Consider the following 114,762-nt stretch of genomic DNA (forward strand, 5'->3'; position numbering starts at 1 on the left):
AATCAACCAACAAATAAAATGGAAATATTTCCTTTTATTTGTTGGTTGATTAATATTTCCATTTTATTTGTTGATTGATTAATATTTCCATTTTATTTGCTGGTTGATTAATATTTCCATTTTATTTTTATAAATATTAATCAACCAGCAAATAAAATGGAAATATTAATCAACCAACCATAAAAATAAAATGGAAATATTAATCAACCAGCAAATAAAATGAAAATATTTCCTTTTTATTTGTTGGTTGATTAATATTTCCATTTTATTTGTTGATTGATTAATATTTCCATTTTATTTGCTGGTTGATTAATATTTATAAAAATAAAATGGAAATATTAATCAACCAGCAAATGAAATGGAAATATTAATCAACCAACCATAAAAATAAAATGGAAATATTAATCAACCAGCAAATAAAATGGAAATATTAATCAATCAACAAATAAAATGGAAATATTAATCAACCAACAAATAAAAAGGAAATATTAATCATCCAGCAAATAGAAAGGAAAGATTAATCAATCAGCAAATAATAAGGAAAGATTAATCAATCAGCAATGAAATTTTTTCCATGGAGGCGGATGCACAATGCTCCGTGCATCCGTTTTCTTTTTAAAAAGACGGAATGAACATTTAGTTGTTCAGTATAGAACATATAGTTATTTTATAAAGAACATCTAGTTATTTTATAAAGAACATCACATATAGTTGTATTGTAATGAACATATATAGTTGTTTTGTAAACAACATATATATAGCTATTTTGTAAAAAAAAAACATCAAACTCTATGCTCTTTATATATATCTAAAGAACATCCAAATATTAAGGCGGATTTGAGCAAGCCTAGAAATGCATTTTTAGTTAAAAATCAGAACCTGACCCGAAAAAAGACCGAAAAGCCCGTCATATTTTCCGGGTTTGGGCACAAGCTATTATGTTAATTAAGGCCCGGCCCGACCCGAATTAACAATTAACTTTAAAGAACATGAAGAGATTTTTTTTTTTTTTTTTGAAAAGATAAATTAAAGAACATTATTTAACATACTATAACATGCTCTTTTCAGTTTAACTAAATGTTCTTTATATTTCTGTACAATTTCTATAACATGTTCTTTTCAATTTAACTAAATGTTCTTTACATTTCCATACAATGTTCTTTCCGCCTTTTTATTAAGGGATGCACCATGCGGTAATTACGCATTGAATTAGCAAATTACTTGAATTAAGTGAAAAATAAATTTGTCTATACAATCAATCAATTAATACTCCTTCTAGTCCTAAATAATTGACATGTTTACTTTCACTATTCATATAATCGTACTAACTTTGACTATAGTTTTATACTTCGTATATGGTACGAGTAATGTGTTTGAAAAGGTATATACATATAATAAATATGGTGACACAAAGGGAGTATACTGGTATACTATATGGCGTTAGTAATGTGTGTATTTATATATACATAAATCCATGTGAAAGATTATCCATTTAAATGGTGAAGTTTGTTTTTTTTAAAAAAAAATTAACTGTAACTTGATGTATAGAAAGGAAAATAGCTTAAATAATTTTGACATCTAGAATCCATTATACAATCGATGGTAATAAACATATAATAGCTCTAATAACATTTACCTCATCAAAATATCTGTCCTAATAAAAAGAAGACCATGACTTAGCTTGCACTACAAAAATGAAACGAAGAGAGTAATAAAAATTAAACTGAATAGAATTTAGGCCGCCTTTTCAAGTCCTTCGATGAGGAGGAGAATTAGGGATGTAAGTTTTTGGATTCGAGCGTGATGTAGGGGAAGCGGATTTAGCTACCTTAACCTCTATTGGAGGATAGTCACAAGCTTTCATTTCCAACCACTTGATCATCTGATGAATGTTATGATGATCATCAAACTTTTGATTTATCAATCTGCTATTTGCTCCTTTTATTAAACCACCATGACTAATAAGCAACAAAATCATGATAAATAGGGGCTTGATTATCGTAGGGAGGCTCATTAGTCTCTTGGACATATTTTGGAATTTTGAAGTTGGGTTACTATGATTATTAATAAATTATTTTTATGTATGGTGACTTGGTGAGAGTAATATATATAGTGACACAAAGGGGGCATCTTGGTATACTATATGGTGTTAGTAATGTGTGTAGTTATATGTACATGATAACATGAATCCATGTGAAAGATTGACTTTTTTTTTTTTTTTTTTTGAAAGAATGAAAGATTGACCATTTAGATAGTGAAGTTTGTTTTTTATATTTTTTTTTATATTTTTTTTAATTTATTTATGTTTAAAATATAACTATGTTAATACACCAAATAAAAGTAAACTAAGGGTTTGTTCTCATTGACTGAACTCAGCTGAATTGAACTGAACTACTGAACTGAATTGAGCTGAACTGAACTAAACTGAACTGAATATTTTATAAGAGAAGGAAATTAGAAGTTGAACTGAACTGAAAATAAACATATGAGAACAGGCCCTAATTTATAAATTTTTTGTACTAGTATTTATGTATATGTGGACATATACAATGCAAAATTATTATACATTAGAAACTAATTTTTACTTATATTTTCTCGTAATTGTTGATTAAATTGCCTAGATGAAAAATTGAAGGGTGACGGTGTAAATAAATTATAAAAAAACAATATTTTCATTTGTATATTGACTTTTTCAAATAAATATGACGTAAAATTATAAATTTAGTTGAAATTATAATAATATGATTATTATGATAACAACATAGACTTTATAGGGACACTATGACCTTGCAAAAGTAAACGCCGCGTGAGCATGCATATGGAATTGAAAACGCTATTGCCATGCAAAGAGTACGAACTTAACGAAATTTATGGAGGAATCTACATTGAAACATCAGGTATAAAATGAAACATTGTGCATTATACGATTAAACGAGTACAAATATCTTTTCTTTTTTTTTGGTGGTAATAATAATGTTATAGATGGATGAATAAATTAAAATCATGTTGCTTTAACTAAGTTACACTACACCAAGTAACATTGTATTCAGACCAAAAAGATCATACCTAAAAACTTTAGATGACTTAATTATATATGTTTAATTGAATCTTTAGAGCTGTAATGTGTCTCAATATATCTAGTTGATAGAGTCATTATCATATAAATATAACTCTATCTACTAGATTTATTGAGGAATATTGCAATTGAAATTTTAAAAGTAAAAATAGTTAAGTCAACTCTATATAGTTTTTAGATATATGTGTTCTTTTGTAGAATATATTTTAGCCTAACTTAAATGTCAGATTAGAATTATGTTAATAAGGCTTAAGGCATATCATAAGAAAGTCAATAACAAAAAGGTTCTCCAATGGGTTAACATTCGCCGTGCTAATGTTATTTTTCATCATCGGTTTAGGAAAAAAGGTTCTCCAGTGGATTGCCCTAGTCCGGTTGCAGGTTGCAAGGTGGTTCGTGTAGGTGCAAAGCGTGTTCGTGAGCCTAGTGTGGACTTCAAGTACTCCAACTTGGCTCGAATAAAGTTTGCTCGCAAGTGTCTCTTTAGTGCTTATGTGTAGTTTAGTTATTTGTCTTTGTTTTGTTTGCATTTCGTTATTAGTACTCTTTGTCAAAAAAAAAAAAAAATGTCAGATTAGAAGAGCAAGTGATTTTCGCCAAGATTTTTTCTTACAAAGAACTTTGTTTTAGTATACTACCTCCGTTTCGTATTAGTTGCAACTTTGGAATATTTTATATCTCAGTAATCTCACAAATAATACCCCAAAGTTGCAACTAATAAGAAACGGAGGTAGTAATTAAATATATATAAAATGATTAAATTGTTTACTTAGATTGATAGATATAGTTGTAACTTGTATGTGTATGTAAATGTGTTGAGTAGAATATCTTCCTTTTCATATAGTAGACTAATTTTCAGTCAAATTGTTTAGCTTTTTTAGAACACGACTAATAGTTAGGTCAATATCAACAACTTCACATAATAAAAGTTTAGCCAATAACATGAATCAAACAAACTATAGGGAATAAAGCATATAGATGCATGGTAAATGAATGAATGAATGTGTACAAGATTTAAAAACTTATTTTTAAGGATCAATGATGTAGTTCACTATTTTTTTTTCCCAGCTTCTCTTCCTTCAATAGTAGCTCATAAGCTCAATGATATTGATGTAAAAGTAGCGAGACTCAATTCAATTTTTTCCGGGGCTAGGTATATATGTAAGTTCTACCACTTGAGGATGATGATTTTGAAGGACGACTTTTCAGTTTTGCCTCCAATATCACAAGAGTACGAGTAGTTTCCTTTTGTTTTCCTTAACATTACTGTAAACATTGTGATTTAACAACCTATCGCTCACAGAGTCCATAAGAGAGTTAAAGCTTAGAAACAAAGGGCCTATTCACATTTACTGAACTGAGCCGAGCTGAGCTGAAATGAACTGAACTGATTGGAGCTGAACTGAACTGAACTGAACTAAGCTGAAATGAATTTTTAATGAGAGAGGGAAATTAAGAGTTGAACTGATTGGAGCTGAATTGAACTGAACTGAACTGATTGGAGTTGAACTGAACTGAACTGAAATTAAGTAAATGTGAACAGGCCCTTTAGATAGATCAATAATGATTTAACGATCTTGTTATAAGAGAATGTCATTTTCGAAGACAAGTCTAAGGCTATGTATTATTTTGAAGCTAGTTTGCATTAGGAGTATTAATTACAAGCCTGAATTGCTCTATATATATATATTGTTTAAGAGAATGTAACACATATGCAGTAAGTAGAAGACATGAGATTTAATACATACATTTGATCCATATGTATTTATATATGCATGTTTTCATCTTTCAACTGACTTATACGTAGGATAAAGAGTTTGATCGTTGAATGTATATTTTCAAAATCTTATATTTTGAATAAATATGGTAAATAAAGATGAATTGAAAACTCGAATATTACAAGATCATGAAAATTTTTCTATGAAAATGTCAATATAGCAAGTCCAATTAAGTGAAGTATATGTAAACAAAGCCATTTCAGAGATTTGATTTTTAAAAATTACAGAACTTTGAATTTTTATCTTGATTTTACTTTCATTATATCAGTGTTTTAAATGATTTTCATATTGTGCTTCCTCGATCACATCGTTAACTATAAAATGATTTTTTTTTTAAATGGTAATTATTGCAATATTAGGGGGAAGCATAGGAAATACTTTTTACTTATAATAATTTGGTCATTTATGATTTCCAAAAATAATTTTGGTTGTTGGTTGTTGGTTGTTGATTGTACCTTGCTCAAAACTACTTCTACATGAAAAATTTCGTTCCTAATATCAATTAAAAGTTTAAAACAGTTCGTACTGCATCAAAAAACAAAAAAACACTTTGCATTTTATTTATAGCTTCCACAATGACTACCACAATTGACATGATACTTATTTCTTGTACATAATTAAAACCGAGATATATCCCATGCATTAGCACATTTGTGTCTATCGACTTTTACGGGGCGTTTGGATTGTGGGAATGGGAGTTTGGGGATTAAAAGGTGGGAATGGGATTGGGAATTAATTGATGGGAATACATGAAAATATGTCAATATACCTTGTTTGGATAGTGAGTGGGAATATATAGAGAATAAATACCAATTTAACAAAAATACCCTTACTAAAATTATTATTTCATTCTTTCATTAATGGCAAAAATATCATTTTCCCCTATTCTCATTCCCATCCATTTATTACCTACTCTCCCTAGGTAATAAAATGGTGGGAATTCACCCATAAATAATCTCATTCCCAAACCCATTTTATTCCCATTCCCACCAAACGAACAAGGCTTTTTTTTTAAAATTGGGATTAAGGGCCTGTTCACATTTACTTAATTTCAGTTCAGTTCAGCTCCAATCAGTTCAGTTCAGTTCAGCTCTAATCAGTTCAGTTCAGTTTAGCTCTTAATTTCTCTCTCTCATAAAATATTCATTTCAGCTCAATTCAGTTCAGTTCAGCTCCAATTCAGTTCAATTCAGCTCAGTTCAGTAAATGTCAACAACCCCTAAAACTCCCAATCCCACCCTCAATTCCCACTTACCAAACACAAAACACCCAATTAGTTTAACAAAATACAATAATCATATCTACTACCTCCGTTATATATTATTTGCAACGATTAGACATTTTTCCTCTTCACTTTATGTCAAATCGTTGCAAATAATATGTAACGGAGGTAGTATTTTTTGTCAAATATTATAAACAAATCTCTAAAAGTCAACTGATCAAATTTTATCCAATCTTATCCTGCCATATACACTCTTACAAGTACATGATCCAGCAGTCTGCCACATGTCACAATCTCAGCTACTATGTCCTAAAATTTCCCCCATTAATTAATAAAAACACCCATAATTAATTAAATTAATAAATTCCTCATCTTTAAAAAATTATAACCAACATAAGACACATTCTTAGTTTCAATCAAACAAAAATTACTCCAAAAATATAAAAAACCGCAAATTCCATTTCCTCTGTTTTCTCACTGCATCATTTCCAGAATTCCAGAAAGAAAGGAGAGAGAAATCGAAGAAGAAGGGTTAGGAAAAACCTTGAATTGCAATACAAAAATGGCGGATTCATCAAAAATCCCCCAAATTGATGAAACCCTAACTTTAATTCCAACCCTTCCAAACGATCTCTCTGCTTTAATCCTTTCTTTCATACCATACCCTTTTCATGGAAGATTGAAATCAATCTGCAAATCATGGCGTAATTTCTACTCATCAAAAACCCCATTTTCTCTTCGCCATAATCATCTTCCTCTTTCTTCACTTTCTCACCTCCTCTGTCTTTTTCCAGAAGACCCTTCTCTCTCTTCCCCTTATCTCTTTGACCCGACCCATTTAGCTTGGGCCCAACTTCCTCCCATGCCCATTAACCCGCATGTGTACTCTCTCTCTAACTTTGCTTCTCTTGCTATTGGGCCGAATTTGTATGTGTTGGGCGGGTCACTGTTTGATACCCGGTCTTTCCCGATTGATCGGCCCATTGCTTCTGCGTCGGTTTTCCGGTTCGATATGGCGGTTGGGATGTGGGTCCCACTCGCACCCATGATCACCCCACGTGGGTCCCTTGCGGCTGCGGCGGTGGCGGATGGGAGGATTGTGGTGGCGGGAGGTGGGTCGAGGCATGCGATGTTTGGGGCAGCCGGGTCACGGGTCGGGTTTGCTGAGGTGTATGATGTTGAGAGGGATGAGTGGGCCCCACTTGCTGATCTTCCCGGGTCACGGGCCGGGTGTGTTGGGTTTAGTGTGGGTGGTGGGAGGGAGTTTTGGGTGATGGGTGGGTACGGCGAGGCGAGGACGATTAATGGTGTTTTGCCGGTGGATGAGTATTATAAGGATGTGGTGGTGTTGGAAATGGAGAATGGTGGTGGTGGACCGGAGCCGGGGGCGGGGCAGTGGAGGGAGGTTGGGGATATGTGGGGGGATGAGGAGAGAGTTAGGCTTGGAAAGGTTGTGGTGATTGATGATGAGGAGGAGGAAGGAGGTAAGAAATTGCCTAGGGTGTTTATGCTTGATGGGAATGACATTCTCAGGTGAAATTTTATCATCTTTAATTCAAAGTTTCAATTTTATTTAGTTGGTACTGTAGTAGTTTGTAAATGTGATTATTTGTTTGCATTCTTAATTAAGTTTACAACGATTACTGATATGATTGTTATATGATTATATCTTATATGCTACTTGTATCATGTGTGTGTTAAGTTGTTAACTATGTTTAGTGTAATTAGAGTGTAAGAGTGTGTTAATGCTTTTTTGGAGGATTATATTAAGGACTCCGTAATTGTTTTATTCTATTGTTTGTTGGAATCTTTGTGAATGTTTGGAGGACTATGAGTTTAGGATAGTGTTGCGCGTGCCTTTGGCCAGCTTTAGATACTGGGTTGGTTGCAAGGAAAGATACTGCCAAGAAGTTGATTTCGTTCGAATGTTTTGTCAAGATTTAGGGTAAGGCATAATCTTCTCATCAATTGTCAAGCAATATAAATACAATGCAATGCTAGGAAGTCTACCTGCGTTAGATTTCTAGCTTTAGCCTAAATTGACTCCGCTGCATTAGGTAAACCTTCCTAATACAACTCTAATTTTCACCCCGTAAGTGGAGTTATCTAGACATACCAAATGTCCAAATGTAAGATATGTTTCCTAATATGTTTAATATATTATTGTGGGCTTGATTGGTTATGTAGGTTAAATTAGCCATCGTTTTGGATTCTTGTAGATAAGATAGTATATTACTCATGTTGAGTATTTGTTACATTGTTGATTCCTTGCTGCTATGAGCGTCTTGAATCAAATTGAATGGGTATGCTTGGTCTTTATGTCGATGCTGTGCCTGATGTGAAGTGTGTTAAATCTGCTAATGCTTTGTTTGGAGCATTATATTAAGTAATTGTTTTATTCTCTTGTTTGTTAGAGTCTTTAGAATGTCTGAAGGACTATTAGTATAGAACAGTGTTGCGCCTGCCTTTGGCCATTTTTAGATGTTAAGTTGGTTGCTTGAAAGATCTCAACTAGAAGTTGATTTTGTTAGAATGTTTTTATCAAGTTTTAGGGTAAGGCAATATAATTACGAATTTACGATGCAATGTTAGAAAATCTACCTGCCTTAGCCAGTTAGCCTTCTAGCTTAAACCTAAATCGACTCCACAGCATTAGGTTAACTTATCTAACACAACTCTAATTTATACTCCGCATGCAAAGCTATCTAGGTATTCCAAATGTAAGATGTAATTCCTAATATGTTTGCATTATTAATACGTTATTGTGGGCATGGTTGGTTATGTAGAGTGAATTAGCCATCCTTTTGTGTTCTTGTAGGTAAGAATAGTAGATTATTCATTTTGAGTAGTTTTATCTGTCATATTGTTGATTCCTTGCTGCTATGAGCATCTTAAATCAAATTGAATTGGTTTGCTTGGTCTTTTTTGTCGATGCTGTGCCTAATGTGAAGTGTTCTACATGAATTTTTAGTTCAATTTGTTGGGGATGGAGTGTGTTGCTACGAATGTTCAAGTTAAATCAATTAGATGATACCTGTCTTGTTGTTTTATGTGTATTGTGTGCTTAGAACTCTAGAAGTTTGTTTTGGAGTGTCGCCTTGTCAGATTAGGGAGGACTTAGAGGAGTGATATTGCTGATTTTTCGCAACGGTGGTTATGTGATTGCATTGTAATTTAGGATTGTGAATGGATTAGTTGTTTGTGTGTAGAGTAATAGTACTAAACCGTTTGGATTAGGATTAGGATAGGGGAATGACAATGGATGTGTTATTGTGTCAAAACTTAAATATTTCTGTAAATAAAACTTGGGAATGAAATATTTTGGGAGAGATTAGTTGAGCACTTGAGCTTGTTATTACATTTGCATGGTTTCTTACACTGATGTGAGTGATGTCATGTTTTGACTGTGCAGTAAGACTGTGCAACTGCAACTGCATTTATTGAGGATTACTAAGCAAATGCTTTTTTTTCTGTTGTTGACTGGAGTCATACTCATAGTATATTTGAAGAGTTAAAATTATCTAGTTGTGGTGCATGACTATGCGTGGGTTTGGCCACCGATGAAGGTTGTTTAGAAGGAAAGAGTTTGTGAAAATTTGATTTATCAGAATGTTTGCATTGTTATTGTGGGTACATTTGGTTATTTAGATTAAATTAGCCATCTTTTAACCAAATTACCTGTTCTGAGTAGCTCTATCCTCTATATCTTGTGTATATTATGAGTATCTTAAATTAAGTTAAGTGAGGCGTATACTTGTTCTTTTTAATTATGCCATGACTTATTTTAAAGTTTCCCACATGAAATCTTAACAGATTCTTATCAATAATGAAAATCAGCTGCCAATAAGCTCAAATTTTGATTTACAAAAAGTGTTGTGATAATCAGCAGAAAGCTGTCAAGAAGTCTGATCTGTATTCTTGGATTAGAGATGAGTCTGGTTTGACCTAGAATAGGTTTTGCTGATTATTTGTATCTGTTTTTTTTTTTTTTTTTTTTTTTTTTTTTTTTTTTTTTTGTTGGGTGGAGTACAGAATTCTGTTTTGTGGCTCTGTTTCTTTGTTCAGATGTATCCCTTTAAACTTTTGAAGTGCTTCTACTGTTGCTAGGGCCTATTACATATATGATGATGCTTGCTAGTGTTGCAATGTGCATTTTATGCACTATTGAAGTTGGCGACGCATTAAATGATATTGCTCAAGGCTTTTCTTGTGATATTTAAATGATGCAAAATCATGATTTTTATGCCATTTATGTTTTCAAATCTAAGTGTAAAGCTTCTAGTTTAGGCTATTTATGTGATTTATCTTTATGTAGAATCTTCCCGTGTCTATTGCTTTCATGATCGTCTTTGAATTTATTTCCATTTATGATATTGAAGTCAAACATCATTCCTCGTAGCATGCATTTTCCAGTATGTTCTTAGGTAGATTTCTGGTGTAGATTATTCATCTGCCTAATAAAAATCCCCAGAAACATCCTTTGTGATAAACAGACAATAGTGTCCTGGTATATTTTATACTTCGTATGACCTTATGGCCTGGTGTTCCTTGGTTGCTTTAGATGACAGAATAGGTACTACTCCAATTTGTGCAGTGTTTTTTCTTAAATGAATTTCTAATGCATTGAATAAAATGTGGGTGTTTGTTTTTCATTTTGAGGTGTGTTTGGAGATTTGGTAGAGGTTTGGGCACCAAGCCCGCGTATAAGACCTCGCTGTACCTGCGAGTAACTTAGCAAACCTCACATCTTCCTCCCGCTTCAAAGAAGTACATGAACTTTAGTAAAGCATCTTATGTTTGCGAACACCTTTTCAGCAAGTTATGAAGCCTTAGAAGCTACTCGTAGAACCTTAGAAGCTACTCGTAGAGCCTTAGGAAATTAGAAAGCAAAAGCCTAGAGAAGGATTTTTTTTTTTTCCTTTACAGTTAGTGCCTCTTGTGTCCTGTCCCTCTAAGTTGTGTTATGAACCTTTTCTGATGTAGAGTAATACTTCAAACTGAATAGGGCAAATAATGCTGGACATGGAATGCTACAAATAACTGGCAATCATGGCACAGAACAGAAACTATTTGTCTTTCCTTTTCAAACAAAATTGATTTTGTTGATTCATTTTTGTCAAGTATGATTGAGCATTTTCACGATTTACAGGAAGATGTTATTACAGAGTATATGTTTGTGTGACATAAATGCTTATTTATATTTTCTTGTGTGATTCCATTTTGTACTTGAAAATGTTACAGATATAACATGGCATCAAATCGGTGGTTAAAAGAATCAACTGTTCCAAGAAAAACTCAGGATGGATCACCGTTTGGCTTCATAGCTCTTCGAGGAGAGCTTCATGTGATCTCCCTTCTCCAGGGAGTTGAATTGTCAGCAATCCGAAGATCAAGGCATCGCAGAAGGGGCACTATCCTGTTCATGCAAATTTATGACCCCAGAAAAATGTCATGGAGATCTCTCATTACCAGGACACCTTTCCAATTTCCGCTAGATTTCAAAACTGTAGTTATGTGCACAGTTCGTGTGTAGTCTACATTTACATTATAAATTGAATATGGGCGACACTATAGTCAACAAGCAAATCCATTGCTATGTATATAACTTTGTACCATTAGTGTGTTCATTAGTTCATACATGTCATTGTACAGTTTTCATGAGATTGGAATGTAATATTCTTAAATTAATATATTGTGTGACTTAGCCTTTTAGAATTTAAAAGGCAGATTAAAATGCAAAACTTTTTCATGTCCGATTGGTACGTACTGCTTGAAATTACTCGAGTCTTTCACCATCGTCTACCTTGATTACTCATCTCTATAAAAACAACTTGTTCTCGGAGATGGTCTTCACGCAAGTTAGGCTCCGATTTATTGCCCTTTTGTGTTAGGATTAATAAATGTGACAACTAAATTAAAAGGTGTAATAATGTGATAACTAGATTTGAAAAATGGATTTAGTAAAATTGTAAGTTACTATGTAATATTATTGCCTTTATGTTTTGGATTATCAAAATTAGGTGAAATTAATTTTGTTCTCTATCCTTTTAAATAGAAAAAAAAATCTATCTCTATTGAAAATAAACAGTGAAAGAACAACACATAAAATCTCTTATTAACAACATAAAGGAATTGAAGAAACTACAATATTTGATGATGGAGCATGTACCGTAGAGGGCACATTGCCATAAACAACATAAGGGATGCCCAATACATCTCTTACTACCGTAAATAGCGGAGCTTGTATCCTCGAAAATGGACTACGAGGCGCATAACTGAACATAGGAGCCTTAGGAAGATACATTGTATTATGATGACGCATACGAACAGCCTCTTGAATATGATGAGGAATTGCGTTTCTTGTTTGAGATGGAGATATGCCGTAGAGTATCCCTTCAAATTTTGTGTAGTCTTGAAAATTTTCGAAGCGAGAGTTAGAACAATCCCATTCAAAGAACTTGCTTAGAAGTTGAGCCGTTGCTAAGCTATCCGAGCCTGCATGATGACGCTTTCCGAGTAGCTTAAACCCTACCATTTGAGTCACTTTCCCCAACCCTAACACATCTTCATTCAAAGGACCCAAGTAGTTCTCATAGTGCTTAACCATCGCTTTAAGATCATAAAACTTTCCAAAAACTCTCTTAACTAGTTCAAGAAACTGCTCTTTCGTGTTTGGTATCGATAATTCGAGCACACTACTAATCAAGAACGCTAAATCGTACATACCATGAAATGTAACCCACTTGATTTTTCCACGGAACTTTTTCACAATGTTACCAAAACCAAGTTATTTGTGAAATAAACTAGTGGTTTCACCTTGAACGTACGTACGAGGATCACATAGATTGAACTGCCAACAACCACCTATCTTCCCTTGATCATCACAAAGACTTAATCCGACTTGAAACAACTTACAATTTCCGGTGTTGTATTTCATATCTTCGTATATCATCAACTCGGTTGCACCTCGTGGTGTAACACGTAAAAATGGAGTGAAGCCCGTATCAATACAAACATTGTTGTATGATGCTAATAAATCAGTTAGACTTTTCATTTCTTCATCGTAGTTATTCAATCGTACTTGAATGATTGATAATGTTGAATCCATCACTTTAATTCTTCTTTCTTTACTCTTGTCTTGCTCTATTTGTTTTTGTGTTTTTGTATTCTCTTTAATTTGCTTAAATGTAATGAATAATGATGCCAATTTATGCTGCAATATGCCGGGGCTAAGTGTACACTTACGTGCAGCCTAAGTCAAAAAAAAAAATTACTAAATCATGATTTTTATTTTTGGAAATTAAATCAAATTAAGATATTGTTTCCCTATATTTATGGGATTATATATGATTCTAACGTGTATTTGTGATGGGCTAAGTAAGTTTTCCAATTTTCTTTGTTTCCTAAAATAATAACTAGGCCCCTTCTCATTATTTTACAGTACCTTAGCTTTTTCCTTTTTAATACTTCTACAATATTTTTACAATAAATCTTGTTCACAAACTTTTAAAAAAATCGGGTGTACAATAATTATTGTACATCCATTTTAAATATCTCTTAAAGTGATCAAAAGTTACCCCTAAAATGAATAAAAGTTATCCTAATATGTATAAAAGTAACCCAATACAAATAAAAATAATCTACGTTTTATTGGTAAAGAATCACATTTTAAATGACTAAAGTTCAATTATTAGTGATTGAAAGTAATTTTATCACCCTTATAAAACTTTTCTTGATCGATTTATAAAAAAAACATATGATGTTCAAAAGTTACCCAAAACAAGGCAAAAAGTTACCCTAAATTGACTTAAAGTTACCCCTATACTGCTCGATGTACACTAATATTAGTGTAAACCGGATGTATACAAAAGTTAAACTTTTAAAAAAATCGGGTGTACAATAATTATTGTACATCGATTATAAAGATAGATTAAAGTGATCAAAAGTTACCCCTAAAATGAATAAAAGTTACCCTAATATGCATAAAAGTAATCCAATACAAATAAAAATTATTAGTAAAAAATCACATTTTAAATGACTAAAAATCAATTATTAGTGATTGAATGTAATTAAATTACCATTATAAAACTTTTCTTGTTGTCTGTTTATATAAAAATTGTATTATGTTTAAAGTTACCCAAAAAAAGACAAAAAGTTACCCTAAAATTAGGTAAAAGTTACCCTTATACTACTCGATGTACAGTAATATTAGTGTAAACCGGGTGTATACAAAAGTTTTTGCAACTTTTGTATACATCCGGTTTACACTAATATTAGTGTACATCGAGCAGTATAGGGGTAACTTTAAGTCAATTTAGGGTAACTTTTTGCCTTGTTTTGGGTAACTTTGAACATCATATGATTTTTTTTATAAATCGATCAAGAAAAGTTTTATAAGGGTGATAAAATTACTTTCAATCACTAATAATTGAACTTTAGTCATTTAAAATGTGATTCTTTACCAATAAAACGTAGATTATTTTTATTTGTATTGGGTTACTTTTATACATATTAGGATAACTTTTATTCATTTTAGGGGTAACTTTTGATCACTTTAAGAGATATTTAAAATGGATGTACAATAATTATTGTACACCCGATTTTTTTAAAAGTTTGTGAAATATCAAGCTTCCACAATTAGTTATATTTACGATATGATTTTTACAACAAATAAGAAGAAATTTTTACATTGTTAAAGTTGATAATTTAATAGTTCAATCCATCCATTTACCTTTCTAATAAGTTTCTCCAATAGCGTGTACTATACTACTCTATATTTCATAAATGTACCTATGTTCATAGAACTTAACATTTTCCATGTTTATCCATTTTTTTTCACTTTATTCCGGTTTATTTGCAAACTTTTTTTTTAATATGTTGCTCCTCATTTTCTACAATTTTTACACATTTTTTTTAATTGACTTTAATATTCTATATTTTGTTAAAAAAGAAAAACTGCTTCTAATAATCCAACTTTGACTAGTTTGTTGTTAATAATCCTATTATTATACAATAATCTCACCTTAAATTTTTTTTTTAATTTTTTTACAGAATAGTACGTAGGTTGATATGTGAATTAAATAATAAATAAAAATTTTGTGTGTTAAAACAACAATTAACCTAGGGCCTAATTTTACGACAATGGACCGATAGGGAATGGCCTATAATTTATTACAGCCCACAAATAAATTAAGATATTTTAATACACAGAAGTTTAATTGGCTAGGTTATTGTTTAAGATAAGACTAGTCGGCCGTTGTCCAGGTTGCCACTCTTTTTAGTTGTGCAGCTGTTAAATTTTTTTAAAAGACATTTAATAGGTTATATGTGTGTGTAATACTTTTGTAGTTTAACAATAATCCGTGTGCAAGATTATAGCATAAGTGATAATTAGTGTAGATAGTTAAATAATGATTTTTCTTCTAAGACGTTGAGTGTTCGAACCTGAGTTGAGGCAACATATAGTATTCTTGGTGGTTGCGTAATTCACTACGTACGACCCACAAATAAGAAAAGAAGTCTAACTTGTTATATAAGAGGTTGCTAGCTAGAAATGGAGATATACGCATGATTTATGCTTGATATATCAAATTTGTTGACAATGACTTGAACCCAGATATGTGTGAGTAATTAATTACAAGGAATTAGAGAAAGAGAAGATGTCTATGATACTCTATTGTTATTACCATAATAGTGTCAAGGAGTATATTTATTTTGAAATATTCAGCAATATTGGAGCTGAACTGTACTGAACCTCTTAATAATCAAAAGGTCGGATTAATATTATAAGACCACACAAAGGTTGACTTATTTAAATCAAATTTTTCTAGTGAAAAAGAACTAACTATATGATGAATTTGAAAATGTTGTTGAGTATGGTGAATTGAGTGATAATTACCAACAATCCGTCGTTTTTAAAAAACATTATAAGGAGTAGTTTGTATATTCAGCATTTTTAGTACTTAGCATTGTTTTTTTTTTTTTTTAAAGTAAGATGAAATACCACTCGGCACCTCTTATAGATTAAGTTAGTCCAGCTTTGAGGTCAACGCTCGAGAGTAGAGGGGGAGGGAGCTCTCGTTGGTGGTTAACCTCGTAATACTCCAAAACGTATAAATTTGAGAGAAGAGAGAGGGAAAGAGAAAGGGAAAGAAGAAGCAGAGAAAGAAGAAGAATGGCATTCCAACAAATGGGCAAAACTTTTAGGCCAATTCTTCAATCTTTCCGATTTTTCAGCTTTTTTATTCATTTTTTTTACCATTCAATTTTACTCCTTCTTTCCCCTAAAATTTCTTCACACTTAACTCTTTTTTCTTCTGATTCATCACAATTTCTTCCTGTTTCCCCAATTCAATTTTATTATTTTCCGTCGATTGATTTCTTAGGGTTTGGCTTTCAATTTTTATTTGATATATTTCTAATTTTTTCATCAATGTAAAATGGGAAATCGGTTCTTTGTGATTTTTAAATTATGTGTTTGAAATGGGAATAATTAGGGATTTGTGAGAGACATTTTAGAATTAATCAGCGGAATTCAGAAAAATAGTTATTAAAAATGGTAATTTATTTTAATTTTTTAAATTCTGTATTGTTAATTTTGTTTATGGAGCTGAATTGTTGGATGATATTGGCTATTAACTAGCTTAGAATTGTGATTAATTGATCTATTAATTAATTAATTGATAAGAATTAATCATATAGAATATGATTGTTGATTGTTGCCATTGATGTTTGGTTGCAGGGTTCTAAGGTGAATATTATTGTGGGGTCTCATGTTTGGGTGGAAGACCCAGATATTTGTTGGGTTGATGGAGAAGTGATAAAAATCAATGGTGAAGAACTTCAAATCAAAACTTCAAATGGGAAGCAGGTAAAAATTAATTATATTTTAATTTTTTGGTAAAGTTGGGATCATTGTTTGTAATACTCATATGTTTCCAAGGAAATGCTAATATAATCTATAGTTTTTATGAAGTTGATTGACAGTTTAGGGAGGAAATTGTCAGGAGTTATTACCATATCTTAAATTTTAGCTTGTAAATCAGGTCTTACAATGTGCATTGCATGCTCTGTTATGTATCAACCTTGTTGATTTACTCTGTAAAACTATATCTGGGCTTATATAAGGTATTGAAACTTCTACGGGAACTACAGTTTCTGAAGAGCTTCCCAACCCCTTAATGTAGTAAGCATAGCTTGAACCAACGTAAGTGATGATTTGGACAATTAGACTAGATATCGTGCTATGACCCTAACCAATTGAACAACACTGATACTACAATCATGAAATTTAGTAATATTGATTTCATAGAAACTAGAAAGACACCGTCTTCCCTAGGCATACAACAATATTGACAGTTGTTTTCTAAATTAGATTATGAAGCTCATGATTGTAAAGTCAAGGAACGTCATACTGTAGAATTAGTTGCTACTTAGTTAAAGGCCGAAAGGTGTAAATAATGTGAGGTAAGCAGGGTAAAATAGTAAAAGGGGCTTGCCAAAAATGGAATAGAGTAAAAGTGAGTTGAACTTTAAACCACTTCAAAATAGAAAGCGAGTCAAACTTTCAAGAACAGAGGATTTAGGTGTTGTAATATATATTAGAATGTATATAATTGTTGCTGTAATATGCCTAACAGGTTACGGCATATCAATCGAAAATTTATCCAAAGGATATGGAAGCTCCAGATGGTGGAGTTGATGACATGACAAAGCTGTCTTATTTGCATGAGCCTGGAGTGCTGCAGAATTTAGGAACTCGATATGCTCTAAATGAAATCTATGTAAGGATTTTTTTTAATCAATGTCTAACATATGCTTTTGTCCATCCTTGAGATAAGATCATTAATTGCAGCAGCTATGGGCCGGCTCTGTTATAATATCATATGATACTCTTTGACATCATGGCAGACTTACACTGGAAATATTCTCATCGCGGTAAATCCATTCCAAAGACTGCCCCATATATATGACACCCAAATGATGAACCACTACAAAGGGGCAGCACTTGGAGAGCTCAGTCCTCATGTATTTGCACTTGGTGATGTTGCATTTAGGTGATTATATAATCTTATTGTTCTTTTAGGCTATATCTTATTACTTTTATTTTATTTTTGTATTCAATTTTTTGTATATTTAATTTTTGCTTAAAATCTTATTGAATTTTACTTACACTTTGTTTCTACAGGGCAATGATGAATGAGGGTAAAAGTAATTCCATTCTGGTTAGCGGCGAAAGTGGGGCAGGCAAGACTGAGACTACTAAAATGCTTATGCGATACCTTGCCTATTTGGGTGGTCGTGCTGCTACAGAGGGGCGGACTGTTGAGCAACAAGTTTTGGAGGTAAGAGTTAACTGTAGATAATTGATCTGTCTTCATGGCATTGATGTGTAATCAAACCTCACATTCAAATTCATTGGAAAAGAGTTTTATGAGGTTAACAAAAGATGACCTGAAATTTAGCTTCATATATACACTGGGTTTCATCATGATATATTCATGAATTTTACTGGTGATTTTCAAGTGCATAGTATATAACTATGGTACAGTGCTTAAAAATAGTTAGGATGTATATGTCTAATATGATTAACCTATGGCATTTGTTATGAATGTAGTCGAATCCAGTTCTTGAAGCTTTTGGCAATGCAAAAACAGTTCGCAATAACAATTCAAGGTTTGTTTGTTTTTTTTTTTTTTTTTTTCCTTATTGCAATCACTTCTTTCTATCTGCATAAACTGTTCATCTCATCGTGTAGTAATTGTCTGTTGAGCTAAAAGCAATTTAAAGATTTGAAATGATCATTTGTCAGAAGCACTATGGGTCTCCTTTTGTAGTGTTTTTGCCAGTTTTCTTTTGATTTTTTATTTTATTTTTTTGGGTCTCAACTCTCAAGTCATTCCATGTTTGTATATTAAGTGCACAAATTCCAGGTTTTTCAATGTTAATATCATGTGTGATATTAATTATTTCCTAATATGCTTCTGCAGTCGTTTTGGTAAATTCGTTGAGATTCAATTTGACAAGCGTGGAAGAATATCAGGAGCAGCCATCAGGACATATCTCCTTGAAAGATCTCGTGTTTGCCAAATATCAGATCCTGAGCGTAACTATCACTGCTTTTATCTTCTATGTGCAGCACCGAAAGAGGTCTGTATTGAAAAGTCTGGTGCAGCTCGAGCTTTGTACTTTGTGAAGTTTCAGATGATAACATTCTAGTAAATGAATTATTTGAATATATATAACAGGAAGTGGAGAGGTACAAGCTGGGAGATCCTAAATCATTTCACTATCTGAATCAGTCAAATTGCTATGAGTTAGTTGGTATAAATGATGCTCAAGACTATCTTGCTACAAGGAGAGCAATGGGCATAGTTGGGATAAGTAAGGAAGAGCAGGTATATTATGTTTTTATGCCTTTGATGCTTCATTAAATATGCCATATACATGAAAATAATATCTCTTTCTCCCATTCATTTTTCTTTATGAAGGATGCAATTTTTAGAGTGGTTGCTGCTATTCTTCATCTTGGTAATATAGAGTTTTCCAAGGGTCAAGAAGTTGACTCATCGGTTCCTAAGGACGATAAGTCGAAGTTCCATCTTCAAACAACAGCTGAACTTCTCATGTATGATCAAGTTATTGCTTAATTCATGATGTATGCACTCATTTCACTTTTGGCTGCTGTGATAGTTGATGTCTCTGTTAATTTAGGTGTGACCCTGTTGCTTTGGAAGATGCTCTTTGTAAACGTGTAATGATTACCCCTGAAGAAGTTATAAAGAGAAGCCTTGACCCAGGGGCCGCAACAGTGAGCAGAGATGGATTAGCAAAAACAATATATTCTCGTTTGTTTGATTGGTAATGACTTGATGTGATTATGTTCTCTATATTTATTGCCTATAGCTGGTGATTGATAGTTTTTATTTAATGCTGAACTGCTAACGCATTTTTTTTTTGGCTAACTCGCTCTTTTATTACACAAAGGTTGGTGGATAAAATCAATAAATCAATTGGTCAAGATCCTAACTCCAAGTGTTTGATCGGTGTCCTAGATATTTATGGCTTTGAAAGCTTCAAGACTAATAGGTAAAAAAGGGGAAATATTAAAGGGATAAACTAGTTTCTTTCACCAATTCACTCCTCTATGTTATGGCTATGCAGTTTTGAGCAGTTTTGCATTAATTACACAAATGAAAAGCTGCAACAACATTTCAATCAGGTAACAAGATTACATATTACAATTGATGGTATTGTTTAGAGTAGTATTTTCAGCGCTCTGAAATTCTACTACGCATAACATATATTCTCATTGTTTTCAGCATGTTTTCAAGATGGAGCAAGAAGAGTACACAAAGGAAGAAATTGATTGGAGCTATATTGAATTTGTGGATAACCAGGATGTCTTGGATCTTCTTGAAAAGGTGATTTTCACGTGTTACTAGTTGTGGGCCTTATAGCTCTTGAGGGTTGTACCCTTGTAAGAAAACTGTTGGCGCTCTTGCCTCTTTCTCCAATTAGCAGATTCCGCTATATGTTTTTCTCCAGCTGTGTTTGGACCCTTGAAATGATATTCTTCCTGAAAATTATTATTTATTTTTTATGCAGAAACCTGGAGGAATTGTTGCTCTGCTTGATGAGGCTTGGTAAGATATACTCTCTCCCTTCTGGTCACTTTTATTTTTTGTCTTGGCCAGATATGGGTTGTCAATGATGTTAACAAAAGGAAGCTAGTATGTTATTGGTTTTTGAATTTTGCTTTCTTCTTCTTTGTGCTGAACTATTCCAGCATGTTCCCAAAGTCAACTCATGAAACCTTCTCGCAAAAGTTATATCAGACTTTTAAGACTAATAAGCGCTTCATCAAGCCAAAATTATCTCGTACTGATTTCACTATTGCTCATTATGCTGGAGAGGTGACTTGGATTTCCACAATCTTTTTCTCTAGCTGGCTAAATTTCTGGCTTACAATTTTTTTTCTTAGTTTGATAATTTTTCTTCTGTACTTTTCCCCTCCTTTTAAGGTTCAATATCAATCTGATCAATTTCTGGACAAGAACAAGGACTATGTCGTCCCAGAACATCAGGACTTGTTGAGTGCTTCCACATGCTCTTTTGTGGCAGGCCTCTTCCCTGTAATTGCTGAGGAGACAACCAAATCCTCTAAGTTCTCATCTATTGCTTCTCGTTTTAAGGTATCTGATTGTTATTTTTCTTTGTTAATGAACTTATGATTTCTGTACATACTGAAACTTCTTACACATTTTGATCCAGCTTCAACTACAACAACTGATGGAAACACTGAATTCTACAGAACCACACTACATCAGATGTGTAAAGCCAAATAATCTTCTTAAGCCTGCTATATTTGAGAATATGAATGTCATGCAGCAACTGCGCTGTGGTGTGAGTACAATATCAGTCCATCTACCATTTAATCAATTCTTTGATTTTTTTTTTTTTTTTTTAAACATCTTTCTGTACTGATTCTTCTGTTTAGGGTGTTCTAGAAGCAATAAGGATCAGCTGTGCTGGATATCCTACACGTCGTACATTTTTTGAATTCATTGATCGATTTAAACTTCTTGCTCCTGAAGTTGTGAAAGAAAAGTATGTGTCTGGTGTACTTGTAGTTTCTCATAATTCCTGTTGATATGATGCAATTTAATTGAAGTTTTGCGCACTTTGCTTTTTCCAGTGATGCTGAAAAGGTTGTATGCTCAAAGATTCTGGAAAAGATGGGTTTAACTAACTACCAGGTACTGAATGATTATCCTGTACCCATCTTCAATATTAGCTACTTGTTACTTTGCTCTCACAATCAGTGTACACAATTCTGTAAAGTCATTATGATTGTGCTCACCAGACTAAGTTCTCTAGTGATTTTATGGAAAATATCACTTAAGTCCTGGTTTTTTGTATGTCTAGTAAGATGAAACATTTGCTAAGTCCTGCTTGATGATAAAACCCGCAAAACTAGTCATTGCCTACAAGCCAATGTGCATGTTTAACCAGATATATCAAAGGCGTGCCCTTTCCTGTTAATTAGATTGCCTGTATGGTTGTATTTTTATAATACACAGTTATTTGAACGACATAACAGACAACACTGGATCCAAAAGCAGCTATCACATTGTATTTCAGGCCTTACATGACTTTACATTACCATATGTGTTTGGTGTCCAATGCTATTTTAAATATCGTATATATTATTTTCCTGAAGGTTGTGGGGGAATGGAAGCTTTGTATTCTTGTATTAAGTTTTTTTGCCATACTAAAAGGAACAAGCGAAAAACTAAAGTTGCGGATCATGAAAGAGTTTTGTAGTTTGTGATAAAGTTGACCAACTTCCCCCACCCTTGTGTCCTCTTACTCTTAAGTCACTGTTTGCATACTTGTAAGGTTTAGAATTAGATATACTCTGTGCATTTATGGATGGATGACAATACCAACTATTGTTTTCTTTACTCCTGTAGTGATTTCATTTGAGAGTTGCTTGAATTTTTCTATATACTGCAGGATGCTGTCTTATTTTCTTTTAGGGGTTTTTAATTCAGTCTTTTTACATATCTAACTATTTGATGGTTTGCAGATTGGGAAAACAAAAGTTTTTCTGAGAGCTGGTCAAATGGCTGAGCTGGATGCGCGCAGAACAGAGAAACTTAGCAATGCTGCAAGGACTATTCAAAGGAAAATCAGAACTCATATATCCCGTCAACATTTTCTTGCTTTGCGCAAGGCTGCCGTTGATATACAAACATCATGGAGGAGTAGGCCTCTTTAAAATCTGACAACATGATAGCTTCCAATTAGTCTAATTTTCGCCATAGCGAGACATTGTGTATGTATCTCATCTTTCTCTTCTCCCTGTTGTTTTCATCCTTGCAGGCAGACTTGCTTGCAATCTTTTTGAAAATATGAGAAGAGAGGCAGCTTCCATAAAACTTCAGAAGAACTTGCGTAGACACTTGTCCAGAAAATCTTATACACAAATGCAATCCTCGGTACTCACCTTACAAACAGGGTCAAGGATTTTGGCTGCTCGCAATGAATTCAGATTTAGAAAGCAAGCAAAAGCAGCAAAGATCATGCAGGTTGTTACATTTCCATGTTTTAGTTGCTCGAAGTGTGTTGACAATTGTTTAAGTAATGGCTGTTTTTGACCAAATATTCACAGGCTTTTTGGCGATGCCATTTAGCATGCTCCTATTATAAGAAGCTAAAATGGGCAGCAGTTCTTACACAATGCAGATATAGAGGGAGGCTAGCTCGAAAAGAATTGAGAAAGCTGAAAATGGTATGTGTATTGTTTGTTCTTTGATATTTACAGATATTATGATAACATCTTTATGTTTGTGCTTTCTTCTTTTATGTCTCTTTCAAATACCACATAAAATTCGAGATTTGAATTTCCGTAGGTAATGGCAAAGTATTTTGGAGGCTTATATACTATGACTACATGTATATTAGGCTCCAATTAAGATCTGATTTATACAAACATCTTAAACAAGACATGGCTAGTTTAAACTAGGTGATTTGAGTTTGGGATGATTTGATATTATTATTAAATTTGACACTATTCATTAAAATCAGGATTAAATCTAGAATTTCTATTACGTTTTCCCCCTCTGCCCCTCTTTGCTTCTTGATGTTCTCAAACTCACCAGGGTCAAATCAATGCAATTTATGACGACTTTGATATGTTCAGCCTGCTTTGTTAAGTAGCAATATGTAAGCACTTTAACTAGTTAGTAGAGAATATTGTATTCTTTACTGAGTAAAGCTGCGAGATGGTCAGATGGAGTTTCTTGGTTCTGTTTAATCCCCATCTATTTTATACTTACGTCAGGTATCAATATTCTGTTGATGTATTTGTCACCTTTATTTTTCCTTTTTGTAAGGCTTCCAAAGAAACCGGGGCACTCAAAGAAGCAAAGGATAAACTTGAAAAGAAGGTAGAAGATCTCACATGGCGTCTACAGTTTGAAAAACGATTACGGGTAATATACATTATAGACTTTCTGGTACCAGTAATATGCTTTGAACTTGGCGTTCTAGGAACTGATTTGATAGCTTGACCATAGATAAATTTTTAGTCAGTTCGTCAATCCATATACATACCTCTAATCTTCCAAAGAATCATTGATTTGGCATGTTGGATTCTCCAAGTGTAATTTTATTGATAATGTGGCTCTGTACAGACGGACCTTGAGGAGTCTAAGGAGCAAGAAATTGCAAAGTTACAGCAATCTTTGCAAGACATGCAGAGAAGAAATGATGAGACAAACGAATTGCTTGTCAAGGAGCGTGAGGCTTCTCAGAAAGCCGTCATAGAGGCAGCATCTGTTGTCAAAGAAACTCCAGTTACCGTAGAAGATACTGAAAAAATTGAAACTTTAAGTGCAGAAATAAACTATCTAAAGGTATATTTTGTCACCAGCTTGGCCTATTAATTTATCTTGTCAGTATTTCTTGGCATAGCTTATCAGCTTCATATATACATGCTGTCTACCTTTCAAATGACATACCCATATTTTCTAGGATCATGGGATTTATTAACAGATTTTCAGGGGACATTTGCAGATGGTTTGCCACTTAAGCTGTTGCTTGCAATATTTTCTTTCTTTTCTTAGATTTTTAGAGGATTCTCCTCAATTTATGCAGGTCTCATTAGAGTCAGAAGGACAAAGATCTGACGAGTGGGAAAGGAGGTATAAAGAAGCCCATGAATCAAGTGAAGAGAAAAGTATGAAATTAGAAGAAACAGAAAGAAGAGTTCATCAACTTCAAGATTCTCTTAATAGGTAATGTTATGTTTTGCTTTGTAAATCTAGGCATTTTGAGATATTTAGGTTTTCTTCATTTAAATAGGAAAACCCCATTCTGAATGATCATTGATATGAACTAATTTGATTAGTTTAGCTGTATACTATAAGCTAGACTTCGAAGTTTATGATAGTAATATTCACTCGATTAACCAATTTAAATAGCAAAACCCCATTCCGAATGATCACCCCCTCCCTGTTTAATTTCTTGGAAGGCCTTCAATCTATGGATGTTTTAGTCTGTTTATCAGTATTGATTCAGCCAGTGGTTTTGCCATGAGTCCATGACAAGATATTTATAACAATTGAAGGAAATTTCTGGTCAAGGTAAATATGTTGTGGAAGTTTTTGTGTGATGGAGGGAGAATTGCTTTGGCTTCATTAGCTTAAGCTATTAATTTTATCTTGGGTGATGGATATCTTTTGTTGATGTGTTCTAGGTTGATAGGCTATTCAGTGCTTTTTTTTTTTTGAATAAAATAATAGAGCTTTTGCACTTTTTGTAGGTGATTAGGATGGTATATTGAAAGAATGTTATTGTGTGTGAAGTGATAATCGGGATTGTAAACATATGCCATGGAACTTGACTCCTTTTAGATTTTTAAATGACTGCATATAAGAAGTCATCAACAGCTTATGTGGAACCAAAAGTTGCTGATTTGAAGCAACGGCTTCATGCCTTCATGATAGCAGAAAAGTTGTATTAGATTAAGTACTTTGGCAGCTCGCTTAAGTAGCATAAAGCTCATGAGTATGGGCCTAAGGTTTGCTTTTATGCTTATGGAACTGGAAATGATAAGATTTTTGTCATGTATTTGTTAAAAAGGAATTATTGGTTCTGGAAATCAAGTAAAACTCCACAAAGCCACAAAGGTGAAGGAGATTATTGAATGGTCACTTGTGCACTGTCTGTTAGGTTTGTTTGTGGCTATTTGTATGTCTTGGTGGAATACTGTTGGATTTAGGTGTTTTACTCAAGGACATGTCTGGTTAGAAAGGATGAACAGAAGCTATATGTCAAAATGTGGAAATAATCTGCTATAGAGGTGGAAGCATGTCAGTACATGATCTGTTAGGGAAAAGTGTATTTCTTGGAAGGATTTTGTACAATTGTTGGCAACTTTGAGCTTTTTTATTCCCCATGATTTTTTGACAAAATCTATAAACAGCATTTGAGTTCCTGAATGTCGAGTGAATTGATTGCCCCCATATTATATAGATGAAAACCAATTATGATGTCTTTCTGTACACCTTTATTTCCTTCCTGATGTACATCCTAGTTCCTTCTCGTAAGCTCCTATTCTTTCATGTCTTCCCCTTTTTCTTGGGCATGTATGTTATTGTCATGGAAGCTATCTTTGCACAGCTTGATTTTGAAGTTTTTTTTTTATTTTATTTTTTTTATTTAATTGGATTTAAAAACTGTTTTCTTATGTCACACTGGGGCCTAAGTGAGATCTTAGTGTCATAGTTTTTGGTCGAAATGAAGTTGAGATAAATTTGGACCAGATTATGATTTTCTAATCGAGTTGCCCTGACAACCTTTTCATACTGTCAAAGAAATTCCTAAGTCCTAATTAATGATTTGGGAATTGTGAGAAGGAAAACATTCCTTTTATATAGTACGAACTATCGTTGCTTAGGTTAAGATGATGATTGCAGGTGACTGAAAGAACTCCATACTTGTCTTTTGTCTAACGATAGATGTGACTTAGCATGTCTCAGGATGATGTTCTCCATGTCCAGCCAATTCTCGGAGCTGAAAATGCTTTTGCATGCCTCATCAAACTTGTGCTGTTCTTCAGAGCATACAGTGAGAGATTCTCGTCGTGGTGTCTTTTCCTCTTCTTCTGACGATTCATCCTCTGCTTCTGACTTAACTCCTCAAGCCCCTGCTTCAAGTCCAGAAAACTTGTCCTTCCTGAATCCTGATGTTTTCCAGCTGGTAGTTCAGGATCTTTCACATGCTGGACCTACAGGTTAGCTCAGCTTTTCTAGTGTGATCATTTCTGCTCTTTGCCAGAAATAGTAGAGCGTTAAGATCAGAATGCATCTCAAGTCAATACTAGGGAATGAAGCCTACTGATTCTCCATTATTTACATATGGAGTCTTTTCCTTATTCTAAAATTCATCTGATGTATTGATTAGAGTTTTATTTTTCCTTAAACTTTCTTACGTATAGGATATATCAATCAGTAACAATATTAGTCTTTTTTTTTCTCTCTTGATTCGTGCATTGTGCAGGAGCTGACAACTGGGAAAGTGATCAGGAGGGGGCCTTCGATGACTTTTTCTGATGGAAGTTGCTCTTTCTACCTTTTTGATTACCTATATTAGGATTGAGAAACATGGTCTTTTAGTAGAACCTATGTCCTCATATCAACTGACCAAATCTTCATCAGCTAGACCAAGAGCAGATCCCATAGAAGTTAAATGAATTTCAGATTTTCTGTTATCTAACCATTAGAACCTTTCACTGTCATTTGCTCACATCGAAATCATTGAATTTCATAACCTCATGGTCAATGAGACACAATATACCAAACAATTTCATAAAGTATGCCATGTTTAAATTATGTTTTATAGAGTTAGACCCTTCTATAAGGTTCAGCTAAGTGATGAGGAGGAAGTTTAGGAGGTAGCCTCTTAGGTTAAAAGATACATTGATAAATAATGCCCTATACCACCCATATACAGCTCTGTTTTATGAAAAATTAGTTTGATGCCTTTCTTGTGCTAATCATTGCCTTTATATTTCCCCTATATTTAACAGCACATCAGAATAATTCTCATTGCTCTCTAGTTTTTTTTTTTCATAATTTTTCGTCTATTCATATTACTCTTCGCATCTCTCATTTTTCAAGTTATGCCAGCAGTAGCTGTAGAACTCATTAAAGACGGACATTTGATGGCCTTCATTGTTGGTAAAATAAATAGTCATTCATTTTCTGCATTTTTCATCTGGAATCTGTACACTCCTTTGGAATTACTATCAAATTGAGCTCTAGCCTATATTGTAGCTCTAGCTTTTTCTATCCTCTTGTACAAGCTCTTCTATATTACTCAGAAAGATGATATATTCCCCTCCTACACCAGTACCAGTTGAAGGCCACACAAAGCTGCATCGTCTGATTCAACCTCATCAAATTTCTCTATCTGTTTGATCTCCCACCTTTGGTAAGTCATGTCTTGTTCTGTCCTGATCTTGCTTGTAGCCTTTGATGTTTGTTTAGTACTCATTAGTCAATCAGTCATCATTCCTTCCTTCTCCTAGATCTGTATTGGTGCCCCCTATTCATCTGAATAGGTGTCCAATTCCCATTGCAGAAATCAGTGGTGGTAACAATTAGGTAAATGCTCATTATTGATGGAGCAAATGGAATTAGAATTGGTGAAATGGTTGTCAGAGTACCAAGTGATGTGGGGATCTTAGAGCTTGTTATCTGCTGTAGACCTGTAGTAACACTCTTAGATTGATTTACTTGATGGAATGGAGAAGGGTTCCAACATTATTTCTGGTGGAAAATTTGAAGAATTGTATCTGTTCTCCACAAGTGCTTTTGCTTAACTGACCTATGAAAAGCATAAATCTGCTTTATACCTGTTATTGTATTATCGTTGAAATATAAGGTCATTGCGTGGTGTTGCAGCATGTGAACTTTTATGTTTACTGCATCGACCATGACTACAATATGGGGAATTTTTCAGTGGGAAGAACTTTCATTCTATGTAGAAGTGAAGTTGCATAAATTTCTATCCCCGTTAAAAATGGAACATCCTTGACAGTAGGAGACACTAATCTTGGCAGAGAGTTCATGATTTACGAAATTAGTTGATAATTGATTTACGAAGACAAACATAATCCTGAGTAATATTCATGACACTCCCTCTTTTGCAAACTTTACTCTAGGGATGGTAGACATACCTTCTTTTCAAACAAACAAAACATTTTGTCCCTAAGACTAGTATAATTGAGGAGATGTAGGCTGCTACGTACATCCTAAGATAGCTGAATGAACTTAAGATTCTATGAAGAGCAATTTCCAGAAAGTCTATGGGCAAGACCTTGCGTTATACAGCTTATCTGGAATATGGAATGTACAAGGTTTGTATTGCTACACTCTTAAATGGTTATTCATTATTAGTTCACACTTTTGATCATTCTTTGTCTCCTGAATTTGCAATTTTGAGTGGAGGAACAGAGAAGGGTTTTCTAAACTTTCCTTGTATTGTACCAAATAATTTTTAGTTATTATGACCATAGGGATTTTTTGCTTTGCTTCCTTGAATTTAATGGGCTTTGTCTTTGTGATATTACTCATCATCTGCTTTTGATTCTAGATATTATCCCTTTTCTCTGCTTGTTCATGTGTCCTTTTCTTATTCTACTGGATAAATCTACCCGCATAAATTTAAGGAAAATTGGAAGAACCATACAAAAGAATCTGAATGTCTTGATGGGTTAACATTCATGATGCTCAAACTATTTTGTTGTTAGGCTTGAGGACAGACTTACCAACTTAGAATCTGAGAACAAAGTTCTTCGCCAACAAGCTATAACCATGGCACAGAATAATAAGCTTTTGGCAGCACGCTCTAGATCATTAATGCAGGTAATTTGATTCACTGTTGTATCCGTAACAGATTTTAAAATCTTCTAGTTGCAGTATCTTACCTAAATAACTTCTATGATTGCTTGCAGAGAACTGAAAGTACAAGAAATGTGGTACTACATTTTTCCCTTCTTAAATTTGCATTTTGATAAATTCTTACTACTAAAGCTGTTCAACTAACTTTTGTGGGTCAAATTGCAATCATGTGTTAGGAACTACGTAATAGTACATCCATGGTCGTTAGGGATCCTGCTGAGGTAGAGGGTAGAGCACAGAAAGCACTCAATGATAAACAGCAGGAGAACCAAGATTTGCTCATTCGTTGTATAGCTCAGCAACTTGGCTTCACTGAAGATCGACCGATTGCAGCATGTATCATATACAAATGCCTACGGCACTGGAGATCATTTGAAGTGGAGAGAACAAGCATTTTTGACAGAATCATTCAAACAATAGGCCACGCGATAGAGGTTAGAGTCGTATAACAGTGAATGTGTCTTGTTAGTTGCAAAGTTCATTTCTTGTATGAGGCTTTTATGAACCTACTAGTGCCTTATATTTCAGGCTCAGGATAATAATGACCTCTTAGCGTACTGGCTGTCTAATACGTCATACCTATTGTTGCTGTTACAACGCACACTTAAAGCAGGTGGTGCTGCTGGAATGCCCCCGCAGCGGAGGCGTCCTTCAGCTGGCCTTTTTAGAAACTTGACCTTGGTAAAGTAGCTGTTGACTGATTATTTGTTCACTTTAAGTATCTGTAATGTATGCTGAGATATTGCTTACATCCTTCAAGACTTTCCGTGGAATCCCTCGGGGTGTCGATCTTTCTTCGCTTGAAGGTGAAACAAATGGTGGAACTGATGGCTCCTTGAATCAGATCGAAGCCAAATATCCTGCATTGCTTTTTAAACAACAGTTAACAGCATATGTGGAGAAGATATATGGAATGATCCGTGATAACCTGAAAAAGGAGATATCTCCTCAGTTGAGCTCATGTATCCAGGTAATTAATCTGTACAGCATTATGTCATCAAAGCCTTTTGATGATTTGATATTAGTAGATATCAACAATTGATGTCTTGTGTTAAGTTATATCGCCATTTATCCACTTTAAGTTTCCTTATGAATTGGCAGGCGCCAAGAAAAGCGACTTCAATCACTCTCGGTAGTCCGTCAGCTCACCAGTCACTGCTTGTTCACTGGAAAGGGATTGTACAGAGTTTAAGCAATTACCTAAGTGTGATGAAAGCTTATCATGTCAGTTCCTCTTTGCATGATTATTCTATTCTTCCTTATTAGTGTTTTGTTTTCAACATTAAACTGATCGATTTTAATTTCATTGCTCTATGACATCTGTCAACATTAAAACATCTTATTTAGATCAGAAAACTTGAACTACAGAATTGGGGAAGAAGAGAAATTGGGCGGAAATGGATAATTGATTGTTAGTTGATGTAGTTAAATCATTAGATATTGTTTAAAATCCCAGGCATCCAAGTGGCTGGACGCTAGATACTCAAACTGCAAGCTGAGCAAAGTATATTAGCCTCAAAGTATTCTGCTTATTTTTTTTCTCCCCCTAATCTCCTCTATACTCCCTCTGTCTTATTTTACTTTCCCCATTTTGACCAAAAAGCTGTCACTAAACTTGGTTAAATGGGCAAGTAAAATGAGATGTAAGGTCTAAGGAGTATCATTTTCCGAATTCCTTGCCCTCACTCTGTCACTCAACTCTAATCAATTCTCTGCCTTCTTCCACAAGCTAATTATAACAGCCTTATATTGCAAAGTGTAATACCAAAAGTCCCCTTACCAGTAGACTAGTTTTTTGTGCATAGTAAGGAAATTAATGTTTACTAAATTGTTGATTTCTGGAAGATCTTCCACTACTATGCACTTTCTTTTATATTTTGCAAGTGGTGCTCTACATAGCTTTCTCAGGGAAACATTAACTGCCAAAAAATAAAAAAAAAATACTTTCCTAATTATGAATCAATGCAAAATATTTAGGATACGTCGAAAGCATGATGAGTCTTACTAACTTCTGAGTTACCCCTTTTCAGGTTCCTTCATTTCTTATGCGCAAAGTATACACCCAAGTATTCTCTTTTATCAATGTACAGTTGTTCAACAGGTTTGATTCGTTGATACTTGTTAATTAATTTCCTCATTGCTGGCGTAACTTAAGATGATATCCTGATTAATCTGCCTGTTGACCAGCCTTTTGTTGAGACGCGAGTGCTGTTCTTTCAGCAATGCTGAATATGTGAAGGCGGGACTAGCAGAATTAGAAAATTGGTGCTTTGATGCTAATGAGGAGGTATCTTTTATAATGTCTACTCTTTTACTTAGCTATTATTGCTATTCTTTTCCTATTTTCTTAGTCAAAATTCAAACTGACAGTATGCAGGTTCAGCTTGGGATGAGCTGAAGCATATTAGACAGGCGATTGGTTTTCTGGTATTGTTTTTCTTTAAATCATGTTTTTTTGGAGTGACAATATTATTTCTTTTTATATTTAAACTCTCTCAAAAAGCTATCAATTAGTGAGCTTCTCCATTCTGAGGAGTTATTACTTTCACATACTATTTAGGATTTCTGTCAGATATATAAGTTAGCTTGATAAAGAAAAAAGGCTGGGGTGTGTGGAAAGAGGAGCAGATAGTAATTTTTAGGAGGAAAAGTGTTATTGAGTGGTCTAATTTGTTGTCTTTATTCAGGTCATTCATCAAAAGCCACAGAAAACTCTAGATGAAGTTAGTCATGATCTTTGCCCAGTAAGTAATGCACTTTCAAGCTTCAGTGAGAGATACAATTACAATAATTTCCTCATTTTTCTTACTAAGGACCAGTTCCAATTTTTTATCTACAGGTGCTTAGCCTTCAGCAGCTTTACAGGATCAGTACTATGTACTGGGATGACAAATATAGCACACATAGCTTGTCTCCTGAAGTAAGTTTTATGCGGCCACCAACAATATTTTATTTGATATAGTATCGTGTAAATCGGGGTTAGAATTTTTTTTTTCTTTGTTTTGCTGCAACACCCCTGGTCTGAGGATTATTTTTACAGCAATTTGTTTCCCAGGATTTATTTTTCATTCTTTTTGTTTTGTTTTTTTTTTTTTTTTTTTTTTTTTATAAAAAAAATTTGGGACCTAGTGTCAAAAATTCATGGAACACTATGGGATGCATCCCGGGGCCATATAATATTTTCAACCCATATATGACCATTATTCGGCTACATAAAGGCCCCGTAGAAGCTTAAAGCCAATACAAGAGGCGTGTACGAAAACGAGTAAATTGGACGCTTTAAGGCAAATTGGATGGTTCCACCCACCCAATTGAAAACCCGGAGGGTATTAGGGTCCATAGTAAACATCTCGGCAATTTTTATTTCCGGACTTAAAAAGGTCAAAAATTTCCAAAATTGAAGACTATTATCCACGCTTTTTGAGCAATTTTGGGGTTTTGGGACCCGGTGTCGAAAAGTCTTGAGATATATGGGGATACATCCCAAGGTCATATAATGTCGTTTGGAACCAAAAATGATCATTATATGTTGTCATAAATGTCCGTAGTAGGCTTGAGTTTATGAAATCGGTGGAAGTTGTGTAAATGGGTATATTGACCATTTAAAGGCATATTAGATGGTTTTACCCACCCAAATAGACTCTCGGTGTGTATAAGGGTCCATGGTAAGCATCTCGGCAATTTCTAAGAACTTCATCATCATAATCCTTCTGATAAAATTTTCATCTCCACTCCAAAATTTTTTACTTTTCCTTTTTGGTAGTAGACACCATAGCTAGCCTCTCATGAAACTGCGACATTGAATCTGATAAAAAATGATTTCATTAATCACTTGCTGTTATAGTTCTGGTTTTGCAGTCTTCTGCATAACTAACGACACTTATATGTATTCTCAAAGTCGGCTTTATGGCAATATGCCGGGAGCTTCTGCCTTCTGGTATATAGGCAACCAAGAAAATGGTTCTGATATTAGCTAGCTGATAACATATGCACTTTTTTTTTGCTGTAGGTTATATCGAATATGAGAGTGTTAATGACAGAAGATTCTAACAATGCTGTCAGTAGTTCTTTTCTACTGGATGACGACTCAAGGTAAGCTGAGAAAACCCAGGCCATGTCCTGTTTTCTCATATTCCTGCAATTATTTCAATGTGGCTGCTGACTTGTTGTATTCTTTGTGCAGTATACCGTTTTCAGTGGATGACATGGCGAAGTCTACAGAGGAGATTAGTATCTCAAAAATTGAAATTCCTCCTCTCATTCGAGATAATGCCGGATTTAGCTTCTTGTCGGAAGCATAGGTAGTATCGGATCGAATTCTTGGTGCTCTGGATACCTGCCTCCTTTGTGAATTCCTTTCTCTCCAGCCTAATGCTTGTGCAGGCCTTGTGAACTTGAGAGGTGACAGATTTTGGCCCAAGGAGTGTACATCCTGCTCTCTGCATATAAAGTTACAAACAACCCTTGGTGAGGTGAAAATGCACTAGTATTTTTACGTTCTTACTGGGGAGTGGACGAGTGATAACTTCCCCCAACTGACTTATACATCGAGTAGGGCTTATTTAGAGATTCGCCGAACAATTTTTGTTTGAAGATAGTATCAAGAATTTAGGAGGTTTTGTAGGATTAGAAAGGATGTTCGGCGGATGGATTGCCCTCCCAGGCTAGGATAATTCATATTCATTCAGACAATTGCTCGGCTTCAACGCCAAATAAGTGGGAAACTTAGCTTCCTAATCTGTTTATGAAGTATATATTTATGTTATGCTAATTATGTACTCTCATTTCATGTAATTTTAAACATCTGTTTATGAAGTATATATTTATACAAGGCAGTCTTGCCGCTATTCTTTGATAAATCCTTCGGAAATACCAAGTTTTGTATTGCTTTACCACCACAATTATGCTAATTATGTACTCTCATTTCGGATTTCACTAGAAGGCATTCAAAGTATAACTATGACCATATCAAGTCGACAACAGTGCCATTTATATATTTACATATTTGTGATATGATATTTTTTACTAGAATATGAAACGTTGTAAAATTGTAAATAATCCAAATGTTATATGTATTAAGAAATAGAAGAAGTATATATCCACAACTTTTTCACCTTAATAATAAGTACGAGTATTTTTTTTCCGAGCAATCTCGATGACTCCATTTGTTCAATATTTTGTACTGATAAGCAGATTTTATACACAAAGAGGAAGTATATATCCACAACTTAATAATAAGTACGAGTATTTTTTTCGAGCAATATCGATGACTATTTGTTCAATATTATTACTGATAAGCAGATTTCATACACAAAGAGCACAACTTATATTGCATAACTTTCACGTGTATTTTTACCTTCAAAAAAAAAATGTATACATACTAGTATGCTACACACAAAGAATAATGCATGGTAATAATCATGGACTATTGATATCCTCAACCACTTTTCACTGGTTGGCCTTTTTTGGTCCTTTGGCCTCTTTCTTTGGTTATTTCTTTCATTTTAGCATGTATGTACCATTTCTTCAAGTTTAGGTAATTTCCAAATTTTTTTACTCTTTACTTTGTGTAAACTTCTACAAATTGAAAGCCATGACAAACAGACAAAACATTTTAAGTTTCTCCCAAATCCTTTTCTAAAATTTTCAATTTTCCTCTCTAATCTTTAATTTGTTGATTAGTACTCTTACAAGTCATACCCTCTCTCTATGTACATAACTAGGTACTCAGTATAATATTATTCTAGGTTATGTTCAGTTCACTTCACTTAATCTATGTTGGTTTTAAAATTTCACTAAATTTTGACTTTATTTGTTCACTAAATATTAAGAGCAAAAAAACGACATTAGATTCGTATAAATGTGTATTCTCGAAATATGAAATTTTCATAATTATGAGATTAAAATTTAGGATAAACAAATGAATATCAAAATACATGCATATCTGAAATATGTAGATATTTGCTTATATAAGTTGAACTAAACATCAGTGGCGGATCCAGAATTAATATTTAACGGGGTCAAAATGCATTTGATAAATATTTATGGGGTCCTTCGGTTAAAAATATAGGTAATTTTTATATATAAAAAAAAATTAAAAGGATTTTTTTTTTTTAATATTCAAGTGGGGTCAAGGGACCCCACTAAATGCCCCTCAATCCGCCACTGCTAAACATGGCCTTAGTTTGGTTTTAATAGGGATGTAAGTGATTGGAAACAATATAGTACGGAGTACATACGTACATGCAAGTGCGAATGTGATTATTTTGAAAATATACACTACGAGTACATAATAGTTCTGGTATTGTCAAAGTGTCAGACTTAGGGCATCATATAATATAATATTTGTGGATGAATTTGTGATTCAATTAGCTTAAAGTTCGTTTATCTTCCTCAATAAATACAAGTATCATTGACTTGTTTAATTGCTACTTCCTACTCCCTCTCTTATAGACATTAATTAACTATCATCATAAAATTATGTACACTAATATGGTGAGCTCCTGGTAACTAGTGTAATAGTATCATGCATTTCTACCATAATTGATCTATAAAAATTGCTTTTCTACAAGTAATATAATAAATTAATAATTTTATGAATTGGGAAATTTGCGTCAAAAGAACCAAAACAAATTTTAAGCACTGTTACCTCAACCAATTTGCGTAATGGTACGATTAGTCAACTTAGCATGCACATATCTGAAATACTACTGCTAACTTAATCAGTTGTACTTGTGTATGTATGTAATTATTCTTGGCTCGGCTCGACTCGTTAACACTCCTACACAGCTACACGTATTAAATTGAAGTTATGTTTTTCTTTCTAACTCTTTCCTTCCTTATTTCTGCAAAAGGGAACCACCTGGCAACCTAAGTCACAACTTACATTGAATAAGCAATATGCTTGATATAGTATCAGAAATTTTCAGGTAAGTGCATTCATAAATTAAATGAAATATCTCATGTTTATATATTTTCTTATTATTAGCTACCAACAATCTTTCAACTTTTCTACTAAGCAAACTCTTGTTCTTTTTACCTTATAGTATTCATTTCCCACCAAACAAACACTCTCAACTCCATACCTTCTTTAATGTCTTTCTAAACTCTCTCTTTCATCTTCATCCTTCGGCGCTCCTTGGCCCGGCCCTCAACAACCATTTTCAAAGGAACCTCCATCATCAAATCGCGGTTAGTTGTTCCGTGGGTGGTAGCTATGGAAAGAGGTCTATTGAGTAGTGGTAGTAGCAAAGTGAGAGATGGTTGGGAGATTAGTGAGAATAATTTGAAGTTTGACAAGGATTATCCTTATGGATATCCATGGCCTCCAAAGTATTATTCATGCAGCTTTTGTCAAAGAGAATTTCGGTCGGCTCAAGCTCTTGGAGGTCATATGAACATCCATAGGAGAGATAGGGCTAGGTTAAGAGATCTTTCTCTTAATAATAATTCACTATTATCTAATGAATTTGATCAAAACCCTAACCCTAACCCTAATTTTAATCCAAATCCAAACCCTAACCCTAACCCTAATTCTAATAACCCTATAATTACTTTCTCATCTTCTTCTTCTCCAACAAACAACAACAACAACATCTATGCTCACCAATACTCCTTGGTTTCGCTATCTCTTTCCTCCATCACACCGCCAACAAAAGAAAGAAGAGATAGTTATTCTCAAGATGTAGGAAAATGGAAATATGTTCCTCACTCTTCCATTGAAGATCATGATCAAGAGGATGAAACTAGGGTTTTTAGTGGTACTACTCGTGCTCCATCTAAGGAAGTTGTAAGGTTGGACTTGGAGCTATGTCTTGGAGAAGCAAAAGAAGATTTAGATTTGGAGCTTCGCCTCGGAATTTAATAGCCTAACTTCATCCTAGCTCTTTAGCTTGCAACTACATGTTAGGTTGTTAGATTATTTAACTAGCTTTAAATTATGCTACTCCATATATATGAATTGATCTGTTAGTTTGTTCCCAAGAAAGTGATGAAGGAAAAGTTTATGGAGCTGCTTTCTTTTCTTTTGTCTTTGCCTTTTCAGCAACAACTGCTTTGATGAGATCAAGTACATGGCTTTCAATAATTTTGAGGTATGGGAGCTAGTTATTAAAAAAACAATAATAATATAAAAAAAAAAAAAGTTTTCTTTTAATTTTCCATTATTTAGATAAGTATGATTATAAATTATGTAACAGTACACTATAAACTCTTTCGATTTTTTTTTTTAATTTTATTTTAATTAGCTTATAATATGAGAATCAAGACTCATAATTTATTTGGTTATTCATTTTAATGTTTTATAATATAATATCCAATGCTAGCTAGTATTAGTTGAATTGAAGCTTGATCTTTATAACTATCTATTTATCTATGTAAGTTTGTAAAATAATTAATTAGTTAAGTAATTATCTATTTATCTATGTAAGTTTGTAAAATAATTAATTATCTATATTAAACTTGTGGCTCGTGTGTGTAAGTAAGTGTATAGACAAAAGGTACTATAGGACTGGAAAATCAGAAGTCATAATTGTATGAAGAAATGATGCACATGAGCATATAACTTAAATGAAAGTATTCATTGGTGGCAAAATCTAGCTTACCTCATCACTTTCATTGGGAAATGTGATCAAGCATATATTCGTGATACAATGCTTCTTATACTGTTCATGTGCCTTTTAGATCCTTTGTTTGGAGTTAATTTCATATATCAATGGCTTATAGATGATCTATTGGCTTATAGATGATCTATATCATGGTGGTGTTTATGCTAGCTTAGTATAATATCGATCTTATGTACAAAGTATAATATACTTTGTATTATGTATAATCGATATGTCAATCTCTCTGTCCAAAATTAATAATTAAATTTTCTATAGTATTGTTTTATTTAGGGTTTTTTTTAACTTTGCTAAGTAGATCATCAATGATAGAATGACACACCTTTTTCTATTATTCTTCATATTTTCTATATCTTATATTTTACTTGGCATACCTCGAGGCCTCTAATCTACTTACGAGTGTTTCTGTGTTTGGGTATGTAAATTTAGTATGAGCTGGCTTAAGTTTGAAGAAGAGAGTATTTGGATTATTAAATAGAATACTTGAGCTTTAATGTATATTGTATGTGCTAATTTGTTATTGACTATATTAGAACTTGGAGCTTTCAAACATGTTCAAGGTTAATTAATCAATTTATTAGTATTAGTATGTCATGTATGTAATAAACCCATTTTTGGTACGTGAAACGTCATGTACTCGTATATGTTTTAACTCTTTTAATAAGTCTAATAATTATATACCTTATACATGTATATATTGTTTAACTTTTGAAATCTCTAATTCTATTAAAAATAATTTAATATAAGCTTAAGAAAAATAAAATGCTGCTAAAACCAGAAATTACATTGATTGCATCAAAAAAGCCTAATATTCATATAATTCCCCATAATGTATCATCTCCATCAATACATATATATAGCTAATAGCTTGTATTGATATAGAAAGAGTTTGGTTTGTTGGGTATTAAAAATCAATGATGTATGCTAAAAATGACCTCCAACGGGAAGTGTCATCTCCATCAAAGCTACATCGATCAATCAACACACTTCCATGTTCATCTTAGCATACCTTCGTGTCGTTAATTATTACCATTAAATTTACATGCCAATAATTCAAAATTAATACCTACATCCATCATCCATATCATGTTTCTAATACACATACATTCTTTTTCACAATAATCTAGACTTAAATTCATTCGTTTGATGGTAGTCAAACATCCCACGGACATTTTTGACAACATATAATGGTCATATATGGTTCCAAACGTCGTTTTTTTTTTGAGGGAATCCAAACGTCGTTATATGACCCTAAGATGTATCCCCGAGGATCTCAAGACTTTTCGCCACTGAGCCACGTAACATCAAAAATTCCTCAAAAAGCGTGGATAATAACCTTCAATTTTGGAATTTTTTGACCTTTTTCCGCCCGTAAATAAAAATTGTCGAGATGTTAACCATGGTCCCTAATACCCTCCGGGAGTCCAATTGGGTGGGTGGAACCATACAATTTTGCCTTAAAATGGTCATTTTACCCGTTTTCGTACTTGCACCGATTTCGTGAACTCAAGCCTATCACGAACACTTTTGATAACATATAATGGTCGTATATGGTTCCAAACGTCATTATATAACCCTAAGATTTTTCCCCTAAGATCTAAAGACTTTACGCCATCGAGCCTCGTAACATCAAAAATTCCTCAAAAAGCGTGGATTTCAATTTTGAAATTTTTTTAAACCTTTTTTAGCCCGGAAATAAATATTGCCGAGATGTTAACCATTGACCCAAATACCCTCCATGAGTCCAATTGGCCTGGGTGGGTGGAACCATCCAATTTGCCTTAAAACGGTCAATTTACCCGTTTTCGTACTTAAACTGATTTCGTGAAATCAAGCCTACATACATTTTTACAACATATAAAGGTTATATATGGTTCCAAACATCATTATATGACCACAAGATGTATCCCCTAGGATCTCAAGACTTTTCGCCACCGAGCCTCGTAACATCAAAAATTCCTCAAAAAGCGTGGATAATAGCCATCAATTTTGGAATTTTTTGACTTTTTTTCGCCCGAAAATAAAAATTGTCAAGATGTTAACCATGTTCACTAATACCCTCGGGGAGTCCAATTGGGTGGGAGAAACCATCCAATTTGCCTTAAAACGGTCAATTTACCCATTTTCGAACTTAAACTGATTTCTACCACGGATATTTTTGACAACATATAATGGTCATATATGGTTCAAAACGTCATTATATGTCCCTAAGATTTTTCTCATAAAATCTCAAAACTTTTCGCCACCGGACCCCGTAACATCAAAAATACCTCAAAAAGAGTGGAAAATAGCCTTCAATTTTTGAATTTTTTGACCTTTTTTTGCCCGAAAAATAAAAATTGCCGAGATGTTAACCATAGTCCCTAATACCCTCCGGGAGTCCAATTGGGTGGGTGGAACACTCCAATTTGCCTTAAGACGGTCAATTTACACATTTTCGTGCTTACACCAATTTCGTGAAATCAAGCCTACTACGGGCACTTTTCACAACATATGATGGTCATATATGGTTCTAAACGTCGTTATATAACCCTAAGATGTATCCCCCAGGATTTCAACACTTTTCGCCATCGAGCCCTATAACATAAAAAATTCCTTAAAAAGCATAGATAATAGCCTTCCATTTTGGAATTTTTCCAAGATGTTAACCATGGTCCTTAATACTCTCCGTGAGTCTAATTGGATGGATGGAACCATCCAATTTGCTTTAAAATGGGCAATTTACCCGTTTTCGTATTTGCACCAATTTCGTGAACTCAAGCCTACCACGGACATTTTTGACAGTATATAAGATGTATCTCCTTGGATCTCAAGACTTTTCGCCACCGAGCCCCGAAACATCAAAAATTACTCAAAAAGCGTGGATAATAGTCTTCAATTTTGGAATTTTTTGACCTTTTTTCGCCCGGAAATAAAATTTTCCGAGATGTTAGCCATGGCCCATAATACCCTCCGAGAGTCCAATTGGTTGGGTGAAACCATCCAATTTGCTTTGAAACGGTCAATTTACCCGTTTTCGTATGTACTTACACCGATTTCGTTAAATCAAGCCTACCACGAACATTTTTGACAACATATAATGGTCATATATGGTTACAAATGTCATTATATGACCCTAAGATGTATCTCCTAGGATCTCAAGACTGTTCGTCACCGAGCCCCGAAACATAAAAAATTCCTCAAAAAGCGTGGATAATAGTCTTCAATTTTGGAATTTTTTGACCTTTTTTCGCCCGGAAATAAAATTTGCCGAGATGTTAGCCATGGCCCCTAATACCCTCCGAGAGTCCAATTGGGTGGGTGTAACCATTCTATTTTCCCTAAAACGATCATTTACCCGTTTTCGTACTTGCATCGATTTCTTGCACTCAACCCTACCAGGCTACCACAGACATTTTTAAAAACACATGATGGTCATATATGGTTCCAAACGTTGTTATATGACCCTAATATGTATCCCCTAGGATCTCAAGAGTTTTTGCCATCGAGCCCTGTAACATCAAAAATTCCTCAAAAAGCGTGGACAATAGCTTTCAATTTTTGAATTTTTTGACCTTTTTTCACCCGAAAATAAAAATTGTCGAGATATTAACCATGGTCCCTAATACCCTCCGGGAGTCCAATTGGTAGGTGGAACCATTCAATTTGCCTTAAAACGGTCAATTTACCAGCTTTCGTACTTGCACCGATTTCGTGAACTCAAGTTTGATTAAAGTTATAATTTCATTATTGTTAATCATATATTTTAATAAAGGTATTTAAATTTTTTTTTTATATATAAAAAAAAAAAAAAAAAAAAAAGAAAAGAAACATTAAGAGACCCTCCTCGAGTATTCCTAGAGGAACATACAATAATACGAAGTATTGTATATACTTGGAACATACAATTAATACAACAACATGAGTACGTACAACATGGTTCAATTCATAGTAGTAAAACACTAAAACCTGTCAAATAAAAGTACGCTAAACTGCAGCTTAGTATACTTTTATGCTTTCGTCAAACGAATGATTTCATGGGACAGATGTTATTGAGCTTCCCAATATCTGAAAGACTACGTAAATTTAATTTTCTGATAGACATACACATACACGACCATTTTGCTAAAGAACAAAATAAATATGACCAATTATATACAGTTTAAATTTATATTTTTGGTAGAAATAATACTAAAAATATTTAGAAAATTTATTTTACAAAAATGTAATTTTCGCATGTTCCCTAGATGTCTCTGAATGTCAGATCAGTGGCATGATGGCCTTTCTATATTTGCCACACTTGAAATTTAGCCAAGTTCTTGCTATTTTTAGCAAACACTCTCTTCTTCTCTTTCTCTCTCTGCTCTTTCTGTGTTCTTAGTACAATGAGAGAGAATAACATATTATGATGAACGAATTGAATGAATATGTGTTTGTTGTCTTACAATTATGGAGTTCTTAAAATAAAGTTTAATGCAAATATCCTGATATAATACATACGTACCAATATAATATGCTGTAGTAATAATACATCTCTTCTAAGTATGTACGTAGTTACGTTTTTTGTCAAAAAAAAAGTACGTAGTTACTTTATATGTTCTTTAGTTTTTATGGTTTTTTTTTAAAAAATCTTACAATTAGGGAGCTCTTAACATGACAACATAATAATAATACTTACTGAGTTGATTTAAATCAATGTTGTTTTTGCAATATTTTATGTTAAATCTAGCTATATGCATGTTACATATTAGAGAAGATATATCATGCTCTGTATTATACACTTTTATTCGGATTTTAAAATCCTATTTCATCATTCTTCTTTTTTCCACTATGTATATATGCGTTGTTAAAAGAGAATGTTTTAATAGCTAAAACAAAAGAAACTTGAAGTGAAACTTTGCAATGCTAAAAGCGAGCTAAAGTTATGTACAACCTATGAGTAGGAGCTAATGCTTGAACACCTAGAAGTTTTAACCTAACAAAGAACACTTGGAACACTACAAGCGTCTCATCAACCAACAAAACTCAAAGCACACCTTTTACATCGCATGCACCTTATGCATTTTCTCATCATTGGAGATAGATAGAGACTGAGTGGAGTGATGTACGTGGTGACTTGGTGACTTGGAACATTACTCCACCCCTTCAAAATGCTAGCTTAGCTTGGTCGTTTAATTTGATAGAGTATAAAACATAATATTGGGCCTCAACAACCATCAGCTCATGGTTGAGGCCCATTATTATGCTTTATACTCTATCAGTTAATATAATAGAGAATTGATTTTAAAACTTTAGAAATGTATATTTGGCACTTTTTGGGCAGTGGCGGAACCAAGGGGGGGCTGGGGTGGGTCATGGCCTCCCCCTTGGTATAAAATATGTATTAAATGTTGCAACATATTATGGTAGTCATTATTAGCTCAGCAGGTTTTAGTTGAGAATAAAGTCCATTTTCATCTCAGGTTCGAAACCTAGTCTCAACACTTTTATTTTTTAAATTTTACTTTGCATTTTTATACTTTTATTTTTTATTTTTCCTTGCAATACTTACGTAGTATATAAAGTTTGGCCCCCTTAATATACAATTTCTTGCTCCGCCCCTGTTTTTGGGACCTTATTGAGTTGGGGAAGTCCAATATGGTCCTAGGGCGTTCGTTTCCAAGGTTCAGGCTTGTCATAAACAATAGTAATATAATGAGGCAAAATGATTGTGGCAAGTTAAGCCATCGAACATACAACCCTCTATTCCCATAAATAGGTTTTTTTTTTTTTTGTAAGGATGAGGTGTTTTATATGCCTCGTGCCTTGGCAGCATATGTGCCTTGGCTAGGCAACAACATCGATCCATGTCTTGGCAACACGAGTTAAGTGTTTGAGATAGCTAAATTGATTAGAAACTAACGACTCAACATGTATCACAAGGAGTCCATGATATCTTTTGTTACACCAGATCATAGTTTTAATGATAAGTACGTCGTTGTGACAATATATATATATACTGCAACTAATAGCAACGGAGGGAGTAGTAATTGAATTGTTTGGTACTTCTATTACTTTGTGTTGAGTAAAGTAAAAGAAGTAAAAAAAGGAGTGAGTGGGTAAAAAAGGAGTACAAGTTTTGTATGGAAAGGAAGTAAATAAAGGCTATAATTTAGTGAAAGAAGAGGGGATGGCATAAAGGAAGCTAGAGTGAGTGAATGAGAATGTCTTCTTGCCCTTAAAATTACACACTATTAGTCGGCGCACGTCACTCTCATCATTCCTTTTCTTCCTCCTCTATCTTTCCTTCACATTATGCATCTATACATCCACCATAATTTTTTATTATTTAAAACAAAAGGTTAAAATATAATAATCGACCTTTTTCGAGGATACTTTTTCAAAAATTCATTCTTGTTTAACGTCTTGTTTTTTATTTTTATATTTATTTTATATATGGAATACATGAGTATATTTATTTAAATTTAGGGCATGTTCACATTTATTGAAATGAACTGATTGAAGCTGAACTGAACTGAACTGAACTGAATAGAGCTGAAATGAATATTTTATGAGACAAGGAAATTAGGAATTGAACTGAAATTAAGCTGAAGTGAACATACCCTTATTTAGGGGTGAGCATGGGACGGGTACCCGTACCGTTAGTACTAACGGTTCGGGTACCCGATAACCAAAATCACTAAAAGTGATACCCATAACCGGAACCGATAAGTTCGGGTACCCGGACTTCGGGTACCCGGATTTTCGGATCGGTTATCGGGTACCCAATAAGATATCCAATAATGATAATTATACTTAATTACGTAGTTATTATGATATAATTTACAACTAATTAACAACAATACCATATGATCTTGACTAAATTATTAATAATATTACTAATCATTGATATAATAAAGTGATTATGAAGTAAAGTAAAAATTTAGATTTATATTAATAGATTTAAGTAGGGAAAAAAAGCAAAAAAATGCTTATCGGATCGGAACGGGTAACCGTTAATTTTAAAATGATACCCATAACCATACCCGATAACAAATTATCGGAACGGGTACCCGAACCGTTATGATTATTGGATCGGGTACCCTAATTTTCGAAACGGTTACGGATCGGTTTTTCGGGTTTTCGGTTTTTCGGGTAGTTTTGCTCAGCCCTACCCTTATTTGTCATATTACTAGCTTAGTAGATTAAAAATTACATACGCAACAATGAAAATTAGATTGAGATACATTTTGAAGGCATGGACGCATGGTGGGTCAATATTTTAGCATATTACGTACTGTATGATACATATCCTGTCCATAAATGGAAATATGATATGTTGGCAATTTGTCACTCATATTTTTGGCAAAAAGGCAAAATCTCTGAGAAATGAAATTGGTCATCAGAGTTCATGTCATTTTCGTAGTGGGTTGGCAAACCTATAATTAATCATATAGGCCCAAACGTTTTTTGGGCAGCAAAGAGGCCCAACATGACCCATATTATTAAGCCCATAAAACGCATAGGCAGCCCAAAACACTAAATTTATTTTATGTTAGTTTCATACTTTATATTCTCATCTTTTTTTTTTTTTTTTTTTTTTTTTTTTTTTTTTTTTTTTTTGTAGGTTACACTTTTATATCATGATTTTAACATATTTTTACCATACTCTATCTACATATAATAAAGTATCATACTTTCAACCTCCCCTACACAAAGTGCACTTATTTTTCTTCTCTCCACACTCTTAACACCGTTAGTACCCTCGAAGGGAGTAGAATAGATAGATGAGGGCAAGCTGAAAATTAAATAATGTGAAAGAAATAATATTACACGTTAAACCCTAATTTTTTAATCACTTTGCAAATTAAAGATCTTAGGTTGTTACTCAAAGTTCCTAATTTACTTTAATTTGTAATAATAATGGTATTATCATCTATATTTAATCCTTAATTCAATTACAACACGTCTACTACACACATGGGTGCGCCATAAAATAAGTACACGTACACTACAATATACCTACTCTTTTAGATATCTCAGCCACATTTTTAAATACAGTCATAATAAAATTACATCTTCGAATATTGCAAAATAAATAAATAAAAATAAATAAAATTAAAACACCCTTTACTTCTTATCCATGCCGTTTCGATCATCTCATGCTTTAGAAAGTATAATATGATAATCTTCTTTTTTAAATTAACAGTAAAAAGTAGTATAATCAAAATAAAAAGAAGACAAATACATTTGGTAAGGGGCGTGTTACATGGTTGCATCACTCTAGTAGTTGTCTATCATGTCTTTCCTAATTGTCCATAACTAGTAGAAGTCATCCCTTTTTCCTAATTCTCTTAATCAATATATAATTATATATATAAACATAATTTAAGTCAATAATTAACACTAATAATACTTGAGCATGCTTTATTTATTTCGAACTACTCTTTGTCGTCCACCTTTACTATTAGTCCAGCTAATTAATACAACATGCATATTATGCCAAAACATTAATCTTAGCTAATTATATATGTTGTTTTCTCATTTGGATTAATATAACTAGTTATTTTCTGATAAAAAAAGGAATTCTATATTAATTTCATAGAATGTACCATATTATATACACCTAAATTAATTTATCCTAAGATAAATTTAATAACGCATGCATTAGATTTATGTAGTGCTGTCAATTTCATTGGTGGACCAAAGGTGTCATTCATTCTTCACTTACTAATTTGTATTCATCTTCATTTTTAAGGGTTTTTATGTTCGTTTTCCTTGAATCAGCTTAACACGTACGTCAGTTGAAAATGTGATTATAAATTGAGCATGTATTTAAAGTTAACTCTATGATTGAATTAGTAGAAGCTATGATATGTAACAGATACATTGGATTTTGTATTTTTGTCAACGGTGCCAAATTTTCTAGGTAATTTATTAGTTAATATGTTTGATAATTGTGACGGTTATCCTAATTTTTGCCTCAGATTTTGGATTTGAGTTGACTATAACATTTCTGAAATTTATGTTTGTTAATTGTCAATTTATCATGAACTTCTAAATTCTAAAGGTTCTTAAGAAATTATACTTGTATTGAAATTCTATTTATATATCTAACCTTTATGACTCTCAATACACCAAAAATATATATAAGCTATACAAGTATATACATTACTAGTGTTACTTTAATTTATTTTAATTTACTTGTTTTCTAATCGATTAGGTATAACACCTAAGGCATGTTTGGCAGGGTTATATATGTAGGTCCTCTTTTGCTCACCTTAATTTCAAACATTTCATTTTTAATAAGTTCAAATTAAATAAGGGTACTAAGTCCGTGATCCAAATAAACTATATAGATGCAGGAAAAATAAATCCAGATTAATAAGGATTATCCAATTTATATCTAAAATAAGTTCTAATAACGTCTAATACGTTCATTAATTAGGCTTTGAATAATCGAAAATCACATAAAGAATAGAATTTAATTCTAAATCGATTAATTTCCACTCAAGCCATACTGTGATCCTTTACACAAAGTAATAGTTTAAAGTACTCGAAGGGTATTAATTTGTTTTCTATTGTAGATAGTACCTCAAGTTGTTATATAGAATAGGTAGTTTATCTCTATTAATAAAAGAATAAAGCTAAGATAAAGTATAGACATATAATATTATGGAAAATATACTTGTATTTGTATAATCAACATAACCTTTGTTAGAATTTCAGCAAATAAGATTTCAAAAAATGAATCAATATAATCAATTGTAACATCATTGTATGAATAATAAAAGGGAAGAAGGAACGAACACCTCATGCATATAACAAGATGGCCATCATGTTTTTATGTTATTTGATGTTTTCTTGTTTTTCATTATCGTTTATAGACATTAAGAAGAAGCTAACAATAAAGCTTAGAAGCATGCAAGAATTAGTTATTGTGAGATTTGTCACGCTTGTAAGATCAACATAATATATGCATGATATATTTTTATATTTGTAACTTATATTATATTATATGTTGATTGGATGTCCAAAAGTTTATAGTATATGTTTGTAGTCAAACGTGTAGAAAGCAACATAAATCATAGTTTAGACAAGTTACATAATACAAACATAATGTTTATTTTTGCCTCTCCTTTCATTTTCAATTGGAAAGTTCTTATAACTATCTAGCTCATTTATTATAATGTATGTATGTGAAGCCATGATTTGAAGAATTATAGAAAGAAGATTAATGTACGTATGACATACTACTTATGCTGGATCACTACGAGATCTCTATATGTGTATAATACATGCTGCTAATCTTTATAGATGTACGACGTTCCTTTGATCAGCTATATATAATTTTTCTGTTTCAAATTGGTTTACTCTACTCATAACTTATCCACTTGATATGTGTATAGTCTTAAAAAAGGTATATGTACATGAGATCAGTGAAAGAATAATTAGGAACCAGAATATCAATTTTTGATTATTTGCGATTTTAAAGAGAGCATTATTGAATCTATATAATTTCCATATATGGTATATATATATCTACATATATCTTTTGATGAATTATCAATATCAAAATTTACATAAGGACAATAGGAGTATTATCCGATGAGACTGGAGTACAGTGGCATATGTACACTCAGGAATAGATGTAAGTAATAGTCTCTAATAATTTGTCTTGGTAGATAGCTAAAAGAAGTTAGCTTTTGGTGTCAATTTGACATGACATCAAAGATGAATCATTTTACTTCTTATATGGTCGTCTAGCTCTTAGTTATTATATAAACTAGGTAGTATATCACAATAAGAATGATTTGATTTAGAATGAAAGTGAAAGAAATGTCGATTTGAGCCATTAAAACTTGTAAATATTTAATTTGTAAATACCGAGAATTACTAAAATTGAACAACAATAAATTTTAACCATTAATTAGTTAGATTCGGGGCTAGCCATATAAAATTTAGGTCAATTTATTTATATATCTATTTGTTTTTAATCTTTACGGTTTAAAGGCTTGAACCTTGGCTTATAATATAGATTTAAATTATCAAGTTCCGCCATTAATAATCCAAAAAGAAAATAAAATAAAGAGTTAAAAAAGATGATTATGGGATGATATTATTATTCCCCATATATATATCTTATAAAATCCCATTTTTTATAAACAAAATCTCCATACCACCGTCTTAAAAGTGGTACTTCTGGCTATTTGCAATAAATTACATTAAAAATAAATAATAAAGAGAAAGAGAAAGACATTTTCAACTTATAAATGCATGACTTTTGCTTCTAAATGGATTATATATACGTATGCATGAGCTTTGCCAAAAGTATTAGTTAGTTGTAAAGTGTGATATTATAAAACTTTGATTTAGGCAAATTTTTATTAAATGACTTAGATTTACACTAGCTCAAATGAGCATTTGGTCAATTTTGAGCTAAGTGACAAAGTCTGTCGAACCACAAACTCGAAACTTATAGTAGTAGTCTTAATGCAATAAAGAGTGCACCATAAAAGAAACTAGCCTCCAGTAATATTTGCTCAAATTATATTAGTTAAATCTAATTGCACCAAAAGGGAAGAAAATGCATAATCTAAATCTCAAAAGTGGTGAAAGAAAAGAGACAATTATGATTAACAAATTCTATCAAATGGAAAGACTTTATTACGGAAAAAGAAAGAAAAGTTGTTTAAAATAGGAAATCAAAATGTGTACGGTCAAAATAAAAATTTAGATAAAGGGCGGAGATATTTTCTAGAAAATCTATCTTTAGATGGGAGTATTGTCAATTGCAAATAGTGAGGAACAATATCTTTCTTTTGAGTGCAATAAATTGTAGTATGATATCTATTATCATACGACTATAGTCATATATGTTGATTTTGATTTCTCTAACAAGAAATAATTGTTGTAATTTACCAATTCCTCATAAATAAAAGTAATGTCGTAGATACTATACTTTTTGTTATCCTAGCCTATACAACTAATTGAGTTAGTTGTCATTGTTTTACTGTATTATATACGGTATTACAACTAATTTAAGTTACTAATTGTCGTTGTTTACTGTATTAGAGTACTATTATCTATCTAATACACACATGTCACTCCAATTGGTATGGTTGAAAATTAGAAAAGAAACATAATTAGAATTAAAGGGGAAGAAAAAAGAGAGATATAATAGTGTTCTGTTATTTGACCTATAATTTCATCTTTAACCTTAGCTTCTTTCTAAATTTATTAAATCACAATCACCTTGTCCTTATCTCCCATCTACATCAACTCCTAATATTTTATGTCATGCACAAGACCTTATATATATCAAGGCTTATAGTAAGCTTCTTTGCCATGAAATGAATATTTATTATATAGTCTCTATGTTTTGATCTAAACCTTTTAATATAAGATCATACAAATATATTCGTGAGCTTCTTCTTCAACCTCCAAGAAATTGATTATCATCACCATCAACAAGATCAAACGGATCACGACGAGCATGATCATATGGATAGTGGTGGAAGCATAAGATCCTATGATTGTGTGTTTTGCCAAAGAGGGTTCACCACAGCTCAAGCTTTAGGAGGTCACATGAATATTCATAGAAAAGATAGGGCTAAACCTACTACCAACAAACCTAGCCCTACTAAAGAGCCTACTACTACTAATAATAAAAACAATAATAATGCTATTTTTAGCAACAAAGAAATATTATTAGAGGAGGATGATTATCATGTTGATGTTGCTAATACAAGATTATTCTACTCCTCTAATCACCTTAAAAATGGGAATAGCTCGAGTTTTGAGGGTCGTGTTCATCGGTTTCTTGGAGATCATAGTCCAAGCTTGAGAGGCGGTTCGGGTCATATGCTAGGGAAGAAGATTCAAGATCATGATCATAGTCAAGGGGCAGAAGAGTTGGATCTTGAACTTCGTCTTGGTCACTATTCATGGTAATTAAATTAAGCCAACTAGCTAATAAGATGCTACAATCTCACCGCCCTAATATGGCTAGACGTTGTAGTTTATATTATAAGGGGACCACTAGGTTTGAGAAGGGCCGGGGTGAAATTTTAACTCGTGGGAGATGAGAATCGAACCCCTAACTCTAGATTGAGGAATGATTAGTACGTAATATTATCTTATGCTTCATGATTCTCTGTAACCGAATGTTGATTAATATATAGTATGATATAAGTACGAATTAATTTTTGTTTTTAGCTTTTTGTACTTTTGGAGTGGGAATAATTAAAGTACAAATTCTTAAATAGACCTGGTTCACACTAATTTATTATGGACCATTAATATTAGAGAAAATATGATTCTTTATTAATAAAAAAAAAAGTCACTATAATTAAATAAAGGTCACCATTTTTAAAATAAAAGTCATTTTGGTAATATATAGGCTATAAGAGGTTAATTTTTTTAATGAAAAATTTTATAAGGTCAATATAAATAATTAAAGTCACTATGTTAAAATTAGGATCATAACGCCGTACTTTAAGTTCACAATAATATTAAACGTTATACAAGTTTTAATAAAGGTTACTATGTTAAAGAAAAAGGTTACTATGTTAAAAATAAAGGTCACTATGTTCAATATAAAGTCAGTTGCGTGTGTATAAACTTCGGGTTCACAATAATATTATTGTGGACCAGGTCCACGCAAGTTTTTCTGTAATTAAAGAGAGTTAGTTACGTAGTTCTAGTAATGAAACTAGATAAAAATATATATTATGAAGCAGTCAAGGAATGTAAACATCATTTATGGAGACTTCACAATGTACCAACAATTTTATAATTATATTAATAATTACGAGTATTATGTTTACAATTAAAAATAATAATGTATTCTACTTGAGCACAGTCACTAACATTTCATATGCTAAGATTAATTATTTAGTAAAATTCTTAATGTTGAATTGCAATTTTATTAAATAATTTTCAAACATTCAAAGTATACTATCATGTGTGTATAATTGTACTAAATGATTTGAGCATCGTGTTTTATATATATAATTATGATTTTGACTGGGGAATAAGTACGGCGAAGAAATCCCCAAAATCAAATAAATAAATAAGTAAAGAAAAACTATCAGAGTCACAAACTCACAACTTATACTGAGTATTTCACAATTTTAAAGTACTTTAAATTGACGTGTAAATGTATAAATGTCATTTTTTTCCAGTTCCTTTACTTTTTCTTCAGTCTTTCTCTTTTATTTATTCAATCTATAATTAGGAAAATTGACTTAATTAAGTAACAAGTTTACTTACAGACTTCCTCAAAAAAAAAAAAAAAAAAAAAGTTTACTTACAGACAACAAATATACAAACAACAATTATAAAAAACTGCTCATAATTTTCAATCAACCAGTGGTCTAGTGGTAGAATAGTACCCTGCCACGGTACAGACCCGGGTTCGATTCCCGGCTGGTGCATTTCTTTTTTGTTTTAATTTTACAGAAATTACGAAACTAATCAGAAGTTCAGAACCCAGTAATTGCGCTTTGAAGAGATGATTGTTAGCTCTAGGGAAAACATGGTGTAGCAAACTGCTTTTCAGTCGTTCATCTCGTGACCCTTCGATATCAAGATCGATGATGACAAAATACTGGAGTAGTACAATAGTGTTACAAACATAAAAATAAAAGTTATTGGAAATGACTTTTGCAAGTGAATTTTTAAGCAAATATGAAAGGGCTACTCTGAAATCTGAATGATTCTCTCTCTCATAGTTTGATGTTTTGCCATAGAATTTACTTGTCCTCTTTCACAGTCGAGAAACCTTGACAAGACGCCTATGATGACATTCCTTCATAGCAAATGTAGACTCGTAAAAAAAGCTCTAACGTCTCCCAGCCAAGCATGTGAACCAGCATGAGATGTTATACGGAGTAATGAAAGACGCATGTGCAGTTAATTCCACATGAGAAAAATGTTCACAGCTGAATAAAGGCAAGAACATACATTCAACTGGAAATATTTGATATCACACTCAAACAAAGCACAGTTACAAACTTCATACATTCAAGTACCCTTCTTATGGCTTTGCAATTTTTTTACAATCTGCTGTACCAATTTCATATGGAATACACGGCAACTGAGAAAGAAAAGACTTGAGGCAGCGACCCACTTCAGATACAAAGCCTGGAGTTGTATCAATTTTTAGCTATTTGGATTATCTAGTAAGATAGTAGATAATAAGGAAAAGAACCACAAATGAGGCCACAAGAGTGAACATTCGTCTGCTTGATTTGGTCTCGAATGCCTGAGAACAGGAAACTTTATCAGTACAAAATAGCAGCTGACTATGGAATGAATTATCAGCATATGGGGAAGTATGCATAGCCAATCAAATTTACCTGCTTAAACCGATCCACAGTTCCTGACAAGAATCCTCGTGATGCATCCATTTCGTTGCCCTAAAGGAGTAATTGATATAAGTCTCATGTAAAAATCTCACTATGATAGCAAAATGAAAAGATATAACCATTTAAAATATGGGACTAGTGACTGTCATAAACATACCATTCTGTCCAACATCCGGTTATGAGCATCAACTTCTTCATTTATGTCACCACTTAACTGCAACATATATATAGCGCGAAATGATTCAACAAATTAGTTTTTGGTCATAATTCAACACACATAATATAAGTGCATCCCATGGGAATTGGATACGCAGCATTTACCTATTGCTTTTCTATTCTAAGAGTTTATGCATATATTAGTAAAGTAGCATGATTTGACCCCATTATTTATGTACAATATGAGTACATAACAAGGACACATAAGAACAATCCCCAGAGGCCTTAAATTTACATATGCAGAGTTTGCAGACAAGTAGAAGTAACCCCTTAATAAAAATTTCATTTGCCTCTAAGTAGGGTGAAGTATACAATTATAGCAGTTAACATAATTCTAAAGAAACTTTATTACTTTTGGCCTTGTGGAGTTGTGGGTAACACAATACTAGAAGTACTCTAGTAATCTTTTGCAAACTAAAGGCATCCCTCATGAAAATTTGTGGCATAATTGCATATTTTGCATCTGCCACTCCAATGGTAAATGATAACTGACTACCAGTCATCCCTGCCACTCAAATTGCGGTTGCAACATAGTATTTTGCATTTACCCAAAATCAGATTCCTTTCTGATGCCCAGGTTCTAGACTTAAAGTGGGATTTATATCAATGCCCACACATGTATGTCACCCTAATAGCACGCATAGGAGACTGGAGATGGACACTACCCTTTCACATTAGCTGTGTGTCACATGCTGATGCTAGCTCACCTCAAGCCAGTCAAGATATTTTGGCTTAATCTAACAGATTTTCTAAGCCAAAAACAATTAAATGACACTGTAATTTGTAATGTTCCCAAGGCTATTATATGGGCATACACAAATCAGGCCAGAAGTTTGAAGACCAAAGAATCCTAAGGCAACCAAACTGATAGCTTTTACCACGCAAATCATTTTAATTCAAAGAAAACCAAATTCTCGGACCTTGAGTATTAACTAACACAATTAACTATGGATTAGACGGGAGGAAAATGTGACATAGTAATTGGCAGATTGATAAAGGTAACCGTACCAGATTCAACAAATACGATACACATTCATAAACCAAGGAAACAAAAACTTACTCTTTTCAGAAGATTAACTCTATCTTGCAACCCATCAAGTGCTGTATCATTGTCGTGTTCATCAATTTCATGAGAGGAATACGAGGATGAGGCCCTGATACCTCCCTCCTCAATGCCATCAAAAGCAGAAGTTCTAGACCCTCTATAATCCCTGCATACAAACAAGAAACCATAGGAAACTTTAATTGTAGATGTAAAGCACCATGAAAGATGAAAATCATTCTGCTACAAAGTTCTAGACAAAAAGGCAGCAATGTTACAAAGACTTTTTGGTAACTTTTGCATCTCAAATAGTTCATAGAAGTATGTATAAATGTCTAGAAGCAACTCAAACTCCCCAAGCATATGCAGATTTTGTGCCAACTTTAAAACAGCACATCTATTTGATGCTGCATCTAGATACGTCTACTAGCCTCTAGTCATCTACGTTTTAAAACCTTAATATCTTTCCAACAAAATGCAGATATACGAGCAAGTAAAATATACGATGCAGAATCCTATACTCTGAGCTAACAGCACATTTAGCATTACTTTACTGTGCAACTCTATCACAGATATCACCTCATTTTCCGTATACTAAAAAAAATCATTTACATACACCATCACACAAATATACAGGTCCAGGCAAACAAATCAACAGTTTGGATACATAATATGCTTCTTTCTACATATACAGCTTCCAGCAGAAGAATAATTGCACATTGTTAATTCTATCACTTGCAAACATATCTAATAAACGACAGAACCTCACCCGTACCAATGGCTTATAAATCAAAACAACGCCTCGATTAAGAAACATTCGCGGTATTAAAGTTTACAGCATTGCTAGGCAATTGATGACACATTGACACATATAAATCACACTTTCTGTACTTTCACAGCATCACCAGCAATAAAGATTCAAGTAATACCAAAAACTTCACAATTAAATCAATTCTTCACTGATCATACTATAGAAATGCAGATAAAATTAGGGAAACTGGAAAACAAGCAATCGTATGAATCAATTGAACCAAAAACAACATCAAAAATCAAGAAATTAAGGATGCAAACCTTCTCGGATTCATGGTGAATCAATTAACGCAGTGTACAAGTGATCAAGCTTCCAGTGATCTGAAAAAGAAAACGAAAAAAACGTAATTAATTAACAACATAAATTGGTGAAGTAGTAGCGAAACATTAAAATTAGAAATTGATTAATAAAATTGGGGGTGAGATTTAGGGTTTACCAAAATAATCAGACAAGAGAGAATTGGGATCTTAAGAAAACGCGAGTATATTTGAAGAGGAAATTGAGGGAAAAGAAAGAGTGATATGATGAGTCATTTACCTGAACCTGAGAATTCTCCTTTTGAGATTGATACTCTGTTTATCCATTAAACAAATGCACACCAAAATTAAGAGGAATGAAAACAAGGGGTACAATTGGAAGTTACTAGATTACTCTTTACTTCTTATTTTAGGTGAACAATCCACAATGGAATTGTCTGAAAATTAGAAATAGGCTTGGGTCGTGTGGGGTCATATTTCATGTCGTGTTTGGAAACAGGTAACTCAAAATAGTTGCCTTCTGTGTTGGGTTTTGTTGATCTTATATAAATAAAGTCCATGCATGATTTGGTCATGTGTTTTATCATGTTGAGTCTTGTGATGTCTGACCAACGAGTCAACTCGTCGTGCTCCTGCCAAATTTTGGAAACGATATGTATGCACATTAATGGCTTATGATGTGTCGTGTCAAGCTTATGTTGGGTCAGGTTGGGTCATTTTTATGTCAGTCTGGCCCATGCTTATCTCTACTAGAGAAGTGTATTGGTGGACCAAAGGGGTTAGGGGGAGTCAAAGGTGTCACTAAGATTATAGTGGTTGATTGGTCATTGGTCATTGGTGAGTTTGCAGTTATTAGAATGTTTATTTTGGAATCTACCAACCTAGCTTAATACAAAACAACATGAATAACAAAGAGGTGACAACTTTATGGTACGTTTGTGATGACAATTGCATGGAGGAGTGATTGGGGAGTTGAGGGGACTTGGGGCTACAATGGTAAGAGTTTGACAAATATGAGCTAATGATAATTTACCATAATGGCGTGGTTGGTGAGGACTGAGGAACATCGACCACAACGCCACAACAGAAGCATAAATACCACATAAGCTAGCATGAGGTTTGATTGTAAATGCTTGACCTTATATTTGAGAGATGGCTTTGTATTCCACTCTTAAGAGCCAAAAGCTATTTACATGCGTTGAAACTTATTTGAAACTATTTACATTAAACTGAAAGTAACACATCCAACAATGACAAATAGATTGTTAAATTTAAGATGCATGTAAGAATTATTATTGAGATAATTTGGGTTGGTTATAAGCTAATTATTGAAAACATATTAATTTCAACCATATTCAATATAAGGATCAGATTAGTTTTGAGTCATCTAATTTCATGATTTGTTGTTAATTTAATCGAGTCTAGTAGGTTTAATTTGGATTAGGGTGATTTGATAACATAGTAGCAAAATGACCTTTTTACCCCTCAAGTCAACAAATTAAGAACATAACCCACAAATAAACCCCTCCCTTTTTGCTGGGTTTTGAAAGCTCCCACCTTTCCTTTCTTTCATAAAAGAGATACAACACCAAGAATAAGGGGGGAACTGGAATCTGATTCTCCTCTTTCCTCTGCAAAATTGACTGCCATATCTATATCATTATCTGGGTTTTTGTTTTAATTGCACAAAAATCACAAAAAAAAAAGGGTTTTTGTGAATTAAAACAAATGGGTTCATTTGAAGCTTCAGAAGAAACTGTAAAATTTCTATGCGAGAGGCTTGTGGATCAATCTCAACCCATTTCTGAGCGTTTCAGGGCTCTTTTCTCTCTCCGCAATCTTAAAGGCCACCTTCCTCGTGATGCTCTTATTCTAGGTATTTTTCTTCCTTTTCCTAAATTTTTTATGGGGATTGAATTTGGATTTTGTTGGATTAAATTCATACAAATTCTAAGTATTTAATTGAAACAGGAATTAGTGAACAAGTTTTATTTTTGTGCAATTGTAGTGACAGATTATGTTGGGTTGTTTCCTGGACTAATTAATTTTATGATACATTTTATATGAAACTTAGTAATGGTTGGAACATTTACATTCTATCAAGATTTTAGGCATAGCATTGGCCTATTGTGAAATACATGTTTCCCTGAACTAGATGTAGATGATTTCTTCTGTATACTATGAGCAAGGGGGAACTGAGAGCATGTTTCGTGGCTCGAAAGTCGAAACCAATAATCATGATGATATGAAGGGTACGCATTATATACCTGTATCAGCTTAATTTTAGTAAACCTGGTTAGGAATTGCCGGGGTTTGACGCCACCCGATTGAATAACTGCCCTAAGATTACCCGATTCAAAAGCTGTGTTGTGTATTCCCGACCTTTTGTGATTCTGCTTTTGAAGAATTACTCTGCATTGTAATGTTAGCCTACTCGCTGGCGTTGTTCCTAGTTCACGATCATGCCATCTTGTTGTAACGCCTACTGACTAATAGTTGAAACATAGGTTTGATAAGAATTTACTGTATATGATTCAGTATTCAGGACCATTTTAACAATAACTTAATCGATCCTATAGATGATCTAAGTTGCCTTTAGAACCCTCACATGTCAGTCAGGCTATGCAGATAAGCCCCTCCTGTATGATGTCCAACACTCTTTGCTTCTTCAGTAGTATGGGCATTTCAATGATGTAGTCTTGTAAGGTCATATAATTTGTTTATAAGCACACTCATGTTAGTCTTAGCTTTGCATGACTTGTATTTACCTTCCAACTAGATCTGATGTCTAGCAAGCAATTAATAATTTAGGAAACCACTATAGGTAGCAAAGTATGAGCGTAAAAGAGTTATATTGCCGAGATGTTTACCATGGTCCCTAATACCCTCCGAAAGTACAATTGGGTCGGTGGAACCATCCAATATGTCCTTAAACGGTCATTTTTTTCATTCACAACTTCCAGTGATTTCGTAAACTCAAGCATACCACGGACGTTTATGACAACATATAATGATCATATATGGTTTCAAACGACATTATATGACCTCGAGATGTATCCCTTAGGGTCTCAAAGCCTTTTGCCACCGGGCTCCGAAACCTCAAAATTTCGTCAAAAATCGTAGATTATAGCTTTCAATTTTGTAATTTTTTTTACTTTTTTTCGTCCGGGAATAAAAATTGCCGAGATGTTCACTATGGTCCTTAATATCCACCGGGAGTCAAATTGGGTAGGTGGAACCGTCCAATATGCCATTAAACGATCATTTTACCCGTTCACAACTTGCAGTGATTTTCGTAAACTCATGCATTCCACGTAAGTTTATGACAACATACAATGATCATATATGGTTTCAAACGACATTATTTGACACCAAAATATATTCACCAGGGTCTCAACATATATCGCCACAGGGCCCAAAACCTCAAAATTTCCTTCAAGCGTGGATTATAGACTTTAATTTTGTAATTTTTTTGAAATTTTTTCGCTCGGGAGTAAAAATGCTGGGATGTTTGCCATGGTCTCTAATATCCTCTGGGAGTCAAATTAGGTCGGTGGAACCATCCAATATACCCTCAAAAGGTCATTTTACCCGTTCACAACTTGTAGTGATTTCGTAAACTCAAGCCTACCATGAACATATAATGATCATATATGGTTTCAAACGGCATTATATGACCCCATGATGTATCCCTTAGGGTCTCAAGGCTTTTTGCCACCGGACTCTAAAACCTCAAAATTTCCTTAAAAAGCGTGGATTATAGCTTTCAATTTTGTAATTTTTTGACCTTTTTTCGCCCGAAAATATAAATTGAGGAGATGTATACCGTGGTCTCTAATACCCCCCGAGAGTCCAATTAGGTCGGTGGAACCATCCAATATGCCCTTAAACGGTCATTTTACCCGTTCACAACTTGCAGTGATTTCATAAATTCAAGCCTATCACGAACGTTTATGACAACATATAATGATCATATATGGTTTCAAACGGCATTATATGACCCCGAGATGTATCCCTTAGGGTCTCAAAGCTTTTCGCCACCGGGCCCCGAAACCTCAAAATTTCATCAAAAATCGTGGATATAGCCTTCAATTTTGTAATTTTTTGACTTATTTTCACCCGAAAATAAAATTGCCGAGATGTTTACCATGGTCCCTAATACTCTCCGGAAGTCCATTTGGGTCGGTGGAGCCACACAATATGCCCTTAAACAGTCACTTTACCCGTTCACAACTTGTATTTCGTAAACTCAGCCACGTACGTTTATGACAACATTTAATGATCAATTATGGTTTCAAATGGCAATATATGACCCCGAGATAAGTCTCAAAATTTTTCGCTATCGGTCCCCGAAATCTCAAATTTTCTCAAAAAGCGTGGATTATAGGCTTATAGCCTTGAATTTTGTAATTTTTTGACCTTTTTTCTCCCGGAAATAAAAATTGCCGAGATTTTTACCATGGTTCCTTACATGTTTAGTGAATAGTTCATGACTTGTATATGGAAATAGGATTAGAGGACTTGCCTCATAGGGTAGATTTGAAATTCAACTTTGTTAAGCTTAAATCTATGAGCAATTCTAGAACTATTATAGGAGTGATTATAGAAAGATATGTGTCCATAAATGTGTGCTTTTTTTTTTTTTTTTTTTTTTTTTTATATTTACAATCTGCTAAAGGGTGCAAGTGAAATAGTTGGATTTGTGTATAGCATATTACTTGGAGGGAAATTTCTCTGATTTTTATGCAGTTGAAAGTAGCTCAAGACAGTAATCTTTCCTTAGCTTTCTTGATGAATTCACTTATATCTCTCATATCACTGGCAAAGAGGCGCGGGGGGGGGGGGGGGGGGGGTGTGTTGACATGACTAAATTGCTGTTCTTATTTACGTGTTCCTACACTGCCCACCCTTAACCGTTTATTACACACCATTTACATGCTTTGGCAAATACATGCATCATTGTATTTTAGTGGACTAATTTTTCTTGTCTTACTTCCATTTTGCAGCTACAAGAGATGCTTCAAATTTGTTGGCACACGAAGCAGCATTTGCATTGGGCCAAATGCAAGATGCGGATGCTATTCCTGCCTTAGAATCCATTCTCAATGACTTTTCTTTACATCCAATTGTTCGTCATGAGGTGAGTTACTGTTAAGGGTTGGCTTGTCCTTTTTCTAGGATGTAACCCATCAATCTCTGATCTATCTGTACTTTGTCCATCTTATTCAGGCTGCTGAGGCTCTCGGAGCTATAGGCCTAGAGATGAATGTTCCTCTCTTAAAAAAAAGCTTGGTCTCTGATCCAGCTCCAGAGGTTAGAGAAACATGTGAATTGGCACTGCATAGGATTGAGGAAATGAAAAATAATAAGTCTGAAGATAAAGGTCCATCACCATATTTGTCAGTTGACCCAGCTGCCCCATCTTCTTGCTCTTCTATATCTGAACTAAGGTTTGTGTGATTTATAATAGTGGTTGCTCTAGGGCAAGGATGATTGCTAATCTTAATGTTTATTGTGCTGTTTCCATCTTCAAGGGATTTGCTCTTGGATGAAGGACAGGGTATGTACGAGCGATATGCCGCCTTATTTGCTCTACGCAATGATGGGGGAGATGAGGCTGTCTCTGCAATTGTTGATTCCCTGGGAGCCAAAAGTGCTCTATTGCGCCACGAGGTTAGTTATGTACCGTAGCAGTAGTTTGTGTTCAGCATGTCATTTGTCAGATACTGAGTTGTTACTAATACACTTCAGTCAATAGCTCTAATGAAAGTTATCTTGAACATACTCTAGCAGTACTTTGCGCTCAGCATGTCATTTTAAGATACTTGAATGATAGATAATTCACATCAGTCAATGCCCTAGCTATATATCTCTTGAACATAGATTTACAAACTCAGCCTGATGATTTCCTAAGCATCAGCTGTATTCTTAAGTGGTACTCAAATAAACTTTCTGCCATTTGTATTATGTATGCATGTTTCATGGGTACCATGACTTATTTTGCTAATACTATGTGTGGACATCTCCTTTAACAGTGGATGATGTATGCTTTTCTTGAAGACAGGTCGCTTATGTGCTTGGCCAAATGCAAAATAAAGTTGCATCGACCGCCCTTATCAGGGTTCTAAAAGATGTTGCTGAGCACCCAATGGTTAGACATGAAGCTGCCGAAGCTCTTGGCTCAATTGCAGGTATATGCTGGTAAATGAATTCTTTAGATTGGAGTAAGGAATTTGAATATACTTTATATGATATAATAACAATATGACATTTTAGAAGAATAAGTTGCTTTTAAATTGAAGCTTTGAAAACTAGTCAATATAGGCCTTAGGGTGTTGATTTTGGTCTGGTTAACTATTGGTTGGTATGAGAACCTGAATGACTTGAAGAATTTTGCCTCTCCACTTGCCCTGCAATGCTTCCCAGTTAGTCAGAAAGCTGCATTGACTTACTAGTGCTTTTGTGTTCAATTTACCTAACTTGGGTGTATTCTTGATCACTATTCATTTGCCCGGTTTCCAGATGAAAAAAGTATATCACTTCTTGAGGAATTCGCCAAGGACCCTGAGCCTATAGTCTCACAGAGTTGTGAGGTCGCTCTTAGCATGCTTGAGTTTGAAAAATCTGGCAAATCTTTTGAGGTACTTGCACGAGTATATATATACGTGTCTTTAAGATCTAATCTGTCGGGTATAGAGCTTCTGATTCTTGAATTTTTTTGATTGCAGTACCTCTTCATGCAAGTTCCTGTTGTTGGGGAAGCTGCTTAATCATTGGAAGGGCAACCGTCTATGTCAGAAGTATTTTCCTATCGCTCCTTGAGGTCTATCATACTATATACTTGGTGATACACAAGATTTAAATTATTTTGACACTAAGAAGAGGGTTTTTCTTGACCCGGATATCAGAACAGCAGAAAATTGTACAACACAATTTTTGTGTAAGCTATTCTTGTGAAAAATGTTTGTGTGGGCAGGACGCTCTTCCAGTTCTCACAAAAGTTTTGTTCATCTTAATCTTAATGTTCTGATGGCTGGCTAGGACATTGGTCTCTTTCATTGTTTGCATCGAATTTACATATGAGATACATTGCTTAATTACAAGTAAATAATGTGACAATTCTCCTTTTCTCAAGCAAACAGAAATCTCCAATTCCATATTTGCCAAATGATCATCGTGGTTATTTCCAAAGAACGCTCAATCATACATTTTGACATCCCAGCATAACACCATTTCAATGCTCACTTTTAAAGGCACTTTTGTGCTCCCAATTTTCCTCTAGAGGGGCACATCTAAGACTGATGCCTTAAAAATGATTTAATGTCATAACAAATTAAGAGAATGTCAGATTTATTTACACTCAGGTGCACCTATTTAAATGGAAATTATTCTAGTCACTTGATAAAACTCACTAAATTGTTTCTAAAACGAACGATGAAGTAATTCAATTTTTTTTTTTTTTTTTTTAAGTTTTATAAAATATTTGGTAGCTTTATAGTTTAATTAAATTTAAAGATTTTATTTTTGCAAATTATCATGGGTTTTTAGATATAAACTAGTTTGATGCCCGGGCAATGTCCCGGGTCATTTTTTTTATATAAAAAACTGTAGTAAATTGTTTTAAAAATAACTTTAATAAATTAAAGGGAAATCTATTTATGGTTTTATAATTTAAAAAAAAATTAAAAAAAAAACATTTTTTTATAAAATTTATTGAACATTAACAAAATTCATTATGAAATATGCAGTAACCTAACTTTTATACTTCATATTAGTTTTTTTTATCTGTTAAATGAATTTTTATCTACCATTATAAATTTTTTCAAAGTATAGATGAGCAAACAAAAGAATGAGGATTAAAAAATTAGCATTTATGAGCATTAATTTTTTGTGAGGGAAAATTGATGATTAGTTTTAATATGACATGAATCACATGACCTTACATCATTTATCAATTCATGACGACATGTGGCAAAAATGATGACACGTGGCATGATTACAATTCTTGCCTTGGGTTTTAATATATATATAGATATAGATGTGGGCGTTACCTGGAGATTCGAGGGCGATGTTTAGCGTTCCACTTAATGATTAAGGAAAAAAAAAACTACATACAACCTAAATTGGAAAAGATTTTTAAATTCATTTACCCGAATGTGACTCCAAATCTGAACTGACCCGTAAAAATAAAACAATTACCGAACAAAGTCATACCGAGTACAGTGTAAATAAGTACAATATTGCACGGAGTATAGTGTAGTTCAAAAATATTTTCTCTTTTCTAGGTTTTTTTGCTGGAGAAATTCATCCCGTGTGGTAAAACAGAGTAAATTTGATGATGATGAATTGATGATGATGGTTAAACCAGTTTAAGTTTAGTGACCTCACTCCACTCTTAAAAAAAAAAAAAAAAAAAAAAAAAAAAAAAAAAAAACCAGAAAAAAATTTCAATTCTTTCTTCTTCCTTTTCGACTATCAATCAATAAACCTATACTAAAGGCGAAATCAGGAATGACACTTGTCCTTTCCTGGTTAAAAATTTTCCCGCCTTTTTTTCCTTTCCTTTTTAGTTTTTTGAAAACATATTTAATTTAATCCAATTATATTCAAAAATTTTTTTTTACATATATTCTATATACTAGGAAACTTTTAGTTACAAAAATACTAACATTGATTTAAAATAATGTATTGGAATATATTCTTTTTTTGAAATTGTTATAATATTATCAATATCAATTTTTTTTTCTCCAACTTTTATCATTTGATAATAAAATTTATTTTAATTAAAAAAAGAAAAATTATTTTGGTAGCATACTTTGTATTAATTTTAAAATTATACATAACATTTATAAGAACCAAATAAGTTTGTTATAGTATACTTTGTATACAACATATATTGAAAATTATTTAATTATTGTAAACATTTATGTGATTATTTAAAAAATAAAAACCTCTCCTACTCACTAAAGATATATTTAAAAAGTTGATTATTGAATACTAATTATCCTAAAGTAAAATGAACTCAGCTAAATTTGCATATTATGTCGATCAAAGTGTGTCAACAATTTAAGGACAAATGTATATGAGTTCGTATATGGGTACTAACCTAAGCTAATATTTTAATTTTCTTATATAAAACCTTATAGCTTCTAAGTTTCTATTACTATATTTATTTATTTAAACAATCCAATTCAATAACCTTTATGTATTTAGTATTGTTATAAACTAATTAAAATTCAAGTTATTTTATTACAAATAATTTTTTTGGATAAATTATCGTTGAATTAACACCATTATTTATGGTTTATTTGTTGTAAAATTTAATTATGACCGTGCATGACACGAGACTTAACCTAGTTATTAAAAAAAGGCAAAAAAGCAGCGCCATTTTAGAGAAAGAAGAAAGAGAGGAGAGAGAAAATGGCGGCCCCAGAGAAGCCATGGAAAGCAGAGTATGCGAAATCAGCGAGGGCTGCTTGTAGAACTTGCAAGAACAACATTGCTAAAGAAATTCTTCGTTTTGGCAAAATGGTTCAATCTCCTCATTTTGATGGTTTCATGCCTGTAATTTCCTTACCTTTTCTCTCTTAATTTTCATAATTCATTACCTTTTTTGGTTGTTTCTCTTTCTGGGTTTGTGTAATTTTGCCCCAATTTTTGAGGGTTAAATTCCAAATTCGAGGTGAATTCTTGTAAATTTTGATACTCATTTGGAAAAAAATTAAAAAAAATGGGAAAAGGGTTTCTGGAATTATATTTTTGGGAATTATTGAAATTGAATTAAGTGGGTAATTGTGTACTCATTGCATTGTTCTAGTTTGCAGATTAGTTTGTGTCAAAAAAAAAAAAAAAAAAAGTTTACAGATCAGTGATTGAACTGTATTATGATTGATTTTTGCATTGTTATTAGTGATATAGTCTTACAAATTATAAATGAGGTGATTGAATTGTATTTTTGAACTAGAACATCATGGGATAATAAAGTTGTTTTTTTTCTTGCTTGAATTCATCATGGTGTTTTACATGCAAACACAGGAGTGAGAGAGAAGAAATTATGATTATTAATTTGTGTTGTACACTTGTACTAACCAAAAAATAAAAAAATAAAAAAATAAATTGTGTTGTAGTTATAGATTACTTTTATACTCTATGTGCCTGGATTTAGTTGTCACATTACGAGTTCATATTACACCATAACATGACCATTGATTCCGGCCTTTGCGGATGGAGGGAGCACTAGTTGCAGGACGTGGACTTAGGAGTTCATTGCTCTAGGCCTATAGTTTAAGGGTTAAGTTAGAATTTTCATGTGCTGCTATAATATGATCCTTTTAAGGTGTAAACTTGGGGGTTCACATTTCCAAAATTCTACCACCACCCTCATGACCTCATCATACTGAAGTGTGGCAATCAGCCAATCACCTTTGTGGCTAAGAAAGATAGGCAAAGGTGGTCTGAGGTGTGTGATAAAAAGCTTTATTTGTTGCTGATTCTGTTAAGAGTATTAGTTCTGTTTCATATGGTCAGCTAGCTTGCTTGTCAATCTCTGAAGTGCTAAAAGTTGCTGTGGTGTGTGGTGCTACTTTTTGCGCTTCTTTGGACTTCTTTGTTGATATGCATGTATTTTCTGATTACAAAGATCTACTTCCAACTGAGATGGTTTGAACTGATTATATTTTCATCATTTCCAACTCTCATAAAGAAAACTTTATTTTCCAACATTATACTCTAATCTACTTTCTGAATATCAGTTTCTTATATATGTGAAGTATGAGATGTTTGTGCATCATTGCTGGTTGAAACCAACTTCAACTACTATTCTCTTTAATGCTGTTACATACTTACCATCACGTGCTATATGTGTGTGTGTGTGTGTGTGTTTTAATGATCCGGCTTTCAACTGTTAAGCGGATGTCTTTTCCTTTTCATTTTATAAAAGTGTTCTAAGTTGACTGTTCTTCTTCACCAGATGTGGCACCATGCCACCTGCATAATGAAGAAAGCGAATCAGATTAAATCGTAAGTGCTTATAAAAATTAATTGATTGGAAAATATGGCTATAGTTGGAACAACCTTGTTTTTTTTAGATTGATTGCTGAAGGTGTGATTGAGTTTAGCACCCTTCTTTCTTTTTCAGCATTGATGAAATCGAAGGCATTGAATCTCTTAGATGGGAAGATCAGCAGAAAATCAGAAAGTATGTAGATAGCAATGGACTGGATAGTAACACTGTTGCTGCTGCTCCTGCGTCAGCTCCTGCAGCATATGGTATTGAAGTGTCCCAAACTTCTACTTCTCGTGCGACATGCAAGGGCTGTAGCCAAAAGATAATTAAAGGACAGGCGAGTATTAAATTCCAGGACTAGCTGGTCTAGCTTTTAAAAGATTCTTGTGCTCTTTATCTATCGTCGTGGAAGGGTCGATTTTTTCTTGCTTCCATTTAATTTTGAACTTCTCATCATAGACAGTGACCTTATATACATGTATATACAAAAAATAAGTACGCATATCCAGTGTATGTATGCATGCAAACCTTAATAGGATTGTTGGTGAGATGCTTGTGCATTACTTGAGAGTGAATCCTGACTTGTTTTGGTATCAACTTAAGTCTTTGAGAAATATAATTGAGCTTATTTAAACATCTCAAAATAGATTGAATTATGCATATATATGATGGAAAGTAGAAACAACTAATATTTGAGTTAGTGATACTAATGATATTATGATAATATTTTTCAAATTGGTTAGTAGAAGGGATTAGTTTTGATTGTGAAATGATTTTCCTCAGTATTTCTAACATTCAAGCAGGTTCGAATATCTGCCAAGATTGATGGCCAAGCTTCTAGAGGTTTGTCATGGTATCATGCCACTTGTTTCCTGGAGTCATATCCTTCCACCTTGCCTGACAAATTATCTGGATGGCAAAGCCTTTCGTCAAGTGATCAAGCTTCAGTCCAAGCTGCTGCTAAGGGAAAAGCTCCTGCTGAGAGTGGTACTAGTTCTTCATTATTCAGTTATTTTTTTATTTCGTTTCTTTTTTTGTTTTCCGTGTACTATATTGATAGTGTGCCACTGCTGTTAAATCTTGTCTTTTCTTGTAATTATTGCCTGTAGGTCTAGGAAGTAGTGAGAAGTTTTTAAAAGATTCAAAAACCAGAGATGGGGCTAAGCGGAAAAATGCTGGTGGCAGTGATCAGGATGCCAAAATTGTGAAAACTGATGCTGATATGATGATCCGTCAGTGTGGCTCTCTAACTAAAGCTTTGGACAGTGGGGATGCTGCTTTGGAAAGTAGATTGGAGGTTCAGACCAGAGCGTTATGGGATCTGAAAGATGATTTGAAGAAACATGTTTCAACTGTGGAGTTGCGACAGATGCTTCAAGCCAATGAACAAAGTACATCGGGCTCAGAGCTTGACTTGAGAGACCGTTGGTAAGTTCCTTTTTAAACCTGTGCTAGTTGATAAGATTATTATCTGTGCTGAACTGCTGATTTAGTTCTCAAATGCATGATTAGTAGTTCTTGAGGCAAAGTTTTTGGATAAAATGCATGTACTTTCTAAAAGATCTTTGACATGCCTTGCTAGCTGAGTGGGTAATTGTTGGTGATGTGGCGAGGCACAGCTGTAAAGTTTTTTTTTTTTTTTCATAGTCATTTTGGAATAATGTTTAGGAAATGTGACTGTAACTTATTGGAATTCAATAATAATAAACTTCATATTGGTTGCTGTGTATTAAATGTTACATCTGGTGTTGTAAAAAAAAAAAATGTGGATAGTAGTAAGTATGTGTGTGTGTGTGTGTGTGTGCGTGCACGAGTTTTAAACGTGTGTATTTTTTTGTCCCTAATTTTCATTTAGTGCTGATGGCATGATGTTTGGAGCGCTCAAAAGATGTCCTATGTGTTCTGGTCATCTTTCCTTTTCTGGAGGCATGTATAAGTGCCATGGCTTTATCTCAGAGTGGAGCAAATGTTCCTACTCTACTAATCAACCTGAAAGAATCAAAGGGAAGTGGAAATTACCAGAAGAGACAGATAATCAATATCTTCTTAAGGTATGTTCAAAGTTTGGTCCACGATCAATTATGACTTTATGAGATTTTAACAATTTTTTAATTTACTTTGAACAGTGGTTTAAGTCACAAAAGGCAGCTAAACCTGTTAGGATACTACCGCCTTCAGCTTCCAACACGTCTGCTGGAAATCATAGTGCTAATGGACAACTCAAGTCTTCTAAAGATGAAAAGTTGGAAGATCTTAGAGTTGCTATTGCTGGATTACCTAAAGAAACTGTGGTATATTCTCCTCCCATTTATAATTTACGGATTGGGAGTGTTTTTTTTTAATTTTATTTTTGTTTTTATCTTTTATTTTTATTTTCAAATTTTTTTTTTTTTTTTACAAACCCATGTTTTAGCTTGCTACTGTGATTCATGTTCTTGATTTTTTCCACACTGAATGGCTGACAATGTGATACAGGAAGAATTTAGAAGCAAAATCGAAGGGGCTGGAGGCCAGGTCCATGCCAAAATCAAGAAAGGTTTTGCACCATTTTTATCTAATTGGATGTTTTAGTTGATAAATTTCAATTATTCTTAGTCCTGCAGATAGTTTTGGGGCACTTACTGTTTATATCGCAGATACAAATTGCTTGGTTGTGGGTGGCGGGCTTAGTGATCAACATGCTGAGCTGAAGAAAGCTAGGTACGCAGAACAGTTACAGATCGCCACTCCTTTTTGCTAATTGCATATTTGATTAATTGCGTCACTGTTGGATAATGTATTGGCAGGAGGATGAAGATCCCAATTGTTAGAGAAGAGTATCTGGTTAACTGCATCCAAAAGCAGAAGAAGCTTCCATTTAATCTGTACAAAATGGAAGCCACTGGGGAGTCTTCTGGCATGGTTACTGTCAAAGTTAAAGGGCGAAGTGCTGTTCATGAAGCTTCTGGTCTGCAAGATTCTGGTCACATCTTGGAGGAGGGTCCCAGCATCTATAACACTACTCTAAGCCTGTCTGACCTGTCATCCGGAATTAACAGGTTGGTAAAATATGAATTTTCTTATATCTTGGCAGTGTACTATTGCCTTCAGAAGAATCCCCACTTCGGGAGTTTCCTTTGTCTTCATGCTCTTGCTAAACAATTTACACACTTTGCAGTTGTTACTAGCTATTTCTGTTAGCACACTATGCAGTTGACTGTGCTTATTATTTATTTTTTTATTTTTCCCAGTGCTCTAATGCTCTTTACATGTTGAGTTGTTGACCTCATTGTTAATGATCAAATATGGCATATTGGATTTAACATTATGTCTTGTAATCTTTTTCTTTGATCTTGAGTTCAGCGTTGCTTTGCCTTTTAACCAAAGTTTCTCTTCATATGCTGCAGCTAATCTAACCTTTTTTTTTTTGGTGTTTGTTTGTGCTCTGAAAAAGTTATTATATTCTTCAAGTTATACAAGATGATAAAGGTCTAGAGTGCCATGTTTTTCGGAAGTGGGGTCGAGTTGGAAATGAGAAAATTGGAAGTAGCAAAATTGAGGAAATGTCGAAATCTGATGCAATTGAAGAATTCAAACGGCTATTTCTGGAGAAAACTGGGAATCCTTGGGAAGCTTGGGTGCATAAAAAGAACTTCCGGAAGCATCCTGGACGGTTTTTTCCATTAGATATTGTACTGTTACTCTGCTCTATCTCTATTATCTTCTTATATCCATAGTGTGTAGCCGGCTGTTAAAGGGTTTTTTTTTTTTCCTGTCATGTCTCAGGATTATGGGGTCAATAAGCAGGCTCCAAAGAAGAATCTGGATGATAGTAACAGCAAACTAGCCCCTGCATTAAAAGAGTTGATTAAGATGCTTTTTAATGTGGAAACTTATAGGTTGAATTGTGATCCTAAATAGTTGTGTTCTGTTTCTTTTCCTCCCTTAAGGATTTACTTAAGTTCATTTGTACTCTGTAGAGCTGCTATGTTGGAGTTTGAGATCAACCTTTCTGAGATGCCGCTTGGAAAACTGAGCAAGAGCAATATCCAACAAGGTGTTATTGCATTGGCACTACTGTATAGTTTTTAGTCAACTTTGATCAAGATAAGGTTCTTTTGTCCGTGACTATTATCCTCTTTGATCTGTCAGGTTTTGAGGCCTTGACACAGATACAAAATTTGTTGGAAAACACGGTTCTTCAACCTTCTGTTAAAGAGAGCTTGATTGTTGATGCCAGTAATCGCTTTTTCACTATGATTCCTTCTATTCATCCTCATGTAATTAGAGATGAAGATGATTTCAAGTCAAAGGTATACCACACTCTTGTCTATTTGTTGGAGTGTTTGTATTAGGTTTTGTTGTGAGACAAATTATTCAACAATATCAACATTCTTAAGTGCAGGGAAGAGATTTTTTCTGTTATCCAGGTATATGTCTCCGAAGCCTAACAGCCCTCTGTTGTTGAAAAATTAAGGGCCCCAAGTTTTTAAATTCTTTGTTGCTAAATTTAGTTTTGGTAGTGAAACTAAGCTGATACACTATTTGTTTGATACGTGTAATTGTCTTCATTTGCTTTTTTTGTTTAATAAAAAAATCTTCCTTAATCTCCATGCTAGGTCAAAATGCTAGAAGCACTTCAGGACATTGAAATAGCCTCCAGATTGGTGGGCTTTGATGCAGACAGTGATGAACCTCTTGATACTAAGTATAAGAAGCTTCAGTGTGATATGGTACCCTTGTCACATGATAATGAAGATTATCAATTAATTGAGAAGTATCTTCTCACTACTCATGCCCCTACACATACGGTGGGTCAATGTTTATATTGCTCTTCAAGAATTTCCTTCCATTTACTACCAATTTCAATATACTTATTTATATTTTCCGGAATACATTAGGAATGGAGCCTTGAACTTGAAGAAGTTTTCTCACTTGAGAGGGAAGGAGAGCTCGATAAGTTTGCACCTCAGCGTGAAAAGCTTGGCAACAGAATGCTCCTTTGGCATGGTAATATGTTTTCGTGTACTTAGTTTCATGCTAAAGCGTTGGTAATTTGCTTTATGTGGGGGCTAATCTATGTCGTGATGCATAAATATTCTCAGGTTCCCGATTGACAAATTTTGTTGGGATCCTTAGCCAAGGACTCAGAATTGCTCCTCCTGAGGCTCCAGCTACTGGTTACATGGTTAGTCCTGCCACTTATTCATTTCATGTCATCTCATGCAAACTTATTGCAGATTGTTGAGCAAGTTTAGCTAGAATTCCCCAGCTATATTTCCCTGACTGAGTTCAAATTAATTTATCTTGCAGTTTGGCAAAGGGGTTTACTTTGCTGACCTTGTCAGCAAGAGTGCACAGTATTGCTTCACTGACAAGAAAAATCCAGTGGGCTTGATGCTATTGAGTGAAGTAGCTCTTGGGAAGGTTCATGAACTCAAAAAAGCCCAGGTGAGACTATTTAAAGTTATTTTTATTGCATCTTGAGTAATAAGGGTATCAGGGTATGTATCTTTCCCCTGTATGGAACAAAAGAAGTGTACAAAAAATTTTGGTAGACATGATGTTATGAAGCTATGTTTATGATACTCTTACGAATCCTAAAAAGATGGGTTCATGTTTCAAAGTGATTCACGGACATTCCTTGATAATGTTGTCATAATTTTATCTTTTTCTTCTCTTGAAGTTTTTCTAGTTTCTGTATATGTATGATGGTCGAGCTTTTTCCTAATTTCATTGTTATGTATTCAAGTACATGGACAAACCTCCAAGAGGGAAGCACTCTACCAAAGGACTTGGTAAGAAAGTGCCTGATGAGGCTGGATTTGCAAAATGGCGGGATGAGGTAGTTGTGCCTTGTGGGAAACCAGTGGATTCTAAAGCTAAAACATCTGACCTGATGTACAACGAGTATATTGTTTATGACACTGCTCAAGTAAGTCGTCAGTTATTATCATATTTTTCCTTCTGGTTTTAAATAGCTCCGAGAAACACCAGTATACCACCATACCAATTGCCAAGTTCCAATAATTTGTTTGCTTTTGAAAAGATATCATCAGAATTTCAGAACTCTTTGTTTCTTTTGCATTTTCTAATATTCAGCTTCTTTCTGCTCCATCTTAGCAGAATTTTTTGTACTCCATATTAGATCTATTTAGAACAATAATTTTGATGCACTAAGATAAATAATTCTATGCCCTACATCCTTATCTCGTCTTAACATCTCTGTTTTTAGGAGCATGACACTTTTGGTTGAATGAACAGTATATAAATTAGTTGTGGACCGTGCAAATATAAGCGTAGGTACATGATAAATATGATGTTCTCTGGTTTTGAATATGCACATGAAATTTGTGGTGTCTGCTGCTTAGTTTAATGACTGAACTGACTCGATCATTATTTTGTTGGTCTCATATCACGTTAGTCATCCGACCTCTACCTAGGGGCCGTCATAGATTGGTCATTTTTGGAGTGTTGTAAGCTTCAACAAACTGACATTGTACTAGTGACACTGATTTATGCATTTTGACTGTTTACAGGTTAAGATGCAATATTTGCTGAAGGTTAGGTTTCGTTACAAGAGATAACTGAGTTACTGAGAGATCGACTTGCCACAGCTGTGTACAGTTTTAGTTTTTTGCCTTTTGGTGCCCAACCATGTAGATTGAACCGATTTTAGTATTTTGCTACCTTCTTCAGTTGAAGATCTCATTTTGGGGCTTGTTGGAGATCTTCTTCTGTTCAGATTTCTTATAAATGTACTAAAACGACGCTTAGCTAAAATCTTATCCTAGTTCGTTGCTATTTTGTGACATCGCTTTTATGTTCCTGAGTACTCAGCAACGTTTGCTTGAAAAGTAACCACGCAGATAACGTTGTGCCTTCAAACATGAAGACATCGACCTAATAAAAATATTAAACCTTAAATATATACTTTTACAATCTTAAGTGTCCATAATAAAACTAAACAACCTAATGTTGTTTAACCATGATGTCCTTGATTATATTTCTCAAGGATGTATAAGTACCAACTACAACAATTACTATACTTAGAACTGCAAGCAACATGATGAACACCCGCTCATTCGATCTCCTCCGATTATTACTCGAAATCTTAAGGTAGCATAAACATGGAATTGTGATCGAAGCTGTCGCACCTATTAAGGCTCCAACCAGAGACATGAGACTTCCGAAAAATGGAATCGCCATTGCTATGATCACTTGTGAAACAACCAAGATAGTTCTTAGTACAATTTTGAACCCCTTTTTCTTCTGATATTTTGGAAACCAACTCTCAGTAGTAGCTGCAACAGGCTCCATCATCAATGCATACCTTGACAATGGACTTATCCATGTCGTATACAACGCAATTTTCGAGCTTAGCTTCTGTGTTGGAAGGTTTAATGTTATTTGAGATTGTAATGCTGAACCAAACATCATATAACAACCAAGTATAGCCATTGTAGCATAGCATATGGTTGCACCGAAAAATCCAATGAGTAAGACCTTATACACACACACAGAAAAAATCGATCAATATTCAACAAAAATAAGTTTAATAAGTTCAGATAAATAAAACGCAGTGTAAATAAAATAAGTACCTTGGAGAAATGGCGTTTCTTCTTGATGGAAGCGTATAAGGTAGGAAATATTGGATTCGCGCTATAAGAAAACATGTACAAACTCATAGCTGTAGGAATACCTTTCCAATTGATCAATTCACCTTTACTATGAAATCCAACACCATCAAATAAATCAACCCATAAAACAGATGCAAGGATAACAAAACCCGAAATTACACCAGTGGCCGAAACGTACGCAAGAACACTTGAATCTTCTAACCAAACAGTTGGTAAAAATGCAACAGCAATAATCATAATAAAACTTTGTTTTCCACCAATATTAATCCCATGAAAATTGGTCTTAACTTTAGGGAATAAATCATGTAAATTATCACCTTCTACAATTAAGTAGCCTGTTAATGCTAAATAAAGATCAATGTAAAGTATTATTGATAACACTCTTTTGCCTATTTTTCCATACGCAAATTCTCCGATTTCGGCGTATGTTTTGATCCTAGGATTCGCGTCCATACATCGTTTTGTTAATAGGCCGGCGTAGCACGCTGCGCCGGAGATGCCGAAAAGCAAGATTAAGCTTAACCATCCTCCTGATGCTAGGGCATATGGCATTAACAGTACACCAATTCCTAATACAAAAACATAATTAATGATCAAAACAAAAGATAATTAATATTATGAGTAATGTGAGTTTTGTAACACTTTTTTTTTTTTTTTTTTTAAATGTTAGGTCTAAAATTGACTTAGTGTGTCTATTATACACCTGAGAGAAATTTATTGAAATTTTAAGTGAGGTGTAAAAGATACATTCGAGTGTATAATGACGAGTAAAATTTACCTATGATAACATTGAGGCCGTTGAATACCGTCTTGAAGAATGAAGTGGAGCCTTCATTTAATGGTCTAATGTTCGCCTCTACCTCCATGAAAGGCTACTAGGGTTAGAGGAGAACCAAACAGAGGATTTTTTTTTTTTTTAAGTTTTTGACGGCACAATGTGGAGGGTCGTTCTATGATATCCTTTGCTCGAGGATAGGAGATATATCATTCTCATCAGAATTTTCAATTTATTTAAAAAATTATTTTCATAATTAATTTCCACTTACAAACACATTTTTTTTTTTTTTTAAAAAAAATAATTTTTAGAAAGTTTGATCAAAAAAAAAAAAAAAAAAAAAACGGCCAATAAAAATGATATATAGTGGTAGTCATCAAGTCATTCTAATAGGATGACTACCATAGAATTATCTAAATTAACATGTGGAGTTTTGATAGAATTTTCTCAATCAATACTATTTTCCAAAATTCTAACTTTTAATAATACTAGATGAAGCCCGTGCGACGCACGGTTTATTTGATTTTTTTTTATGAGCTAAAATTTGTTGTATATTTAGATAAAATTCCTAATATTAAAAGATAATATTTCATATTTAATTAATTTAAACTTAAAAATCCCATTCGCCAATTTTGCTTACATGGCATTTGAATTATTTAATTCTAAAAGAAATTGATAATCTCTTATTTAATTGGCTACTACTAAGATTTATAATCCTATATGGCGCGCTGAGAAAATTAGATCCTACGTGGCTCTCTAAAATCTCTGAAAAAAACTCCCCTTTATATATATATATATATTAGATTTGCTTATTTATAATTCAATATATTAATGATCAAAGTTGAGTAAATTAGACAATTAGACGTCACGAAAAAATCAAGTGAGTCGAACATTTTTTTTTTTTTTTTTGAAATACAAATGAGTCGAACTTTTAATGATATGGATAATTAATGTAGATTTTAATTAACAAATTATTCACAACATTACATTTACTTTCGGTATAGTATGTGTTCGTACTAGGAATACGTCGATATCAAAAATTCAAAACAATGTACCCACACACCAATACAAAACAAGTACTTTCCATTTTATATAGAAATGATGCGCCCATGCTACGACGATAGATCGATATATAGATATAGATATAGTGATTATTAGTTAAAGGGTAATAATGTGTGACCTGAGCGATACCCCGAGTTATTACTTTGAACACTTGTTATCAAATAAATAAGTTTTTATTATTCATTATTAGTTTATTTATAATGGTGTTTCATAAAACCTTTGAATAAATTATTTATAAAATACCTAATTATATAAACATGTCTCTTGTATGTAAAAAATTACATAAACATGTCATTCGTACTAGAGCCGACAAAAACTGACCCGACCCGAGAAACCGACCTGAACTGCCAATGATCTGAGACCAACATGTACCCGGACGATGGGGTGAAACTAGTGACCTGTAACCCGACCTGAACCTGACCTGATGTTAACCGACAACCGATTTGATCCAATACTTTTTGACCTGAACTCGATCCTGCACCCGACTTGAGAGTAACCGTCAACCGATTTAATCCGACCTTACAACAATCTGAATTGAACCCCAACTAGTACCCGACCCAATTAGAACCTGAACCTGAGTCATGGAAGGTTTGATAAAATATATATGCCTTTTGTTCAACTTTTATACTGGTACAAATATGTAAACCCACAATTTGATTCAGCTTGTATACCTTTTGTTCTTTAATAGTCATATATAGCTTTGATAAAATCTTGATAATGCTGATCAAATTATGGAAAGCGTAATTATATAGGTTCAACTTGAGCACATCGATATTTATTGGAATTAAACTTGAACCAAAACCCAACTCATCAACACTAACTCGAAACCCGAATGTACGATCTATTAACCCACTCAAACCTGACTTACACACAACCTGAACCTGAAATTGACTCTGATCTGAATTTGGCTCAAATTGAACCCGAGGAACCGACCTTAACCGACAATAATCTGAACCCAACATGTACTCGAACAATGGGGTGGATTATAGCCTTCAATGTTGCCACTTTTCGCCACCGGGCCGCAAAACATCAAAATTTCCTTCAAAAGCGTGGTTTAATTTTGTAATTTTTTGACCTTTTATCGCCCGAAAATAAAAATTGCTGAGATGTTTACCATGGTCCATAATACCCTCCGGAAGTCCAGATGGGTCGGTGGAACCATCCAATATGCCCTTAAGCGGTCATTTTACCCGTTCGCAACTTGCACCGATTTTGTAAACACAAGCCTATCACGGACGTTTATGACAACATATAATGATCATATATGGTTTCAAACGGCATTATATGACCTCGAGATGTATCCCTCAGGGTCTGAAAGATTTTCCCCATCCACCTGGCCCCTAAATCTTAAAATTTCCTTAAAAAACGTGGATTATAGCCTTCAATTTTGTAATTCTCTAACCTATTTCCAATCGGAAATAAAAATTGTCGAGACGTTCACCATGGTCCCTAATACCCTTCGAGAGTCCAATTGGGTCGGTGAATCCATCCAATATGCCCTTAAACGGTCATTTTACTCGTTCACAACTTGTATTGATTTCGTAAACCCCAGTCTACCAAGTACGTTTATGACAACATATAATGATCATATATGGTTGCAAACGACATTATATGACACCGAGATATATCCCCTAAGGTCTCAAAACTTTTCTCCACCAGGCACCGAAAATTCAAAATTTCCTCAAAAAGCATGGATATAGCCTTCAATTTTTGTAATTTTTTGACCTTTTTTTGTTCAGAAATAAAAATTGCCGAGATGTTTACCATTGTCCCTAATACCCTCCGGAAGTCTAATTGGGTCGGTGGAACCATCCATATATACCCTTAAACGATCATTTTACCCGTTCACAACTTGTAGTGATTTCATAAACTCAAGCCTGCCACGTACGTTTATGACAACATATAATGATCATATATGGTTTCAAACAGAAATATATGACCCCAAGATGTACCCCTAGGGTCTAAACACTTTTCGCCATCGGGTCCAAAACCTCAAAATTTCCTCTAAAAGCGTAAATTACAGCCTTCAATTTTGTAATTTTTTGACCTTTTCGCCCGAAAACGAAAATTGTCGATATGTTTACTATAGTCCCTAATACACTTCGGGAATCCAATTGGGTCGGTGGAACCATCCAATACGACCTTAAACGGTAATTTTACCCATTCACAACTTGTAGTGATTTCGTAAACTCAAGCCTACCATGGACGTTTATGACAACATATAATGATCATATATGGTTTCAAACGACATTATATGACCTTGACATGTATCTATTAGGGTCTCGAGACTTTTCACCACCGGGCCCAAAATCTCAAAATTTCCTAAAAAAGCGTGGATTATAGCCTTCAATATTATAATTTTTGACCTTTTTTCGCCAGAAATAAAAATTGTCAGGATGTTTACCATTGTCCCTAATATCCTCCGGGAGTCCAATAAGGTCAGTGGAACCATTCAATATGCCCTTAAACGGTCATTTTACCCGTTTATAACTTGCAGTGATTTCGTAACCTCAAGCCTACCAAGGACGTTTATGACAAAATATAATGATCAAATATGGTTTCAAACGATATTGTATGACCCCAAGATGTATCCCTTAGGGTCTCAGGGCTTTTCGCCACTAGGTCCCAAAACCTCAAAATTTCCTAAAAAAACGTGTACAATAACCTTCACTTTTGTAATATTTTGACCTTTTATCACCCGGAAATAAAAATTGACGAGATGTTTAACATGGTCCCTAATACCCTCCGGGAGTCCAATTGGGTCAGTGGAATCATCCAATATACCCTTAAACGATCATTTTACCCATTCATAAGCTGTAGTGATTTTGTAAACTCAAGCCTACCACGGATGTTTATGTTAACATATAATGATCATATATGATTTCAAACGGCATTATATGACCCTGAGATGTATCCCTTAGGGTCTCATGGCTTTTAGCCATCGAGGCTCGAAACCTCAACATTTCCTCAAAAAGCGTGTATTATAGACTTCAATTTTGTAATTTTTTGACCTTTTATCGCACGGAAATAAAAATTGACGAGACGTTTACCATGGTCCCTTATATCCTCCGGAGTCCAATTGGGTCGGTGGAACCATCCAATATGCCCTGAAACGGTCATTTTACCTGTTCATAACTTGTAGAGATTTCGTAAACTCAAGCCAACCACGGACATTTATGTCAACATATAATGATCATATATGGTTTCAATTGGAACTATATGACCCCGAGATGTGTCCCTTAGGGTCTCAAGGCTTTTCGCCACCCGGTCTCGAAACCTCAAAATTTCCTCAAAAAGCGTCTATTGTAGTCTTCAATTTTGTAATTTTTTGACCTTTTATCGCCCGGAAAAAAATTGACGAGATGTTTACCATGGTCCCTAATACCCTTCGGGAGTCCAATTGGGTCAGTGGAACCGTCCAATGTGCCCTTAAACGGTCATTTTACTCGTTCACAACTTGTAACGATTTCGTAAATTCAAGCCTACCACGGACGTTTATGAAAACATATAATGATCATATATGGTTTCAAACGACATTAAATGACCCCGAGATGTATCCCTTAGGGTCTCATGGCTTTTGGCCATCGGGGCTCGAAACCTCAACATTTCCTCAAAAAACGTGTATTATAGCCTTTAATTTTGAAATTTTTTGACCTTTCATCGCCCGAAAATTAAAATTGACGAGATGTTTACCATGGTCCCTAATACCCTCCGGGAGTCCAATTGGGTCGGTGGAACCTTCCAATATGTCCTGAAACGGTCATTTTACCTGTTCGCAACTTGCATTGATTTCGTAAACTCAAGCTTACTACAGACGTTAATGACAACATATAATGATCATATATGGTTTCAAACGGCATTATCTGACATCGAGATGTATCCTTTAGGGTCTGAAGGATTTTCGCCACCGGGCCCGAAACCTCAAAATTTCCTCTAAAACACTACAAGAAAAAGGGGAATTAACAACTGATTTTTGCGACTCCCATAATAATTAGTCGCAAAAATAATTTTTGCGACTGAAAAAGACGAGTAGTCGCAAATTTTGCAACCGCTTTTGCAGTAGTTGCTATGCGGTCGCTAATTAGCGTCTGATTTTTGCGACTACCATAATAATCAGTCGCTAAAAATATTTTTGCGACTGAAATAGACGAGTAGTCGCAAAAATTGCTACCAATTTTATAATAGTTGCTATGCGGTTGTTAATCTGCGACGCTCTTATAACATTTTGCGACTAAATTGTAGTTGCTGGTGTTAATAATTTTTGCGACTATTATTGCAACTAACACGATAGTCGCTACCATTTTTTTTAAAATTTATCAAAAAAGAAATAAAAAACCCTTAGTATAATAAAGTTGTTGCCGCCAATAAAACAAGAACTATCACTCCTTATTCCTTATCGTCCTTGCTTGCACAAAAAAAATACTTCTATTGTACCTCGTAAAACAAAACCCAAAACAAAAATTTGTAAAACCCCTCTTTCTCCTCACACTTCGAGTCTGCGATAACTACACTTAAGCGTATTTGAGATTTCTCATCCATAAAAGCGACTTTGAGCTTTCTCCTCCATTGAAGCGGCTTCTCAGATAACTACACATAATTTAAGGTTTGTTTTCTAATTCATAAGCTGAATTTTGCTTTTGATGTATTAGGTTTTTACTCATGCTTTTGATTAGTGAAATTGTGGTGCTAGAATTTCGTTTTGTCGGGATTGGGTTCAATTATGTGTGCTTAACTAAGGCTTATTTGGATCCCTTTCTGAAATTTCAAGCGAGCTTCTATAGTTTTTCTTGGTAAAGAATGGCTGAATTGTGTGTGGTTGTGTTTTTCCACAATTGGACTATCTTGTTTTTGTGAAATCTGATTGATGATTATACAAATTGTGAAATTGTGTTCCTTCTCGTGAAATAGAAATTGTGTTTCTGCAATTTTCCCGATTTTATTTGGGTATTTGGGAATAAATTTTGATTTTTTTCAGCAATAACCAAACCCTTAATAATCTGTACATTGTTTTTAACTCTTAACTCCTAAAAACCTTGATTAGGTATGTTTACTGCATGTTTAATAATTTATCTTGTTTAATATATGAGTCAATTATTAATGTATTATGTTAGTTCTTCTCTAAGGAATTTAAGCCATTTCTCAACTCAATAACTCACAAGTCACAATTGCATTAATATGCCAGGGACAAAAACTATCCCTCAATCTCAGAGGCACATGAAAGAATGAATAAATAAAATGAAATTCATAATATCAGGCTATCAGCTTTTGATTAGTGAAATTATGGTGCTAGAATTTCGTTTTGTCAGAATTGGGTTCAATTATGCGTGCTTAATTAAGGCTTAATAAAACAGAAGTAATGTTTACATGAAAATTATCAACATTAATCTTTATAAAGGAACCCGTGGGAGCACACCTGAGATTCTTTTCCCTATTAACACTTCCACCTCTCTTCCCATGTCCCTCATTGTCCATCTCAACCATCAGCCCCCAACGTAGCTTAGAATTCATTCGGGCCCTTCCACTCATTCTCAAAGAGACCCCTGTTCCTAGCTCGTCAAATTGCATAAACCAAGACCACCCACCTTCTTTCCTCCACCCCCAGCTTCTTAAAAACTTGCAGCACCCAGTCAACGAAAGAATTTAAAATGTGAATTTATCCAAATTACTTATTCATACCCATTTATTGATCCATAATACCAACCTTGTTGCATCCAGGAACCAAATCTTGTAAGAGTTTCATTCTCCCACTTATCTTTTCTCTCCTGGCCTGCCAGAAGCAAAAAAAATGTGTAAACACTGCTGCAGAAGCCACAGGATAAAGTATTCTTCCAAAAATATAGGAACTAGATATCTTCCACTATTTTTGTAGAGTCCAAAGAGGTGCTATAAACACTACCTTATCCACTATTTTTTTGTGACTGAAAGCCTGGGTAGAAGTTAGATCTTCCATTATTCTATCAGCTTGATTACTTGCTTGTCTACATCCCTGAACTTCTAAAAAATAAAGTCTGCACAACTTCTTAGATGATTAATTTTGGGTGAAAGGGTGAGGCCATGAGGTAAAGGTGGGAATGTGAGTCTTCAATTGACGAGATGTTATAATGAGATTTTATGGCTTTTGATTATGAAAGAGAGATGATGACAAGTCATGTCATGGTCAACCATGACAATTGTGGAGAGTGGAGGGAGAGACAAAGAGGTGGACACAATATAGGAAAGGTTTTATCTTGGAAAATGTAACTACTTTTTTCCTTGAGCAACATACTATTATTCTTTGTAATTTAACTTTCATAGATTTAAGATTAGTGTCATAGTAGATTTTTATTGAATCTTTATTGTGCTGACTGTCGTTGAATTTTAAAATTATCTTACTAGTTTATAATGATTGTATTGAAGAGGTGGAGAATTGAATGGTTGTGTACTTTTATGACTTGATGGAAGTTGGGCTGCTCTTTGTTAAATAAACCTGAAATAACAGGTTCTTATGTCTTGTTTCATTATACATACAAGCACACTACAAAATTTAATATAATCCTTAATTGCATTAATGATAGTACTTGTAAAAAAAGTTAGAGATTATTTATGTATATTATGCTATGTCGAGTTAAAATTATACACTTTACATGTAAATTATGTGCAACATACATATACCTTGAGACCTGAGTACGATGCTAAGGCTAGGAGAGAATTTGACAAAAAAAGTCGGGGACCGACTTAGGGGTACATTGAACCAAGTTTACAAAATGGCTCTTCATAAGGAAGTTAGTCTCATGAATGACACTGTTCGAGCTGAATTCATAGATAAGCATAAGCATCATGATTTTGTGAAACATTCTAACCAAGCAAACATTAGAGAAGTTTGACCCTGGCCATCGCCTAGGTAGCGTATCTACTCCTTAGGTGGTTAAAAAATTGGTAAGTGTATGATTTCAGTGGCAAACTTATGAATTTTAATATAAGATTGAAGTGAGTAGAAACTTTTTAGTCACTAAGAGATGACTATAACTAATTCTTATTACAATTGCTCTACAGTCCATGTCCTTTTTTTATTATTTTTTTTTTTTATTTTTTAGTGCTAACAACTTCTTCTAACACAAGACAAAGAAAAAGGATGGAATTTTAACAACAGCTGTTGAAGTCTATGAGAGCACCCATTCTGTATGTGTGGGAAATGATGAAGTTGAATTGATGGGTGACAAGACTCATCAAGTCATGGTATGAGTATACTTATATATTTTGCTGAGATTACAAAAAAAATATATGGTGGTTAATGTTTGGGGATATTATAGATTGTTTATTTGTTTGTTTGATTGATTTAGAGGATGAGAATAATTGGCCGACGTTAATCAAATCATTATTGTGGTATGGCATAATGTGAATTCGAACAGGTTTATTTTGAAGCCATACCCTATTGGAGGGAATTCTTCAATTTGCAAAGGAGACTCTGCCGAAATTTTTACTAATAATTGCTTACAATAATTTTTTTACTGTAAGTATTGCATTTTTTTTTATAATTACTTTATTTTATAAATGTTTTAGTCTTTTAAGTTTTAACATTTGAGATCATAGTCACTAATACATATCTTAATACAGGAAGAATACATGGAAAAAGTTGAGGATTATAAGAACAAAGGAATTGAGATCAACCCCGATAAAGTCTACTTGGAGGTTGTAGGTGGGCAAAAGAAAGGAAAAGTCTACGGTTTAGGGAGTGCTTCACAAATGTACTACAAGAGCAATCCTACTTCTCAACTTACTACATCATCTTCCACTCCTTCCATGATTTCTCAACTAAGCTCTCAAGTTACAGAATTCAAAAGGATGGCGGAAGAAAATAATTAGTCATATGGGTTTGAATATTGTTTTTTAAAACATTAATACAAAATTGATGATATGTTGGATATTTGAATAAACTTAACATTTTTGTTATTTGAATTTATGCGTGGGTAGCTTTTGTTTAGAATTGATATTGGTCGTCGCTAAATTATGGTCTCTAAATATTGATAGTCAGTTGCAAAAATTTAGCGACTGCAAATTTGTTTTAGAGACTGATTGGTTAGTTCCAAAATAATTATTCTCAATAGTCGCTAATCTGTCGCAAAAATTTAGTTTTGTAGTCGCAAAATTTTTGTCTTGTAGGTAGTTGCTAATCCGTCACAAAAAACTTTAGTCTTAATAGTCACAAATTCGTCGCAATAAAGCTAGTCTCCGTAGTCACAAAAGTTTAATCTTGTAGTCGCAAAAGTTTGCCAAAGTAGTCGCCAATCCGTCGTAGAAGTAGTTTTACAAAATTGGTCTAAGTAGTTGCTAATCCATCGCAAATATTTTACGACGGACAATAATTTAGTTGCTAAAATTTGAAAGTTAGTCGCTAAATGGTAGTTGCAAAGGCGTTGCAAATCCGTCGCTAAATTTGCGACTGTCCAAAAATTAGTCGCAAAAATGGATTTGCGACGAGGTCTTTGGCAACGAACCAAAGTAGTTGCAAATCCGTCACAAATCCATTTTTGCGACGGATTTGCGACTACTTTGACCGTCGCTAATTACCCTTTTTCTTGTAGTGAAGCCTGGATTATTACCTTCAATTTTATAATTTTTTGACCTTTTTTCTCCCGAAATTAAACATTAACGAGTGTTTACCATGGTTCCTAATACGCTCCGGGAGTCCAAATGAGTCGGTGGAACCATCAAATATGCCTTGAAACAGTCATTTTACCCGTTCATAACTAATAGTGATTTCGTAAAGTCAAGCCTACCACGGACATTTATTATAACATATAATGAGCATATATGATTTCAAACGGCATTATATGACACCGAGATGTATCATTTAGGGTCTCAAGGCTTTTCGCCACCGGGCCCTGAAACCTCAAAATTTCCTCAAAAAGCGTGGATTATAGCCTTCAATATAATTTTGTAATTTTTTGACCTTTTTTCTCCCGAAATTAAAAATCAACGAGATGTTTACCATGGTCCCTAATACCCTCCGGGAGTCCAATTGGGTCGGTGGAACCATCCAATATGTCATGAAACAGTCATTTTACCCGATCACAACTTGCACCGATTTCGTAAACTTAAGCTTACCACGGACGCTTATGACAACATAAAACGATCATATATGGTTTCAAACGACATTATATGACCCCAAAATGTATCCCTTAGGGTCTCAAGGATTTTCGCCACCGGGCTCTAAAACCTCTTAATTTCCACAAAAAGCGTGTATTATAGCCTTTAATTTTGTAATTTTTTGACCTTTTTTCGCCGGAAAAAAAAATTGTCGAGATGTTTACCATGGTCCCTAATACCCTCCGAGAGTCCAATTGGGTCGGTGGAACCATCCAATATGCCTTTAAACAGTCATTTTACCCGTTCATAACTTACACTGATTTTGTAAACTCAAGCCTACCACAGACGTTTATGACAACATATAATGATCATATATGTTTTTAAACGGGATTATATGACCTCTGTATCCCTTAGGGTCTCAAGGTTTTTCGCCACCGGGGCTCCGAAACCTCAAAATTCCTCAAAAAGCGTGGATTGTAGCCTTCAATTTTGTAATTTTTTGACCTTTTTTCTTCCGAAATTTAAAATTGACGAGATAATAATAATAATAATAAAAATTTTACTTTCCCAAAATACCCCTTTTATTTTTCTTTACGAAAAAACTACTACCATTATTTTAAAAAAATTACTACCATTTTTTTCTTTAATAAAAAAAAAACTATCATCCTTTATTTATATTTACTTTTTTTTACTCTTAACCTCTAATATTTTTTTATTAGTATAATATTTTTTTTGAGAAGCTTTATTAGTATATATAATATAAGATACATAATATTTCAGGAAAAAAAAAAGAAGAATCGAGCCATACATATAAATAAATTTCTTATATTGCACACGCAAATTAGCGTATGTCTCACAGGCTCGCAACTTGTAATAACTAGGTTAGATCCCGTGCCATGCAAGGTGATCATTATAAATTATTGATAGATAAGTATTATAATCATAAATTAGTCGAGGAATAATAAAAGTATTTAATATGTTAAATTGGTATTTGCAAGGCTAATTGTAGTTTCTAATACACAATTAAAATAAAAGTAGGCAAAAAATCTGAGCAATATTTTTTCTTTTATAGAACAGATCACAATATATTTTTAAGAATACAATTTTTGGTTTATAGTTATCCAATTTTATTGTTATAGAAAGATTTGTGAAATCTATTTATTTTAAATATACTACATTAATATGGAATATGTACAACAAATAAATTATTTTTGAAATTTATTTGTTTCCTTAATTAATAGATTTTTTACATAAAAAAAATAATAACTAAGGATACACCAGGAGATGACACGTGTCATTGCTGGTGTGTCTTTTAGTATATAGTATTGATAAAAACGAGTGAGCAAAACATATGGCAACCAACGCCCAGGCCAGTTGCGGCAAGCTATTAATGTAGTCAATCGGTTCTTGGAAGTTACGGAGAACTGGAGAAGTAGTAATTATGGAAATTGAGGTCAACAATAGAGTTCATGAGAGATGTTCATTAACCATAATAAATTAACACACGTACACACCTGATAATAGTAAAACACCCACTTAGAGACTTACACAATAATATAATAGATTTTATTTTATTTAGAAATCATGTACGGACCAATATATATTGGCCATATAGCAACAATACAATAATTTATTTTGATGCAAAGCAATAATACAATAATGCGTAGACATAGAAACACTGATTTATTTAGAAGTCATGAACATTACATATACGTTCACAACAATACATGCATATAGATATGTAGTGAGATAAAAGGTTTTGTTGAACATACATTACCCAAAACCCATGCATTGCTATATATAAATTTATAGGCATTGCAACTAGGTTCGTTGTTTGACCTTGAATATTGAGTCTTGCAACAGATTGGTCAGGTACATCTAGTGCCTGAGCAACATATCCCTATGCCAATCCCACAAGCTTGACCTTCGTCTATGCACGTTTTTTTGCAAACACCATCACAGCAATGTAAGTCCGAGCAACAGACTCCCTTGCCAAACCCACAAGCTACACCTTTGTCTATGCACGTTTTTTTGCAAACACCATCATAGCAATGTAAGTCCGAGCAACAAAGCCCCTTGCCAAACCCACAAGCTTCACCTTTGGCTTTGCACGTTTTTTTGCAAGTACCACCATAGCAGTTTGAGTCCGAGCAACAGATCCCTATGCCAAACCCACAAGATTGACCAAGGTTTCTGCAAGGTTTTTTTGCAAACAAAGCCACTGAGGCGATTGCCTTCCTCATCAACTGTGTCGCGGCCACTACCACCACCTTCAATCAGTACTTTTGCAAGCTCATCAAACTCCATGATGTTTGAGAGCGGAACTGATTCACTCACTGTAGACACCTAAAAATGTCTCCCCAAAACCAAACCCGATGATGAACAACCTTTCACCGCCACTATTGGTCGGGTTCAGTATTTAATCCCGAGAGTGCTTAAAAAAATCATATTTAATTAAATTCATTTTTTGAATAGTCCATGGATCAGTCTTGATGTTTGGTCAAAGCATAGTTTTAATTTTAGCCCAAACCTCTTTTTTTTATTTTATTGTTTTATTATTTATTTTTGGCCCAAACCTTTTATTTATTTCTTTTTACTTATTTTCTTATTTTAGCCCAAATAATAATAAATCAGGAAAAGGCCCGAAATTATCAATCGGCACTTAAAATGCTGAGTGAAATTAGGGTTGAAAAATGTATTTAGACGGAAAAACGGACAAAAATCTCCCGCGTCACGGCAACAGTTCACCGTGACACGGGAAAATCTCCCGTCTGACGGTGGGATTTCCCGTGTCACGGGATACCTGCTGTGACACAGGGTTCTTCCCCGTTTGCTTAAAATACCCCGCGTCACACAATAACTGCACCGTGTCACGGGAATGGTTCCCGTCTGACGGTGGAGCTTCCCGTATCACGGTACAGTTTAACGTGTCGCAGGATACTTTTTTAGGGATTTTATCATTTTAGGGTTCCGTGTGTTCCCTCAGCACTTTTTTCTATAAATACCCCCTCATTTCTGATGTACGGGGCATCAATTGACTCTCTGATTTCTCTTCTATGCTCTAGCCTAAACACCAGCCTACCTTTCTCTCTTTCAAAATACCTTCCTTGAGCACTCCAAGGAATCCGTACTTTATCCGAGGTTCTATCCTTAAACCACGGCGTGAAAGGTAGAACTGTTTGAGGGTTTGGCCCCAAATAAATTATATTATATTTTAATTTAATTTAATTCCATTTTAGTTATTGTTTTATTAATTTTCCTTGAAGTTACTAACGCGTTTATTGTTTTTATAGTAGCAAGCAAGCAAAATCAAAGTAAGGAATCATGTTCCTTTTATTTCTATTATTTTTCTAACGATTTTATATTGTTGGATTTATTGTTAAATTGCTTCCAATATTAATGTTTGTTTTATTCTATTATTTATGATCACCATATTGCATGTTTAAAGGGAATATGTAATTGAATATCACGCCTAATAAGATAATTTGGACAACCGGTTTAGGTTCCTTTTTAATCTTGTTATTTAATCAAGTGATCACCAATATTATATAATTATATGTTGCATTAATATTCAACCAATTTAGCATAATAATAGTTTGGAGCGAATTGAATATTTTGTTTGTATGCCTTTGAGATCACAGGAATACTTTTCACAATAAGAATCAAGTAGAGGCCAATACGGGCGAATGTGACTCCATGACTCACTTCGTACCATTATCCCCGATCTTCCTTTCGTGGTTCCTAACCATATGGAGTTAGTAATCTCATGGATTATGAATGGGGTGTAACCTTCACGGGTCAATCGTTGTTGCCTTCGTTGTCCCTTAATCGTGGTTGCCTTTTATGATCCGTGATCAGTTTACAAGTTCCTTAAAAACTTGTTGGCGGCTCCCTACTTTCCTTGTCCCCAATCGTTGTCCCTAATCGTAATGTCAATTCCCACTTCCTAAGAGTGTCAAGCATATTCACAACATGCTTTAACGTAGGCGCACTTCGAGCGACGCCTACACTCACCATCACAAAGGCAAGGAGAATTATTAAACTAGCACACAACTTAATGTTATTCATATTGAATAATTGATTTCAATGTTTGATTTATTGTGTAATAAAAGAGTTTAGGGCCTAATTTTATAGCCATGCACAACCTAATAACCGTGTCTAATCTATTTACAAGTGTATGGTTGATAATGCTTATAATATTAGATACACACATATTAGACACACTAATAAAAACGTGAGTAATTTCCTTTTCGCAAGTTGAGAGGTCAATTGTCCAACTAGAGATAGTACGTAGATATTATGTTGAGATGAGAGTGTGGTTAGCAGAAGTGCCACATACACTGTGCTTGTAATAATGTGTTGTTGGAGTGGGGCAACAATGTAACAATGCTACTTACAAAAAACAGAGAGAGTAGGTGCCTATGTCGTCGTACGTTGTTAATTAGATAACCAAGTATAGCCATTGTAGCATAGCATATAATTGTTGCATCGAAAAATCCAATGAGTAAGACCTTATACACACACAAAAAATAAAAATAAAAAATCGATTAATATACAATATAATAAAAATAAGTTTTAATAAGTTTAGTAAATAAAACGCACTCTAAATAAAAAAATTACCTTGGAGAAATGACGTTTCTTCTTGATGGAAATGTGTAAGGTAGGAACACTTAGATCTTCTAACCAAACTGTTGGTAAAATGCAACGGCAATAATCATAATAAATTAAATAAGTTTTAATGTGAACTGTTAATATTAAATTAAATTATGATCTTATCAGTTTTCTGTTTCAGTTTTTTCACTTTTTTTTCCCCTTATTTCTCTTCAATCTTCTTCTTTGTTTTGAAATGGATACATATTGCAAAAAAATTCAAGCAACTCTATTAAAATATGCGCAAAAAGCAAATAGAAAATCGAACCAGTAGTGGATCCACACTAGCATTTGCAAAATTCGCATGCGGAGAGGAGAAATTAATTTTATAAAATGGAACTTGGCAATTGCCATTATCTAATGAACTGTTATAATTCGAATTCTTTTTTAAACCTCAATTTAGCCTGATTAAAAGCCATATAAAAGAATATGGATTAAAGGGTGGATTCAAGAAAAAATTACTCGTACACTGAAGAGAAGTACATTGAGTAATTAAAAAAGAAATAGAAACTGTTTTTTTTTTTTGGTCAAATTTTTTTATAAAAACAAAATATATCAATGGTTCACATTAGTCAATAGTAATAAACGGTTGTGATTTGATTGCTACAATTTTATTGTGGCTATTTGAAAGCTAATCCGGTATAAAATTGATTGAGTGTGTCTATTATATACTTGAGTGAAATTTTAAGTGAGGTGTAAAAGATATATTCGAGTGTATAATGAAAATTTACAATTGACGAGTAAGAATTACCTATAATGACATTGAGGCCGTTGAATACCGTACGTCTTGAAGAATGAAGTGGAGCCTTCATTTGATGGTCTAATGGTCGCCTCTACCTCCATCAAAGGCTACTAGGTTTAGAGGGGAACCAAATAGAGGATTTTTTTAGTTTTTGACGGCAAAATGTGGAGGATCGTTCTATGATATCCTATGCTCAAGGATAGGATATGTCATACTCATCAGAATTTTCAATTTTTTTGTAAAAAATATTTTCATAATTAATTTCCAATTACAATTTTAAAAAGAAAACTCATTTTTAAAAGTTTGACAACCAAAAAAAAAAAAAAAATATAAATCGGCCAATAAAGATAAAATATAGTGAGTCATTTTAAGGATGACTACCATAGAAACATCTAACTAATCACAAATTATGTCTCCAAAAAGACGGTTGAGCATTAAATTATTGTAAGACGGATTAAAGTTATCTTAAAATAATTTAAAGATTAGATTTTGCCGCCACATCAACAAATTAATTAATGTGGTTTTTTTTTTTTTATATATATAAAATTAAAGAATGACATAATAGAATTTTCAGTAAAACACCCACGTTTACAATAATACGAAGAAGATTTTATTTTATTTAGAAATCATATACGACCCATATTGGGCATATAGCAACAATACGATAATGCATACACATAGAAACACTAGAAGTCATGAACATTACATATAAGTTCACAACAATACATACATATATCATATAGATATGTGGTAAGATAGACGGTTTTGTTGAACTTGACTCATCGCATACATTTTAGTTAAAAACATATTAAGCCTGAGCAACATGACCCAGTGCCAAACCCACAAGCTTGACCTTCTTCTTTGCAGTATTTTTCGCAAGTACCTTTGACGCAAACTCTTTCCGAGCAACATGACCCGGTGCCAATCCCACAAGCTTCACCTTCTTCTTTGCAGTATTTTTTGCAAGTACCTTTGACGCAAACTCTTTCCGAGCAACATCCCCCCTTGCCAATCCCACAAGAATCACCTTCGTCTTTGCAGTGTTTTTCGCAAGTACCTTTGACGCATGATCTTTCCGAGCAACAGGCCGCCCTGCCAAACCCACAAGATTCACCTTCGTCTTTGCAAAGTTTTTTGCAAACACGGCCACTGAGGCGATTGCCAACATCATCAATAAGTTGTTTTGCAAGCTCATCAAACTCCATGATGTTTGAGAGGGGAACTGATTCACTCACCACCACAAAGGCAATGAGGATTAAACTAGCACACAACTTATTATTGTTATTCATATTCAATTGAATATTTGATTTATTGTGTTTGTAGTGTTTGCTTGTTACTTCGTATGTCGTAAAAGAGTTTAGGGCCTGATTTTATAGCCATGCACAACCCAATATCTATCTTCAAGTGTGATTGAAAATACTTGAAATATTAGAGACACATATATTAGATACACAAATAATTAATAACGTGAGTAATATACTAGTACGTCGTACTAGCTAGTTGCCAAGATAATAATTGCGAGTTGGTTGAGATGGCAATTGTGCCGCTCATATCTTAGCTAGATCGAGGTAGTAGAGATCGATTATGTTGAGATAAGAGTGTGGCAAGCACATTATTGTACTGTGCTTGTAATTAATGCTGTGTTGCTGGGGTGGGGCAACCGTTATTCCACCCACCTTCAAATATGTCTTGTAATCTTTTTCTTTCATCTTCATTTCAGTGTTGCTTTAATTTGCCTTTTAACCAAAGTGTTGAGAGAGGAAGTGGTGATGATTATTCACCCACCTTCACAAAGGCAATGACTAGGAGAATTAAATAATTTATCATTAAATTTTAAATAATTTTTATTTGAAAAAATACACTTTAATAATCTCAACTATGGGCGATTTACCTACAATAATCCCAACTATGCACCCAGTTTTCCTATAGCAGACCCAGCCGGTCATCAACCTAATATAACAAGTTGCTTTGACACGTGGCATCACATAAGCGGTTCAAAAAAAAAATAAAAAAAAAATTAAAAATTAAAATTAAAAAAACTGAAAAAAAAACCCCTCTCCTCCATTCCAGCCACCACCATCCCCCTAGCCCAACCAGATTCCACTACCCCACCTCGCCGGAACCTCCATTACCCCCTTCCACTCCACCGAAAACAACCACCTCGCTCGCGAAACCACCCTAACCTCCCCCCTTATCCTCTTTTTCGCCTAGATCCGCTAGCGAAACTCCCCAAATAATAAGGTTTTTTCGATTTTCCGACGAAGGAGGGAAAGGAGGGGTGATTATTGGAGGACGAATTCCTTGCTTATCGTGGTTGGTGGTTTTGGGAGGGTCTCGTCGCTGCGGTGCGGGTTGCGAATGGAGCAATAGTTGTGTCGGTGGCTGGTTGTTCTGGGGGTTAGGTGAATGGTCGATTGGTGGTTTAGAGGTGACTGCCGGCTTTTGGGGTTAGAGGAGGAAGAAGTTCAGAAGGAGGGGGAGCAGTAGCGGTGGCGATTTAGGTTGGTGGCGCTGGTGGTAGTTCGTTAACGCGGAGGAGGAGAGAGAAAGAGGCACGAGAAGGAGAGATAAGGGAGTTTCGTGGGTGTTGCTGCGGTGGTTAGTGGGGTCGTAGAGGGCCAGCCGGCTAGTTTTGGTGGTTAGAGGGGGTGGGCAGCCATCATCCGTCGAGATTAGGTGGTGTGGGGTTAGGGTTTCGCGGTGGCTGGGTGGTTTGGGCGGTTTCCGGTGAGCTAGGGGTGGCTGGGATGGTTTTTGTTTTTTTTTCCTTCTTTTTTTTAATTTTTATTGTAATATTAGGCCACTCATGTACTGACATGTGTCATTTAACAAACAAAAATAAAAAAGTTTACCCTTTCAACAGGTAACCGGTTTTTGGGATTGCTGGAGGAAAATTGACCTAATAGTTGGGATTATTGTAGAATAAACGATAGTTGGGATTATTGTACGTAAATCGTCCATAGTTGGGATTATTAAAGTGTATTTTTCCTTTTTATTTTACGTAAAATACATATGTTATTTAGATTTTCTACTCATGGATTAGTAATAACTTGACCATCATACTTGTCCGTTTGTACGTATTTTATGGATTAATAATCACTTGTTAATCTAAAAAAAATTAGAAGTAATAATAATGTACAACCAAAATGATCAGTTGTTTAAAGTTGTGATCTCTTTTCATATTCTCTAAACATCTAAGGAATGGTTGGTTGCTTCAAGAACATCGTGTTTTAACACATCATAGGTGTTAAAATGATCGCGGATCCTTGTGTTATCTTGCTAATTAGCCGTGGAATGTAATTGACCATAAAGTCATTAGGATAGGTAGTTCCTAAAAAATAAAATACACTTTAATAATCCCAACTAACGTTTATTCTACAATAATCCCAACTATTAGGTCAGTTTTCCTCCAGCAATCCCAAACACCGATTACCTGCAGAAAAGGTAAACTTTTTTTTTTTTGTTTTTTAAATGCCACATATCAACACATGATTAGCTTAATTTTTTTTTTTTTAAAAAAGAAATCGATCCCTAGATTCAACCAACCTAGCCAACCGCCGCCGTTCCCAGCCACCCACAGCTGATCGGCACCGGCCGACCACCTCCCTAACCTATCGAAAATGGCTGGCCGACTCTCCCTTCCCTCGAAATACACACCTCCGATCAACCCCAACCCCCTATACCACTCTCCTCCCTTCCCTCCGCTTCGCCGGAAAATCAATTTAAACAAAAACACAAAACATCGCCCATTCCTCCGCCACCAAAAACGACCCTTCTCCGTTTCCCAACTCTCAAATTCCTCCGTTTCAGTGGTAAGAGAAGGGAGGAGGGGCAGTTATTGTTGCGGATTCAAGTAAAGGGCAGGTTTCGAGGGTTGTTGTAGCTTAGGTTGGTGGTTTTCGGGGTTGGCGTGAGTTAGGTTGGTGGTTTCGGAGGTCGGGAGTGGGTTAGATGGGTGGTAGAGGATTTCACGGGCAAGGGTTTCCAGGGTGTTGCTGGTGTGATTTGAGTGGTTTGGCGGGTTTCGGGGGTGCGGCTAGTCGTGGGAGACGTTTCCGGCTTGGGTGGTTGGAGAAGGTGGTGTTTTAGGGTTCGGCGGCAGGAGGTGGATGTGGTGTTTAGGGTTAGAGGTGGTGGTTGGGCGGTAGGAGGTGGAGGTGGTGGTTAGGGTTGGCTGCCAGATTTTTTTTTGGTTTTCTTTTTTTTTTTTTGAAATTTTTTTTTGAACCACTCACACGCTGACACGTGTCAAACAACCTACAATAATAGGTTGTTGACTTTTGTTGACCGGTTTGGGACTGCTGGAGGAAAACTAACCTAATAGTTTGGATTATTGTAGAATAAATGTTAGTTGGGATTATTGTAGGTAAATCGTCCATAGTTGGGATTATTAAAGTGTATTTTTCTTAAAAATTTGGGAGAAGAGAGAGAAATTGGGAGTAGAAGAGAGATAAAGTTATGTGAGAAATAAAGAGGAAAGAGAAACGAGAGTGAAATTGAAGAAGAAAGGAGATAGAAAGAGGGATAATGAAGAGCAGAGGAGAGACAAAAAACAGAATTAAAAGAAAATAAAGCAGCAGGAGAGAGAAAAAAAAAGATGAGATGTAACAAATTTTAAACTTTCACACGTGTATATTGGGTCACAACCACCGCTATTTAATAACTTATTGTAAACCGGCTTTTTTAAAACTTTTGTCAATAAATTAACACACCCGATAATAGTAAAACATAACAATAGATTTCATTTTATTTAGGAATCATGTGAGACCCATATTGGTCATACAACAACAATACAATGCATACACATAGAAACACTAGAAGTCATGAACATTACATATACGTTCACAACAATACATGCATAATTATATATAGATTAAGGTTTTGTTGATCATACGTTACTGATCGCATTGCTATTATATATAGGCATCGCAAAAGATTGATCAAACACATGTAGTGCCTGCGCAACATCTCCCAATGCGAAAGCCACAAGCTTCACCTTCGGCTGCGCACCGTCTTCGGCAAGTAAAATCATCATAGCAATTTAAGCCACCGCAACACAGCCCTACGCCAACTCCACAAGATTCACCTTCGGGTCTGCACAATCTTTTGCAAATACCATCATCAACGCAATTTAAACTCGAGCAACAAATCCCCCTGCCAACCCCACAAGCTTCACCTTCGGCTTTGCAGAATCTTTTGCAAGTACCATCATCAGCGCAGATTGTGTCCGAGCAACATATCCCATGGCCAAATCCACAAGATTCACCTTCGATTCTGCAAAATCTTTTGCAAACATAGCCACTGAGGCGATTGCCTTCTGCATCAACTGTGTCGCGGCCACTACCACCACCTTCAATCAGTACTTTTGCAAGCTCATCAAGCTCCATGATGTTTGAGAGTGGAACTGATTCACCCACCACCACAAAGGCAAGGAGAATTATTAAACTAGCACACAACTTATTGTTATTCATATTGAATTGGTTTCAATGTTTGATTTATTATGTCGTAAAAGAGTTTAGGGCCTAATTTTATAGACATGCACAACCCAATAATTGTGATAGAATATATCTACAATTGTGTGATTGAAAATACTTATAATATTAGACACACATATACGAAGTATTAGATAAACGTGGGTAGGTAGTACTAGTTTATTGCCAATATAATAATTGTGTGTTGAGATGAGAGTGTGCTTGTAATGCTAGCTGTGTTGCTAGATATACGTAGCAAAGATAATAAATGTGTGTCGTCTTAATTATTAGCTACTTACAGGTAAGCAAATTTATTTCTAAAAATGTAAGTAGGTCAATCTCCCACCGTATTTTTAAAGTGTTACACTTGACCGATATTAAGTAATTTAATTGGCTTTAATATAATAGGAAAGCAACAAGCTCCATCATCAATGCTTATTTTGACAACGGACTTATCCATGCTGTATATATCGCGATTTTTGAACTTATCTTAATTCTTTTCAACGATCGTAGTTTTGATGAAGGAAATCCTAATTTGATTTAATTTTATATTTTTGTTAATTTAGATTTCATTTGTTGATGTCAGATGCATGACTTTCTATTAATAAAATGATTTATTTTTTTAAAAAAAGTAAGTGAAATAATTTTACTTACAAAAAACAAAGAGAGTATGTGGTATCTTGTTAGATTACAAACTCTTAAAATTTATTGTGGACCACTAACATTTAGAGACACTATGCTTGCTTTATTTATAAAAAGTCGCTATATTAAAGTAAAGGTTATTATATTGAAATAAAAGTCATTTTGGTGTTATAATAAAGGCTATAGCAGGTTAATTTTTATTTTATTTTTTTATGATTTTTTTATGTATTGGTCAATATGAATAATAAATGTTACTATATTCAACGTATTGTTATACTTTAGGTTCATAATAATATTAAAAGTCACACAAAATTTAATAAAGGTTACTATGTTAAAAATAAGGGTACTTTTTTTAAAGTAGGGGTCATTATGTTTAATATAATATCAGTTGCGTGTGTATAAGCCTTGGGACCACAATAATATTATTGTGAACCAGATCCACACAAGATTTTCCTTGTTAGATTTGACTCAATTTTTTTTTCTTTTAAAAAAAATACTTTTAGTATGATAATTTTTTAATTCTCATTTATTGAATACTAGTTTAGTTCTTGTGCGATGCACGGTTTTAAACAAACACAATGTGAGAATTGTTTATAATATGGAAAAAGAAATTTCTATAGTAGCATCATAGAAAGTAAAAGTAAAATAAAATGAGATTAAAAAAAAAAAAAAAAACTAGTGACATCATCATAGAAAATTAGCGGATATAAATTTATGTCAGAGTGACATGTATACAATTTGAAGAAGGTATGATGCCAACAATGTTTTACTAATACATGAGTATAAATAGTCCAATTTTTACCATAATTAGATACCATGCAAGGGGGGAGCACACCTGCAGAAAAATTGCTAGGTATCACCTCGGCATAGCCCAAGACCCACACTCTACTTCGTCAACGCCAAAATATTCATGAGAAATGTTCATTAACCATAATAAATTAACAAACCCGATAATAGTACAACACAACAATTAATAGATTTTATTTTATTTAGAAATCATGTACGACCCATATTGGCCATACAGCAACAATACAATAATGCATACACATAGAAACACTAGAAGTCATGAACATTACATATATGTTCACAACAATACATGCATATAGATATGTAATATAGATATGTAGTGAGATATAATGGTTTTGTTGAACATTACCCATTGCAATTAACTAGCTAGTTTGTTTCACCTTGAGTCTAGTCTTGCAACAGATTATTCATACATTTTAGCTAACCCAGTACATCTTAAGTCCGAGCAACACTTGTCAATCCTGTTAGACGCAAACCCACAAGATTCACCTTCATCTTTGCAGAATTTTTTGCAAGAACCATTCCAGCATCTTAAGTCCGAGCAACACGAATCAATCTTGTTAGATGAAAACCCACAAGATTCACCTTCGGCTTTGCAGAATTTTTTGCAAGAACCATACGAGCATCTTAAGTCCGAGCAACACTTGTCAATCTTGTTAGACGAAAACCCACAAGATTCACCCTCGGCTTTGCAGAATTTTTTGCAAGTTCCATCAGTGCATCTTAAGTCCGAGCAACACCTGTCCAGCCTGTTAGATGACCACCCACAAGATTCACCTTCGAGTTTGCAAAATCTTTTGCAAACAGCGCCACTGAGGCGATTGCCATCATCATCAACCGTGTCGCGGCCACTAGCACCACCTTCAATGAGTAGTTTTGCAAGCTCATCAAACTCCATGATGTTTGAGAGGGGAGCTGATTCACCCACTACCACAATGGCAAGGAGAATCAAACAAGCACACAACTTGTTATTCATATTCAATTGATTTCAATGTAACTATACTAAACTTGGATATTTGATTTATTGTGTTTTGTGTTGTGTCGTAAAAGAGTTTAGGGCCTAATTTTATAGCCATGCACAACCCAATAATATCTATTTACAACTTAATTACAAGTGTACGTGTGATAGAAAATATTTACAAGTGTGTGATTGAAAATACTTACGGAGTAAAATATTAGAGACACATATGTTAGATACACAATTAAGACGTAGTCCAATCAAGTTGGTAGGTTGGGAAAGATTAGGTTTTATTAAAAACCTTAACTTTGCGTCCTAGCATTTACTCCCAAGTAGGTGGATATGCTTGAGGCTTAGCTAGGGAAGTTTTTGGTATTGTAGTTTTAAGTAGTTCTTAGTCAGGCAAGCTCCGAGTGAGGAATTGATGGAGAGCCAAACACTTCCCTAGCATAATATGAACATACATATATATATATATATATAGTTCTAAATAGTTTAAGTGACTTTAATATGATAAAATGTAAGTGATGTTGAGGTATTAGGTTTTTTTTTTCTTCTTTAGGAATTGACTTATTAAACATTTGTGTAAAAGGACTGTGGATATGATCTGAGGAGTTAATAGTTTAAAAAAAAGTAAGGAATATAAGATTATTCACTTGTGACATATCTTGTTATATTTGTCTTGTTTTTTTAAAAATACTACTCGTATCAAGATTTTTTTAAAAAAATTCTTTATTGATTATTAAAATGTATTAATGATTGAAATTATGAATTAAAACACGTAAAAAAAAGAATCAATTATTGTATACCTTCCCACAATAATAGAACAACGTAATAATTGTGTGTCTAATCTAGAATTCGAAAAAACATGATTTATGCAGAACTAGAGGTGTCAATTCGGAGGATCGGGTCTGATGAGGTTGATTCGGGCCGTCAATTTTTAATGTTAAGTCCTACTATATTACTATGGCCACGTGAGTCCAAATCTGAATCGTATATTTTTCGAATCGGGTCGGGAGTGCTTTTGACACTTCTGCGCAGAATATATATCAAAATGGCAAAATCGTTACCTTTAATATTTAGCATATCAAGAATAATTTATTAATCTATACTATATACTAAACTAATCACCAAAGGGGACACTTGGCATAATTTTGTGAAAAATTTTTCCTCCAAAATGCTTATTTTTTTTTTTTAAAAAAATTCAAAGGATAGACATTATTAAATTCAAATTTTAAAATAAAAAAAGTGTTACATAAGTTATTTAATTTCAATTAATTCTAATTCAATTGACTATTATTATATTATTTTTATAAATCCGTGCATTGCACGGGGACAAAACTATTTATTACTAAAACAGAAGTTGTTGACATCATCATTGCCCACGTGTCGCTTTCTCAATAAAAATTTTCCCACCTAAATGCAATGATGATGTAATCTTTCTTTTTTTTCCCTTTTGTTTTGGAAATCTATGATATTTAACATTTTTGATATTTAGATATTGGAAGCTCTACATTACAACTTAAATCTATCAATTTATCGTAGGAAATCGAAACAATTTTAAATAGCACACTAATAAGTGACCTTCTACATTGAACTATGAATTAGACAATGTTGAACTAATACTATATACGTAATTCTTATTTATATTCATGTATAATAGCGATTTATTTTTAAAATGTGCAAATTAAAAATAAGCTTACATAAACCGTGCATCGCATGGGTTCTAACCTGGTGTTAATCTAAACCCCTATGTGATCTATTCACTCTTTTTCCAATGATTTTGAAGAAAATAAGTTTAGATGAAGGTTCACAAGATCGATGAAAATACTATCAGTTTAAACTTTGCTAGTTTAGAATACAAGCGATATAAAAGTATGGAGTAATTATCATTTTTCAAGTTTACTGTCAAACAATTATATTCAAAATACTTTCATTGTGCACTAAATAAATTACAAGTATTACGATGCTATTAATCAAACATTGTCTATATTTATCCTAGTATATATACTAAAACCTAGTGACGATGATGTTTAATGGCTTCCTTAATTATACTCCGCAATGATGTATAAGTACCAGGTGCTACAATCACTAAACTTAAAAGTATAAGTAGCATGATGAACATGTGCTCGATCAATCTCCCACTATTTTTCGAAAACTTCAAGTAGCGTAAGCATGGAATATTGATAGAAGCTGTCGCGCTTAGTAAGGCTCCAACTAGTGACATGAGACTTCCAAAGAAAGGAATGGTAACAGCTACGACAACTTGTGTATGTAGCAACCAAAATAGTTCTCAATAAAATTTTGAACCCCTTGTTCTTTTGGTATTTTGGAAACCAACTCTCAATAGTAGCTGCAACAGGCTCCATCATCAATGCATATTTTGATAACGGACTTATCCATGCTGTATTTATCGCGATTTTTGAACTTATTGTGTGGGTTGGAAGGTTCAATGTTATTTGGGATTGTAATACTGAACCAAACATTAGATAACAAAGTATTGCCATTGAAGTGTAACATATAGTAGCACATGCAAATCCAATGATTAAGACCTAACAAAAAAATGTCCTGAAACGGTCATTTTACCTGTTCGTAACTTGCACCGATTTCGTAAACTCAAACCTACCACGAACGTTTATGAGACATATAATGATTCTATATATATGGTTTCAAACGGCATTATATGACCCAGAGATTTATCCCTTAGGATCTCAAGGCTTTTCATCACCAGGCCCCAAAACTTCAAAAGTTCTTCAAAAAGCGTGTAATTTTTTGACCTTTTTTAGCCCGAAAATAAAAATTGCCGAGATGTTTACCATGGTCACTAATACCCTCCGGAGGTCCAATTGGCTCTATTGAACCATCCAATATGCCCTTAAACAGTCATTTTACCCGTTCACAACTTAAGTGATTTCGTAAACTCAAGACTACCACGGACGTTTATGACATTATATAATGATCATATATGGTTTCAAACGGAATAATTTTTCGCTGAGATATTTCCCTTAGGGTCTCAAGGTTTTTCGCCACTACTGGGCCCCAAAACCTCAAAATTTCCTAAAAAAGTGTGGATTATAGACTTTAATTTTGTAATTTTTTGACCTATTTTTTCCCTGGAAATAAAAATTGCCAAGATGTTTACCATGGTCCCTAATATCCTCCGGAAGTCCAATTGGGTCGGTGGAACCATCCAATATGCACTTAAACGATCATTATACCCATTCACAACTTGAAGTGATTTCGTAAACTCAAGCCTACCACGGACGTTTATGACAACATATAATGATCATATATGGTTACAAAGAGCATTATATGACCCCGAGATAAATCCCTCAAGATCTCAAGGCTTTTCGCCACAGGGTCCTCAACCTCAAGATTTCCTGAAAAAGCGTTGATTATGGCCTTCAATTTTGTATTTTTTTTGACCTTTTTTTGCCAAAAAATAAAATTTTTTGAATGTTTACCATGGTCTTTAATACGGTTCAGGAGTCCAATTGGGTCGGTGGATTCATCCAATATGTCCTGAAACGGTCATTTAACCCGTTCGCAACTTGCACCAATTTCGTAAACTCAAGCCTACCACGGACGTTTATGACAACATATAATTTAATGATCATATATAGTTTCAAACGGCATTATATGACATCGAGATACATCCCCTAGGGTCTCATCACTTTTCTCCATTGGCCCCCGAAACCTTAAGATTTCCTCAAAAAGAGTTGATCATAGCCTTCAATTTTGTAATATTTTCACCTTTTTTTGCCTGGAAATAAAAATTTTCGAGATGTTTACCATGGTTCCTAATACCCTCCGGGTGTCCAATTGGGTCAGTGGAACCATCCAATATGTCTTTAAACGACCATTTTACCCGTTTACAACTTGCACTGATTTCGTTATATCAAGCCTACCAGGGACGTTTATGACAAAATATAATGATCATATATGGTTTCAAACGACAGTATATGGCCCCGAGACGTATCCCTTAGGATCTCAAGGCTTTTCGCCACCGAGATCTGAAACCTCAAAAATTCCTCAAAAAGCGTGGATTATAGCCTTCAATTTTGTAATTTTTGACCTTTTTTCGTCCGGAAATTAAAATTGACGAGATATTTACCGTGGTCTCTAATACCCTCTGGGAGTCCAATTGGGTCGGTGGAACCATCCAATATGCCCTTAAACGGTCATTTTACCTCTTCATAGCTTGCACCGATTTCGTAAAATACTCAAGGTTACTACGGACGTTTATGACAACACATAATGATCATATATGGTTTTAAACGGCATTATATAACCTCAAGATGTATCTATTAGGGTCTCAAGGCTTTTCTCCACTGGGCCCCGAAACCTCAAAATTTCCTCAAAAAACGTGGATTATAACCTATAATTTTGTAATTTTTGACCTTTTTTCTCCAGAAATTAAAAATTGATGAGATGTTTACCAAGGTCCTTAATACCCTCCGGGAGTCCAATTGGGTCGGTGGAACCATCCAATATGCCCTTAAACGGTCATTTTACTCGTTCATTACTTATAGTGATTTCCTCGTAAACTAAACCCTACCACGGACGTTTATGACAACATATAATGATCATATATGGTTTCAAACAACATTATATGACACTGAGATATATCCCCTAAGGTCTGAACACTTTTCGCGATCAGGCCTCGAAACCTCAAAATTTTCCTCAAAAAGCGTGGATTATTGCCTTCAATTTTGTAATTTTTTTGACCCATTTTCACCTGGAATAAATATGATCAAGATGTTTACCATGGTCCCCAATACCCTCCGGGAGTCCAGTTGGGTCGGTGGTACCATCCAATATAATATCCTGAAACGGTCATTTTACCTGTTCTCAACTTGCACCGATTTTGCAAACTAAATCTTACCACGGACGTTTATGACAACATATAATGATCATATATAGTTTCAAACGGCATTATCTGACCCCGAGACGTATCCCTTAGGGTATCAATGCTTTTCACCACCGGGCTCATAAACTTCAAAATTTCCTTAATTAAAAGTGTGTATTATAGCCAGCATATTTTGTAATTTTCGGACCTTTTGTTGCCTGGAAATAAAAAATGATGAAATGTTTACCATGGTCCCTAATATCCTCCGGGAGTCCAATTTGGTTGATGGAACTATCCAATATGCCCTTAAACAGTCCTTTTACACATTTATAATAAACTTACAATGATTTTGTAAACACAAGTCTGCCACGGATGTTTATGACAACTTATAATAATGATCATATATGGTTTCAAACGGCATAATATAACACCGAGATATATGCCCGTGAGTCTCAAGGATTTTTTCCATCATACCCCGAGACCTCAAAATTTCCTCAAAAAACGTGGATTATATAGCCTTCAATTTTATAATTTTTTTGACCTTTTTTCTCCCGAATTTAAAAATCGACGAGATGTTTACCATGGTCCCTAATACCCTCCGGGAGTCCAATTGGGTTGGTGGAACCATCCAATATGTCATGAAACAGTCATTTTACCCGTTCGCAACATGCACCGATTTCGCAAACTCAAACTTACCATGGACGTTTATGACAACATATAATGATCATATATGGTTTCAAATGGCATTATATGACTCTGGGATGTATCCCTTAGGGTCTCAAGGCTTTTCGCCACCAGGCTCCAAAACCTCAATATTTCCTTAAAAATCGTGTATTATATGCCTTCATTTTTGTAATTTTTTGACATTTTGTCGCCCGGAAATAAAATTGTCGAGATATTTACTATGGTCCCTGCTAATACCCTCCAAGAGTCCAATTGGGTCAGTGGAACCATCTGATATGCCCTTAAACGGTCATTTTACCCGTTCATAACTTATAGTGATTTTGGAAATTCAAGCCTACCATAGATGTTTATGACAACATATCATGCTCATAAATGGTTTCAAATGGCATTGTATAACCTCGAGATGTATCTCTTAGGTTCTCAAGGATTTTCTCCACTGGGCCACGAAACCTCAAATTTTCCTCAAAAAACGTGGATTATAACCTTCAATTTTGTAAATTTTTGACCTTTTTTCTCCCGAAATTAAACATTAACAAGTGTTTACCATGGTCTTTAATACGCTCGGGGAGTCCAAATGGGTTGGTGGAACCATCAAATATGCCCTTAAATTGTCATTTTACCCGTTTTTAACTTATAGTGATTTCGTAAAGTCAAGCTTACCACGGACGTTTATGACAACATATAATGATCATATATGGTTTCAAACGACATTATATTACCCCGAGATGTATCCATTAGGGTCTCAAGGATCTTCGCACTGGGCCCCGAAACCTCAAAATATCCTTAAAAAAGTGGACTATAGCCTTCAATTTTGTAATTTTTTGACCCTTTTTCTCCCGAAATTAAAAATTGACGAGATGTTTACCTTGGTCCTTAATACCCTCCGAGAGTCCAATTGGGTCGGTTGAACCATCCAATATGCCCTTTATCGGTCATTTTTCCCGTTCATAACTTACAGCGATTTCGTCGTAAACTAAACCCTACCATGGACGTTTATGATAACATATAATGATCATATATGGTTTCAAACGAAATTATATGACACTAAGACATATCCCCTGAGGTATGAACATTTTTTCGCCATCAGGCGTTGAAACCTCATAATTTCAAAAGCGTGGATTATAGCCTTCAATTTTGTAATTTTTTGACCTTTTTTCGCCTTTAAATAAAAATTATCGAGTTGTTTACCATAGTTTCGATCCCAATACCTTCCGGGAGTACGATTGGGTCGGTAATACCATCCAATATGTCATGAAACGGTCATTTTACTTGTTCTCATCTTACACCGTTTTAGTAAACTCAATCTTAATACGGACATTTATGACAACATATAATGATCATATATGGTTTCAAACGGTATTATGTGACCCCGAGACGTATCCCTTAGGGTTTTAAGGCTTTTTACCACCGGGCTCATAAACGTCAAAATTTCCTCAAAAAGTGTTCAATTTTATAATTTTTTGACCTTTTTTCTCCCGAAATTAAAAATTGACGAGATGTTTACCTTGGTCCTTAATACCCTCTGAGAGTCCAATTGGGTCGGTGGAACCATCCAATATGCCCTTAAACAATCCTGTTACACATTCATAACTTATAGTGATTTTGTAAACTCAAGTCTATCATAGACGTTTATGACAACATATAATGATCATATATGGTTTCAAACGACATAATATGTTACGAGATTTATCCCGTGAGTCTCAAGGTTATCCGCCAGGCCATCAGGCCCCGAAACCTCAAAATTTCCTTAAAGGGCGTGGATTATAGCCTTCAATTTTGTAATTTTTTTGACCTTTTTTCTCCCGAAATTAAAAATCGACGAGATTTTTACCATGGTCCCTAATACCCTCTGGGAGTCCAATTGGGTCGGTGGAATTATCCAATATGTCATGAAACAGTCATATTACCCGTTCGCAACTTGCACCGATTTCATAAACTTAAGTTTACCACGGATGTTTATGACAACATAAATGATCATATATGGTTTCAAACGACATTATATGACCCCGAAATGTATCCTTTACGGTCTCAAGGCTTTTCGCCACCGGGCTCTAAAACCTCTTAATTTCCTCAAAAAGCGTGTATTATAGCCTTCAATTTTGTAATTTTTTGACCTTATGTCGCTGGGAAAAAAATTGTCGAGATGTTTACCATGGTCCCTAATACCATCCGGGAGTCCAATTGGGTCGGTGGAACCATCCAATATGCCCTTAAACAGTCATTTTACCCGTTCATAACTTACAGTGATTTTGTAAATTCAAGCCTACCACAGACGTTTTTGACAACAAATAATGATCATATATGGTTTTAAACGGGATTATATGACTTGGAGATGTATCCCTTAGGGCCTCAAGGTTTTTCGCCATCGGGCTTCGAAACCTCAAAATTTCCTCAAAAAGCATGGATTGTAGCCTTCAATTTTGTAATTTTTTGACCTTTTTTCTCCCGAAATTAAAAATTAACGAGATGTTAATAATAATAATAATAATAATAATAATAATAATAATAATAATAAATATAATCACAATAATAATAATAATAATAATAACAATAATTATAATAATAATAATCACTATATAAAGTGAAAGGGGTTTTTGATAAATTTTACTTTTCGAAAATACCCCTTTTATTTTTCTTTAAGAAAAAACTACTACCATTATTTTAAAAAAATTACTACCATTTTATTTAATAAAAAAAAACTATCATCCTTTATTTATATATTTTTTTTACTCTTAACCTGTAATATTTTTTTATGATTATAATATTTTTTTTTTTGAGAAGATTTATTTGTATAATATAAGATACATAATATATCAGAAAAAAAAAAAAAAGAACAATCGAGCCATACATATAAATAAATTTCTTATATTGCACACGCATATTATATTTGCGTATGTCTCACAGGCTCGCAACTTGTAATAATAAAAACGAGTGAGCAGAACATATGGCAACCAACGCCCAGGCCAGTTGCGGCAAGTTATTAATGTAGTCAATCGGTTTTTGGAAGTTACGGAGAACTGGAGAAGTAGTAATTATGGAAATTGAGGTCAACAATAGAGTTCATGAGAGATGTTCATTAACCATAATAAATTAACACATCTGATAATAGTAAAACACCCACTTAGAGATTTACACAACGATATAATATATTTTATTTTATTTAGAAATCATGTACGGACCAATATATATACTGGCCATATAGCAACAATACAATGATTTATTTTGATGCAAAGCAACAATACAATACATGCATAGACATAGAAACACTAATTTATTTAGAAGTCGTGAACATTACATATATGTTCACAACAATACAACGCATACACATAGACACACTAGAAGTTATGAACAAATGTTCACAACAATACATGCATATATATAGATATGTAGTGAGATAAAAGGTTTTGTTGAACATACATATAATATTACCCATCGGTCCCATCACATCTAGTGCCTGAGCAACAGATCCCTTTTTGAAACCCACAAGCTTGACCTTCGTCTTTGCACAATCTTTTGCAAGTACCACCAACGCAGCTTGAGTCCGAGCAACAGATCCCTTTGCGAAACCCACAATCTTCACCTAAGGCTTTGCACAATCTTTTGCAAGTACCACCAACGCAGCTTGAGTCCGAGCAACAGATCCCTTTTTGAAACCCACAAGATTCACCTAAGGCTTTGCACAATCTTTTGCAAGCACCACCAACGCAGGATGAGTCCGAGCAACAGACCCCTTTTTGAAACCCACAAGATTGACCAAGGTCTCTGCAAAATTTTCTGCAAACAAAGCCACTGAGGGGATTGCCAACATCATCAACCATGTCGTGGCCACTACCACCACCTTCAATGAGTGCTTTTGCAAGCTCATCAAACTCCATGATGTTTGAGAGGGGAACTGATTCACCCACCATCACAAAGGCAAGGAGAATTATTAAACATGCACACAACTTATTGTTATTCATATTGAATTATTATTGATTTCAATGTTTGATTTATTGTGTTTGGTTATTGTGTCGTAAAAGAGTTTAGGGCCTAATTTTATAGCCATGCACAACCCAATAACCGTGTCTAATCTATTTACAAGTATGTGGTTGAAAATGCTTATAAAATTAGACACACATATATTAGATATATTAGACACACAAATAAAAACGTGAGTAATTTCCTTTTTCGCAAGTTTGTAGAGATAGATGTCAATTGTCCAGCTAGAGAGATAGGACGTAGATATTATGTTGAGATGAGAGTGTGGTTAGCAGAAGTGCCACATACATTATTGTGCTTGTAATAATGTGTTATTGGGGTGGGGCAACAATGTAACAATGCTACTTACAAAAAACAAACAGAGTACGTATGTGCCTACGTCGAACGTTGTTAATTAGATTTGACTCAATTTTTCTTAAAAAAAAATACTCACTCCATTCCTAAAAGTTTGACTAACTTAATATATGCGCGATCTCCAATAAATTGAACATCTTTGACTATGAACACCAGCTCATTCAATCTCCGGTTATTACTCGAAATCTTAAGGTAGCATACACATGGAATTGTGATCGAAGCTGTCGCACCAATTAAGGTGCCAACCAGAGACATGATGAGACTTCCGAAAATGTAACCGCTATCGCTATGATCATCACTTGCAAAACAACCAAGATAGTTCTTACTTCTTAGTACAATTTTGAACCCCTTTTTCTTCCAACTTCCATTTCATTTTGGGTATTTTGTGTGTTTTGGGAGGAAGAAGGTGATGACTGTGAACAATAAATTCCGACAAAGCTTTTGATTTTTTTCATCAATATTTTTTCTTTTTCTTTTTTTTTTTCCATTTTTTTTAATAATGGGCTAGTTTTTATTTTTATTTTTTTTAAAGTTATAAACTGATAGAGTTATGAGAAAGAGAATGTTGGAAAGCTTAATTATATTGATGAATATACAAGAGTATATATAGTACAAGATTAAAGCATTGAACATACCAAACTATGACTAGATACAATATGACTAGGTACATTAGCTAATATTAAGGGAAATCTTTGACAATCAACTAATTATATAAATCAAGGGATATTGATATTGATGATATCATTATCCTTTACACGCCCCCGCAAGATGGACGTCCGGAACAAGAGGCCGATTTTTGAATATAATATCACAAACACTTGTTCAATGTAGGAATTGGAGTGTATGTGAAAAAGGTTGCGTTGTAATTCTCCGAGATGGTTTGGAGAGGGTTTTGTATTGGGAATTTTTTTTTTTTTTTTTTTTTTTTTTTTTTTTGGTAAAATGAAAAGGATATAGAGGTTCCTTCACCAGTTCACCACCATTGAAGGTGAGATAGAAAAATTTCATGGTGTTGTTTTAGAAGGGAATTATATGTTTCTCCATTGTGGTTTTGGAGAAAGAAAATTTAATGGTTAGCAACACTTGGTAGATTAACTACGGGGTGCCAAAAAACAAGATTGTTTCTCCGTAAGATGTTTGGAGAAAAAAAAAATTATAACTGACATCTCTTGGTATATAAAATACATGGTGCCAAAAATAAAGGGGTTGTTGCTAGCTCGATAAAGGGGTTCAGAGAAGAAAATAAAATGATGTTTGCTTAGCATCTCTTGGTATATGATAATACGGAGTGTTGGAGAGGAATAATTGTTTTCCCATAGTCCATATGGGTTTTGGAGGAAAAAAGATTATTGGGTTCGTTTGAAGCTTTCCGAAAAGAATTTTGATATGGTCACCATAATTCGTCAACATCGACTAAGGGGTTTTGATGGTGTAACCATGATAGTAGCGGAAGCAAGAAATGATGGATCAAAAGCTCATGATACCATGATAGAGTTATGAGAAAGAGAATGTTGGAAAGCTTAATTATATTGATGAATATACAAGAGTATATATAGTATAAGATTAAAGCATTGAACATACCAAACTATGACTAGATACAATATGATTAGGTACATTAGCTAATATTAAGGGAAATCTTTGACAATCAACTAATTATATAAATCAAGGGATATTGATATTGATGATATCATTATCCTTTACATAAACTACTCTGTTGGATCTGATTAGGCATAACCGCATAAGCTTACAAATTGGATATAGTACTAGGACAAGAATTATACGAGTTTTTATATGGTGCTTTTTTTTTAATGGAATATGAGAGTATAATTAAAATATAAGAGTATTATTAAAATATAAATGATATTTAAAATGGAACTTTGTATAAACAAAGTGATTTAATTAAGTATTTGAATTTTTATTTGGTGCATAATTTTTTAATAATATATAAATATTCTCATAAAAAAAATAAGGAAAATTTGTCAGGGACAACCTTTTATAAAACTTTTTTTGTCTAGGACAACCTTATAAAATTTTTTTTGGCAAAGTCAGACCAGGCCACTTTAAAAAAGAAAATTGTAAAGGGAGACCAACCCCCACTTTCAGGCCATTGACCACCGGATTTCGGCGTTGACTCTCACGTGACTTGCACGTGCTACCATATTCTTCTAATTACACCCCTTCCCTCCAATTTTTGCACATAAAACCCCTTTTCCCATGAGAGAGAGAACGAATGAATTTGTGAGTAAGAGGGGTCGGGTTTTATGTGCGAAAATTGGAGGGAAAAAAGGTGTAATTAGAAGAATATGGGGGAACGTGCAAGTCACGTGGGAATCAACGTCGGAATCCGGTGGTCAATGGCCTGAAAGTGGGGTTTGGTCTCCCTTTACAAAAAAAAAAATTAAAGTGGTCTGACTTTGCCAAAAAATAATATATATGTAGTAAATATTACTATTATAGGGGCCATTTTAAAATTAGAACAGGGCCTCTCTAAAATGGTTGAGACGACCCTGCATTGCACAAGCCAATATCTATCTACAAGTGAGTGATTGAAAATACTTGAAATATTAGAGACACATATATTAAAGGAATAGATACACGTACAAATAAAAACGTGAGTAATATAGTAGTACTAGTTGCCAAGATAATAATTGCGAGTTGGTTGAGATGGCAATTATTGTGCGCTCATATCTTAGCTAGATCGAGGTAGCAGAGATTATGTTGAGATGAGAGTGTGGTTAGCAGATCCAAGTGCCTGCACATACATTGTGCTTGTAATTAATGCTGTGTTGTTGGGGTGGGGCAACCGCCCAGCCCCAAGATTGTAAATAATCTTGATTTTCGCTTTCTATATTCAGTTTTTGCCTAGATTTTTTATTATCCATAAGAAGATACATACATCCAAAGGAAAGAAAAACAAACTACCTACCTCATAAGATGCAGCAAAGCTACACCTCGAATATCCTCTTCTAAAATACGATTAAGCTCCGTCGGTGCATTATTATTGAAAGAAACTAATTCTCCGTGGTTGGCCAACCATTTCAAATTTATTTCTAAAAATTAGATTATCTCTTTTAACCTTTCCAAATTTCATTTCCTAATAATAAATTCTTTAATTTTGAAGATGAAAGTAATTTTAAAACTCTTTAATTTTGTTTTTAATTAATGAAAATTCTCTTCAATTTTCAACGCCATTATGCATATTATCAATTTATTTATTTATATCTAACATCAATGGAAGTCCATAACTCTCCATCATCAACTGCGCCTCGGCTACCACCTTCGAGTATTTTTTCAAGCTCAAGCTCCACGATGTCTGAAACAGGAAGTGGTGATGATTCATCCACCATCTCAAAGGCAATGACAAGGAGAATTGAACTAGCACATAACTTCTTCTCCATATTGAATTGATTTGGATATATATGTAAGTGTATTAAATTTATTGTGTGGTAAAAGGGGAAAGCCGAGGGCTAAATTTTTTTTTTTTGAAAAAAAATTACATAGTCATGCATTAAGCCAGATTCGGGGATCAGTTCTGGATGGTTAGGTTCTAGTCCCCTCCAAATTGTTGTTGCGAGAGATCGAACACGAGTCCTCCCTACCAAATGTAATCCCAATCACCACTACACCAACATCCAATTGGTATTAAGCTAGACAATGATTTAATACTTCTACAGTTTTATTCAATTATTAACTTCTTTAATTATGTATAATTGTGTGGATGCGTCCATGCGGGTGCCCACATATATAATAGGTCAATCTCGATCCCTCCATTTTTTCTAAGAAAATGTTATATATACCCCTTAGGGCTACATATAAGCATTAAAAACGCACTAGAAAATTGTGTAAAGTTAGGAAATCATGAAAATATAAACACTAATTATACTGATTTATGCGTGTTTTTATCATAAATTCCTAATTTTATACCATTTTCAAGAGTGTATTAAATGTGGGGCTACATATAACATTACCCTTTTCTCTAATTTGTTACACTTGATTGGAACATAGCTTTAGGTAAGTTAACTGACTTCAATAAAATTTAATATAAGTGGGGTTGAGGTATTTAAATTTTGTCAATAAAAGATACTCCCTCCGTCCCTAAATTACATTCATCTTTCTCTCTATTATGTGAGAAATAAATGCTAGAAAGAGGAATGTAATTTAGGGACGGAGAGAGTAGTGAATATATGGAGTTAATAGTTTATAAAAAAAGAAAGGAATATAAGAGTAGTAAGGAAGTAATAATAAATCATTGATGTGTGGCATCTTGTTATATTTGTCTCTAGAAAATGCTATACATAGCCCTTAGGGCTACATATAAGCATTAAATTTACAGTTGAAAATCGTAAAAAGTTAAGATAACATAAAAATAAACACACTAATTACACTGATTTACACGTGTTTTTGTCATGAATTCCTAATTTTTATACAATTTTCAATAATGCATTTAATGTTTATCTATAGCCCTTAGGGCTACATATAGCATTACCCTTAATTTAATTCTAAGGCCCTATTCACTGATTTTGAGAAAATAAGTTTAGAGTTGGTTAATAAGTCGATAGAGATATAAATAATGTTGAGCCCATGAACAACCCACATGTGATTATTCTCTTGGTCCACACTAAAACACTAAAAGGGGAGTGTATGTAGTGGTAATGAAATCCCACATTGAAAGAACTCAAGAATTACCACCACTATATGATACCAAGGGGCTACTCCCCTCGTTGCCATATGATTTTGATGTGGAACCTCCTTGGTCTTGTAAAGTGGTAGAATTGCACTCTCCCGTGACAGATGCGGCCTAGACCCGTATTTAACAAATAAAGCCTCTTTAAATTTTGCTAAGAGTAATTATCATTATTCAAGTTTATTGTCCAACAATTTAATTCAAATTACTAGTCACTAAATAAATTATAAGTATAAAATATCTTGATGCTATGATGTACCTTCAATAATGTAACCAAACATTGTCTATATTTTTCCTAAGATAAATACTAAAACCTAGTGATGACGATGATGTTTAATGGCTTCCTTAGTTGTGTACGTGGGTTTTCGTCTAAGAATGACATAGTAGAATTTTCAGTAAAAACACTCACGTACACAACAATAGATTTTATTTTATTTAGAAATCATGTACGTCCCATATCATATTGGCCATATAGCAACAATACAATAATGCATACACATAGAAACACTATAAGTCATGAACATTACATATATGTTCACAACAATACAATGCATACACATAGACACACTAGAAGTCATGAACATTACATATATGTTCACAACAATACATGCATATAGATATGTAGTGAGATAAAATGATTTTGTTGAACATTACCCATCGCAATTTACTAGCTTGTCTCACCTTGAGTACGTCTAGTCTTGCAACAGATTGTTCATACATTTTAGCTCACCCTTTACATTTTAAGTCCGAGCAACACACGTCCAGCTTGTTAGACGAAAACCCACAAGATTCACCTTCGTCTTTGCAGATTTTTTTGCAAGTACCGTACGAGCATTTTAAGTCTGAGCAACACACGTCCAGCTTGTTAGACGAAAACCCACAAGATTGACCCTCGGCTTTGCAGAACTTTTTGCAAGTACCATACGAGCATTTTAAGTCCGAGCAACACACGTCCAGCTTGTTAGACGAAAACCCACAAGATTGACCCTCGGCTTTGCAGAATTTTTTGCAAGTACCGTACGAGCATTTTAAGTCCGAGCAACACACGTCCAGCTTGTTAGACGAAAACCCACAAGATTGACCTTCGTCTTTGCAGAATTTTTTGCAAACAGCGCCACTGAGGCGATTGCCATCACCATCAACTGTGTCGCGGCCACTACCACTACCTTCAATGAGTAGTTCTGCAAGCTCATCAAACTCCATGATGTTTGAGAGGGGAGCTGATTCACCCACTACCACAAAGGCAAGGAGAATCAAACAAGCACACAACTTGTTATTCATATTCAATTGATTATTTCAACCAAACTTGGATTTTTATTTGATTTATTGTGTCCTAAAAAAAGAGTTTAGGGCCTTATTTTATAGCCACGCACAGTACAGTACAAGCCAATATCTATTTCAAGTGTGTGATTGAAAATACTTAAAAAAATATTAGACAACTGTGAGTAATAGTAGTATGTCGTACTAGTTGCCAAGATAATAATTGCGAGTTGGTTGAGATGGCAATTGTGTCGCTCATATCTTAGCTAGAGGTAGTAGAAGATTATGTTGAGATGAGAGTGTGGTTAGCAGAAGTGCCACATTGTGCTT

At 34.1% G+C, this 114,762-nt stretch overlaps 8 protein-coding genes, 1 long non-coding RNA gene and 1 pseudogene across 9 annotated transcripts; 7 read left to right on the plus strand and 3 right to left on the minus strand.

Annotated features, from left to right (window-relative positions):
• The first annotated feature begins 6,463 nt into the window (after window positions 1-6,463).
• LOC145598206 (F-box/kelch-repeat protein OR23-like) lies at window positions 6,464-11,766 on the plus strand. The gene is made up of 2 exons (XM_081654527.1): window positions 6,464-7,609; window positions 11,318-11,766. Exons 1-2 carry the CDS (start codon window positions 6,639-6,641, stop codon window positions 11,607-11,609), a joined length of 1,263 nt encoding a protein of 420 aa, XP_081510653.1. The 5' UTR covers window positions 6,464-6,638; the 3' UTR covers window positions 11,610-11,766.
• Window positions 11,767-12,191: 425 nt separating this feature from the next.
• Window positions 12,192-13,184, minus strand: LOC145597240 (putative CCR4-associated factor 1 homolog 8). The gene is made up of 2 exons (XM_081653388.1): window positions 12,893-13,184; window positions 12,192-12,787 (listed from the first exon to the last, which is right to left on the minus strand). The coding sequence occupies exons 1-2, from the start codon at window positions 13,182-13,184 to the stop codon at window positions 12,192-12,194; spliced, it is 888 nt and encodes a 295-aa protein (XP_081509514.1).
• A 3,319-nt stretch (window positions 13,185-16,503) lies between these two features.
• Window positions 16,504-34,436, plus strand: LOC145597966 (myosin-9-like). Its single transcript, XM_081654245.1, has 38 exons — window positions 16,504-16,634; window positions 16,818-16,946; window positions 17,716-17,859; window positions 17,987-18,132; window positions 18,264-18,420; window positions 18,693-18,751; window positions 19,066-19,225; window positions 19,324-19,473; window positions 19,567-19,703; window positions 19,790-19,936; window positions 20,063-20,164; window positions 20,240-20,297; window positions 20,398-20,499; window positions 20,684-20,721; window positions 20,865-20,991; window positions 21,100-21,270; window positions 21,350-21,481; window positions 21,576-21,685; window positions 21,774-21,834; window positions 22,668-22,845; window positions 22,964-23,169; window positions 23,253-23,372; window positions 23,977-24,075; window positions 24,277-24,498; window positions 24,740-24,879; window positions 29,400-29,514; window positions 29,604-29,627; window positions 29,727-29,984; window positions 30,079-30,231; window positions 30,311-30,520; window positions 30,652-30,774; window positions 31,581-31,651; window positions 31,738-31,837; window positions 31,921-31,977; window positions 32,238-32,294; window positions 32,390-32,470; window positions 33,560-33,642; window positions 33,734-34,436. The coding sequence occupies exons 1-38, from the start codon at window positions 16,632-16,634 to the stop codon at window positions 33,849-33,851; spliced, it is 4,548 nt and encodes a 1,515-aa protein (XP_081510371.1). The 5' UTR covers window positions 16,504-16,631; the 3' UTR covers window positions 33,852-34,436.
• Window positions 34,437-36,766: 2,330 nt separating this feature from the next.
• LOC145597362 (uncharacterized) lies at window positions 36,767-37,414 on the plus strand. The gene is made up of 2 exons (XM_081653517.1): window positions 36,767-37,220; window positions 37,275-37,414. The coding sequence occupies exons 1-2, from the start codon at window positions 36,767-36,769 to the stop codon at window positions 37,412-37,414; spliced, it is 594 nt and encodes a 197-aa protein (XP_081509643.1).
• A 13,219-nt stretch (window positions 37,415-50,633) lies between these two features.
• Window positions 50,634-51,083, plus strand: LOC145597241 (putative transcriptional regulator RABBIT EARS). The gene has a single exon (XM_081653389.1). The coding sequence runs from the start codon at window positions 50,634-50,636 to the stop codon at window positions 51,081-51,083; it is 450 nt and encodes a 149-aa protein (XP_081509515.1).
• A 1,962-nt stretch (window positions 51,084-53,045) lies between these two features.
• Window positions 53,046-56,203, minus strand: LOC145598322 (bet1-like SNARE 1-1). The gene is made up of 6 exons (XM_081654662.1): window positions 56,107-56,203; window positions 55,830-55,889; window positions 54,777-54,927; window positions 53,658-53,714; window positions 53,492-53,551; window positions 53,046-53,397 (listed from the first exon to the last, which is right to left on the minus strand). The coding sequence occupies exons 2-6, from the start codon at window positions 55,841-55,843 to the stop codon at window positions 53,308-53,310; spliced, it is 372 nt and encodes a 123-aa protein (XP_081510788.1). The 5' UTR covers window positions 55,844-55,889; window positions 56,107-56,203; the 3' UTR covers window positions 53,046-53,307.
• A 1,155-nt stretch (window positions 56,204-57,358) lies between these two features.
• LOC145598608 (deoxyhypusine hydroxylase-like) lies at window positions 57,359-62,937 on the plus strand. Its single transcript, XM_081654981.1, has 7 exons — window positions 57,359-57,702; window positions 60,833-60,966; window positions 61,056-61,276; window positions 61,361-61,499; window positions 61,891-62,017; window positions 62,349-62,467; window positions 62,555-62,937. Exons 1-7 carry the CDS (start codon window positions 57,555-57,557, stop codon window positions 62,594-62,596), a joined length of 930 nt encoding a protein of 309 aa, XP_081511107.1. The 5' UTR covers window positions 57,359-57,554; the 3' UTR covers window positions 62,597-62,937.
• A 2,267-nt stretch (window positions 62,938-65,204) lies between these two features.
• Window positions 65,205-73,624, plus strand: LOC145598028 (poly [ADP-ribose] polymerase 1-like). Its single transcript, XM_081654315.1, has 20 exons — window positions 65,205-65,390; window positions 66,796-66,845; window positions 66,964-67,168; window positions 67,635-67,818; window positions 67,941-68,259; window positions 68,687-68,882; window positions 68,958-69,122; window positions 69,307-69,367; window positions 69,468-69,531; window positions 69,618-69,869; window positions 70,265-70,502; window positions 70,597-70,709; window positions 70,791-70,867; window positions 70,963-71,123; window positions 71,430-71,621; window positions 71,712-71,820; window positions 71,916-71,998; window positions 72,124-72,261; window positions 72,563-72,745; window positions 73,350-73,624. The coding sequence occupies exons 1-20, from the start codon at window positions 65,247-65,249 to the stop codon at window positions 73,395-73,397; spliced, it is 2,982 nt and encodes a 993-aa protein (XP_081510441.1). The 5' UTR covers window positions 65,205-65,246; the 3' UTR covers window positions 73,398-73,624.
• A 158-nt stretch (window positions 73,625-73,782) lies between these two features.
• Window positions 73,783-75,316, minus strand: LOC145597242 (amino acid transporter AVT1I pseudogene; annotated as a pseudogene).
• Window positions 75,317-80,691: 5,375 nt separating this feature from the next.
• On the plus strand, window positions 80,692-84,222 carry LOC145598315 (uncharacterized). Its single transcript, XR_014103533.1, has 3 exons — window positions 80,692-80,890; window positions 83,386-83,502; window positions 83,881-84,222. It is a non-coding gene; the product is annotated as an uncharacterized LOC145598315 (long non-coding RNA).
• The last annotated feature ends 30,540 nt before the right edge of the window (window positions 84,223-114,762 follow it).

The sequence above is a fragment of the Chenopodium album genome, chromosome 20 (assembly GCF_948465745.1).
Source record: "Chenopodium album chromosome 20, dcCheAlbu1.1, whole genome shotgun sequence".
NCBI lineage: Eukaryota > Viridiplantae > Streptophyta > Magnoliopsida > Caryophyllales > Amaranthaceae > Chenopodium > Chenopodium album.

What these genes read in the sequence shown, in the direction of transcription:
- LOC145598206 (XM_081654527.1), top strand. Translation starts at nt 6,639, where the DNA reads ATGGCGGATTCATCAAAAATCCCCCAAATTGATGAAACCCTAACTTTA. An exon ending in GATGGGAATGACATTCTCAG is followed by an intron (nt 7,610 to 11,317) that starts GTGAAATTTTAT and finishes AAAATGTTACAG; the next exon opens with ATATAACATGGCATCAAATC.
- LOC145597240 (XM_081653388.1), bottom strand. Translation starts at nt 13,184, where the DNA reads ATGGATTCAACATTATCAATCATTCAAGTACGATTGAATAACTACGAT. An exon ending in TCCTCGTACGTACGTTCAAG is followed by an intron (nt 12,788 to 12,892) that starts GTGAAACCACTA and finishes TGTACGATTTAG; the next exon opens with CGTTCTTGATTAGTAGTGTG.
- LOC145597966 (XM_081654245.1), top strand. An exon ending in CCTGAAGTTGTGAAAGAAAA is followed by an intron (nt 21,686 to 21,773) that starts GTATGTGTCTGG and finishes TGCTTTTTCCAG; the next exon opens with TGATGCTGAAAAGGTTGTAT. An exon ending in TTAGTCATGATCTTTGCCCA is followed by an intron (nt 32,295 to 32,389) that starts GTAAGTAATGCA and finishes TTTTATCTACAG; the next exon opens with GTGCTTAGCCTTCAGCAGCT.
- LOC145597362 (XM_081653517.1), top strand. Translation starts at nt 36,767, where the DNA reads ATGGAAAGAGGTCTATTGAGTAGTGGTAGTAGCAAAGTGAGAGATGGT. An exon ending in AACAAAAGAAAGAAGAGATA is followed by an intron (nt 37,221 to 37,274) that starts GTTATTCTCAAG and finishes CTTCCATTGAAG; the next exon opens with ATCATGATCAAGAGGATGAA.
- LOC145597241 (XM_081653389.1), top strand. Translation starts at nt 50,634, where the DNA reads ATGGATAGTGGTGGAAGCATAAGATCCTATGATTGTGTGTTTTGCCAA.
- LOC145598322 (XM_081654662.1), bottom strand. An exon ending in ACCGGATGTTGGACAGAATG is followed by an intron (nt 53,552 to 53,657) that starts GTATGTTTATGA and finishes TTACTCCTTTAG; the next exon opens with GGCAACGAAATGGATGCATC. An exon ending in CTGTGGATCGGTTTAAGCAG is followed by an intron (nt 53,398 to 53,491) that starts GTAAATTTGATT and finishes TCCTGTTCTCAG; the next exon opens with GCATTCGAGACCAAATCAAG.
- LOC145598608 (XM_081654981.1), top strand. Translation starts at nt 57,555, where the DNA reads ATGGGTTCATTTGAAGCTTCAGAAGAAACTGTAAAATTTCTATGCGAG. An exon ending in TCGTGATGCTCTTATTCTAG is followed by an intron (nt 57,703 to 60,832) that starts GTATTTTTCTTC and finishes TCCATTTTGCAG; the next exon opens with CTACAAGAGATGCTTCAAAT. An exon ending in GTGCTCTATTGCGCCACGAG is followed by an intron (nt 61,500 to 61,890) that starts GTTAGTTATGTA and finishes TCTTGAAGACAG; the next exon opens with GTCGCTTATGTGCTTGGCCA.
- LOC145598028 (XM_081654315.1), top strand. Translation starts at nt 65,247, where the DNA reads ATGGCGGCCCCAGAGAAGCCATGGAAAGCAGAGTATGCGAAATCAGCG. An exon ending in AAAAGATAATTAAAGGACAG is followed by an intron (nt 67,169 to 67,634) that starts GCGAGTATTAAA and finishes ACATTCAAGCAG; the next exon opens with GTTCGAATATCTGCCAAGAT. An exon ending in CTTGACTTGAGAGACCGTTG is followed by an intron (nt 68,260 to 68,686) that starts GTAAGTTCCTTT and finishes ATTTTCATTTAG; the next exon opens with TGCTGATGGCATGATGTTTG.